The 140,831-nt window shown below is 45.2% G+C and overlaps 6 protein-coding genes, 1 long non-coding RNA gene and 1 pseudogene across 14 annotated transcripts; 3 read left to right on the top strand and 5 right to left on the bottom strand.

Moving 5' to 3' along the window:
• Positions 1–39,203: 39,203 nt before the first annotated feature.
• LOC117714063 (interferon-induced transmembrane protein 1-like) lies at positions 39,204–41,135 on the bottom strand. 2 transcript variants are annotated; one of them, XM_034510684.2, is made up of 3 exons: positions 40,905–41,135; positions 40,030–40,231; positions 39,204–39,522 (listed from the first exon to the last, which is right to left on the bottom strand). In XM_034510684.2, the coding sequence occupies exons 2-3, from the start codon at positions 40,213–40,215 to the stop codon at positions 39,361–39,363; spliced, it is 348 nt and encodes a 115-aa protein (XP_034366575.1). In that variant the 5' UTR covers positions 40,216–40,231; positions 40,905–41,135; the 3' UTR covers positions 39,204–39,360. The 2 variants fall into 2 exon arrangements, with proteins under 2 accessions (XP_034366575.1, XP_076769300.1); XM_076913185.1 differs by lacking the exon at positions 40,905–41,135 and adding an exon at positions 40,510–40,800.
• A 20,438-nt stretch (positions 41,136–61,573) lies between these two features.
• LOC117702940 (interferon-induced transmembrane protein 2) lies at positions 61,574–62,692 on the top strand. The gene is made up of 2 exons (XM_034494231.2): positions 61,574–61,911; positions 62,369–62,692. The coding sequence occupies exons 1-2, from the start codon at positions 61,666–61,668 to the stop codon at positions 62,555–62,557; spliced, it is 435 nt and encodes a 144-aa protein (XP_034350122.1). The 5' UTR covers positions 61,574–61,665; the 3' UTR covers positions 62,558–62,692.
• Positions 62,693–66,291: 3,599 nt separating this feature from the next.
• Positions 66,292–68,166, top strand: Ifitm5 (interferon induced transmembrane protein 5). The gene is made up of 2 exons (XM_034487901.2): positions 66,292–67,109; positions 67,689–68,166. Exons 1-2 carry the CDS (start codon positions 66,918–66,920, stop codon positions 67,899–67,901), a joined length of 405 nt encoding a protein of 134 aa, XP_034343792.1. The 5' UTR covers positions 66,292–66,917; the 3' UTR covers positions 67,902–68,166.
• Positions 68,167–69,458: 1,292 nt separating this feature from the next.
• On the bottom strand, positions 69,459–75,465 carry Pgghg (protein-glucosylgalactosylhydroxylysine glucosidase). 2 transcript variants are annotated; one of them, XM_034488768.2, is made up of 14 exons: positions 75,316–75,465; positions 74,446–74,726; positions 73,814–74,024; positions 73,303–73,738; positions 72,297–72,416; positions 71,982–72,113; positions 71,701–71,812; positions 71,527–71,599; positions 71,293–71,429; positions 71,064–71,197; positions 70,875–70,970; positions 70,649–70,746; positions 70,371–70,582; positions 69,459–70,295 (listed from the first exon to the last, which is right to left on the bottom strand). In XM_034488768.2, the coding sequence occupies exons 2-14, from the start codon at positions 74,699–74,701 to the stop codon at positions 70,210–70,212; spliced, it is 2,103 nt and encodes a 700-aa protein (XP_034344659.1). In that variant the 5' UTR covers positions 74,702–74,726; positions 75,316–75,465; the 3' UTR covers positions 69,459–70,209. The 2 variants fall into 2 exon arrangements, with proteins under 2 accessions (XP_034344659.1, XP_076769296.1); XM_076913181.1 differs by having other exon boundaries at positions 74,608–74,726.
• An 11,892-nt stretch (positions 75,466–87,357) lies between these two features.
• On the bottom strand, positions 87,358–94,076 carry Nlrp6 (NLR family pyrin domain containing 6). Of its 2 annotated transcripts, none has more exons than XM_034511329.2 (8): positions 93,862–94,076; positions 93,041–93,334; positions 92,817–92,846; positions 90,872–92,603; positions 90,018–90,110; positions 88,775–88,945; positions 88,532–88,699; positions 87,358–88,115 (listed from the first exon to the last, which is right to left on the bottom strand). In XM_034511329.2, exons 1-8 carry the CDS (start codon positions 93,884–93,886, stop codon positions 88,022–88,024), a joined length of 2,607 nt encoding a protein of 868 aa, XP_034367220.2. In that variant the 5' UTR covers positions 93,887–94,076; the 3' UTR covers positions 87,358–88,021. The 2 variants fall into 2 exon arrangements, with proteins under 2 accessions (XP_034367220.2, XP_076769197.1); XM_076913082.1 differs by having other exon boundaries at positions 93,041–93,312.
• Positions 92,452–124,870, top strand: LOC143434447 (uncharacterized). 4 transcript variants are annotated; one of them, XR_013103925.1, is made up of 4 exons: positions 92,452–92,586; positions 112,256–112,323; positions 115,145–115,229; positions 123,413–124,870. It is a non-coding gene; the product is annotated as an uncharacterized LOC143434447 (long non-coding RNA). The 4 variants fall into 4 exon arrangements; XR_013103928.1 differs by having other exon boundaries at positions 123,369–124,870; XR_013103930.1 differs by lacking the exon at positions 115,145–115,229.
• LOC143434429 (farnesyl pyrophosphate synthase pseudogene) lies at positions 101,837–104,641 on the bottom strand (annotated as a pseudogene).
• Positions 124,871–126,086: 1,216 nt separating the features above from the next.
• Positions 126,087–132,664, bottom strand: LOC117717213 (NACHT, LRR and PYD domains-containing protein 6-like). 2 transcript variants are annotated; one of them, XM_034514521.2, is made up of 8 exons: positions 132,450–132,664; positions 131,629–131,922; positions 131,405–131,434; positions 129,460–131,191; positions 128,606–128,698; positions 127,509–127,679; positions 127,266–127,433; positions 126,087–126,849 (listed from the first exon to the last, which is right to left on the bottom strand). In XM_034514521.2, the coding sequence occupies exons 1-8, from the start codon at positions 132,472–132,474 to the stop codon at positions 126,756–126,758; spliced, it is 2,607 nt and encodes an 868-aa protein (XP_034370412.2). In that variant the 5' UTR covers positions 132,475–132,664; the 3' UTR covers positions 126,087–126,755. The 2 variants fall into 2 exon arrangements, with proteins under 2 accessions (XP_034370412.2, XP_076769187.1); XM_076913072.1 differs by having other exon boundaries at positions 131,629–131,900.
• Positions 132,665–140,831: the final 8,167 nt, after the last annotated feature.

Raw genomic sequence — 140,831 nt, 5'->3', positions numbered from 1 at the left:
CATGTTCCTGCTATGATAGTTGTGGTCTCTGGCCCTCTGGAACTGTGAGCCCTAAAGTAAGCACTTTCTTTTATAAGTTGTGCTGGAGTCCAGTACCAGCCAAGTTCAGGTCCCAAAGAAGATGTTTGCAGTTTGCAAGGGAGGGGACTGCCATGATCTGAGGGTGAATTAAGATAGCTGTGTTTATTGAATAGACCTTTTATAGTCTATATTTGTATAATAGCCTATCCACAAGCAATATTGAAAGCATACTTAATAATTCCAAGAAATATATGATCTTTCCACGGATTGTTTTTAACCCATTTTAGTGCTAATTTTCAACATCAAGAAGCAAAGAGATCATCAACTTTATCACAGTATTTTTCTTTGAAGCAAAAGCAACACGTTTAGCAAGCATCTATGTCCCCATTGTTTTCTAAGGTTTAGTAACCCCACCAGGTGCCCCTTTTACATTTCCTCTTGCATGCTCTCAGCCTTTGTGGTCAGCCTTTGTGGTCAGGAGGTGCCAGGCATCGAGTCCTGAGAAACAAACCCACAAGAGCAATTTTCAAACCTCAAGGGGCATGATGCAGTCTTTGCACCAGGTAGCATGATCAGCATCGAGCTGTTTCCCAGTTGTGTTCCTTTGTGCCTCAGTCTTACAATATGTGCTTGTTCTCCTCCTGAGCTCCCTAAAGGGAAGGTCCTGATATCTTACTCTTTTCCATTGTGCCATACCATCCTGGTTCCTTCAATGCCTGCTCCTGTACATGGCAGAGGGGGATCAAGCATTCTAACTTCTTCCCAGGATCTGCTTCTCATGGAGCATGCCAGACCTTGCCATTCATCCTGTAAGTCATGTATGTACCCAGGGAATCAATTGTGGGTACTGCTCTATACTTATTAACTGAACTCTTGAGCTCAACTGCCAAGGGCTCAGGCTCTGGGTCTGACTGGGCCCATTGTTTCTCTCTCCCATTATGTTCTTTTATACTTTGGACCAGGTGTACCCAAGAGTTTCTGGCACCATCTTTCAGTTAATAAATCTTTAACTTTTCTATTCTCGGTGCAAACAGAGGGGCACAGTAGGGATTCCTGTGTAGGAGTCGGCAGAGTTATCACTCTGTGTAGTTTCACTGTGGTGGAGACTTTTTCCAAAGAATTACTTTCTTTAGAGAGACATTATACACATTCACATTTTCTACCAAAGCTCATACAAAATTTCCCAAAGGAGAAAAGCATAAGGAAACTCCCATAATGCATAGTGAGAATCATCAAAGATGAAAGTCAAGGCTGGTGTAGAGTTGTGATCTGTGATGTCGATGTGCTGGAACTTTGTCAAGCAGCCACGGTCGCCATGTGGTCCACACTAAAGTTGCCTTGGCCGTAGTGTCTTATCCCAGCAATAAAAAGGCAAGAGAATCCCCAAGTTGCAAGTGGTCCCAATTCTTATCTCAGCAACAGAAAAACAAACTAGGACACCCCCCCTACCCCGCCTCCCTCAAAGCCTGTAGGAACACAGGGAACTCTGTATCTTTCCTGGCAGAAGCAATGAGGGAAGTGAGAGACTGTCAAAAACACAGAAAGTTCCCTCGTGGTGAAGGACACACAAATCATTTGCCACTTTAACCTCTTTAGTAACTTCACATGGAGCCAGTATTTCAAATTTCACTGCATGGCAGGATGGATGAGGGAGAGGTTGAGAGAATATGACTTCCAGGCCTCCTGCCCTCCTCCTGATCTTAACAACCATAGTCCTGAAAGCTAGCGTGGGATCTTCAGTGCCTCCTGGCATCTGGCTGAGCAATGACCCCACCTCCAACCCAGGGGTGACATTGTGGAGTTCCGTTCTGCAATCCTGAGTGTGGGAAGTAGGGACCAAAGAAAAACCCAGATTGTTTTGATCCTGTTTTCTTGGCATCTCTTAGAATTAGTCCTGTCTAAGCCTTGAAGGATCCTCATGTACCTTGACCAAGGCAACTTATAGAAGAAAGGATTTATTCGGCTTATGGTTCCAGAGCATTAAGAGCCTTCCAGAGCCTGTTGTGATGAGCGTGTGGTAGCAAGCTGCAGATGTGTTGGTTGAAGCACAAGCTGACAGCTCACATCTTAATCCACAACAGGAAACAGAGACAACTGGGAATGTGTGTGGCTTTCAAGAACTTAAAGTTTGTTCCCAATGACATATTTCCTCTAAGAAGGCCAAACCTCCTATCAGCCACCAACTGGGGATCTGTTATTCAAATGTATGAGAATATGGGGGACATCTCATTCATACTAAGGAGTTTAATTCTCTATGAACTAGGATGCTTTGACTTAATTGTTAGTCAAGAGAGAAAGAGACAGAGACAGAGAGGGGGCAGGGAGTGTACTGCTTCTTTAAAACTTACTACTTAGTAAGTTGGCAGCCTGCCTCTTCAGTTGACACCACACAAAATGACCCGTGAGATGGGGCTGAATAACCCTTTAACATTATAAAATGCTTCTGTCTCCTCTCAGCCACGGAATGTTGGGGTGGTTTGAATATGCTTGGCCCAGGGAGTGGCACTATTAGGAGGTATGGCCTTGCTGGAGTAGGTGTGGCCCTGTTGGACGAAGTGTGTCATTGTGGGCATGGGTTTTAAGACCCTTGTGCTAGCTGCATGGAAGCCAGTCTCTCCTGTCTACCTTTGGATGAAGATGTAAAACTCTCAGTTCCTCCAGCCCCACATTTGCCTGGATACTACCACGCTCCCAACTTGATGATAATGGACTGAACCTCTGAACCTGTAAGCCAGCTCCAGTTAAATATTGTCCTTATAAGACTTGCGTTGGTCATGGTGTCTGTTCACAGCAGTAAAACCCTAACTAAGTTGAATGTGATGCTTCCCCTGGAATTTGGATTGAGTTTATTGACTGTTGAGAATCCTTCACAGTAGGAGAGGGTGGGGAGGGTCACTGGAACCTCACTGGAGAGTCCAGCCACTAGTCTCGCACCTCTACACCAGCTGTGATTCTGCCATAGTTGTGCATGGCCTTGGAGTCTCAGGAGGTGGAAGAATATATGGCGAGTGGAAGAAGTTAATTGAACTGGCACTCCACCAGTGCAGCTATGGAAGTTGCACAGTGAGACTGTGTGTGTGTGTGTGTGTGTGTGTGTGTGTGTGTGTTTGTGTGTGAGGTGTGGCTGCTTTGGAATAATGTATGCTTTTAAAGTAATTCCTTACCTATGCTAAATAGTCAACAATAATCTCATTGGTTCACCAAATTAGGTTTGGGTGGAATTGTACTTTGATTGGTCATTGAAGCTCAATAAAGAAGGGATAGGTGTTTGTTCATGTCTCCCAGGGAAAAAGTTCTTGTTACAAGTGGCCTCAGTAACAGTTGTCACTCAGATCAGTAGACACATCATACTCTATAGGTGGCAGCACCACTGCAGCACTTGAAACTAAAGGGGAAGCCACTCTTTCATCACATCCTCTTACCTTAGATGTTACCAATGAACACTCCAGGGTAAGCACAGACAGCCCGTGTGCCCCCTTTACAGCTTTGGGGAAAGGGGCTGAACTTTAGTTCTTTGGTCTCACAGAATCCTAAGATATGGATCAAGGCCAAGTCACAAAACAGGCCCCTTCAGGGGCACATTCTTCCTTGTTGTGAGGCTTATTCTTTTAGGACACAGAAGCCTTCTGAAGAAGGGAATACAGGGAAATGTCATTTCTTTCAGCACTGTCTGATCCCAAGCTGTGTAGAATGCAAACTACCTCCTTTGCCAGCCTTGGTCTGCTTCTGCCCTCCAGTTATTCAGGCACCATTGTTCCTTGGGCTGGACCTAAAGGAATGAAGTTTAACCAGGCAGGGGCTGGGCTGGAAAGAATGAAGCCTAACCGAGCAGGTGGGAAAGAAATAGCCATTTCCAGAAACAGTTTTCAGTGAAACAGCTCTCTTTGTTGTGAGTGAACAAGGGCTATATAAACCTTGGGGAGTAGGTAGAGGTTTTCAGGGTGAGTGTACATTATTGGCTGGAGCTGAGGTGCTGGGTATGTTTGATTTCTGGGTATGTTTGATTTGCATGAAGAGGAATTCCAGGTGCTTGTTGGACATGTTCTTATAGGGAGAGACAAAGTTTAACCTGTAATTTGGCCTCAGGACTATGTGACTATCTCAAGGGTGGAGATATGGTAGGGTTTTTTTTTTTTTTTTTTTTTTTTTTTTTTTTTGAGACAGGGTTTCTCTGTGTAGCCCTGGCTGTCCTGGAACTCACTGTGTAGACCAGGCTGGCCTCGAACTCAGAAATCCGCTTGCCTCTGCCTCTCAAGTGCTGGGATTAAAGGCTTGTGCCACCACTGCCCAGCTTGGTCTAGCCCTTCTTATTTCCAATACCCTAAACTCCTTCCGGTTCACAAGCCTTTGCCCATGCAGCTTCGCATCCTTCTGACCACCCTCTCATATCCTCTCTTATGATTCTCTTCACTCTTTCTTCTCTTGCTAGTCTCTGTCTCTTGCTATCTCCACTGTTCTCTCCTGCTTCGCCAGCCACGTCCAGTCTGCTCTCTTTGCTCTCTGCTCTGGACTCTTCCAGATGCTTCTGGATAGTTTCTCTCTCTTGTTCACAATAAAATCATCCCCCTTAAGAGCGGAGCAGTCACGTCAGCAGTTTCTTTACTGCATCCCCTCACAGGCAAGAAGAAAGAATCTTCTTGACCAAATGTCTCACAAATGCACTGTTTTTATTCTTTCTGCTTCCTCTGCTGTGAGACCCCCTGCTCCCATGAGCCTCTCTGGAGAGCCAGTTGCTATATGCAGGTTTCATGTCTCGGATCTGGCAGCATTCATCAGCTAAAGTGATTCTCTATGGGCGTCCAAAAATGATTCAGAAAGAGAGAACTCAGTTTCAGGAACTGGACAGGCCAGCTATATGTAAAAGGAAAGTCTAATGTGCTAGGATTTTGGAGGAGGAAAAGTCAACCTTTCCTCATGAATTTGACATCTACCTCATAAATATTTATAGAACGTTCAAATCCATATGTCGAATCCACTGGGCTACCTGCCTACCCCATCCTTTCAATCTCTCTTCGAGTACATGCTTTGTTTGTTTTTGCTTTTTAATTTTTTAAAAAATATTGATATTTAATTTTTAAGTTTTATTTTATTTATTTACATTTTAATTTTATGTGCATTGGTGTTTTGCCTTCATGTATGCATATGTGAGGGAGTCAGGTTCCCTGCAACCAGAGTAACAGGCAATTGTGAACTGCTATGTGGGTGATGGGAATTGAACCTAGGTCTTCTGGAAGAGCAGCCAGTGCTCTTAACTACTGAACCATCTCTCCAGCCCTAGAGTATATGCTGTAATTTGTTTTGCTAAATCAAATTGCTAAATCTTTTAAAATTGGTAATCCCCCCCCCCCCAAAAAAAAAAAAGAAAAGAAAAAAAAGACAGAAAACAACCAAGAACTAAATGATCCTTTAATATCTTGGTGCCATGGTTCAGAGGATCTTCCATCAAAGCAAGATGGAAGAGGCCCCTCTCTATGAGACCATCTGTCTCTTCTTTCCTGGAGCTTGGAAAAGCTCTATGTGCATCCTGAGTCTTCTTACTCGCATGTCTTGGAAACAAAGCATTTCTCTTCTGGTCACTTTTTCTATTGCAGGGCCTATGTTCTTTCCTCATTATGAAACCCTCCTCTTACCACTTCCCTTCCTCTGTGGTTACTTAAAACCCCCAGTTAATCTCTGTCACCCAGCAGAACTGTTCCACTTCTTTCTTTGATTGATGGCGAGGAGATGAGGATTGCCGACTCCTCTCTTCCTCTTTTGGCCTTGAAACTCAGTGAGACTGAGTTCTCTTGAGTTTGGCCAAGAGAGAAACTTCCAATTGCTAAGGGAATTTGATGGGATCCCACTCTGCCTTGCTTACTGTCCTCTCCCTTAGTGATAGAGACAAGGGCTTAGATAGAGCTTATTACTTTCTATTGCTTACAGGACTCAAGATGGTGTATCTATTGTAAATATCTCTTGTTCTACACAGCATGAAGAAACACTCCTGAGACCACCTTTCCTTCACTTGACATTTGATTTGCTTCTGGGTGACTCCAGTTCCAGATGAAAAAGATATCCCCTTATCCTACTTGCCTTTCACAATCCAACATCTGAGTTCCAGAAATTTTAAAGCCTGTAGACTCCTCTTTCATAAACTTGCACCATGCATACAGACTATATGTATGCATGTGTGTGGGCACATATGTTCTGGTGTGCATCCACATGTATGTATGTGCATGTGGAGATCAGAGGTTGACATGGAGTGTTTTCTTTTATTGCTTTCCACCATATATGTTTAGGCAGGGTCTCTCATTCGAACTCACAGCTCACTGATTCATTAGTCTAGCTAAGCCATCTTGGTTCAGGATCCTGCATATCTGCCTCCTAATCACTGGGGTAACAGGAATTTGTTTTACCTGCCCAGCATTTCCATGAGTGCTGAGAAGCCAAACTATACTCCTCAGACTTGAGCAGCAAGGACTTTGTACTCTGAAATGTTGTGGCCTTTACTCCGCCTCAATGCTTTTGCCTCAACGCTTTGGTCAAGAGAGAGAGTGGGGCTGCAGGGGCAGGAGACTCGAAGAATGGAGACAAGACAGGGTGTGATCAAGTCTCTTCTTTTTCAAGTCTCTTATTGAAGGGAATTCTGAGGTATTTATATACACAAGCAGGAGAACACAGGTGAAAACACTTTACCACGTGCACCATACAGCTGAGGTCACTAAACAGCAAAACAAGCTATGTGGGATAAACAATATATTTATCAGAGTGTGCTTTAGCTGTTATAGGCTTCTGAAAACCAAGTCTTTCATCAGGGTATATGGTTCCAGATGGCTGCAAAGTTGATCTAGCCGCTTTCTACTAAAGTCGGCTCCCAACAGGTCCCCCTTTTTAAATTTTTTCAAAAGGGAAGGCTGGGAAAACTTACGGAAACAGTGCCTGTCAGAGTCCCCTACTTCCAGCCTGTAATATCGGACCTGTATGGGTTTCATTTGTTATCTGTTGTCATACCAAAGCCATCAGTTTGTTGAACAGCATGAACCCGAGAGACAAGAGACTTAATATCTAAACTGTTGATATAAAAGCAACACTCTTTAAGGCAACACACAACTTCCCCTGTTGGAGAAGTAAAAGGTCTAAGCCTTGTACCCACAAATTTTCAATAGAAGAAATTATACCAATGAAATCCTTGAATTTTGCATCAGCTTAGTAACAATTATACAGATAAAGACAGCCTAATATTAACCACCTCAGTCCCCAAGTCTAGGGAATTGGGGCGCCGACTCTTCATTAACTTCAAGCTGAACATGGGCATCGAGATATTAGAAGAGGGATGAGGGGAAGGGTAAATTGATAAGCCTCTGATGTCTGTCTTAACTGCATCCAGCTGGAAGTCCAGGGCATCAGTGAACATGCAGGTGATAAGATTCATTCTCCAAAGCTGTGTATTCTGCAATATACAAATCTCAAAACAAATTTTAGTATCAAGATAATTATTTTGTTTGATTCTCTGGAATCTAGTGTTCTGGAGGCCTACCTCTGTCATGTCTGATCCTTATAATTCTGGAAGACATAACTACTACCTTAATGACCTCTTCAGAAAACACATAGAAAACCCCTTTTTCCCAAATCAGCCTTTCCTTAAGCCAGTAACCAGAAAAACCTTTACATTGAGTTTTTATCCAGAAAAATATAACTATATAACTCAAAATCACACCCATTTTTAAAGTTAAATCAATTAACATTATCATTCTGTTCAGCTCTCTGCCTAGAGCAGCCTTCTATTTATTCCTCGCATCTTTAAAACCTTTTTCATCTGTTTTTACTCACTTATTTCTTGCCCCATTTTCGTTACTATAACCTTTATTTATTTATCTGTTTGACTGTCTTGACTCAGAGCAGCCTGCAATTTACTCCTTGCATCTTTAAAACCTTTTTCATCTGTTTTTGCTTATTTTTTGCCCCATTTTTGTTACTATGCAATCACCTTTGTTTCACTTCCGAATTCAGCCAGCTCCATCAGTCGACTGGTTCTCCAGCGCAGGGTGTCTTCCACTGTATCCCACTTACTGGAGCCTGATGTTGACCACAAATGTTGAGGCCCGTGCTCTGCCTCAATGCTTTGCCTCAATGCTTTGGAGCTAAGTACTCTGGTCAAGAGAGAGAGTGGGGCTGCAGGGGCAGGAGACTCGAAGAATGGAGACAAGACAGAGGTTCTGATAAAGTCTCAAGTCTCATACCAAGTCTCAAGTCTCTCTTATTGAAGGGAATTCTGAGGTATTTATATACGCAAGCAGGAGAACACAGGTGAAAACATTTTACCACGTGCACCATACAGCTGAGGTCACTAAACAGCAAAACAAGCTATGTGGGATAAACAATATATTTATCAGAGTGTGCTTCAGCTGTTATAGGCTTTTGACAACCAAGTCTTTCATCAGGGTATATGGTTCCAGATGGCTGCAAAGTTGATCTAGCCGCTTTCTACTAAAGTCGGCTCCCAACACTGAAACGTCTCCCAAGTCCCAGATGTATCTTTCTAAAGCTGTTCTCTGTAAGGATGCAGAAGTGATTCGGGGAGAATACAGTTTCAGGAATTCAGTCAGCCAGTTACTCTGAGTTCCTGGGATGATTAAGAGACACCCTGATCACCTCTGTTCCTATGCTTTAATGCATGAAGAAAGATACTCTTACCTGAGGCAGTCACTGGATACCTGGATCGGAATCCTCTAGATTCTTGGTTTCTTCTCTTTTTGTATGGGGATCAGTTACCTGTCCAGATGATCTGCCCTGTTGGCAAGTCTGCTTTACCACATATATAATTGTCACTAGAAAAGTTTTGTGGGGGCTGGATTGATGGCTCAGCAGTTAAGAGCACTGACTGCTCTTCCAGAAATCCTAAGTTCAATTCCCAGCAACCACATGGTGGCTCATAACCATCTGTAATGGGATCTGATACCCTCTTCTGGTGTGTCTGAAGACAGTGACAGTTTACTCACACACATAAAATAAATTTAAAAAAGGAACATTCTATGGGGGAATAAAGTTAAAAAAAACCAAGTCATAATAAAAGGGGAACCTCTGTATCATTTGGCCCCCATATCTCCTTCCTTATGTATGACCTGCTCTACATACAAAGGCTCTGGGGTTCAGAATGCTATCACTGGACCCAATGACTCAACAGGGAGTCTCTTGTTCATCCTTGACTGCCCCTCCTCTTTTTGTTTTAATTAATTAAAAAGGAATTGTGTATGTGTTTGTCTGTGCACCACCTGCATGCAATAGTGTCGGAAGAGGGTGTCAAATCCTCTTGAACTGGGGAGTTACATATGTTTATCAGCTACTATGTGGGTGCTGAGAATCCAACCCAGGATCTCCAGAACAGTCAGAACCCTTAACCACTGATCTCCAACATAGTTTTTTCAAGGTCCAAGCAGTTATAATATTTTTCTAAGATTGGTAACAAGCAAAACAAACAAGAACTTTATAGTTGGACAATGTGTGAACAAGTAATCTTAATTATTGCATGTTATAAATTCCAGTTAGCGTCTCTCTTCATAAGTTGATAAATTTGCTTATGTTGCTGTTTCATAATATTAAGGAAGGAAATGAAACAGGAGGGAGTCAGCAAGTAGGAGAGAGAAACATGAGGAAGGCAGAGAGTGTGAGGCTATATCTTTTACTGAGAAAGATGAAAAGAACAGAATATTTTTTTACAAGAATTTTTTTAACAAGATTTTTTTTCCTCCTAAGATAAAGTGACTGGTAGCCGGGCAGTGGTGGCGCACGCCTTTAATCCCAGCACTTGGGAGGCAGAAGCAGGCAGATTTCTGAGTTCGAGGCCAGCTTGGTCTACAAAGTGAGTTCCAGGACAGCCAGGACTACACAGAGAAACCCTGTCTCGAAAAACAAACAAACAAACAAACAAACAACAACAACAAAAAGATAAAGTGACTGGTCAAAATGGGAAAGAAAGAAGAGAGGCAAAATCAGGAGGCTTGAGCTCATAGATCTGAAGGAATCGTTTGTGGAATATGTGGAGAACTTAAAGATCACTGATAACCAAAGTTTGGTTAAAGTCCCAAGATCAAATTGAGAATGCTGGTAGAAGACTCGAGAAGAGTCCTCTATTTAATTTAGTGAGCTTCTTTTAAAATAGTGGTGAGTTCTATGTAACATTTATAAAAACTAGCTGGAAGTTGCTAGGTAGTAGCAGCCCATATCTTTAATCCCAGCACTCAGGAGGGAAAGGCAGAACTCAAAGAGGCAGGTGGCTCTTTGAGTTCAAGGCTAGCCTGGTCTACAGAATGACTTCCAGGACAACCAGGGCCACCCAGAAAAATCCTGTCTTGAAGTCTCCCCTCCAAAAAATTTTTTTAGGGTGTATGTGTGCACACAGATGTGGAACTCAGAGGACAACTTGTAGGATTTGATCAATTCCTACTATGTGGGTCCCAGGGATTGAACTCAGGTCTTGTCTTTAAGTTTGGTGGCAAATACTTTTTACCCCCTGAGCCATCTTGCATATCATCCATGTTGTAAAAAGGAATCTGCGTGTATAATGTTGTTATTAGCTTAGCACCTGTAGGACCCTGAAGGGCTGCCATGCCCTGGCTGAGACTTTCTGTGTGCTGCTGTCTGACAAGTAACATTCTGCTGTTTTTCTAAGATCAAAACATCCTGATATAGGCATGGTGCCCCAGGAAGGGAATTTACACTTGACAGCCCATTGCCCCCTCAGTTGAGTTCCTGTTTGTGTTTTTCCTTCCCTGGCTTGGTGTATATATTGAACCTGCTCAGTAAAAGCTTTGACATTCTCTTATAATGAATGACCAGAGTCTGTGTCTTCCTTTAATCCCCCAGGCCTACACCTGAGCTCAGTACCATGACAGCACTGGTGCTGTCAAGTGGAGGTTCCACCGAGACTAGGAAAGTGAGGAGAACCTGACTGGATCATTCCTGAAAGAAACCGGCTGGTGCAGTGAGTGGAACATATTGGAGAAGTGGTGCAGGATCAAACCGAAAGTAGTGCTATGTGAGTTTTGATCGCACCATGGGGATTGTAAGTTCCTTCCTAGGAGTAGTGGCACAGAATGATGCGTCTAAAAAAAAAAAAAAAAAAATCTTTGTATGAGGTGGAAAATAGCTCCAGCTCTAAAGATGAGGAAGAAACTTTAGAAAAAGAAATAGCTTATTTAAAGGAAAAATTAAAGAAATGCAAGGTCTGAAAGGGAGCAGATTAGAAAGGGGAATGACGACCTAGTAAAAGCCCTTTTGTGGATTCTACAGAGGCCACTGCTGCTCTGGCATATGATGAATGCTCCCCGAGGGATTGGTGGGTAGAGGAGCCCATCCCTAAGAAGGGGGTGATTTTTTCTAAAACGGGTTCCAATCATGCTTATTCCTGTAATGGAAGTCCCTTACCCTAATAACCCTGGCCAAATGCTTAGGCAGCATGTGCCATTGTCTTTAAGGAATTAAAGATCTTAAAGAAGCAGTTTCTTCCTATGGGGCCTTGGTACCCTTTACTTTGGCAATTTTTGAGTCCTATAGCACCTTTAATTTAACACCAGGAGATTTGCAATGACTATGCCGCATGACATTGAGTGGAAGAGACTATTTACTGTGGAGGGGAGAATATCAGGAGCAATGTGTTACCTTAGCAAGATTAAATGCACAGGCAGGGCAGCCCCAGAGAAATCTGGAAATGCTAACTGGATCAGGACAATATGCGGCTCTCCATCAGCAGATTCATTATGATTCTGCTGTTTATGCCCAAATTGCCGCTGCAGCCATTAGAGCCTGGAAAGCCTTGTCTTAAAAGGCAGCTGGAGATCAACTATCTAAAGTGGTTCAAGAACCTTCTGAGCCCTTCCAAGATTTTGTGAATAGACTACTCCAGTTGGCAGAAAAATTGTGTGGGGATGCTGATACCGTCATACTCATAGTAAAACAGTTAGCCTTTGAAAATGTTAATAAATGGTGCAAAGAAGCCATTAGACCACATAGATCAAAAACCTCAAATGATTACATTAGAGTTTGCAAGGAAATTGATGGAAATTTTGTTATGGGACAAGTACTTCAAGCTGCCGTGCAAAAAGGATCTAGCAAGAATAAAACTTGCTTTGGATGTGGCCAAGCTGGACATTTTAAAGAGGGATTGTCCAAAGAACAAGGGGATTACGAGTCCTGACCTGTGCCCTTGATGCCAAAAAGGCCATCATTGGGGTAATGAATGCAGGTCAAAATCAGATGCTGATGGCCACTCTCTCCCTACTCTGGGAAAATGGGCAGCAGGGCCCACTCTGGGGCCCACAAACCAAAGTGTACAGAGCCATGAATACCACTATTACCCCTACTCCAGTTCTATTTGTGCCTCAAACCAACCCCTTTATGTCAAAAACCTTGTCAAAGGTAACCAGGAAGCACAGGATTGGACCTCCAATCCTCTGCCAGAGCAGTATTGACGCCTCAAATGGGCCCTCAAGCATTAGGTACTGGAATGTATGACCCCATCCCTCAGGGAGTGTAGGCCTTCTCCTAGGATGCAGCAGTGCCTTGTTGAAGGGAATTAGGATCCTTCCGGGAGTGATAAGACTCAGAATATACTGGAGAAATTAAAATTATGGTTACTGTGAATAGGGAAGTTGTAGTTATTCCTCAGGGAAATAGAATTGCCCTGCTTGTTCTCTTGCTGCAGTTATCCACTAAACATGCTACAATTAAGGATACTAGAGGTGATGAAGGATTTGGATCCACAGGGACTACCGTCTTCTGGGTTTCCACCCTCGAGGACCACCCTACCCTTACCCTTTGGGTTGATGGAAAGCCTATGCAAGGAATTCTGGATACTGGTGCAGATACTACTGTGAAATCTAAAACATCTTGGCCTAGTAGGTGGCCCCTGGATAGATCCTCTTCCACCTTACAAGGAGTGGGGACAGCTACTGCACCCCTCAAGAGCAGTAAGATCTTAAAATAGCGAGATGAGGAAGGACATGAATTATTACAAAAGGGGATTTGTCCTCAGAAGTTACAGATTAGAATAGATACTCTGAGAACTTTAAATGATTATCAAACATTGTTAGGAGACATAAATTGGTTGAGACCTTCCTTACAATTAAGCACAGGACAGTTAAAACCTCTCTTTCATATTCTTAAGGGAGATGCATGACCCACTTCCCCCAGACAATTAAATGAAGAGGCTAGGGAATGCTTGAAAATGTACAAGAAGCTCTTGAACAAGCTCATTTAAATTATGTAGACTATTCAGGGAAACTGTTATTTGTGGTTTTTGCCTCAAAGCATCTTCCAACGGGTGCCTTTTGTCAGGAAGGCCCTATTTTATGGGTTCATTTGCAAGCTTCACCCTTCAAGATTGTTTTATCTTACCCACAGGCAGTAGTTTCCTTGTTGTTTAAAGCACATAAAGTAAGCCTACAAACATTTGATAAAGAACCAGATATGTTTATTACCCCTTATAATAAGGATCAGATACAAATTTTATCTCAAAATTGCATTGATTGGGCCTTGTTTGTTTGTACCCTTAATAGCCAGTTTGATAATCATTATCCAGATAATAAGTTGTGCCAATTTTTTAAGTTCCACCCGGTGGTTTTTCCAAAAATTATTTCCAATCAGCCCCTGAATCAGGCTTGCCTAGTATCTACCGATGGATCCTCCAATGGTAGGGCTGCAGTTGTTTCCCAAGGTAGAGTTGAGACCTTACAGATGACCAATTGCTCTGCACAATTAGCAGAACTAAAGGCTATACAATTGGCACTATCTTTGTTCTCAAATGAAGCTTGCAACATATATACTGATAGTGTATATGTTTCTCAAATTATGGAACCCTTGGAGACTGCATCTTATGTGGCACTTATGTCTTTGATTTGCTCTTGCCTATTGCAGGTGCAAACTCTTTTATGGCAGCAAACTTTGCCTGTGTTGGTGGGTCATATTTGGGGACATTCATTGTTGCCAGGCCCCTTGGCCCAAGGTAATAGTGAGGCTGACTTTCATATCAAACAAATTTTGCTTGCCTTAAATTTAGTCACTAATTATAATAAGACTGTTGCTATGCATAATAAATTTCATCTTAATTCAAATTCCTTGAAACTTCATTTTAACATTACCAGAGAACAGGCTGTTCAAATTGTCACTTACTGCCCTCACTGTGCTCAGTTTATCTCCTCCCCTAATTTGGGAGTGAATCCCTGAGGTCTTGCACCCAATGATATTTGGCAAATAGATGTTACACATATTCCCTCGTTTGGGAAATTACACTTCATTCATGTTACCATGGATACCTTTTCTGGTATGATTTTTGCCTTGGCTCACAGTGGGGAAAAATAAAAGATGTTAAGAATCATTGTCTGCAGACATTTGCCTATTTTGGGGTTTTCTGCCAAATAAAGACTGATAATGGCCAGCCTATGGTAGTGTGTCCTTTAATAAATTTTGTGATGAATATAATATTACCCATAAGACTGGGGTTCCTTATAATCCACAAGGCCAGGCTATTGTGAAAAGACCACATTTAACGTTTAAAAATTATCTTGAAAAAAAAAAACAAAACAAAAAAAGGGGGGGTTTACTTCACCTCATACAAGATTATCCTTTATTTTATATATTTTAAATTTTTTATTAGTAGATAAAAATGCATTGTCTGCAGCAGACAGACATTGGAAATAAGCCCTGAAGGCACTGGGATTAGTGAAATGGAAAGAATTGTCATCAGGTGTATGGAAAGGCCCTGACCCTGTGTTAGGGTGAGAGGTTCTGTTTGTGTTTTTCCTAAAGATGCTGAAAGTCCTGTTTGGGTTCCTGAGCATTGTGTGTGCCCTGTCACTATGGAGCCTTGCCCAGGCGGAGATCTACTGGAGCCTTGTGAGGAATCCCCCAGTTCTGATGTCAGTGGGGTTGAGTAGCTTGACCTGGCTGGGCATAGTTTTTACCAACAAGATTGCTGGAAAAGCTGCAGCTAATTTTGAGAAATTTACACTTTCTTTCTTCCTTCCTTCCTTCCTTCCTTCCTTCCTTCCTTCCTTCCTTTCTTTCTTTTTTTTTTTTTTTGTTGTTTTTTGTTTTTTTTTGTTTTTCGAGACAGGGTTTCTCTGTATAGCCCTGGCTGTCCTGGAACTCACTCTGTAGACCAGGCTGGCCTCGAATTCAGAAATCCGCCTGCCTCTGCCTCCCAAGTGCTGGGATTAAAGGCATGTGCCACCACCACCCAGCGAAATTTACAATTTCTTAATGTTACTCAACAGTTATCTATCTACATCCAGAAGATTAATGATACTTGTGTGCAGCCTCTCTATGGAGAGAAGGTTTTAGCAGGATTCAAGCTGGCCAGAAGGCTCCTTAAGGGTGGACTAGAGGTCCTTGTCTTTGGAAGTCCTAGCCTTTGGGGCAGCCACAGTGGGATTGATATTTCTTTGCCTCTTTTGCAGACAGCCGATCCAGTCCCAGGCAATTACTAAGCTGGTGCTTGTGTCATTGGCAGGAGAGAACCCTTCTGCCTAGGCTTGGCTCAGCCTTTACTGAGAATAGTTAATCAATGGCGAGCAGATCCTTTGTAGTCCTTACCTACCTAAGACAGGGGCCCTGAGGCTGGCAGGGATTCCCGATGATGGGTAATTGGTATTGACAGAAGGTGACCTAAGACAGACACTTTTAGCCTATAAAATAAAAACAGGAGACCTGTAGGACCCCGAAGGGCTGCCATGCCCTGGCTGAGACTTTCCATATGCTGCTGTATGACAAGTAACATTCTGCTGTTTTTCTAAGATCAAAACATCCTGATGTAGGCATGGTGCCCAGGAAAGGAATTTATACTTGACAGCCCATTGCCCCCCAGTTGAATTCCTGTTTGTGTTTTTCCTTCCCTGACTTGGTGTGTATATATATTGAACCTGTTCAATAAAAGCTTTGGCATTCTCTCATAATGAATGACCTGAGTCTGTGTCTTCCTTTAATCCCCAGGCCTATGCCCAAGCTCAGTACTGTGGCAGCGCTGGTGCTGTCAAGCGCCTACACACTGTTAAAATGTTTTGTTTCTTCCTAGTTAACCCCTTCCATCCCAGATGCCCCTGGAGTGGAACGAGGTTGGAACCAGCAGAAACTCACCTTAGAAGCTCAAGAAATGCCTCTACTCAAGAGTGCACATATTTGGGGGGTGGGGGGGAAACAGGCATCACAAATCTTTCAGTGTGCCTGACACCTGGCCAAGGGGAAGTGACTGACAGTGTTACCCCCACTTCCTTCCACTTTTTCATTTTCTGTCTAGAGACGAGATGGAAGACAGACTTCTTAATTTCTAAAATTTTATCTGTATGGGTGTTTTGCTTGTATAATGTTTGTGTACCTCTTGTGTGTCTGTTGCCTGGGGAGGCCAGAAAAGGGTGTTGGGTCTTCTGGAACTGGAGTTACAGATGGTTGTGAGTTGCCCAGTAGGTGCAGGGAATGGAATTTTGGGCTTCTGAAAGAGCAGCCAGTGTTCCTCACTGCTGACTCATCCCTTTAGCCCTGGAAAACAGACCTCAGTCTCCTGACATCTCTGCTTGTTGGCTCTCTGAATAAGCTGCTTTAAAAAAATCAGTTCTGGGGGCTGGTGAGATGGCTCAGTGGTTAAGAACACTGACTGCTCTTCCAGAGGTCCTGAGTTCAAATCCCAGCAACCACATGGTGGCTCACAACCATCTGTAATGAGATTTAATGCCCTCTTCTGGTGTGTATGAAGACAGCTACAGTGTACTTACATATAATAAATAAATAAAACAAAAACAAAACAACAACAAAAAATCAGTTCCAGAGCCGGACGGTGGTGGCGCACACCTTTAATCCCAGCATTTGGGAGTCAGAGGCAGGCGGATTTCTGAGTTCGAGGACAGCCTGGTCTACAGAGTGAGTTCCAGGATAGCCTGGGCTATACAGAGAAACCCTGTCTCAAAAAAAAAAAAAAAAAAAAAAAAAATCAGTTCCAACGGGAGACAGAGGAAGGTGGATCTCTGAGTTTGAGGCCAGCCTGGTCTACAGAGCAAGTCCCAGGACAGCCAGTGCTACACAGAGAAACCTTGTCTGGGAGAAAAAAATATCTCTTCGTCTCTATCATCGGCATCTGCAACTACAGGCAGCAGCAGCAGCAGAGCCCACATTTTGGTTCCATAACTGCTCCACCCCCAGCAGGTCCTGCCCACCCCAGCGGGTCTCACACCCCCTCCCCCATCACAGCAGGCCCCTGCCTCCCTCCTTTTCCCCCTCTCTTCCGTGATGCTAGGCCTGTTGCTTGGTCCTCTTGCTGCCAGTTTTCTTAGGTATTGAGGGATATGGCCATCCTAAGCACCCTTGTCACCAATAGTTAAGTCACTTTGTTTTTCACTCCTGTTTCCTGGAAGGCCTACTCACGTGTGTTTCTCTCAGTATCCTACAAATCCCAACGGTTAGGCAACAAAAATTCTTTTACCGGTTATATAAATTTTATTTATATTCTGCATATAAAAGAGTAAAGTATCTAAATCTCAGAGATTAAAATAAAAATCCAGGTCTTCCTCTCTGAGACTGAATCTGGAGACATTACACACTCTGCAGTATTGAATAAGACTTGAAAACCATGGGACCATCCAGTCAATTGTCCTGTCATCTAGGATTCCATAGCCTTTGCTACTGGTTTAATTTTTATTTGTGTCTTTGGCCCTGACTCACTTAACCTCCTGCTATGATTGACATCTTTGAACTCTAGGCCTTAAAAGTTCAGCTAATGATGACTTTGGGATGTCAGCTGCTGCTGGCTATAATCATAGCAGAACATAGGAGGGCTTTGGTCTTGGGTCAAGGACCCCATCTGGAGCCTGTGTGTGCTGCTGCCCATCAGGTCCTGGAATGGTGTTATGTGTACTCTCCTACAGTTATCAGTTTCAAACTGTCCCCAGCACAACCCTGAGGGAGGAGTTTTAATTGATGGCTCACTCTCCAATTGCCTTTTAGCCATTTGGGAAATAAATGGGAAATTCCAAGATTGTAAATTAGTTTGTGCAGTAATGTGATTATATAATGTTGGAAACCAATTACTTTTGTTCTGTGTAATTTTTTTTAATAGTTAGCAAAATTTCATGTCAACTATAGCTTTAAAAACAAAACAAAACAAAACTTGCTCCTGATGAACAGGCCTTATTTCTCCCTAGGACTCTTTCTGGTGGAGCCACTCACTTACTCTAAGACAACAGCTTCCCCACTGGGATCCTGTCTTCACTGCCTTTAGGGCCTCAGTCTCTCGAAGACATGCCCATGTCCCCGAGGTCAAGCAGTGGTCAAGCAGTGGTTGGTCATCTACCCAAGTTCTGAGGACTGTCTGCATCAAGATCTGCACTTTTCTTGGGCACCATGGGAGAATGGGAATCAGGATTGATAGTTCTCTCAGCCCTACCTTTCCTGGAAAAGCCAATTATTTGAAAAGAGGCCCCCACCCAGCATGCTGTTAACCACAGATGACAGCAGGGAGCCAAAAGCCTTCTACTCAGTCCCAGTCATTTCCTGTCCCTGGACTGGAGGAAAACAGTTGGTGAGGTGCCCCGGAGCCAGTGAGCTGAGACTGTTCCAACTCAGTTCCCTACTGCCCACTGCCCACTGCCCACTGCCCACTGCAACCTCTGTTAGGCCAGGGACCCTGTTCCCCTCACTCAGTGTTCATACACTGAGACTGTGCAGGAGTTCCTAGCACAGGCATCTTGGTGTCCTATAGTTGGGTTTCTGTTTCCTGTGAGTCCCTTGGGCACTTTTCAGACTGCCTATGCCCAGTCTGCAGAGTGAAAAGACTTTTCATGAACTGGACTGTAGGAATTCCTCTAGGCTCTGGGGTTGAGGGGACAATCTGACTCCAGACTCTCCATGTGTCTGCCCAGGAATCTCCAAGGCGTTATTACCCAACTCCCTGACACACACAGTACACCAGGCAAACAAACTGTCATTCAGCCATAAACACAAGCGCCAGCCCCTCCCTCCCAACACACACCAGATGCTGTTTGGGTCGAGATCCTCAGGCTCAGTTTCTTAGACTCCTGCTCTTCTTCTCTCCCACATTCACCTTCGGGTATAGGCAACAGAATCTGGACAGCAGAGGTTCACACAGAGTGTGCTAAACAGGGACCAGATGGTAGCCAGGCACTGAGACCTCACTGGGCATGTTGATGGTGATGATTATCATGGCAGTAGAACCACTGTGATCCCCTGAGCATGGCCACTTCACACTGCTGCTATGCATGTCCTTGTTATGGGGCTCACAACTGTTGTGAGCCAGAACAGGGTGGGAAGTGGGTGCCGGAGAGGGTCTGGAGGCCAGCATGGCAGAAGCCTAAGCTTTCTGCCATGTTTTCCATTTCTCAGAAGACACTTTGTAAGTTGGTGTACTTCCTAGAGACCCAGGAGAGGACAAATTACAGAGTTTTACATTTCAGCTCTGGGTGTTGTAAAGCCCAAATGAAAAGGACCTCACCAATCCGTGGAGAACTGCAGACGCACCCCAAATCACTCACGAGAAACACAACTTGATTCAATCACATGAGGTTTACTGGCTAGCCAGGATTGTCTTCCCAAAAGCCCACGAAGGGGCAGAGGAATTCAGCCACGAACAAAAAAATTTTACAGCTTTTAAGGGGGAATCTACAAACCAGGTGGGGGTGGAGGTAGGGAAGGGGGAAGGCTGAGAGTGGAGTTAGGGAAGGGGGAAGGAGGGGGAACAGGTCACTAGGTCATCAATATATTTGATCTCAAATTCTTAAGATGGATGGTATGTCACTTTATAATTGGCTATTTCGAACTAGTTTCACACTATATATCATGAACTCCAGTTCAAGGGGGGGTCAGGCTAATCTCGAACTTTTAGCATCCTGGCACCAACTGTCTCAGGGTTGTTAGTTCAAAGTGCAGCCAGGCTAATCTCGGGCCCATAGCATCCTGACACCATACATCTTATGGTTTGTTTAGTTAGGGCCATCTATTCAAATGGTCAGCTAATTTCCTGGGACTGAGGCGACATAGTATTTGACTTACAGGTTTTTATGTCTTTGCTTTTAAGAGTAGGGTTCAGGGGATCAACTTATGATTTTTCTATCTTTCAGTGTGTACTGGGGAAGGCCACTCCCACAAAGGCTCTTTTCAGTGAGATAGGAATCTGAGGAGATGGGCAGCAGCAGGCATTCCTGCAGCTAGCGTTTGGTGTGCTAGGGATTTAAGTTCTTTAATACCCCAAGCGTGTAAGTGACAGCAAGTGACAAGGGCTGCTGAGAGCAGACCAGGAACACTTCCCAGGATTCAAGGCAACCTGACCAGACTTAGATATTACAGGTGATACACTAACCAAGCCTTACTGGCTTATCCTCAAAGAGTGATCCCTGTCACAGATTCTAAGTCCCGAATTCCTTCCTGTTACATAGGGTTGTATTCCTTCTAGGCTCTGCCCAACAGTTACCTGGCTATTGCCAGGTAGGCCTGGCTTGCTAGGAAAGGGACTGTTTGGCCCCTCCTTGCTATCTTTGCCCCTTTTCTCTCTCTGACCCCCTTCACTCTCCCTAACCCCTTGTCCCCCTCTTTCTCCACTGTTCTTGGCCAGCCTCTTCTCTTTCTCTCTCTTTGTCCTCCATCCCCTCTCTTTTTCTGCCTCTACTCCCTTCTCAACACCCCTTCCCATGCCCCCAAATAAACTCTATTCCATACTATATCCTCATATAGTTGGTACCTCAGGGGGAAAGGATGCCTCAGCATGTGCCTGCAGAGGGACCCCTCCCTCATCACCATACCACGCCCTATAAAAACATATACTTGTCCTTTTTATAAAACACATCACATAGGTCACAAATTAATCAGAGTTTCCTTTGTTTCCCCCACCTCAGGCCTGGGAGTCCCTCTTATACAGCCTCTGTATGGTGCTGACATTAGAGACCTTTCTGCCTAAGAGCGATGGTCTGGCTCTGCATGTCTCTTGAGCCCTGGAACACAGCCATGATGGGCTTTGTCTTAGTGTGCTTTGTTGGATTCATGCGTGCTGGAGCTTAAATATAACAAGCAGTTCAGGTCTGGAACACAGCTAGAGAGTGTTCAACATCAACAATGAAATGATTCAGCAGAAGCACAAGAGAAGCTCCTGTCTTGCAGATGGGTGAAACATGCTGTTTCAGGGAACAGACTCCTCAGGGCCAGGGGAGGGAGAGTTACACACGAAGGCAAATCTTAGGCAGAATTTATTCTGGAGTCAGAACACTCTAGTAGCCTCTGCTTGGTTTCAGATCCTAGGATAGCGGACTAAGGTGCATATTTTACATACCAAGGCAGACCTGGCCTCCAGGTTCTCACAGCATCCCTCAGTCTCTACCTGGCACACCCTGACCCCAACCCAGAGCTTTCCAGGCCTATACCCTCAAGGCTCCTTCCTGTATGATCCAGACATTTTGGTCTCCCCCAACGCCCGCCCCCCACCTTCTGTCTCTCTCCCCTCTTTCTCTTCTGTTTGCTTTCTCTTTCTCTTCTCCTTCCCCTCTCTCCTTCCCCATGGTGATTTCCCTGACCTCCTTCCTTGGGGCCAGTGAACTTGCCTGCCAGAGAGCAGCTTCCCAATAAATCTGCTTTATATGTATATTTTAATCTGGCTTGAGTTGGCTCATTGTACTGGCGGAAAAATAACTTATCAGCCTCCAAAATAGTTTTGTTTGTTCGTTTGTTTTTCAAGACAAAGTTTTGCTGTGTTTATAAAAAGATAAAGAGAGGGGGGAATATGTTCTTTGGAGGTGCGGTGAGGTATGAGGGAAGGAGATGTCTCAGCGGGCCCACGCCAAGGCCTCCCTTCTCCCTGAGGGACCAGCCATAGGATGTTATAGTGTAGAATAGAGTTTATTCAGGGCATGAAGAAGGGAGTCAAGTAGGCAGAGAAAGTAGAGTAGAGGATGGCCATGAGCACATGGAGAGAGGGGGGGAAGGGCAAGGGGACGGAGTGGGAGCAAGGAGACAAGAGAACAAGAGACCAAGAGGGCAAGCCTACCCTTTTATAGTGGGTCAGGCCTACCTGGCTGTTGCCAGGTAACTGTGGAAGGAGCTTACCCAGCTGTTGCCAGGTAACTGGGAGTGGAGTTTAGACAGAATGCTAACAGACCAGGCTGGCCTCAAACTCAGAGATTCTCCACCTCTGCCTTCCAGGTGCTGGGATTAAAGGCTTGTACCACCACCGCCCAGCCAGCCTCCAAGATCTTAACCAAGTGTGATGCATTCAATATGATCTTACAAAAATGCCAGCAGTGTCTTCAACATACCTTGGTGATACACATATTGACACTCCAGTCACTGTCTGTCTCAAAGGATAGTCATATTGGGGCCACTAGGTGCTTACATTCTCTAACAGAGGGAAAGCACCTCAAAGAGCTGCACAGTGGCCTCCTGTTCCTCTGTGATCACCCTTGATTTCAGTGATTTATATCAGACCCCGAGACAACGCGGCAGTGACTGTGATCTGAGAACTCAACTTGTTGTGTTTTATAAATCTAAATATAATGCAGTGGGAGGGAGTACCTCAGCGGGCCGGCCAAGGTGTTCCCCTGAGGAATCACCACCAGGAGACAGGCCTAGTCCAAAAAGAAGTTTATTGGGGGAAGGGAAGGGGACTTGGGAAAGAGTTAAAAGCAGAGAAAGGAGGAAAGACAGAGAAGGACAGAGGAAGGAAGAAAAGAAAAGGCCGGCTGAGAACACTCGGGGAAGAGAGTAAAGATGGGACAGGGCAGGGGTGTAGGTGGGGGAGGCGGAGAGGGAGAGGAAGAGGGAAAGGGAAAGAGGGGGGAAGAGAGAGACCAAGAGAGTGAGCTGGGCTAGCTGAGTAGTCTTGCAATCCTTCTTGTAGGCCAGGTTGGCTCACACCTTGAAGGTGGAGATGCAAGCTGTTGCCAGGTAGCTGTTGGGTGGAGCCTAGAAGAGTTGCCAACAGAACTAATTTGCATTTTCTTCTAGAAAAAGAAATAGTTTTAAAGAAAATCACTTGCTACTCTCCTAAAGGGGCTGGGAATAACTGTAGTTTTGAGAGAAAAACTCTAGGGTAACAGAGAGTTCAATTCTGACCCAGGGTCATGGGGTGCCATTGTTTAAGGATGTTTCTGGATTCAATTTGGTAGGATTTCTGCCCTAAAATTTATGCAATACTTTCTGTGGGTTTCTTTTCACAAGATGCATTTTTTCCTTCTTTCTTCTTGTCAGGATCGAGGTAATCTTGGCCCTGGAAGATGTGTTGGGAAATCCCCATGCACTTTCTGTTAGTCTGTTTGTTTGTTTCCTTTTAAACAGAGCTTGTGCAGACTTGATATTGATTCTTTGAGAAAGTACTTGATGGTGTTTAGTGAAGAGGCCACCTCGGAATGCGGCTGTGGGTAGGTTACAGGCTGCCCTGGTAGTCTGGGCTCCTGTTCTCGGACTTGCCAGCTTCTCTGTTCTTCCTGAATCACCATGAGTGATTGAGCCTGTCTTGTGGTTTGTCCCTGTCATTGACTTGCCTGTGAGCAAGTCAGAACATATCCTCACGATCACTGCTCTCTCTTTAATTCCGGATCGCATGTTTACCTTTTTATTGTGTATTTATGTGTGTATGCATATGGGTGAATGCAGGTACCAGAGCATGAATGTGGAGGACAGAGGACAATTTTGGGAAGTTCTCTTCTTCGACCGAGTGAATCCCAGACCCTGAACTCAGGTCATCAATCTCGGAGCCATCTAGCTGGCCCTTTTCTTTATTTACTTTTAATAATTTATTTATTTTTATTTTATGTGTATTGGTGTTTTGCTTGCATGTATTTCTGTGTGAGTGCCTTAGGTCTCCTGGAGTTTTACAGACAATTGTGAGCTGCCATGTGTGTGTTGGGAATTGAACCTGGGTCCTCTGGAAGAGCAGCCAGTGCTCTTAACCACTGAGCCATCTCCAGCTCCCTTCCATTTATTACTTATTTGCTTGTTTATTTAAAGTTTTTATGGTCGTTACAATCATGGCCGGTAGTGATGTCCTGCTTTGATTCTGGCTCCATTATTTCATCTCCTTTGTTTTCCCTGTGTTTGCCAGTGTCCACAGTCTTTTAAGAACCAGCTCTTGCTTTTTCTGTTCTCTAGAATTCCAAACAGATTTCTCTATTCAAGTCGGCATTCACCTGAGCCTACATGTCTCCTGGCACTGCAGGCCTTCCTCTGCATCCCCAGTTGTCCCACCCTGCCTCATGCTTTTGCCTTTAGTCCCACTGTCCCTCAGCTGTAGCATCAAACATATACTTGTATCCATGTGTATTACTAGAATCTCACTAAGAAGCCTAAGCTGACCTTGAATTCTGTCTTAGGTTTTCTATTGTTGGGGTCCAAAAACCCAAAACAATCTAAGCAGACACAGGAGTCCACGCAAAGCAAGATCTTTATTGAATTAGACAGCAAAAACTGCCTGGTCAGGGACAACAGCACAGACATGGGAGCTGACTGGGTCCCAAACTTCATCTTACAAACTATTTTTTTTCCTCTTCCCTTCTCGTTTTTGCTCCAGCCCTGCTCGCTTCAGCCCAAAGGTTATTTATTTATTATATGTAAGTGCACTGTAGCTGTCTTCAGACATCCCATAAGAGGGCATCAGATCTCATTACGGATGGTTGTGAGCCACCATGTGGTTGCTGGTATTTGAACTCATGGCCTCTGGAAGAGCAGTTAGTGCTCTCAACCGCTGAGCTATCTCACCAGTCCTTAGTAACTATTTAAGCAGAAAGATCATAAAGCCCATAAGCATCTGTGCCACGGTAGTGTCACAATGTTTCATCAATCAGAAACACCTGAAAAAAAATCACAAAGCCCACTGTATGCAACTGTATGCAAGATACAGTTAGCCCACAAGCATGCGCAAGGTACCGTTACAATGCTTCATCCATCAGAATCATTTGTTCTTGTCCTGACTGAGAACAATCATTATATTTGGGGGGACAAAAGAAGAATGGGAAGTTGACAAGCCACCTGGAAAGTCCCCAGCTCCTTAGAGCCTGGGAACTTGAACTCCATTTCACCTTATGATCAAAATGGAGCCTGAGAACACAATAGCAGTCCTTAGGTAAGGCTCACGTGTTTGATTCCAACACGGTTGCTGTGATAAAACGCTATGACCAAAAGCAACTTGGCAAGTAAAGGGTTTATTTCAGCTTATAGCTCTCAGGCCACACTTTATCACTGAGGGAAGTCAGGGCAGAAACTGAAGCAGAGGCCCTGGAGGGGAGCAGCTGACTGGCTTGCTCCTCATGGCTCACTCAGCCTTTTTTCTGACATCACCTAGGACCATCAGTCGAGGGTTGGCACCACCCCCATTGACTGGATTCTCACACATCAATCAAGAAAAATGCTTCACAGGCTTGCCTACTGGCTAATCTAGTGGAAGTATTTTTTTTCTTTTAATTAATTAATTAATTAATTAATTTTATTTTTATTTTTTAGCACTGGCTTGTCTGGGATTTGATCTGTAGGCCAGGCTGGCCTTGACTCTCAGAGATCTTCCTGCCTCAGTCTCTCAAGTTTTGGGATTAAAGAGACCAGCCATCACCACCTGGCTAATGAAGGCATTTTTTTTTTTTTCAATTGAGGCTCCCTCTTCCCAAATGACTCTAACTTGTGTCAAGTTGGCATAAAACTAGCCAGTACAAACTCACTATGCAGCACAGGTTCCTTTTGACTTCTTCCTGCCTCAATGCCCCAAGTGCTGGAATTAAAGATGTGTGTTACTATACCTAACTATATTGTTATTTTCAACACACCGTTAACTGTTAGGTCAACTAAAAATATAAGAAACTGAGCATGCGTTATAAAGTGATAGAACACATGGCAGTAGGAAAGGCCCTGGACTCAGTACCTTGCCTCCTGGGTTCTTTACATACACAGATTCTGTTTCCAGTTTTTATGGTGGCATTGTGTAAAGTATGGCCGAGTTCTGTTTCCTTATTCTTGCTGTGGTTAGAAGTGAGGGTCTGGCAGCTGTGATGCGCTCTGTGGAAAGCCAGAACTCCATACTCAGTGTGCTAGTCCAGCTGCTGCACTTTCGTCACAGAATTTTCATTTGTTGCTGTGCTTCAGTTTCCACACGCTCACGGATATTCTGTGGTTCAGATCACCATGGTGTCTCCCCTCGCCTCAAGTCTTACCATCAGGCTTTAGTCTGGGCACACGCTTATAACACCTATTTTGAAAACTTTCCCTGCTGACACCAACATTCAGGTCTCCTGCAGAGGGTTTCTGGGCTTCATGGTTTCTCAGAGAGAAACACAACTGGGTGAATTTTCCCGGAAGATGTGTCACTGAACATGGTGGTGACTGTTTACCACTTGGTGCTAATCATGAAAAGGACAAGGTTTGTTGAAGAGAAAATGGTTATTCACTAGGCATACAGACAGGAAAGCAGGTGTCAAGTTCTCTGTAGTGGGCTAAAGAAGTCTAGCGGTGTGAGACGGAGGCCGTGAAGACTCTGATCGTCGTGGCTCCCGAGAGGAGGATGTTCAGGAGTCGATGGCTACTGTGCTTTCTGATATCCAAAGGTCACCAATGTCCACATGAAGGATGAGTGGTTTCATCTGGTTTGAGATAAAGGAAAGTGGTTTCTAGCTTTCTGAAAAACAACTCAGGTAGCCTGTGCTACCTCACCAGTTACCACAGTAACCAAGCCAAAGGTGTTGTCTGTGTCAAAGCTAAGGGGAGCAGATGCCCTAGTGTCTGACCTCTAACTCCATGATAGAAGTCAGTGGAGCACCATGGTTCCTGTAGCTTCCCCAGTTGCCCCTATGTATTCCATGGTCCATTCTAGCAACTCTGGCTAGCACTGAGCTCTGAGCTCTGAGCACTGAGCACTGAGCACTGAGCACTGAGCACTGAGCACTGAGCTCTGAGCACTGAGCACTGAGCTCTGAGCACTGAGCACTGAGCTCTGAGCACTGAGCTCTGAGCACTGAGCACTGAGCTCTGAGCACTGAGCTCTGAGCACTGAGTTCTGAGCACTGAGCTCTGAGCACTGAGCACTGAGCTCTGAGCACTGAGCTCTGAGCACTGAGTTCTGAGCACTGAGCTCTGAGCACTGAGCTCTGAGCACTGAGCACTGAGCTCTGAGTACTGAGTTCTGAGCTCTGAGCACTGAGCACTGAGCTCTGAGCACTGAGTTCTGAGCACTGAGCACTGAGCTCTGAGCACTGAGCACTGAGCACTGAACACTGAGCTCTGAGCACTGAGCACTGAGCTCTGAGCACTGAGCACTGAGCACTGAGCACTGAACACTGAACACTGAGCTCTGAGCACTGAGTTCTGAGCACTGAGCTCTGAGCACTGAGCACTGAGCACTGAGCTCTGAGCTCTGAGCACTGAGCACTGAGCACTGAACACTGAGCTCTGAGCACTGAGTTCTGAGCACTGAGCTCTGAGCACTGAGCACTGAGCACTGAGCACTGAGCACTGAGCTCTGAGCACTGAGCACTGAGCACTGAGCACTGAGCACTGAGCTCTGAGCACTGAGTATCTCATCCTGCTAGTGTGGTTGCTTGTTAGAAGCTGGCTCAATTAATTCACCCACCTTTACACATACTCATGGGCTCCAAGAGACACAGATCTATGGACCAGGACAGTCTGGTGTTGGTGACAAAGCCCTATCCAGAGCCAACCATGGAGCAAGGCTCTATGATCGCTGCTTGCAGCAGTTAGCCCATTGATTGGTCTGTACACGACGGATAAAACTGCGGCTCTTTTGTAAGAAGCTTCAAGTTCAGTGTCGGCTGTCCTCTCGGCACCCCACATGGCTTCTCCCAGCTAGCCTGGTTTATAACTCTCTCCTGCCACCTGACTGATGACAGCCTGTCTCCATTACGCCATGCACCCTATCTAGATGCCTTCACCATGACCTCCACTGTATTTGAGAGTGTTCCCAGACACGGCTTTCTCTGTTCTACTGCACTTGGTACCAGTGCCCTGGGACGGACAAGTTCTGCTTTCTAGATGCTTCTCTCTCTTTAGGGAAGTCTGTACAGGGCTTCTATAGCTGGTGATGGGGATCCTGGCAAACTCCTCTGGAGTGATGGAGTCAGAGCAGTTCCAGTGAATCCAGTTCCAGTCACTTTGATGAGACTCACGACTCAAGAGACTAATGGGTAAGGAAGGAGCCGTTTGTTTAGGTCAAGAACCCAAAAGTGAACCTTTCCGGGAAAATTAACCTCTTGAGTCTGGGACATCAAGTTACTAATATAGGGAAGGAAAGAGACAGCGTGAGGTGGGCTAAGGGGGCAAACATGCAGTCATCTCTGGTCAGAGACAAAGATCTCCCCAGATGCTAGAGGCCCTCTTCTCCTTCCGTTTATGGTCTGGTTGTTTGTGGTCATGATAGATTGTGGGCATCTTTAACGTAAAGGGTGGAGTGAGTAACTATGCAAGTCTAGGCTACACTGACCCGCATTACAACATTACAATCCTCTCTCTCTCTCTCTCTCTCTCTCTCTCTCTCTCTCTCTCTCTCTCTCCTCATTCTCCTTCCCTCCTTCCCTCATTATTCCCTCCTTCCTTTCTTCCCTTCCTTCCTCCCTCCCTCCCTTCCTTCCTTCTGTCTTTCTTTCTTTTCTTAAAAACAGAATTTCTCTACATAGCCTTGGTTGTCCTGGAACTCATAGAGATCTATCCACCTTTGTTTCTGAGTGCTGGGATTAAAGGCCTGTGTGCCTACACTCCAGGCTGTATTACAATGTTTCTTGGTGATCTGCATGTCTACGTGAAGAAGTGAGATGATAGAAACTTTAAGGAATGGGCAGAATCTGAAGATAGAGACTGTGGCTTCTCATCCCATGACTTTTACAGACCTTGGGGTGAACCAGTGTTGTTAGCAGAAGTGGCTTTCAGATGTCTGTAGAGTGACCTGTTGTAACCACACAAGAGTTGTGGGACAGTGATGTATTTCTCAATTGCATTATCAGTAGAAATGGCATACTTATGTCGATATTGTCAGTTATAGCAGTTCAAGGAGTTCTCCCAGAGGCCTTCACTCAAGTCATGACAAAATGTTGACTTAGAGACCTTTGTAGGAAAAAATTTCAGAGCCACACATGGTGGCACATTCCTTTAATCCAGCACTTGGATGCAGAGGCAGGCAGATTTCTGAGTTCAAGGCCAGCCTGGCTTATGAAGTGAGTTCTAGGACAGCCAGGGACACACAGAGAAACCTTGTGTCAGAAAAGAAAGAAAGAGAAAAGAGAAAAAGTTCAGAGTGAGTGAATATAAAGCATAGTTAAGGTGACAAAAGAGCTTTTAACTGGGCATGGTAGCTCATGTTAGTAATTCTACTACTCAGGGGTCTGAGACAGGAGGATTACTGTGAGTTTCAGGCTAGCCTTGGCTACAGAGTGAGTTCCAGATCAGCCCAGAATAAAACCAAAAGAAGGCAGAGGGGAAGAAAAGAAAAAAGGAGATGGAAAGTAGGTCAAAGAGCCAGTGAGCCAGCTCCCGGAGAGAGAGAGCAGTGTAACCTACCCAGCCTGACGACACTGGTTGGATGCCAGGCTGGCTTCCAATCCTCTGGGTAAGCTGTCTGATGTTCACATGTGCTTAGTGGAGAAGGGTGTTGGGGCTAGCAAGATGGCATTTCTAGGTAAAGAGGTTAATTTCCAAGCCTGAGTACCCAGATTTGATCCCAGGTCTCACATTGTAGAAGGAGAGAGCCAAACTATTGAAAGTTGTCTTCTGATCTCTGTATTCATGTGTGAGTGTGTGTGTGTGTACCTACGTGCGCACGCACGCACACACACTACAACACTCAATAAATGCAGAAAAAAATTTTAAAAAGAAGGGTTGGGGAAACTTAAGAAAAGGATAAGTGTACACACTTCAGTAGGTTCTGTCCCTCTCAAAGGAGTAATAACGTTATATATGCTATTTTTGTAGGGTTTTAAGTGTTCTTACTTATTTTTGAAAATTTTATACACTATATTTTGATCTTATTTCCCCTCTCCCAAGATCTGAGAGTCTCCTCCTCACATTCATACCAATCCAACTCCATCTTCTTTCTCTAAAGAAAAAAAAAGCCCAAAGCCAAGACAATATTTTTGTGATTTTTTAAAGGTATATTAATCAAAGAATTTAAAAGATGAAGTACAAAATGTTTTCTTATACTTATTTTATCTAAGAAAACTTTTGTAAGTAGGATGTTTATTTTTAAAATGAAGGTGGTTTATGAAGTTCGCTGTATATCAGTGGAATGTATAACTGTCTTAGGACACACATATAGGTAAAAAATGCCAAAGGAATTATTTTTGGGGAGTTGTGGTAGTTTGATTTGTTGGGACAGTCTATTTACAAAGCCCTGGCTGACCTAGAACTCAGTATGTAGACCAGGCTGGCCTCTAACTGACAGAGAGCTGCTGGCCTCTACCTCCAGGATCAAGGGTGTAAGCCTTCATGCTTGTTGCCAAAAAGTTCTTAATTTACACAGGCCATGGAGTAGTCAGTACATGCTTTGATTATACAAGTGGTTTAAATCTTGTTTGTGAGAGTCTCAGAAAATCATAGGTTTTCTGACAAGGACACAGTAAGGTTAAAAATGAAAGTTCCTGTATGGTTTGGCCTTAAGTTTTGCTCATTGCTATTTTAGCATCCCTATTTAAAATGTCTCTATTAGAAGAAGAAGGAGGAGGAGGAGAAAAGAAAAGAACAGAACAGAACAGAACGGAAAAGAAAAGAAAAGAAAAGAAAAGAAAAGAAAAGAAAAGAAAAGAAAAGAAAATATTGTTTGTATGTAGGCAATCTTCACAGCATTTTGTCATTGGTTGTGTGGAAATCATGGACTGTCAGTTGACAAGAAGTTTAAACCAGCTCAGGACAAGAAGTTCTTTCCCTTGCCAAGTCCCCTTAATCGCCCTGATCATACTTTGCTGCCTCAGTCTGAAGGAATGACACATGCAAATCCAGTTTATCTTCTATAGGAAGTCTCCAAGTGTTGTAACAAGCTGTGTTCTGTGAGTGTGCTTCTCCAGGGACCAGAGCCCTTTTCCAACTTACTGGAAGCTTCCTATGGCTGCTTTCCTTTCTGGGAGTTGGTTTCCTGTGAGTGTGACATAGAACTCTGGTATATTTGACTTGCATGAAGTGTCTGATGTTTGTGACAAGTCATGATACTTGTGGGCTGCACTAAAGTACCCTGTTTTTGCCAGTGAAGTGTGTTTCTTTCAAAAAACAAATAGATCTTTAATACAACCAGCTAGTCTGCATTGTTTTAACCGTAAGTTAAGAGTGTTTACTTCTAGGGACATTGTTGATAGGATTTGCTGATTTGTTAGTTGTTTTCCTGGCTGGTTCAAATATTACTTATTCCTAGTAAGGGTTTGGTGATTTACTAAGTTGGGTGTGAGTGATTCTTTCTTTTTTATCATTTGTCCATATATTCCTCTCATGAAATTGATTCTTTCTTGCACTCTCCTATGTGTGACTGTGTCGGGGACCTCGCTGCCAAATGTTGGAACCCACACTGCCAAAAGCTTGGGGGCCAAAATTGTTAGAGCCCGCACTGCCCCAAGCTTGGGGGCTCGTACTGCTGCAAGAGAGAGAGTGAGGACAGATGCGAAGAATGGAGACCAGACAGAGTGTGATTCAGTCCTGTTTATTCTCATGTCTCTCTCTCCTCCAGTCTCTCATCTTCTCTCTTTCCAAGTCCCAAGTCCCCTTTCTATTGTCTGCCTCTTGCTTTTTATAAGTCTCACTTCTTAAGTCATGCCTTTAAGTCACACCTTTAAGTCTCACACACTCAAGGGAAAATCGTAGGTATATAAAACAAGATGTTATCAGAGTGTGCTCAGCTGTTGAGGCTGTTGAAAACAAGTCTCTTGTCAGGGTATACAGCTCGAGATGGCTGCAAGGATGATAGCTGCCTTCTGTTGGCTCCCCACATGACTGTTTTTTCCCTTTTGGACTCTCAGCATCTGCTGTGAACCAGCTTGGTGGTGGTAGATTATTTCAGGTTCCTGCTTCTTTTGAAAAGTTGTTCTCCATGTATTATTATCTTGTTGCTGTTGTATTGGCTTTTTGAAACTGGATCTCCTTATCCCAGCCTGACCTGGATAGAACTCACTGTATAGTTCAAATTGGCCTCAAAATCTCAGAAATCTTACTACCTCAGCCTCCCTAGTCCTGGTATTATAGCTATAAGCAACCACACCCAGCTTTTATATTGATTTGAAAAGTCAACTGCTCAATACGGTAGATTTGATAGGTAGTTATTTATTTTCAGGGTTTAAAATACACAATGCTGTTCTTTCTGGTTTTTTTTTTTTTTTTTTTTTTTTCTGCTCTTTTTTTTTTTTTTCTGAGAGACCTGTTAATTCTGATGAGCTTGCCTTCATAAGTTAATACTTTTATTGTTTTTTAGTGTTTTTCTTTTGCTCTGTAGTCTTAAGATTTTAATTACAATGGGTTACAGAAGGGTTCTTTTTCTGGCTATGCCATTTTGGAGTTCCAAATGCCTCTTGTGTTTGAGTGTCTGTCTCTTTCCCTAGCATTTAGCACTTAAAAGTAGGCATTTAAGTGGGGGCTTTCTTACAGTTCCAAAGAGTGAGTCCATGATCATCAAAGAGGAGACAGCAGGTAGGCAGGCAGGTACTGCACTGGAGCAGTAGCTGGGACTTATGTCCTCATCTACAAAATTGGAGATAGAGCGCTGAGACTGAGCCTGGCATGGGCTTTTGAAATCCCAAAACCCACCTTAATGACACACTTCTTCCAACAAGGCCACATCTCCCAATCCTTCCCAAAACAGTTCAACAAACTAGGCACCAAGCCTTCAAATACATGCGCCTACAGTGGCCATTCTCATTCAAACCATCAGTCTCCTCACAAAAGATCATTGAAAACTCCATAGTTAAAAATTGCAGTGAAAATAGAAATACTAAATGAAATGAAATGAGGAAAGTAAAGAAAAAGCAAGATAAAAGAAAAGAAAAAAGAAAGGAAAAAACAAGTTAGAAAAAAAGGAGAAAATGACAAGAGATACCCCCCACCCCCACCCCCAAGAAAACAACAACAACAACAAAACCTCAGTTAGGTCCTAAAAAGTTCCCTTTCCCAAAGTCTGGCATTTAGACAAGCCAGCATTCCCTCAGGGATTTAAGAAGATAATTCTTGCTAAAAGGACTCCATACTTGGGCAAAAACAAAAACCTTAACTCTTCCATTAACATAAGCTTGTGCTACCTATTAGCATATGGAGGTCTTTGCTAGCCTAGGGGCTCCCTCAGTCCCTACACACTAGTACTTGATGCCCTCATCCTGACTGGCCCTCTACCCTAAACCTTTCCAGCCCCTGAGCTTCCCTTCCCTTCCCTCACTTCTCTGACTCCCATCTAACTCACCAGAAATAGAAATAGAAATGAGGGCATGGCTGCTCCTAGGGATAGCGGAAGAGAAGGTTCTTAATGTAGGTATGAGGGCAAGCACAGCCAGAGTTATCTGGAAGAGTCTAGACTGAACTGTGTGGGCCAGGAGAGGGGAGAGCAGAGAGAGGAAGAGAGGAAGAGGAGAGAGGGAAGAGAGAGGGCACATGGATGCAGACAGGTTCAGAAGAACCAAGTAAGTATGCAGCCAACATAGCTTATCTCCAGTGATCAGGAGAAAGACTCCTTTTAGCAAGTAGGAACTGTCTTCTTAAGTCACGTGAGAAATGCTGGCTTTTGTCTAAGTGCCAGACTTTAGGAAAAGGAATTTCTTGAGATCTAGCACAACCTGAGAATGCTCACAGGGTGCATGCAGGTCATGGTGGTGAAGGCATGGTAGGAACGTGGGGAGCTGGTCATGTTGAACTAACAGTCAGGAAGCAGCAAGTGCTCTCATTTTTATTCAGTCTATGACCCCAGCCTGCTTGCGAAGTGCTGTCACCCACACTTCTCTTCCCAGTCAGTCCTACAAACTCCATAGATACACTCAGGTTTGCATGGGCGATTCTAAATTCAGTCAGGCCGACAATGAAGATGAACTCACATATATATTGTTCAGGCTGAGGCTGACCACAGACTCCCTGAGGGTCAGTTCACTGTCAGAGATACATTCTTGTTTGTCTTTTGGGAAGGTGGTAGGTCAGGAGACATGTGTCCTACTGGGAGGTGCTCAGGTTACTGGAAATGTGGCCTACTGTGGACACTGGTCTTTGTTGGATTTGGTCTGCTCTGTGCTCCCTTGTGAGGCACCAACCCTAGCCAGATATCAAAGCCAACGGGCTGCCAATCTTGGATGGAACTTCAGGACTATGAGTCCAAAACAAACCATTTTCTTTATTAGTTAATGGTCTCAGGTATTTTGTTATAGGAGTAGGAAACTGACTGTGAGAACAAAATTTGAAAGCAGCATTGTAACAATAACAAAAATTCATGGTCAGCAAAGACCACCAACAATTTTTTAAATATAGTCATAATAAAAATATTAAGCCCCTGCAGGGGCAGGGTGACAAAAAATAAAGGCATACAAGGGCATGCCCAGACAAGTCCAAACAAGCCCAAGTGAGTAATGGGCTATCTGGTGTTTACTTTTCTCTCCCTCCCTTTTCTGGGAGGTTCGAGTTTCTGCAAGTTCTGCCAGTTCTGCAAGTTGCTGATGTTTAAAATATCCAATCATATGTAACCGCGCCAAATTTTCCCGCTCTCCCCAACCCCTACCGATAAATATCCCAAGTTCCCTGGGTCCAGGCGGAACCTCTATCCCCTGTGTGAGATATGTTCCAGCCCGAGGGCCCTCGTCATTAAACCTCCTCTGCAATTGCATCAAGAAGGTCTCTCGTGTGTCCTTGGGGCATGCAGGTCCGGACTTGGGTGAGGGTCCCCTTGGGGGGGGGTCTTACATGACCAATGCCAGGAAATAGGTGCATACCTTTCTACACTAGTAATGCCTAACTTACAGATTATATCATGCTGCTTAGATTCATTGTATCTCAGTTACATGAGTTAGGCAGGTCTGCGCTGCCTCATTCTGCTTACAGGGCCATAAACACTTTACATGCAATTCAATTCTCATTTGTTTTTGGGTGATTACAATAATATCTGATATATGGAAATCTCCTGATAGATATATATTTATATGTCTTTATCAATCAATCTACTTATTGTTGTCTTATTTGAATCTTAGTCTCACATTGATCTAGAACATTCTATGGCAGATATATTCTCAAGTACTTGTAATCATGCATTTATTATATGCATTTTATTTTACTTAGAAGTCTAATAGTGGGGCTAGAGAGATGACTCAGTGGTTAAGAGCACTGACTGCTCTTCTAGAGGTCCTGAGTTCAAATCCCAGCAATCACATGGCGGCTCACAAACCATCTGTAATAAGATCTGATGCCCTCTTCTGGTGTGTCTGATGACAGCTACAATGTACTCATATAAAATAAATAAATAGCAATCTTAAAAAAAAAAAAAAAAAAAAAAAAAAAAAAGCCAGGCAGTGGTGGCACAAGCCTTTAATCCCAGCACTTGGGAGGCAGAGGCAGGTGGATTTCTGAGTTCCAGGAGAGCCTGGTCTACAGAGTGAGTTCCAGGACAGCCAGGACTACACAGAGAAACCCTGTCTCAAAAAACAAAACAAAAAGTCTGATAGTAATTTTAATATGTTGTGACAAGGTCACACTTGTCAAATCCAACTAGGTTTTACAGTCCATTTTGACTCCCTACATTCTTTTGCTTTTAGTGCCCTTTTCTCAAGGGGCTTCAACCTAGCTGTGCGGGATCTGTACTGAAGTGTGCGGAGTTTCTCTGCCGTTTTGTCAGTTCCCATCCTTGGTCTGTTCTGTATTCTGAGGCTATAAAACTTCTAAAGGGGGTTTGGCCAGGGAATTCACATTGAATATAATTTCAGGTGTGGTTGGGTTGTGTCCTGGCATTTAGCTGTTTTGTTACTGTGTCATTAGGCTTTGTTTCCTAAATGTGTCTCAGCTAGCTGTTATACAGTGCTATAGCTTCTGAAGGGAAGCCACACATGCTGTCCCTGTGGGCTCTCCCTGTGGGGAATAGGTGGGGTGGGTCATTGTTAAGGCTGGGTAGGAAGAGCCTGCTTCCATTCCACTCTTGCTGAGGGTGAGTTAGAAGAAGAACCTTACTCAGAAAATCCTTGCAAGCCTCTGCTTATTTCACATTTATTTGAGTCTCTTTTAGCATAGAGGGTCCTGTAGCCTGAACCAAGGTGGGGAAAGAGCCCCAGAGCAGCCTTAATTGGTAGAGTCTGGTGAGGACAGCAGAAAGCATGATGGTGGCTGCGGCTAGTACTTGAGATGGTTGCCACCCAAACTGCTCCGTGGTTGTTTGCTTTGGATCCCTAGTCAGTCAACTTTCTGAGAAAGAAAGAGATTTCCTGGGGTGAGGGTTAGACTTTGCTTCCTCCTGAATGAACTATTCCTGGTGTGACTTCCCACCAAGATGATGAAGTCCTCTGACTCTGACTTTCCTTACTCTGGAAGATGGTAGGAATTAGAGTGACCCCTCCCCCCACCTCGCCCCCCCTATTTAGGATTCAGTTAATTGACCTTTCCACCCCTCCTGCCCTGCACTGAAATTTGAAAAGCCAGCTCTTGGTGAAGTTACTGAAATGGTTAACCTGGCTAATGAGTTGTTGTGTCCCTCACAAAAGACTCTCCCTCCCTCCTTCCCTCCCTCCCTCCGTCCCTCCCTCCCTCCCTCCCTTCCTCCCCCCCCCCCAACAGGATTTCTCGTAGTCCTAGCTGTCCTAGAACTTTCCATGTAGACTAGACTGTCTCTGAACTCAAAAAATCCACCTGCCTCTGTCTTTCAAGTGCTGGGATTAAAGTTGTGCATCATCCCCCCACCCTCTGACTTCTTATTTTGATTCTTTTTTTTTTTTTTAATGAGTGTTTAATTTTTTAATCTTATGTGTATGGGTATTTTGCCTGCACTGTATGTCTGAGCACCGTGTGCCAGACTGGTGCCCAGGGAGACCAGAAGAGGATGTCGGATCCCCTTACATATCAAGATTTACCTATGACCTTGAGCTGCCATGTAGGGTTGGGAATTGAACCTGGGTTATTTGGAAAAGCAACAAGTGCTCTTGACCACTGAGTCACCTCTCCAGTCCCTTGCTCAGTTCTGAGGTCAGCTCTCTCATTGGTTCCATGGATAAACTTGGAATTTCCCACATTGCTATCTCGTGCAGGCTTCTCTTTAATGATGGTTGTTTCATAACAGGAAGGAAAACATCTGCATTCTAGGAATTCTCAGGCTTTGGCCAAGTGACTGGAACTTGTAGACCCTCTTCAGTCAGCTAGAGGCATCCAGACCCTGAGCTGGGAGGTACCGCCTTCCCTCATATACAAGGAAGGACGGCTCCCAAGCCCATGCCTGCAGCAAATCAGTCACGGAAAGGCCATGAACATCGTCAGAGAAGGCCCCCACAGTGAGCACAAGCTTAGGGGTGCTCTGGGTCCGGGAGGGGATGGGGGTGGGCAGTTGTGTGGAATCAAGCTGTGGCTCCGAGGTGCTACAGCTGTTGACCAGCACCAGTGCTGAGGAGACTCCCACCTGGGAATGGCCACAGGACTCCCACCTTAAACAGGAGGTAGGGGCCCTGGGACAAGTTCTGATTTGAGTTCCAGGACAGGAAGTTCCCAGATCCTTCCTTTTTTCTGCTCTCCTGCTGTAGAATAATGTGGCCTTCAGTTATTTAGTTCTATCTCCCCTCAGTACTTAGCTCTTTCCTGTAAAGCCAAAAAGAGAGGAACAGGAAACTTCTGGAGCATAAAATGTACTGGGGGGATGGCTTTATGCACATGCAGAGTTGCACAGGCACACTTCTGAATCCTTCCTTCTGGGTTTTCTCTCACTACGCTGGGCATCAAGGGAACTTGGGAGCTAGGCAGCAGCTGTCAACACCCATTAGATCCCTCCTGGATGATTATGCCCCCCCTTCCCCCCCGCTGGGCCATTCTACTCTGCCACAGTCATGGGCAGAAGACAAGTGGGTCCTGGGCCCACCACTGTGTAAGGGGCTCTCACTTTGCACCGAGCATCCCCACCCCTTCCTGTGAAGAGCTGGCCTGCTCCCTGGCTGAATCTACTGCAGCACTTCCCGAATTGGCACCAGGGCCAGACCCTTTAGCTACCTTAGGCGTTCTGGATCAAAGCCACTGTAGTAGCTGACAAGGAAAGGAATTGAAGGGGGTAGTGTGGGTGGCAAGGTCCACAGACATAGTGGGAAAGGCTGGGTAGACTTTTTTTTTTTTTTTTTTTTTTTTGGTTTTTTTGAGACAGGGTTTCTCTGTGAGTCCTGGAACTCACTCTGTAGACCAGGCTGGCCTCGAACTCAGAAATTCGCCTGCCTCTGCCTCCCAAGCGCTGGGATTAAAGGTATGCACCACCACCGCCCGGCCCTGGGTAGACTCTTGAGGGACTGACCTGGGGAACTATAAGTACTCTTTTGAAGGCACCACTGAGATGAAGAACTAGACATCTTAAACCAGCATCTTGATGTCCTGGGGACTCCAAGAGACTTGCAAACTTGAGGTGCAAGTGTGGCTGTGGCTGCTACCACACCTGGGTCTCATTTGTGGCAGGATGAGCTAGGGGAGGAGGCCTTCTGCACAACTATGGTACTGCACAGCCAAGGTTAGGGGTACCCAGGGTGTCCAGACTCCCCAGAAGCTGGCAGAACTTCCTTTGGGTTTTCTGCCTTCTGCTCACCAAAGCAAGTAACAAGGGCATTGTGTGGCCCTAATCCCAAACCACTTGCCCCAGGATCAGAAGCAAACACTAGAAGCAGAAAGTTAGAGAGGAAAAAGAGATGACAAGCTCCCATCGCAGAACCCAGTGCATTGTGTCTGGGCTCAGGCCAGGAGCCCAGAGCCCCAATCAGAGGTCCTCACCGAGCCCTGGGATGTGATTTGTCTGGATAGAAGGTGTACCAGAACCTTAAAGGGTGAGACATCAGTGGACTGAACACTTCTAGGGTCATTGTTCTGTATCATTTCTGGGCACTTTGGGAACATGAAGCCAGAAGGAGGCAAAGTTCATACCCTGTCTCCTGCCCCCATACACACACCTCACACAAAGAACTCTGGTTAATTACTACCCAGTGCAAGTGGCCAGAAACTTGCCAATTTGAGGACACCCTGCTGCCCTCAGACTGGGAGGATGTAGGACGAACTCAATACAGGACTAGTCCAGGGACAGAAAGTCACAGCACATGCACTTTATTAAATCCACTAAGGACAGATGTGTGAGTGTGACATTTGCATATGTATGGGGTAAATAAATGGTCAGGACCAAGACTAGGCTTTGGGGCATCTATAGACAGTGGAATATATACCAAGCCTGGAAGGCCCCAGAATCTGTTATCTACTGTGAGATGTTGCAAGATGCTTAATGGCATAGATAATGACGAAGGCAATGACCACGAGGACGCTGAGGACCAGGGAGCTGATGTTCAGGCACTTGGCAGTGGAGGCGAAGGCCTGGGCCCCAGTTACATCACCCACCATCTTCCTGTCCCTAGACTGGAGGAAACCAGATGGTCAGTGGCCCTGGAGCTGGTCAATGGAAAGACAAATTCTGACTGAGTTCCCCCATCATCTTCCCAGCCCACTGCGTCCCACTTTCCCACATTTACAGCTATCCAGAAACACCAGCACTAGCCTCTTACTCTACTGTTTCCTGTTAGTTCCTAGTGTACTTTCCACCCAGCTCTGAGTCCTAATCTTCAGGGTTAAGGAACATTCCAGGAATCAGGAAGTAAGGAGACTTCCTTCAAACTATAGGCTATGATGGAGATAGCCTGACCCAGGGATCCCCAGGCACCTCCCGGGATTCCCTCAACACACACACACACACACACACACACACACACACACACACACAATGATGCATATGTACTCAACTCACATATAGGTATAGGCTCCCCCACCCACACCATCCTCTGCCACACACACACACACACACACACACACACACACACACACACCAGGTACCATCTGGATAAAGCAAGGTTGAGGCCCATACAATACCTTCACAGAGTAGGCATACGCTATGAAACCCAGGCAGCAGACGTTCAAGAAGAGTGTACTGAACAGGGACCAGACCACATGGTCAGGCGTGGAGATCTCAGCAGGCATGTTGATAGTGGTGGTGGTCGCAGAAGTTGAGATGTGGGGTCCCCCCAGTACAACCACCTCTTGCTGCTCCTTTGGCATCTCTGGGCTTTGGAGGCTGGAAGAGTTGTGAATAAGGAAGGAATGAGAAACGTGGTTCAAGCAGAGAAGTCCAGAGCCTGTTGCGGAGTGGGCCAGCCTTTTCCCCAGCAGGGTCTGTTTCTCGGAAACCTACTTATGTTTATAATTTGGCGTGTTTTTTAGGGGCTGTGGAGTAAGAGCAAATAATGGTTTCAAGTTACTATTGGAGTGTGTGCAGCGAGAGCCACTCCTACCCCTTTTCAAGCTGTCCTAATCCCCAGAGGCTGGAGTTTGAAGAGTTGAACGGCAGCTCACCCCCTCCACTGGGAAGAAGAAATGACAGCAGTAATCCCAAGTGCATAGGTTTCAGTAAGTAGAACAGAACAACACGGTCTCTCTGTAGTTTGCTTTGAGGAGTGATGACTTTTTGTACATTCTTTTTAACCTTATTCCTTTTGTTGTGACTGATGACAGGAGCACACAGCTTGTCATGGATTCTAACATCGACCTTCTGTACAAATGGGGCTGAGAGCTCAGGATTCTATGTTTAGTTAATCTGCTTTTGCCTTTGTAAGATACTCATTCTAGAAGCTGAAGTTGAAACAAAAACAAAGGCTTATAAGACGGAAATTCCCCAGAGATAACTATACCCCAAATCCTGACCCAAACTGCTGTGTGTCCTAAAAAGGGGCTTTATTAGAATGACTTACAGGTGTGGCCCGAGGAGCCCTACAGCGGCTGTCTCCTGATGGAAAGGCAGAGGGTCCTGATGTTGTCCACAAGACTAAAGTCAGCTGTCTCAATTTGGTGCTAGAGTCCCAGGAAGGTTCTAGAGAGGTTGGGATCCTGAAGAAGCAGGTTCTAAGATGTTCAGAACAGGAAAGAGAAGCTGGCCAGTGAGTGTGAGGGCAAGCAGGCAAAAAGCAAAAGCTTCCTTCCTCCATATCCTTTTATGTGGGGTGCCACCAGAAGGCGTGGCCTAGATTCAGGGTGGATCTTCTGAACTCAAATAATCCAACCAGGAAAACAAAACAAAACAAAAACCCCTCCCTCCTTGCCCAGCTGCTTGTGTTACAGTTGATTCTAGATGAAGTCAGGTTGATAAAAAGCATTAGCCATCACAGCATATACTGAATACACTGGCATTATCAAGACTGCCTCGTTGTCTGAAGACCTCACTGTGTGCTAAATGTCATCCCTTTGCCTTCTTAATGTACTTAAAAGCCAAGAAGTCACAGAGCCATGCCTCTCCTCCACCCTCCCAAACCTCTACAGCTCTTCCCTTTTTCCTCTGAAGTAAAAGCCCCCAATAAAAACCTTGTCTGGGAATTTGCTTCTGTCTCACTTCTACCTCTGGGAGATCTGAAGATCCTGGGGGTTGCAGCAATCTGGTTTAAACTCCAAGCCATTAGCACTTAATTTCACTCACAGTTGGCATTTCAAAGGAAAGAGATGACCAGAGAAGATTTAATATCATCTTCTGGGAAGCCATACCTACATAAAAGCTACAAAGTAGACCAGCAGACGTCTAGGAGAAGCCACTTAAAACCTTTAGGTAATGAAACATGCTACGGAGGACAGCAGAGTAGCCAGGCCAGAGAAGAGAGAGGCTGCACGTGGCAAAGCAGCAGGCAGAACTCTCAGGAGTTGCCTTGTCCCTCCCAGGCAACGCCACCACCTTTGTTTGGATTCTGTTGTGTATCAAGAACGAGGAGCCAAAGGCACAGGGATAAAGGTATTTACCAGATTAGAATCTAGATAAAAAGATTTACTATCGAGAAGATGCTGGGGCTGGAGAGAAGGCTCCACAGTTAAGATCCCTTACTGTTCCTGCAGAGGACCTGAGTCTGGCTCCCTTGTTAAGCACCTCAGAACAATCTGTATGTCCAGCTCCAGAGGGTCTGATGCCCTCTTCTGACCTCCTTGAGTACTGCACTCATGTGTACACTCCCCACCCCCCACAAACACACATATACACATAATTAAAAATGAAAATAAAGTCCTTAAGTCTGGAGAGATGCTCAGAGTTTAAGAGTACTGGCTGCTCTTCCAGGGGACCTGATTTGAAGCCCCAGGTTTCTTATACATGTGGCTGCTGTTCGTCGTTTCAATTCCATGAGATCTAACACCTTTCTGGCCTCTGTGTGCACCAGGTATAAGTGTGTTACACAGGTCATGTGCAGGCAAGGCACTCATTTTCTTAAAATAAAAAAAAGTTTAAAAATTAAAAAAAATTAAAATCTTTCAAAATAAGTAATGTTTTAAAGAAAGAAAATATACCGCAAAAATATTGCAAAAACTCAGCAGGTAAATTCTCACGGGCTTGCCCCCAAAAGCCAATGGGAATACTTTCCTAACTTTTGTAACCATTGATGAAGTGATGTAGGGTTGGCGATGGCGGTTCAGACAGGTGACCCACAGGCATTGTGAGGACTCTTTCTTTCACTCTTCCTTTTTGCTTCCATATCAGCTTCTATGCTCCGGCCTTCATTGCTGCTGCTCTTCAGAGGAAGAGGGAACAGAGTGTGTGGCTGATGACATTTATGCCCGGCATGTCCCCCTCATTCCCATCAGACCTCCTGATCTGAGAGAACTATGGGTAACCAAGCTTTTACTTCCTCTCTCACAATTGGTATGAGGTAACTTGAATTTCTGGATATCCTTTAGAGGAATGATGCCCAACAGGAGACACCCCAGTCTAAGGCATTTTACAGCCAAGTCAATGCACTAAGACCGTAATCTCACCACTGAAAGCACCAGGAGGAGGTGCCCATGGCCCTCTACGGATGCCTCATAGGTGAACATAGATGGCCCCTACTCTGTTTCCTCAACTCATCTCTGGAATGCAATAACTAATTATCTAAATTTGATCTTCAGATCCCCACCTGTGACAGGGATAACATTTATAGCTTATTGGGTGTTGTTGTTTTTTTTTTTTTTTTTAAACAAAACAAAACAAAATCTCAGTTGTTCAATTTTACCAAAAAGACTCAGGAGCCAGATGCTGGGGTGAAAGTCTGCTAGCCCAGAGAGCCCGCCCCCCTTCCTCCTCAGCCAATGTCCCAAAAGGGCCTGCTCTTTCCCTACATCTCAACAACATCAACCCCCCTAAACCCTCAAACTGAGTGTCCCTCCCTTCTACTTCCTATGCATCTATTTGTCCTCCTGTCTTTCTGTCAGTCTGTCTTTTTCCTCCTATGTTCACATCGTGTCAAATGGTTGCTTGCTCTTCCTGTTGACCCATGGTTGACTTTATTCAATCCTATTTATAATATTCAAGCAGAAAGCTATTGGGTTAAAGGTGTGTATGAGGGCCAAGTCACACCACTAACTTGTTTCCAGGAAACAACACAATCTCAGGGTTCACAGTGTGAACAAATATCCTACAACAGCTGGGTTCTCTGACAGCCGTTCATCCTTCTCACATGAGCCCGATATGAATACCATGATGACCCGTCCTTTGGATGCCTTCCAGCTTGTCTACTACCAACCATCCCTCTGCCTGACAACTCTGCTTCTTCTGCTTCATCTTGATTTTTCCCTCTTCTGGTTCTCCCTCCCTCCTCACCTGCAGAACTCTTTCCAACTGCTCCCTCTCTTTGTCCACATACGCATACTCTCTCTCACATACTTGTTTGGGACGTTCATGTTAGGTAACTCCAGAAACAAGTAAAAGCATCCCCCTTTCTCGACGGTCATGCTTTCCCTTCCTGAGGTGGCAATGAAGACCTTATTGCTACCCAGTTTGTGGCCTTTTCCTTTATACTTCTCCTATCCTAATACAGGCTCCAGCCTGCCATCACTGGTTCCAGTTGCAAGTGTCCTGCTCATGTTGTCCTGTTCATGAACACTATCTATTTCTCTTTTCTTACCATTTGGCCTCCTAGGCAAAAACTGTTTGTTGTACCCCAGTTCTTCAGAGGAACAGATGTCTTTTGTTGTCTAAGTTATAATTATCAAGTTAACATATAAAAACTTTTGGCACTCTGTATTTTCTGTCCCCCCTTTATCACTAAGTTCTAAGTTCACCATTTGAGATCATCGGAAACTTAACTATCTTGGCCATCTCTTGCTGGAGCGTAACAGACTCTTGGGGGACCAAAGAGGAAAAAACATAAACGACCTTAAAGAAAAAATCCAAGCAAGCAATAATGCCTGCCTAGAACCTATGACAGATAAGAACTTAATAGTTTTAACTACATGTGGACAGGTAATTAGGTTATTACATTGTTATGGAGCTTAAGACTACAAGGAAAAGATCCTTAGACTCAATTCAGATTATAATTCACCAAATTCATGAATGTTGCTGGCAGGGCCACAGTCCCTAGCAAATCGGAGATGTGCCGCCTGGAGGCTGGTGAGGGAAGGGCTTTTACAGGCACACACACACCCCCCCCCCAGAAGTTTTTGATTATTTGCACAAACAAGTTACAGAAACACAAGAGCTGTTCACCTCTGCCAAGATTAGGCAGTCAAAGTGATCTTCTAACAGTCCTTAAACATCTGCATCTGCCTGAGTGGGTTACTAAAGCCTAAATCAGTAGTTAGTCATAGCTTATAACAAAGCAGATGCTCATGGTGGCACATTTCTGGATGGGGATCAAGGTATCAGGGTTGCTGGGAACTTATTTACCAGAAACTGAGTCAGAGACAAGTGGTTATTGGTATGAAACCGGGCATCTAGTACAAAATGACTTCCTCCAACACCTTATTTACCAGAAACTGAGTCAGAGACAAGTGGTTATTGATATGAAACTGGGCATCTAGTACAAAATGACTTCCTCCAACAACACACTATGTTGTGAACGCAACTTAGAGTCAACTCTTTCAGTAAATTGTAAATTTGCGTATGTTGCTCTGTCTCATGATAAGATGAATTTTTGCATGGTAAAATATGAGTTTGTCCTAAGGTAAAATAATCAGGACAAAACTTGAAAACTGAAACATGCTGCAAAAAGTCTATATATGATGATATATATATATATATATATATATATATATATATATATATATATATTTCCCAAGACTAAAATTCAGTGCACTGGTCTAAAACAAAACATCTTGTTCTCCATTTAAAATAATTGGGGTTCTTGAAAATATTGATTTGTTCTTGGTGACATAATGAATTGTGTTTTCTGCTAAGCCTGTCAGAAGTTGAAGTACATATGAAATTGAATATCATCAAACCAGAACTTATTTAAAAAGTTGTGTTATTATCTAAGCTTTGCCTATTACCTGAAAGTTAAAACTAAAATTTATTACTTCCTCCTTATGACTGTTAAAAACCATCCTTCTGGGCGTTCAACCAACAAAGCATATAGGCCAAAGCCAATGAGGATATAGGAACAAAATGGACCGCCAAAGGTCAACCAGGACCAAGGGGACAATGGAAGCCCTGTAAATGGGACCTACAACTCTGGTAAGTTACCTATAGTCTCTTTCAGAAAGGACATGGGAGCACCAGGGGATTGCACTTTAACCCATGTACCTGCTGTGAAGTCATTAGAAGGGAAAAGGTCTTCTTTGTGTCTGAAGAAACTCACACAGTCAGCAAGACCCTGACCTAGTACCACTGACAGCACACTGGGAGAGGGGCAATGGAGGCCGAAAGGGGCTCCCCCTAAGTCCCTAGCATAACTCCATAGAATCTCAACTGACTACAGTACAAGGGTCATTTTTGGCCCCTCATTTTGACTTTATTTATTTATTTAGATTTTTTTTGGAGACAGGGTCTCTCTAGGTCAGTGGTTCTCAGCCTGGTTGTGACCTCTTGTGAGGGTCAAATGAACCCTTCACAGGAGTCTAAGGCCATCTTCATATCAGACATTTACATTACAATTCATAAGTAACAATAAAAATAATTTATGGTTGGGTATTACCATAACATGAGAAACCGTATAAAGACTTGTAGCATTTGAGAACCACTGTTTTATGTAGACCTGGCTGTCCTGGAATTCGATGTGTAGAGCAGGCTGGCTTTGAACTCATAGACATCTGTCTCCCTTTGCCTCCCTAGTGCTGAGATTAAAAGTGTGTGCTGCCACACCTAGCCCCTCTTACTTAGCTCTTAAAGCCTTAGATGGGGAGTATTAAAAAAAACTAAAATAATTGACAATATTGCATAAACATTTATCAGTTATTGCCCAGATGACTCATCATGAACTGGTTTAGATAGGGAACCAACCTCCTTCAGATGAACTTTTTAGCCAATCTGAAGAGCTTTCAAGTGTTCTTAAGTGCTCCAACGACTGTTAAACTGTAGGGAATTACTAAATGTATTCACCAATTGTGATAAGATCCAACTTTCCAACAAGCATTCAAAGTAAAAGACAAGGGAACCCTCAGAAGCAGCAAACCATTTTTCTTCCCCCAAAGGCCACCAAGCACTGGAGAGTCCAAGAGCTAAGAGTGCTCGGTGTGCAGTCCTGAGGCCACAGTTTGTAACCCAGGACCCATTTAACAAGTTGGGCATTCCTACAAATGCCTGTAACCTCAGTACTATGGGGAGGGGGTTGAGGCAGGAGGATTGCTGTGCCTTCCTGGCTTCCAACCTAGCTCTACAATCAAGAGAGATGTTTCTTTAGAGAAACAGGCAGAATGATGGAGGAGGATGCCCCCTGCTGTCTTCTGGTATCTGTACACACCCACCGACACACGAGTGCACACACACAGATAGAGACAAACAAATGAAAAGAATGAAAATAAGTCTTAAAGAATGAACATCAAGAGCCAACTTCAAATAAATAAGTAAATAAATAAATCTATAAACTCAAGACTTTAGACACTTTTACTTGTGCCTTTCCAGGTACATCCTTCAATTGTCTTTTATTTATTTATTTATTTATTTATTTATTTATTTTTATTTTTCCCCTTCCCTCTTGCTCCAGCTCTGCTTCCTTCCCACACTCTCTCTGGCTTATTATTATTATTTGTAAGTACACTGTAGCTGTCTTCAGACACCATAAGAAGGATGGTTGTGAGCCACCATGTGGTTCCTGAGATTTGAACTCATGACCTCCAGAAGAGCAGTCAGTGCTTTTAACCACTGAGTCATCTTACCAGCCCCTCCTTCAAGTGTCTTAACAATCCTTTCAAGATGCTGCATTCTAGGGCTCAGGCAATGGCTCAGTGGGTAGTAACACTTGCTGTACACCTGTAAAGAAATGAGTTCAGATCCCCAACACTCATGTAAAAAGCTAGGTATGGGAGAGGCCAGTGAGATGGCTTAAAAGGTAAAAAAAAAAAAAAAAAACACTTGCCATGTAAGCTGACTTCAACTTCCCAGAACCCATGTATACTAATTACTTTTAACTGTTCACTTGACACAATATAGATTCATATGGAATGAGGGTTATTTTAGATGTATTTTATTTTATATGTCTGAGTGTCTACCTGTTAGAAATAAAATCTGAAGGTTCATTTCCAAAGGTTCCTGGAGCCATCTTAGGTCCAGCTATAAATGAACAGAAGACACTAGACCCTTGCTAATGTTTGCTAGTTTAGTATTCTTGCCCCATGACCCAATATATCCAAAGTTTACTAAGCTAGCCCATTCATACCATCTAGGAGTTCAGAGCAGACAAACTACTAACAGCCAAGCTTCCCTGCAAAGTCACGCAGCTGGTAAGTGTTAATAAAGAGGCTGGGGTGGAAGAAACAGCATGGTAGTTTGAATATAATTGGCCCCATAGGCTCATAGGAGTAGCACTATTAGGTGTGGCCTTGTAGGAGGAGGCGTAGCCTTGTTAGAGGAAGTGTGCCACTGTCGGGGCAGGCTTTGAGGTCTCAGAGACGTTCAAGCCACACCTAGTGTCACAGTCTCCTTCTGCTGCCCGTGGATCAAGATGTAAAACTCTCAGCTCCTCCTCCAGCCGCACGTCTGCCTGCGCGCTGCCATGTTTCCCACTATGACGATAGTGGACTAAACCTCTGAAACTGTAAGCCAGCCCCAATTAAATGTTTTTCTTTGTAAGTGTTGCTTTGGCCATGGTGTCTCTTCACACAATAAAAACCTAACTGAGATAGATGTCTCAAGTGTTAAGAGCCCTTGCTGCTCTGAAGAAGGCTGGCCTCACTTCCAAGCACCCACATGACAGCTCAGAGTCATCTGTAACTCTGGTCCTGGGAAATCTGCCATCTTCCTCTAGCCTCTGTGAGCACCAGGCACACATGTGGTGCATACATAAATATACATTCAGGCAATACACTCATATACAGAAAATAAAAATCAATGCCTTTAAAAATAAAATAATGAACAGGCTCTCTGGGGATGGTGAATCTCTGTGACTTTAAGGTCAGCCAGGGCTACATAGTGAGACTCTGTCTATATGTAAATTAAAATGAATACATAAATAAAACAGGGTGTAAAAATGTAAAGAAGAGCCCCTCCCACTTTTTGTTCAGAAAAAGACAAATATACATAGGAGAGGGAAAGATAAGATCTAATGATCTATAAGATCGTCCCCTCCTGATCATTATAAAAGAAAGGGAGGGTCATGTATTATGGCTATAAGTTGTTCTCTTTACTCAATCAGTGTGCCTGTCACTCTAGGTTAAAGCTCAACCTTGCAAGGGGTCTTAAGACAAACTGCTTCATTTTAGCTACTTTGCATCTTTAAGATAGGGTCTGTCATCCTGGTTTGTTGGTGTACTCATTTAATCTCAGCACTTGGGAGGCAGAGGCAGGCAGATCTCTGTGAATTTGAGGCTAGCCTGGTTTACAAATTGAGTTCCAGGAAAGCCAGGATTACAGATAAAGAAACTGTGTCTCAATCAAACAAAGACAGGATCTCTCTATAGTCCTGGCTGTCCTGGAACACACACAGAGATCCGCCTACCTCTGCCTCTACCGTGCCCAGCTTCAGTGCTATTATGAAGTGAGGACCATTGTTTCTCACAATAACCTCTAAGAGCTCTTGAAGCTCATACATACTAGAGACTTAACAGCATTCCACTTTCCCTACAGGATATGTGGGCGGTGCTATTGTGCCAGGCAGTGACACAGTGCCAGGCAGTGACACAATGCTCAGTGTTACCTTCCTCGTGTTCCTTTGTCCTGAGAGTCTTCAGAAAATGCTTCCCTTACCTGTGCAGGGTTGAAGACCCTCACAATCTCACCTTGAGAGAATTGTTTTTCCTAAATACTCATGATTCCTTATAAATTAGTTTATAAGATTGTCTTGGTTAGAGTTTCTATTGCTACAGTCAAACACTATGGCCAGAAGCAACTTGGTGAGGAAAGGGTTTATTTTACTTTGTAGCTTGCGGTCTATTATCTAGGAGTCAGGACAGGAACTCAAGGCAGGAACCTGGAGGCAGGAGCTGATGCAGAGGCCATGGAGGAGTGCTGCTTCTGACTTGCTCCCCATGGCTTTCTCAGCCTGCTTTCTTTCTTTTTCTTTCTTTCTTTCTCTCTTTCTTTTTAGCTTTTTTTTTTTAATTTTATTTATTCACTATTCTTCTTTTCAGACACACCAAAAGAGGGTATCAGACCCCATTGCAGATGGCTGTAAGCCACCATGTGGTTGCTGGGAATTGAACTCAGGACCTCTGGAAGAACAGTCAGTACTCTTAACCACAGCCACCTCTCCAGCCCTCAGCTAGATCTTATACCACCTAGGCCCATCTTCTCAGGGGTGACAGTGACCACAATGAGCTGGGCCCTGCCATATCAATCACCAACCAAGAAAATGCCTCACAGACTTGCCCACCAGCCAATCCTATGCAAGCATTTTTTTTTTTAAAAAAATTTCCCCTTCTTCGCAGATAACCTTAGCTTGTTTCAAATTGATATTAAAAACTAGTCAGCACAGAGACATAGAGAAAAGTCTCTCTTAAACCAGAATAAACATCAAGACCCTGGAGTATTTTAACTGAAATATAGTACAGACCTGGCCAGGACAGTTCCTAGGTAGCTTTTCTAAGAAGGTTTAAACTCTCTTAGTTCCTGTAAACTTTCTTGTTAATTATGCTTTGTCTCTGCTTAATCAACATTCTGTGATGGGTTTCTTTCATAAACAGACACTCCGGATACGGGGAGGGGTCAGGGAACAATAGCTTCTTGGGAGATGCTTTGGGCTGATTGAAAGTCCTAACCATAGCCAGTTGGGTTCCCTGGGGAGTCTATTGTGGATGAGGGTCAGTGGGGTTGGAAGGTAAACTGCCTGTTCAATCTGTTAATCTGTTTTGATTGTTACCAGGAACACTGACATAATATCCCTGGTTTTGTTTTAAAATGGGTCTTGCAATGTATTATGGTCAAGCTGGAGTATAATAGGCTATGCCAGAGTCAAGATGATGAATATTAAGGCCAACATCCCAGGGGCCTCTTTCCTCAGCTCCTCTCTCTCTAGATTGCTGCAAGGTCACAGATCACACGGAAAGCCCAGGCTGATTCTGTGTGAATTTTAAGTCACTCCTGCCCCCAGCTGGAGGACTCTCGTCAGGACAATGAATTTCGCCTTTGGGGGCTAACTTGGAATTACTGGCCTGGAAGTGGCTCAGCCTCTGTGACCTCAGTGAGTCTCACTATAGCATATCTTGAAAGCTCGTGTCCTGTCCCGATCAAACTGCTACAGTTTGGGAGCCACGAAGCCTCGGGCTGGGAAAGTGTGGAATTTTATAGGTGTGGCCCAGCAGGTAAAGCTTAGTGCTTTATACAGGAGTGTTGGAGAGAAGCCTCAGGTGTTGGGATCTGGCAGAGGGAGCAGAATTGAAATTTCGGTAAAGCTTATCGTTCTGAAGTTTGTTGAGAGCCTGGCATGTAGCAGAATTTTAGCAGAACTGTCGTATCTTGGCTCTTGGGTAGCCTTTTGTCAGTGATTGTTATCTGAGATTTTATGGGGTTGTCCCTTTGAAGGATTCTCAGAGCCTTTGCATAACTTGGTAGCTAGTCGTACCAGGCAAACCAGGAAGTCTCATACGGCTGAAACTGCTTAAGGTGATGGTTCTTTCAAGACAATCCTTAGATCAGATAAGAAGTTTTGGTGTGCAGAAATTGACTTGCTAAAGATGTCTTTTGTGTAACATTAAAGAGGCTCTGAAAAGGGGGTCTGAGTTCCAGTCCCTGAGAGGCTGATTCCCCTGCTACTGAGAAGCCTAAATTCACCCTGCAGCTTCTCTTTCTTTGATCAGTTGTCTCTTGTAACCCAGAACACCAACCTGGTACTTGTTGATTCTGTTTTCTGAGGCCGAGCAGTGGGAGGCTCTCCAGATAAGACCTTAAAGTGCAGAATGCCACTGGAGGCTCTTGATCTAGTTTTGTCCGATAGCTGGAGAGGCTTGTCTTAAAAATGTACAACCAAGATGGCTTGGACTTTCTGACTTTCAATGTTCAGATTAATATGCTTGTTCATGGTTTTGGCTTGAAAGAGATCAGGGTTCTCAGAAGCCATCAATGCTATCTCTCATAGCTTGTCATCCTTACGGGCGTTTTATCCCTCCTATGTGATTATTTTACTGTTAGAGGTACTATCTCTAATAAGAAGTTAATCATATAGTGTACCTAATTATATAGTTACCAGTGGGTCTTTCCCCTACTCTTGCCGGTAAGCGTCTTGATATAACCTGCAAAGCTTCCCGTCCGCCCTGCCATGGAAGCTAGCCTGGCTATAATGGAATTCTGAGAGTGAGCCTCGTTATTTCATGGTGAAAGATAGAAAAATCATAAGTTGATCCCCTGAACCCTACTTTTAAAGCAAAGACATAAAAACCTGTAAGTCAAACACTGTGTTGCCTCAGTCCCAGGAAATTAGCTGACCATTTGAACAGATGGCCCTAACTAAACAAATCTTAAGATTCATGGTGTCAGGATGCTATGGGCCCGAGATTAGCTTGGCCGGGCTTTGAACTAACAGCCCTGAGACAGTTGGTGCCAGGATGCTAAAAGTTTGAGATAAGCCTGACCCCCTTGAACTGGAGCTCATGATATATAGTGTGAAACTACTTCGAAATAGCCAATTATAAAGTGACACACCATGCATCTTAGGAATTTGAGATCAAATGTATCCATGACCTAGTGACCTGTTCTCCCTCCTTCCCCCTTCCCTAACTCCACTCTCAGCCTTCCCTCTTCCCTAACTCCACCCCCACCTGGTTTGTAGATGCCCCCTTAAAAGCTGTAAACTTCTTTTGTTCTGCGGCTGAATTCCGCTGCCCCTGCGCGGGCTTGAAGGAAAGACAGCCCTGGCTAGCCAGTAAACCTCTTGCAATTTGCATCAAGTTGTGTTTCTCGTGAGTGATTTGGGGTGCGTCTGCAGTTCTCCACGGATTGGTGAGGTCCTTTTCATTTGGGTTTTACATTTTGGTTCCCTGACCGGGAAACAGCAGCCACCCCCACACTCCCAGAAACAACCTTGGAGGTAAGGGGATCCCCAGTGTGAGTGAGTGAGTGCATGAGCCGGCCGGCGAGTCCATTGTCTGTTTGAGGTGTGTTTAAAATAATCTGTATTCGGTCCGAAATAATCTGTACTCGGTTTGGAGTATTCTGTAAAGCACCGGCAAGTCAGTTGTCGGGTCTGATTCTGTATCTGTACCTGTATTCTGTATTTGGGAAAGCGCTTTTTGGTTTTGCAGCTGCTTCACTGGTCGTAATGACTGGGAAGCTGTAGTCGGCAGACGTGCTTGGATGGCTACAAGCTGCCAACCCTGGAGACGTCCGGGGGGGTTAAGGAGGGCCAGAGGTGTCTGGTGAAAGCCTCCTATCTGAGGAAAGAGGATTGCGGTCTCCTTCTGAGAGGGGAGTCTTGCAACCCCCTTCCATCTGAGTCGGTTGTGTGGTTGGGGAGCACTCGGTGTAGCCAGTGTGTTTCAGGTTGTTTGGTTTCTGCTTGCTGTTTTTGTGTTTTGTCCTTGTTGTGCACGTGATGAGGAGACTCTTGACTGCTGGAAGAAGTTAGAGAGACTTGAGGGGCTGCAGGGCTTTACTCTGCAATATTTGGTGAAAGGAACAGAAAGTGAGTGAGAGAGAGAGAGAGAGAGAGAGAGAGAGAGAGAGAGAGAGAGCTAAAACAGTGTGCTCTCAGGCGTGTTAACAAAAGAAAAGGCTATTTCAGAGCCCTTCTGGGAGCAGGAGCAAATTAGGAGGTTTCTCTCTGGCTCCTACTGAAGAGAATTCTTAGTTATGCTTTCTCTATCTACTGTGTGTCCTTGGCGCGCCAAATCTGTCCACGTGTCTGTCTTTGTTTCGTCGGAATGAATAAATGTTCTATGTTTCATGTTTTAAAACAAAAAGGTTAAAACTTCTGGCTTGATTTAACTTAAAACTCTCTTAAAGGATAATCTTAATTTACACAATAGAAGCTGATAAATAAATTACCTTGCTCTGGGGCTGGAAATAAGGCACACCAGAAAGAACCCTGGCAGGTATGATTATTTGCATAAGCTGCTCTTGGAGGGGGCCAACAAGTTTTTTACTTCTATGGTAAAAAAATTGATGGCTGTTTTCCTAGGAAAATTTTTTGTGACCGTGTTTATTAGCTTATTAGGCTCAACAAATGACAAGGTGCTTTCTTTTGAAATTACAGCTAGAAAAAGTAAGAAAGATTTGTTTGGATGAAATATATAAAATGTACATCTACTTCACTTTTGTTTCTGACTGGTTTTAAAGTACTAAATGTTCTATGTGTCTTGGTTATATGTTATTAACCTATAAGTTAGTTATTAGATATGATTAAAAATTACAACTTTTGGTAACAAAAAGCTAGATTAAAATTGGTAACTCAGGGTTAAAGTCATTCAGAGATCAGATATATAAAGATAAGATTTAAAAACAATGTCTCTTTAGTGAGATATTAAAAGCTGCACTATCATACATTCAGATATAAAAACTGGCAGCCGAACTATGTAAGATAAAAGTAATGTACTTGCTGTTAATTAAAAAAAAAAAAATAGATTGTTTACATTGTTAAAAATTGGTTTTGTTTCCCAAAGTTATGGTTATACTCTAATATTGCAAAAGAAACTTAAAAATATAAATTGCCAGTATTCCATTGAATTTTTGACTCACCCATGTTTATGGTTGAGAAGAGGATCGAACAGGTGGAGATGATTGCAAAAGTAATAAGAAATAAAAACAGCTGTGGCACAGTACAGGCCTGTTGCCAACTTTATTTGATACAGTGACGGAGGCAAATTTAGCCTCACCAAGATTGAAAAGGAGATATTATTAGAAAGTTTTGCCTCAAGAAATGGTTAATAGCTCTCTGAAAGGAGTTTCAATGCAAGTCTTTGTTCTCATAAAACGAGCTTTAAAATTTTGGGGAGTGCTTGTTGCTCCAGAAAACATTCAAAAGCAATATCTTTTCAATACTTGAGACACCAGTTATATTCCTAAACGAATTGTGGCACAGAAAATTCAAAAAAAAGAAAAGATAGTTTACTTACTTTAAATGATTTCAGAAGCTTCTAGGAGATGCTAATTAGATAACAGCTCACCTTAGGCTCACCAGAGGAGGACTTAAGCCTCTGTTTGATGTTCTCAAGGGAGATGCAAATCTTAATTCCCCTTGACAATTAACTGATGAAGGAGAAATAGCTTTGCAGAAAGTAGAGGAAGCTGTTAGTTATCAATAGATACATTATACAGACTGGTCAATTGTTGGCTGTTTCACAACAGTTCTTTGGGAAAAGGGACCATTAATATAGATTCATATTTCTTTATCTCCAAAGAAAGTTTTAACACCCTGTTTTAAAGCTGTTGCTGTGTTAATACAGACTTGTAGGTCAGGGTTACAAAAGTATTTTGAGAAGAACTTAATGAACTGTTCCTTATTCCAAAGAGCAATTAAATTGGTTATTAAAGAATACTGATATTTGGCCTATCATATGACCAACTTTCTAGACAAATTTTGTAATCATTATCCAAAAGACAAGTTGTTACAATTTTTCTATACATGCTTTTATATTTCTTATAAATTTACACATGCAGCCTATAGTGTATATACTCTATTTACAAACGGCTCATCTAATGGGAAGACAGTATATGTAATTGGATCCTCTTCAGTTTCCCCCTGCTTCAGCACAAATAATTAAGTTACGTGCTGTAGCCACTGTTTGAAATGCTGAGGAATGAAGCTTTCAATTCCTATACTCGTAGCCAGTAATATAGCTCATGGTTTATAATTGCTTGAAATTGTTCCGTATTTAGATATTGCTAATTCTCAAATTTTACAAATACAGTTTAATTTAAGAAACATGTACTTTTCCTTAATTTTATAAGACATTTGAAAGCTCATGCTGGATTGCCTGGATCCCAGGAAAATGTCACAACAGATTTATATACTAGGCAGATTATAGACATTCTTCCTTCTTCTTGTTAGTTCTTCTTGAGACAGTGGAGGGGGAAGAGCCTTGGCAGGGGTTAGGACCTTGTTTTAGGAGATATTTAAAGTTGCTAAATAAAAAAGTTTACTTGTCTAAGTTACTATACCACTGTGGCTGGCCTGCTTTCTCTGATCCTCTGAAGCCAGAAAGTGCAATTTCTTCAATTTAACACATCCTGAAAACAGCCAAGGATTAAATAAACAGCCTTTGTTCTATCTCATCAGGAACTGCTGGGTTCTAATTATGCCTGCTAGTCTCAGGTTGCAGAAAGAAAAGACATTTAGAAGAAGTTGTTGTAGAGTTTATTACTAAGTGTGAAAAGTTTCCTAGGAAAGCTGTTTAGGGAGAGAAGTGGAAAGATCCTAAGTGGAGAAAAGGAAAACATATACCGTAAGTGGAGATAGGTGAAAAATTCTATCCTATCTCTCCATTGTATCTGCCTGTCATCTCTTTGTCCTCAGTGCTTGTATATCTTTCAGAATACATAATCACACGTGACAGGGTTCATCACAGGCTCACACCTTGGGTCAAATCATGGGATGAGGTGGAAGTTTGCAACAGAGAATGTTTACATGCACGTCCATTGGGAGTGATTGTCTGGCTGGACATCCATTGCCTAATAACAGTCCAGTTACAGAAGAGCTTAATCATCATTGATATAATTTTAGAAATTCTTATAGGATCATCATTAGAACTAAGAAGCCATCTATTTGTCTATATAGCATCACCACAAGATATTATATCTTCATGGATCTGCAGAGATCTGCTCCAAAGGTGCTGTTGCTTGGTTATTGTTACACATGTTTAATTATAATGGCTTGAGACAGTAACTTGATATTTCTAGAGAGTATATAAGTCAAATTACAAAAACTTGTTCTCAGTGACCTCAATTTTTTTTTCATAATGGTGTTAATACTTGAGAACCTATGCCTAATCAATTATGACAAGTGGATGTTACTCATTTCTGATTTTAGAAAATTAACATGTACATGTGACTTGACACCTTTTCAGGCTTTCTAGTTACAACTGCTTTAACAGGAAAAACAACTAAAAATGTAATTAGTTATTGCCTACATTATCTTTCTATGCTTGGTGTTCCATATCAGATTAAGATAGATGGAAACTGGCTATTATAGTCAGACATTTGAGATGTTTTGTTGACAATCTAATATTACCCATATTACTGGAATTCCTTATAATCCTCAAATACAAGGTATTGTGAAACAGATACTATGGAACTTTAAAATAATACCTTCATAACTATCTGAGAGTGGGAGGAGCGGCTACTAGTGCTTTTGCCCTGGTTCTTACAAGGAACACTGAAACATCAACTTTTGAAAAACCAAAAGAGGAGTAGTTATACACCCTGAAGGGGTTCCCTAGGGATATTCTTTATCATGCCTTGTGTGTTCTCAATTTTCCAAATCTGGTTGCACATGGCAAATCTGCTGCTGAATGCCTTTGGCACCCCGAGACCAATAAAAACTATGTAACAGTTATGTGGAAGGACCTTCTTACCTTTAAATGGAATGACTCAGACCCAGTTCTCATATGGGACTGAGGATTGATATGTCTGTTTGATACCAAAGAAGCACAACTATAGATGGCTGCCAGAAAAATTAGTGAAACAAATAGATACTTCCACAAAGCCAGACCTAACTATAGATAAGATAAATAACAATTGACATCCAGGGAAGAGAGATCTCCCTGAGAATTCCCTTCTTTTTCCTTTCCAGATAAAATAAGGCCACCCGTGATATCTGCTGTTGGAAGTTCTAATTCTGATGCCAGCTTCAGGACTTCTACCACTCAGAACTTCGAGGGGCCATTGACAAGGACATCGAGCAGCTAGAGATTGACATCACTAATCTGAAAAAATGCTTTGTTTTGCTGTCTGAAGTGGTTCCCCCCCCCACACACACACACAGAGGGCTAGATCTGGCCTTCCTTCAGCAAGGGACTATGTTCTGTCCTCAAGGAGGATTGCTGTTTTTATACTGACCATACTGGGGTAGTTAGAGATAATATAGCTAAGATCAGAGAGAGATCAAAATGACAAAAGAAATAGTGAGAATGAGTGGGAGGGTGGCTTAAAAAACTGGTTCTCCGCCTCTCCTTGGCTTTCCAGCCTTCTCCCTTCCATCCTGGGCTCTGTAGTCGTCTCCTTCTCCTTTTGACTTTCAGCCCTTGGGCCTGTAACAGACTCACTGGCCTTGTAAAACAACAAATTGACTCCTTGGCATCTAAACCTCTACAAGTATATTATTATAGACTTGATCTGGCTGATAGAGACTTGGCTGAGACTTGCGTTGACCTATCTCCTTTAAGAACTGCATAGAACTCAGATCTATGCACGCTGGTTCACATGACATAAACACAGCGTGGGTACCTGCAAGGGGTGTGTGACGAAGTACTGCAGGGGGAGGACCCAAATTGTCCACATCTGAGTCCCCCGTGAAGCAAACCTGATTGCATAGAGGTTGGTGTTAATTTCTTGTGTCTCAAAGCTGCTGACTAGGACCCTCAATATCCTATGAAGCCCATGAGACATTTAACCCTCTCCTCCCCCAAAAGACACTATTTCTAATGATAATGGGAGGATCAGGTCAATCTTCCCCCCTCTGGTTAATGCCCGCTCATGTATCAATGAGATTTACAAATGTCTGCTTTCTCAGACCAGTCTCCTTAAAATTGTTTAAAAAAGAGATGCTGGGAGCCAAGACTTCCTTCTTCCTGAGAACTAATGTCAGCCTGAGTTAAAAGGACCTTATCAGCTACCCTGCCTGAGAAAAAATTAGCAACTTGAGCCTAACAAATGTTTTATTGCCCTCTTGCTCCAGAAAGTGGTTTGGGCTAAGAAAATGATGATTGCTAAGGATTTAAAAGCTGACATTGCCAATCCCCACTGGTATCCTCCCAGATGGGGCCCCTCCTTGTTCTCCTCCTATTACTCCCTCTAGGACCCTGCTTCCTAGATCAATCTGTAGCTTTTCTCAGAGAAAGGGTGAACACAGTACAAATATTGATACTCAGACAACAATATCAGTCTATACGTCACCGGGGCTTGCAGATGAATCTAGTGATACTACGAATTAAGATTCTAAGATTAGAAACTTACATAAAAGAAAAAAAATTGGGGAATGAAAGATAGAAAAATCATAAGTTGATCCCCTGAACCCTACTTTTAAAGCAAAGACATAAAAACCTGTAAGTCAAACACTGTGTTGCCTCAGTCCCAGGAAATTAGCTGACCATTTGAACAGATGGCCCTAACTAAACAAATCTTAAGATTCATGGTGTCAGGATGCTATGGGCCCGAGATTAGCTTGGCCGGGCTTTGAACTAACAGCCCTGAGACAGTTGGTGCCAGGATGCTAAAAGTTTGAGATAAGCCTGACCCCCTTGAACTGGAGCTCATGATATATAGTGTGAAACTACTTCGAAATAGCCAATTATAAAGTGACACACCATGCATCTTAGGAATTTGAGATCAAATGTATCCATGACCTAGTGACCTGTTCTCCCTCCTTCCCCCTTCCCTAACTCCACTCTCAGCCTTCCCTCTTCCCTAACTCCACCCCCACCTGGTTTGTAGATGCCCCCTTAAAAGCTGTAAACTTCTTTTGTTCTGCGGCTGAATTCCGCTGCCCCTGCGCGGGCTTGAAGGAAAGACAGCCCTGGCTAGCCAGTAAACCTCTTGCAATTTGCATCAAGTTGTGTTTCTCGTGAGTGATTTGGGGTGCGTCTGCAGTTCTCCACGGATTGGTGAGGTCCTTTTCATTTGGGTTTTACAATGGATGTTGCTAAATCTCAGATATGAGACTTTTCCTAATGGCTAGAATGATATGGATACTTTCTAGGCAAGGTCAAATGCCACACTGAGACTTTTGAATTCATTAATGAAGGTAGAAGAGATCCTAGCTCAATTAACCTATTTGGACTGTATTTGGGAAAGATACAGTGTCTTAGTTACGGTTCTGCTGCTGTGAAAAGACACCACGACCAAGGCAACTCTCATAAAGGAAAACATTTAATCGGAGGCTGGCTTACAGTCTTAGAGGGTTAGCCCATGATCATCATGGTGGGAAGCAGGCAGACATAGTATTGGAGCAGTAGCTGGAGAGCTTTATATTGTGATACACACACACACACACACACACACACCCCCCACAGATACAGTTCTACTAACTGGAGACCAAGCATCCAAACGTGAGCCTATGGGGGCACTTTCATTCAAAAGTGAGATTCAGTCAGAGATGAGACAGAGAGCACATGCACAGAACCCACTAGAAACAAAAGCGGAGCCTTACCATCTCTGACTTTTCCCCTAAAAAGATTTTTTTGTTTGTTTGTTTGTTTTTTGAGACAGGGTTTCTCTGTGTAGCCCTGGCTGTCCTGGAACTCACTCTGTAGACCAGGCTGGCCTCGAACTCAGAAATCCACCTGCCACTGCCTCCCAAGTGCTGAGATTAAAGGCGTGCGCCACCACCCGGCCCTAAAAAGATTTTTATCTCACACACACACACACACACACACACACACACACACACACACACACACACAAAACCACCCCCCCCCATACCTCCAAACCAAACAATAAAAAAAGATACCTAACCCCATCCTCTTTCCCTTTAGCCCCTGGAGGCTGCTCACCTGCTTCTGCCCTGAGGTAAAGTCCACTCAGGTTTAGCACGTATCATTCTTTCTGTGGCCCTACGACTCTAGTTTCTGGATTTGCTCATTTGTTTCATTTGTCAGTTGGTAGACATCTAACTTCTAGCTGTTGCCTGTTGTTACTGCCGCTGTAGACATGAGATACAGGCATACTGAATACATACAGACATGTGTTCATTCTCACACACACAAGTGGGATCCTGGGGTGTAGCTGAGATCTGCCCACTGCCTGCAAAGCCTGCAGTGTCAGTGTTGTGGTTTCTTTGCTTCTGAACTACAGTGGTTAACTGTTCTCCCCTGGCAAACCTAATGGCTGTGAGCAGTGTGCCCCGGGGCTTTGATCTGCATTCTGCTAATGACCAAGAGATAGAGTCTGTTGCTCATTGTGCGTCTTCTAGAAGAAATGATTCCCCTGTTTGTTCATTTTTTAATTTAACGTACTACTTTTTATTCATTTATTTGAGACAAGATCTCATGTAGCCCAGGCTACATGACCTTGAACTGATTCTCCTGCTCACATTTCCCAAATGCTGGGATTACAGACATGTGACCTTCTCTAGCTTTTGAGGCTCTGATGGATGGTGAAAATTGTACATCTAGAGGTGAATAGGGGCTCTGGAGTTAGACTTAACCATCTCCTCCTTGATCCATTCTGTCCTGCAGGATGAAATTTGGGTATTGGAGGTGGGGATGGGAGGTTACTGAATAGGTAAAAGTGTCAAATGATTTGTGTGTCCTTCTCCACGTGGGAACTGTCCTTGTTTGTGACAGTCGCTCAGCTCCCTCATTGCTTCTGCCCGGAAAGACATGGCGTTCCCCGTGCTGCTCCGTGCCGCCGTTCTCCTTCAGGCTTCATTTTAGCAATGGCTGTTTCGCAACTGGCAGGAAAACATCTGCCTTCCATAAACTCCCAGGCTGCAGCCAAGTGACTGGAATTTTCCTTCTTTAGCTAGCCAGGAGCATCCCGGCCCTGGGCTGGAAGGCTCCTCCCTTCCCAACTGACAGCCAAAGAAACATTGAGTTGCAGATCTCCCCAGCCCCCACCTGCAACAGATTAGTTAGGGGGTGTGTGTGCATGGGTTTCTTCAGAGGAGGCCCTCACAGTGAGGCTGGCTTTAGGGATGTACAAGGGGTGTGAGAGCAGGGGGCTGGGGAGACAGTAGTTCTGGGGAAGTCCCAGTGTGCCTACTCTAAGCAGGAGGTGGAGACCTTGAGACAAGTTTTAGCCCTCGGACAAGTCTTGACCCCTGGAAGTTTAGTACAGAGGTACCTTAACAGTCAACTAGCCCTGAAGTAATTTGATCCTCAAGGCTTAAGTACCGCCCACTTCGGTATCCAGCCAATTCCCCACAGTAAGGCCCTCTGGAGACTAACCCACCAACAGGAAAAGGAAACTGCTAGAGAAAGGGCGGGCCTACAGAACCAGGGTAGCAGCAGCCATCCACCAGACGGGGCGATTGTTCCAGAGTCAATACCATGAGCCACAATTCTCAAGCCTTCTTGCCCACCAATGCCGGACTTCCTCCAAGCTATGAGACAATCAAAGAGGAGTACGGGGTGACTGAGCTGGGGGAACCCAACAACTCAGCTGTGGTGAGGACCACCGTGATCAACATGCCCAGAGAGGTCTCTGTGCCTGACCATGTGGTCTGGTCCCTGTTCAATACTCTCTTCTTCAATGCCTGCTGCCTGGGCTTCATTGCCTATGCCTACTCTGTGAAGGTGAGTGTGCTAGAGGGGGGAGTGTTGGTGTAAGAAGGTGTGTGTGAGCGTGAAGCTCCATCTACTCGGGTGGCACCGAGGTGTGAGTGTGGGGTCCTTTGTGTAAGAGAGTGTGTGTGCACCCTTTCTATTTGTGTGTGTGTATGTGTGTGTGTGTGCCTGTCTGTCTGTCTCTGGTGTTGGAGACTTTCTGATAGTCACAGAATGAAGCTGTCTGGGGATTCTGGGGCCAGATTTTCCCCCACCCCATTCCTGGAATGCCCCTTTACCCTTTAGACTGGGGCCCTAATCTGTGTGGAAAGTGGGGTATGTGGCCCATGCTGGGACCTACCATATAGTTTGAGTTTGTGCGTGTGTGAAAAGAGGGTAGGGTTTCCTGGCCTGAGGGAGTGAGGCAGTGGGCAGGGGGGACTCCACTGGCCAGCTCCAGGGCCCCTTACTATCTGATTTCCTTCAGTCCAGGGACAGGAAGATGGTGGGCGATGTGATTGGAGCCCAGGCCTACGCCTCCACTGCCAAGTGCCTGAACATCAGCTCCCTAGTCTTCAGTGTCCTCATGGTCATTATCTGCATCATTATTTTCTCCACCACCTCTGCGGTAGTCTTTCAGTCGTTTTCACAAAGAGTGCCACATTCTGGATTCTAGCTGCCCAGTGTTCCACGGTCCACATCTGGCCCTCCCCCCAGGCTGAGGCCCTGACCCTTTACCCTATGCGTATGCAAATGTTAACCTTCACTTGTCTGTCTACAGTGGATTCAATAAAGTACTTGGTGGAAACTCTGGCTGACTCACTGTTCTCTGATTCTGTACCAAGCTCACCCTGCTTCCTTCTTGTCTGAGGAGAGCCAGTGTCCTTAACTTGTCAGGCTCTGGTCTCCTGATGTGAGCAGCAGCCGGCCTGTGGGTTTTCAGCTGATCCAGGCAGAAGAGACCCGGATATCATCTAACGCTGATGCCATGCTCCCACGGTGCCCAGGAAGGTGCAGAACTTGGAGCAAAGGAGGCTTCGGTCTAGGAGTGAAGGATGTCCAGAGTCCTTTAAGGGAAAAGAAACCCATAGCCAAGATGTGTCCTCATTTTGTGGTGGCCTCTTAGATATGACTTTGGGCTCCTGGGTTGGCCTGTACACAAAAGTTGGGTGCTGTGAGGTTTGCTTCCCTTACCCTTTCCTTCCCCACACACAGCACTCAGGTTTATGTAGGGAGTGGGTGGGGATTCCAGAATGTCTCTCATGGTCTCCGAGTAGCTGGGAGAACCAAATGACAGTGAGTTCTGCTGGGCTCACGGCTCCCACATCCCACCTCACCTGGAGGTGAGGCTGTCTGCCTTGGTCTCCTGTTAACATGCCATGGCATCTCAGGAGTTCCTTCTAAAGGGTGCTTCTTTCTGCCTACACAAGCCTGGCACCAAAAAATCAGACTGGGCTTCCAATGTCTGCAGGATATTTGAGTCCTGTCCAATAGTTCCTTGCTTCCCTAACCACCATGATGATCTGAATGTATCCAAAATCCCAGAAGTGGCACAGTGAGCCCTAGGGTAGAGGTGCAAGTGAAAAGCAAGGAGATGGCCCCTGGTGTTTTTTTTTTTTTTTTTAAATGAAGTATAGTTTTTAACAGGAAGTAGCAGCAGCTGCTGGGAAGGGGTCAGCTCCCTGCTGTGACATGCCAATCTGGGGAATTCCTTTAATCTTTTAGAAATCTCATTATGACGTTGACATAAGAGAATTTCACAAGATAGTAGGCAGAAGTTGGAGCGTATTCAGAAGAGCACCCATGGTAAAATATAAAGCACTCAGGAGTGTGGGCCTCTGAGGGGTCACTGCTAAGTGTTTTAAGGGAGACTGCATATAGGATTTGGGGAAGCTTTTAGAATGTCATTGCTTAACAGGGTTCTAAGAAACTATTCTCCCCTCTCTCCTCATTCCATACCTGAGGCTATAAGAGTGACTGCGGGGACTCTGGATGGGGGCCACACTGATATGGTAAAACCAGGAGCTGCTGGATCTCTGGTGAGATCTCTAGAAAATGGCAGGTTTATAGTTGGGAAAGGAGAAAGGCCTTCAGAAAGTTTAATTATGTTGGGATTCTTGACTCTAAGTTGGTGGGAGTTTCCAGGATGAGGAATGCTTTTCCTTCCCATGGAAGCATGGCAGGAAGGGACAAGGGGAGTGGGGTGGTAGATCATCAGGAAGACTTAGGATAGGCTGTGCGTTCAGACTGAGGGTTACTGTTCACAGGAAGGAATTAAACATAACATGACCTCAAGACCTTCCCGAAGCTGCATGAACCTCATCTGCTTAGTTCTGGGCTATTAGAAAAAAACAAACTATACCCAATACCCTGGGTACCCAAAGGGCTAGGAACTTTCTTGGGCTCAGGGCAGCTCCTTCACCATGAGTGAGAGCAACTACTCAAGTTCAGGGATTTGGTCCTGAGATTTCAGGGTCTGTCCTATCCATTACCAGGAGGTCACAAATATGATATTTGGCTTCTGCAGTGGACCTAGAGCTGAAGACGTTGCCCTGCCAACCTGTTACTGGATGTCTATACAACCGCCCCCATAGAAGAGTGGGCAATGCTCAGTGGACAGAAAGTGTGGAAGGTGGAACTAGAAGTCATGTTGTGGGCCAGCAGATGGGCAAGAAGGACTGGGGTGTCATCAACTGCTTCTGAAGGTGCCAGGGCCCATCCATCTCTCAGGGCCAGCATTGTTCTCATTTCCCAAGAGTCAGACAGGGTGGAGGTAACAGTAGAGATAGATATCATAGCACACTTAGAACCAGATGTATTTTACAGTCCCACTGGACAGATGTGTAAGTATAAGATGAGTGATGCAGTAAGGGTCTAGGTATCAGGGTGTGGTGCAGCAAAGGAGCATCTAATGCTGTTGAGTGAAGACTGGGGAGCTCTCAGAGATACATGGCTGAGACTTCAGTGTTTCTAGGTTCTTGGCACTGCCAAAAGCCAGAGGAACACTGGGAGAAAGTTTTACTTTGGGGTACAGGGACATACTCAAAGGCTGAGAGCTTCTGGATAGTTTCGACACTGGGTTTTGGAAAGTTCATTCCCTCCCTCTCTCTCTTCTTATCCCCCTTCTCTCTCAAGGCAGGGGTCTGGTCTAGAACTATGTGGACCAGGCTGGCCAGGAACTCACAGGGATCTACCTACTCTGCCTCTGGGTGCTGGGATTAAAGGTGTATGCTACCATTCCAGGCCTATGGCCAAACTTTTATTGGGGAATGAATTGATTAGTTACGAGTTAAGATGGGTGAAAGAAGGGAAATCCCTGGGATGTCAGGTTTTTTTTTCTTTCTCCAATACAGTCTCCTCCTTCCTTTGTCCTCATGCATAATGGGAGCAAGACATTTTATAATTCTGATGATATTTAGATTATAGTTATAATGAAGCAAAGGTAGGTGGGGCTCATCGTCTCTGTTTGGGATGGTCTTGGTTTTCTCTGAGGAGTCACATGTCCTGGGGGAATCCAGGTCTGCGTTTGTGTCAGCCCCACCACTGCAGCCTGCCTCTTGCTTTCCTTGTGCCTTCTCTAGCTCACCTCATAAGGAAGACACGGCAGGACAGAAGGCAGATCTGTTTGTACTGAGGTCTGTGAGGGCTGGCAGACAGCTCAGCAGTTGAGAGCATATGCTGCTCTTACAGAGGACCCAGGTTGATTCCTAGCATCCACCACAGGTGGCTTGCCTGTCACTGCAGCTCTAGAAATTCAACACTACTGGCTTCTGGGGGCACCTGCACTCATGGGTACATACACACACCCCTATATATAATTAAAAATAATAAAAATAAATATTTTTAAAAAGAGGTCTCTGAGATGAACAGAACGGGCAGGAACCTACACAGATGGTGAAGACCAAGGCACTGATGTACAGGCACTTGGCAGGGCAGGTATAGGACTGGGATCCAAATATTACCCATCATTCTCCTGTCCCCAGGCTGGAGGAGACCAGATGACAAGGGACCTTGGAGAAAGTCATCTGGGAGTCAGATACTCAGACTAGACTAGGTCCCTGTCACCCTCTCTGCCCATTGCAGCCACTCTACATCAGGTTAGAGACCCTCTCTCCCTTTTCACGTACTATCCAGGAGGGCCCAGCACTGCTTGCTTGCTGTCTCGTGACCCGAGTGGGTATGAGCAGGAGCAACCAGAGCTTTTGGCCTGAGCAGCTGAGGGAGGTTGGGCAGTGGTGGGTCGAAGGAAGATTTAGCTCTTGTTAAGGATCTGAGCCTGGAAGACACTGAGGCCCCCTTTACCGAGGAGGCTCTTGGCATGTGAGCCAGGAGTTAGACTTCCTGCTGGACATGCATTGAGTTCTTGGCACCCACATCTGAGCCCTCAAGGAAACTATTCCACTCACATTTTTAGGATTGGGAAGGGAGGACTAACAGCTAAGAAGACTGAAGAGGATCTAGCTGCCCAGGAGCTGGAGAGAGTGCCTATCACAGGGAGTGGGGAGGAGCTTCCTACGGTTTGCAGGTTTGCAGTGGGAAACTGCTATCTTCTATCTTCTTAGCAGGTCTGTATTTGCTGTCCCAGTTGTGCATGTCAGCAGGTGCCATGATCAAAGCCTGGATTCTGAGTGCTGGAGGGCCGTGGAATACACAGCTCTGGTTTTGAGGACAGAGCCCTGGCTGTTCCCTGAAACCGAGGCAGCCTCATGTTCACTCAGCCCTAGGGTCCACCATGGAACTGTTTGCAGCCAGTGTCCTTGGGGCAGCCTTTTTGTGAACAATTGAGACAACAGGGGGACTCTGGTGGGTGGTCTACAGCCACTGCCCATGTGGTGCAGTGGCCTTTGATGGGGTCTTTTGAGAGGGGTGGGGGATGATGGGGTGCAAGGGCGGGCCACTCTATTTGGCAGGCTGAGGCTGTAATTTGTGATATATATAGCGGGTGGAGCTGGCCAGCCAGGGAGGGTAGTGTGGGGCTATAAGCAGGCTGGGTGCTCAGAGAGCACAAGTCTCAGGAAGACACGGCGCTGGAACCCATGGACACTTCATATCCCCGTGAGGACCCCCGGGCCCCATCATCCCGCAAGGCTGATGCTGCAGCCCACACGGCCCTCTCCATGGGAACATCTGGCCCTACACCACGAGACCATATGCTCTGGTCTGTCTTCAGCACGCTGTACCTGAATCTGTGCTGCCTTGGTTTCCTGGCGCTGGTCCACTCTGTCAAGGTTGGCTTCAAGGCTTGTGGGAAAGGAAAATGAGTGTGGGGTGGGAGGTGATGTGGGTGGGGGGAGGGGATGCAGGTGGGTCAAAAGAAAAGTACATGAGAGTATCTGTGGGCATAGTCACAGTACCTCACCAAGTCTGGGGACCACTAAGGGGTGTATGTACTGTTCACAGGAGAGGAAGGCCTGACTATATAGTCTCCCTCAAAGGGCAAAGTCCTTGAAGGTTGCCCATAGAGGAATTCCCACCGTAGTCCCTGAGTAGCACTGAGTTCTTGGTTTCCCATAGGACTCCTCTCCCACAGGAGGCTCTCAGAGGGTGCTGCTGACCCAGAATGGCCACTGAATCGCTATCTGCAGCCTTTATTTAGGCTGAGACGATCATGGTTCAGGACCCTGCCAAGGGCCAAGCTGTTGCATGTTGGAGACTGTGAAGGGACTGGGCCCAGCCCAGGGGAATGTCTCCACAAGCTAGAGCCCCCTGTCAAGATTTAGAGTTCAGCCTGTGCCCTACAGTTGCTCTGGGTGGTCCCCTAGACACCACGAACTTGTTAACATCTTGGTTCTGGTGCTGCCCTGCAGGCCCGAGACCAGAAGCTAGCTGGGGACCTGGAGGCTGCAAGGCAGTATGGCTCCAAAGCCAAGTGCTACAACATCCTGGCTGCCATGTGGACGTTGGTGCCCCCATTGCTGCTCCTGGGACTCGTGGTGACTGGCGCCTTGCACCTGTCCCGGCTAGCCAAAGACTCTGCGGCTTTCTTCAGCACCAAGTTTGATGATGAGGACTATAACTGAGAGTTCTGAGTCTGCCCTGAACCAAGGACAACCATGCCAGGTCAGCTGTGCCCAACACCAGCTCCTGGGAGTTACAGCCTACTACAGCACCTCCATCCCCGCTCAGCCACGACCTCAGAAGCCACCCTCTTGTTCATGATGCTGACTCAATCAGATCCCTCAGACTTAACCTCTAACTTAGAGATCCCTCTGCCTGGCTTTGCCCCCTTTCCCCACTTACCAGGCTGAACCTCTGTTCACGATTAAAAGTGGCAGATTCCAGAAATGTGTGGGCTCTTCCTTCATCGTGGTAGTTGTATAGGGAGCCCCAGCACCAAATCATCTGGCCACCCCCAGTCATCTTATTCTGTCTGCTTGGCTGCTCAACTACTGCTTTTGCTTAGTGGCCTGTGGCTTCTGGGGTGGAGGAGCCTAAGTATTTTAGGATGAAGTTCGGGAATTCAGGCCTTTGATTCCTACTGCCCTGTGGTTTGATGGGCTGTGTCCCAGGACATGTGAGGGGTGTGCCCTGACTCCACATATGCCGCAGTGGTCTTCTTCCTTCCCAGGTCAGTAAGGACTGTGGGGAAGATAGGCAGAGTCCATTTCCTATGGACTCTGGAGAGTGGACTCACAGTGGACAGCAACACCATCCACACAGACACACAGACATTTACAGCCTGCTTCCCACATTTCCTTACACACGGTCAGAGCCAGACAGGCAGTGGCACTAAGTGAACATTCTCGTGTCAATTCTCCTCTCTGTGTGTCACATGCCCCTGGCTTCTACGGAGGTCTCTGGCTAGCTGCCCGACTTGTAGACTCTAGGCAGTTCCGCATCCTGCTCCGTGCCTGTAGCCAACAGCTGACCTTGAGGAGCTCCAAGCTACTGACAGTGTTCCAAGCCAGCCCTAGGAGATAAGGCCTTTTGTTGATCTATGTGTGTCTGGGGCTGGGGATGAAGATAGTGCTGGTCACTAGTCCTGTTATGGACCAGAGACAAGGACAGTGTGTGCTGACCATGAGCCGCTGGTCTAGTTCATGAGAAGGTCAACTCCTGCTGGCTACAGGGACTGTGTGCTCCTAAGTAGATGCCTCCAAACATGGGATATTTTGCCAGCCGCCATTTAGAATGAGGGATTGCCTGGTCTGTGCCCCAGTGCTAAGAACAGAGTGTGTGGACAAGTCAGTGAGGCAGCAGCAGCTTCCCTTGCCCCAGGCTGCTAGGCTAGACCTGATCAGCTGTGCCAGCCTACAGGCTCTACCGCCCTCTATGGCCCCATAAGCTTACCATACTACATGCATAGAGGTGACCACATATGCACAGATAGTATGCACACCCAGGTACTGGATTATTCTATTCTGAAGTGCCGTACCACCAAGCATCCTGCCAATGCTCATGCCCAGTCCTGTCTTTGAGGCAACAAATGAGCATCCACTCCTGCCAGGGTAGCTCCTGGACCACCATAAAGAAAGTGGAGGGAGACACAAGGGCCCCATGTTGCCCCTAAGCTTTGAAATTACATCAGCATTCAGTTCCCCGGTGCAAAGGGACATGAATCCATCACATACTCTGACTTCAGCCTTTGCCAGCACTGACTTTAATTAGGCAAGTTGTCTTGGTACAGGGGCACAGGTTTTACTAGGATCATGGTCCTATGCTATGAGCCTTGTTCTGGAGAAACACTAAGAACCAGGAGTGAAGCCTAAGCAGCTTCTCAGCCCTGATGGCCAGGACTATGGTCTGGAACCCTGTCCATCTGACTCCAGTTCCTCTGGTTGCCAGTCTGCTGTTCATCTACCCTGTCCTGTGATAACACTGCCTTCCTCCTCACAGGCCGCATGGTTAAGGACAGCTATCACCCTACCCCAGTACGCTAGATACCATCTGACTTGGCAAGAGGAACCAAAGACTAGGAAGTTCAAAGCCACAAACCCTTAAGCACTTGGCTAGCCCTACCTGGTGCCAACTGCCTGCCACAGAAAGCTCCATGATTCACTTTCTGGCCATTTCCCACCCAGCCTGTTGACTAGAGTATTCCAGAGACCAGAGGTGTGAACAAGGAAGTTAAAGCCTCCAGAGACAGGAAGACGGGGAGCTAAGTGGTAGGGTGCTGGGGTCATCCCAAAGCAAAGGATATATGAGGCTCCCAGGACTGGAGAGGGTGAGGAAAAGGAGGAGGGAGGGGGGAAGGAACAGAGGGAACACTCTGTAGCCTTACTGGTTCAGGGCAGGATCCAGATGAGAGATTGTGGGGTTGGGGATGCAGCGGAGGGCAAAAGGGTTTCCCGGAGGTACTGAAAGAGACTTCTGATGTCAAAACTCCTATCAGGAAACACTGAAGAATTTCTGGGCATCTATGGTGGATGACCTTTGTATCCGGCCAGCTGAGTGGGGAAAGGAGACCTTCTGTCCTGCAAGAGAGAGGGTTAATCTTTGAGGGCATGGGCCAAGACACCTGGGTCACGTGCTCAAAGGCTTTTCCCTACCTGGTGTCAGGGGAAGCCGGGCCAGTGATGGCCACAGCTCAGCTTCTAGCAGGGGCGCCCAGGGCTCTGCACGGGCTGTGACCTCAAGTGTCACCGAGTCCTTGGAAAATGCAAAGTTGAGCTTGTTCCCCAGGTAGGAGATACCAGAGACAGACACTCTGGAGACCAGGTCTGGACACAGCGGGTCAAAGGTAACACCCGCCTCAGTGATCCTGTGGGGAGAGCTGTGTGAAGAGGGTTGGGATAAGTGGGATTTCACGGCTGGTCGCTGCACTCACCTGAATCCTGTGCACCCGAAGAGTGCCGCCTGCAGGAAGCCCCCCATGCCTGTCAGGAAGTTCACTGCACCAGACCCATCTGCATTCTCTGTCCACACCTGCAGGAAGCAAGGGTGACTGTCACCTGAGGCTATTATCCTAGGGTCAGGCAGGACCTTTACCCTGCTGAGACTACCACGGTGGGAGAAGATCCAGGCAGTGAGTGTGGGGTAGGAGCCAGACTGACCTTGAAGGGTTCAGTGACATTGGCGAAACTCCTGCTCAGGTGGACCTGAGCCCTTGCGGGGTCCTTTAGCTCCATCCAGCCCACAGCAAACATGCTCTGAGGTTAGAATTCAAATAGGAAGAGGTTAGACCCATCGCGTGGGAAGGCAGGTGAGCACCGTGGGGCAAGACTGCCCACCAGGCTTCTCACCCAGGTCATGGCAGGGCCTCGGGGAGACGTCACGGCCTCATAAGTCTCCAAGTTTTTCCTTCGGATGTCAGGACTCAGGGGAAAGGGGACTGGGTATCCCAGGAGCACAACATCTGCCTGCTTCACTTCTTCTCCTGATTTGGGGGAAGGGGTAGCAGGCTAGGGATAGGTTATTGGTCAAGGAGATGAGAGTGTGTCAGGGTGAGTGTGGGGGTTCAGTACCACTCACCACGCTCATAGCCGTCAAACTCAGGGTGGAAGTTGTACTCAGAGTCAAATGGTACCTTGATCCTATCAGCCACCTCCAGCCACTGTTTGGGGACAGGCAAACCCAAGTCCTTGGCCAAAGCGGCAGCAAAATGCAGGCTGGAGAGGGGACAAGTCACAGTTGCATGGCTTCTGACTGGGCCCTGTCTGCTGTGCTGGGGCTAAGGGTACCTGAAGGGGAAGTTTTCTGTCTGACCTGTTCTGGACCAGGACGTTGGTGTACACAGAGTTGTTGACTCCTGAGTGGTACTCATCAGGCGGCATGACTCCTGGTCACAGAGGGACACATGGCAGTTAGTGTAGGGGCTCAGGACATGTCCTTCCATGATGAGCCCATGGGGAGCTGGCCACTGCGTTCCCTGGTCCTCACCTTTCAGGTGATACATCTTGTCCTGGGAACTCCATTCTACACGGCTGCACCAAAACTCAGCCACAGAACTGACCACATCCCAGCCACCAGCCTCTCGAAAGAGCTTCTGGTCCTGGAGAGTGAGAGCAGGGTAAAAGACCAGGCACGGAAGTGGGCCGCTGTGCAGGAACACAGAGAAAGCCATGCCTGGCGTCCAAAGTCCCTGTTCACACAGCTTCCAAGGCCCTGGAGTGGAGTGTGACCTCATGAGGTACATGGGTACACATTTGACAGTGTCTCACCTGAGTGCAATAGTAGTAGAACTGAAAGGCCAACACCACGGCCCCGTTGATATGGATCTCCTGGGTCCCGTAAATGTCCTCAGGGCAGACCTCCAGGCCAGTGCGTGCACTTTCCCAAGCAAACTTGGCTCCCTGTGAGGAAAGAAGACAGGATGCTCAGGTCTTGATCTGGGGAGGTGGCAGCCCAGCCCTACCAGAGGGGCAATCCTTTGTGGAAGAAAGGAAGGAGGTATGGGACTCTCGTGGCCACTGAATGGCACTGGGAAGACCTTGGGGCAGGGGCTTATGGGGTGGTATCCAGGCCCTATTCATTACCTGGTAGCCCAGGTTCTGGGCATTCTTCAGGGCTCCTCCCAGCGTTCGGACTCGGTATTCTAGGATGGCCCTGGCAGCCTCTGGGTGGAACATCAAAATATTTGGGAACATCCAGAGGTCCTGAGAGATGAACCATTCGGAGGTAAACAGGAGTCCATACCTTCTCCCTCCCTTACTCTTATGCTGCCCACATTCTACCTGCTCAGGCTTCCAACCAACACACAGCCAAGCAGGCAGCTGGGGGCTTCCTCCGTCCCTACCCTCTGGCCAACCCGTTGCCTCTCCGAGTCCCACATTTCATGCTTACCCAGATCCACCTGGGGCCTCCCCAGCTTGCCCACTCCAGTGCTATCTTTCCAGCCTAGACAGCCCAGAGTTCTGGTTCTCAGTCCAGGCAGTATCAGGAGAAGCTCATGGGCACTAGTTTGCATCAGGTCTCTAGGGAGAGCTTGCTCTCTGACCGCCTGACCTCAGCTTTCATTGGCTTCATCTGTTGAATGGGCCACCATGAAGACTTCACAAGGTGTCCAATGTAGGAGTGGCCTTGAGCCTTCCCTCTCACTACTCCCTCACACAGTGGCCACTGATCTCCCTACAGCACTACCTTCTCCAGCCCTTGCTTCCCTGCACCCAGCTACTCCTGGCAGTCACAGACCTTTCCAGACTGTATCTCTACTGGATCGTTCTTCTACAAAGTCTCTATGGCTCTTTTAGGCCTTTAGTAAGCTCCAGGCTTGTACCTGGCTCACTCTGAGGCTCTAGTGGTCTTGGCCTGCTGTGAGGCTCCTTCTCTGCCTTCACATGTTGCACACCCTCAGCCTTTGGGCCTTCTGTTGCTCTAACCTGGACCATTCTTTTCTACCACATCCCTACCCACCCTTCTTCTGAGAAACCATCTCTTCCAGGAAGCCCTTCTATCTAGAGACCCATGTTTGGTCTTGATCTCAGGCAGTGCAAAGGTGATGCCAGAAGTCTCTGCATGCAGCTTTCCCTGTGCAGGATTTACCTGATCCCAGAAGATATGGCCCCAGTAGCATTCCTCCCGACTCCCATTGGAGAGGCCTCCGGGGCTAAGCCCATGGCTGATGGGTCCTTGAGTGTCAGGCTGGGGAAGCTCACTGAACAGGTAGTAGAGAGAGGCACGAAGGGCCTGGCGCAGGGCCAGGGGCCCAGCCACATCCAGGCCACAGCCTTCCCAGAGCTGGCCCCAGGAGTCTGCATGGATTGTATACAGAACGCCCCTGGTCTGCAGCTGTAGGGCCTCAGCAAAGCAGCCCTGGACTTCAGTCTGGCTGGAAGCCACAACAGTCAGAAACTCCCAGGTCCTGTCCTTCTCCTCCTCCCCAAGGGTCAAGGCTGGGGGAACTGGCATCCATAGCATATGCACTTCCTGCTGTGGCTCTCCAGGCTGCTCAGGGGTGAGTGTGTGGCCATGCAGGTACCTACAAAGGCATAGCTGAGTCTTAAGAAAGGACTCTCTCTCTGGGCTACATAGATTTACCCAGTGTACTCCTTACCTGAGTCCCTGGAAGTCTGGCCCCACATGCAGGTCCAGGTCTGGGCTTTCTGGGGAGAAGTCTGCCTGTAATGGCACTGTGATGGGCTTGTTCTCTGTGGTCAGGCGTGAAATGGACACACTGAAGACCAGTACATGGGGTAACACACGGTGAGCATAGATGCATTGGGAAGCCCGGAAGCTGGGGCCTTCCAGGGTGTGGAGGAAGGAACCTAGGGGAGGGTTGGGGAAAGTCAGACAGTCAATACCACAGAACACCAGAACCTTCCTGGGCTGGGAGTGGGGTCCTTCAGACCTCAGGCTGCCTCTCCCCACTCTGTAGTGGGCCCACCCAGATGAAAAGAAAGCAAGACCAACCACAGAGGCCTCATCTTGGGAGGCAGCTTTTTTATGCCTTTTCCCCCCCTTAAATTAAAGGCCATTTGTTTACTTATTTTTGAGATGGGTCTTGGTGTGTACTGGAGGCTAAGCTCCTGTTCTCCGTCTTCCCGCCCCAACCTTCCCACTACCAGTGCCAAGGTTACAGCCCTGAGTCACATACTGGACTTTTCGGCCCCTTTCTCTACTTCATGGACAAGTGAGGAGCCCCTCTCACCCAGAGCAATAGCTTGGCACGGGTTGGTGGCAGCTAACCTGTGTTGGTGTCCAGGGTAAAGGTCTCTGCCAGCTGCTCTGTTCCTGCAGGGGCTTCTAGCTGGACATTGAGGGGACTGGGCAGAATTGCCCGGTGAGTGTCACCCCCAGCACCATTGTACACACCGTTTATATGGATGGTGTCATGATATACACGTGTACCTAGGTATGAGTTCGTCACAGTGGCCCAGAGTCTGGGGTCACTGGGCAGACAGTGGGCACCGAATATGGTCGCATCATCTTCAGAGCCGTCCATGGAAAGCTGTCTCAGTCCAGGTGGCCTGGAGAAGACAGTTAACAGCGACTAGCTGGACTTGCCTCTGCAGACTGACAGTAAACTTGGCCAATCCCCACAGATGGTGAGGAGAGTGAGGGGCTAGCTGGGTGGCTACCCTAAGGGTTGCGCCAAGAACATTCTTAAATCAAGAAGACTGCCAGGAATTCAACTGAATTTATAAACAAGTTTCCTCAGCACCCGTGGCAGATCTCCCTCTTGTGAGGTCCTGACCCATCTTCCTGAAGTAAGAAGAGCTGAGGGAAGAAATGGAGTTCTTCGAGGGCCCTAAATCCTCAGGGAGGTTGAGGCCAGACGGTGGAGGAAGAGGAACCCTGAGATTTGGAGAGGGACAGCAAGAAGGAGGAAGAACCGGATGGGGTAGATGACGACGATGGGGTGGGGTGGACGGTGGCCTGGGGCCGCAACTGGGGAGGAGCTTGCTCGGGAAATGGAAAGAGGAAAGGAAGCCTGGGGGGAGGGGGGGTCGCGGGTTGTCAGGATGAGAGACTAGGGAATAAAGGGACCAAAAAGAGTTCAGAGTACTTGGTGAAAGCGGGTTGAGGAAGAAGGTACGGGTTGTTTTTGTAACTCACCGCTGCCCTCTCCAGATAGTGCAGGGCCCCGGTGTAAGTAGGCTCTGTGGGTGCGAGCTGCCCCTGGCGGGAGGAAGAAGAAGAAGCAGCAGCAGCAGCAGCAGCGGTCCTGCCGCGTGGCAGGTGGGCGGGGCTGAGTCTAGGCGGAACCTGGGAAACTGTCATGGTCTTTGGGGAAGAGGCCATGCAATAGGAATAGGGGTTAGTTGAGCTTTGGCTCTAAGATGTATGTAAGGGTGGGATAGACTTGAGATCCCACTCTACAGTGCCGTTTAGTGACTAGAAAGGACACTGGCCATTTAAGGAACAGAACACGTGAAAGAAAAGCCCACCTCACACAAACATGAGAGAGGTGGGTGCTCTGTAAAGGCCCCACAACCGAACGCTTTTTAGACTTTCCCCTTAGCTCAAGGGACCTTTCCTATTTAGGGAAATGATTTTATTTTTATGTTTTATTTTTGAGTGGTTGGCCTGGAACTTGCTATGCAAACCAAGCTGGCCTCAAACTCACAGAGACCCAACCTACTTGTGCCTCCTCAGTGTTGGGGTTAAAGATGTACACACTACACTGAGCAGTATTTATTTATTTTGATTTAATTAAAATATAATTATATCATTTCTTCCTACTCCTCTCATGTATGTCCTGCCCACATTCACAGACGTATATTTATTTTTTTTTGATTTACTTATTTTATGTATATGAATATACCATTGCTGTCTTCAGACACACCAGAAGAGGGCATCAGACCCCATTACAGATGGTTGTGAGCCACCATGTGGCTGCCAGGAATTGAACTCAGGACCTCTGGGAGAGCAGTCGGTGCTCTAAACCACTGAGCCATCTCTCCAGGCCCAGGATGTATATTTTTTAAAGAGGCTTTTATTATTATTATTATTATTATTATTATTATTATTATTATTATTATTATTATTATTATTATTTGTATGTATATGAGTGCTCTATCTGCATGTATACCTCTAGGCTAGAAGAGAATATCAGAATTTATTGTTGTAAGCCACCATGTAGTTTCTGGGAATTGAATTCGGGACCCCCAGAAGAAGAGGCAGTGCTCTCAACTGCTGAGCCGTCTATCCAGCCCCAGGGCCTCTTTCTAAACCATTGTTGTTATATATACATATATAAATGAATAAATAAACACAATCAGTGAGTCTGTTCAGTGTTGCATTGGAGTGTAAGTTTGTGGGGCTGACCACCTGGTATTGGAACACCCAGAGCAGCTGTAAAAGGGAAACAGGTGCCACATTGATTGTTAAAGAGCCACATTGTTACACATTGTTATTAAGTCTCCTACAAGAATAAGGTTCTGCTTAAGCCTAGTGTAGCCTGCAAACCATGTTTTTCAACCTATGCTGAATTTGTGACTCCATCATGTGTGCCCACCCCTTTGCCTTGCTAAACTCCTGAACCTGTGATATGATTGTCCTTTTGCCTTACAAAAGTGTCTTCTGAGATACCTTGATGACTGTCTTTCCACATGATGTTTTCTTGCACTTATTTTTATTGCCTCCTTTCTAACAGCCAATTATCCCGACATCTGTTTTCTATTAGCCCTAACCTTTCCCCATAAAAGGAACCTCAAAAGCCAGTGAGGGGCTGCTTTCTGAAATCCCCACTTTGGGAGAGGCAGCCAGCTGGCCAGTTGTAAATACAGCTTGCTTTAATCAGACACTCAGGAATTGTCCCCCCTCCCTCCCCCCCAGGTCTAAAAGAGGCTCATCCCCAGGGAAGACTAATTGTTCCTCCTTCTGCAAGAGCTAATTGATTGTAGCTCTTCATCTAGGGGCGGGACTCCAAGAGCTTTCTCTAGCTACATTTGGAAGTCAACTGTGTTAGCTTCCACTAGGCCACTAGGCTCCTCCCAGGGACCTAGCAAAGACCAGCTCTGCCAGGTGATGGGTCTGTCTCTCTCTCTCTCTCTCTCTCTCTCTCTTTCTGTCCTCCTCTGCCCGCCTCCCCCCCTCCTCCCCCCCCCCCCCATGGCTCTGCCCTGGTCTGTCTGCCTCTACCCCTGCCCCAGATCCTCACTCCTCTCCCTTCTCCCAGGAAACCTCCTTTATACCAGATCTGTTGCCTTGGCATGGGCCCACTATGTACCACCTCCTGGCATTATATTTCATAGCAAACTGTTGTTGAAATTGTGCAGGTCTTTAGGCAGCTGTGTTCCCCAACACAGCAAGAATACATAAGTTCACAGCAGATGCCTTGGTTGGCAGGTTCTTACAAGCCCCTCCTTGGCCCTGTTCCTTAAAGTATCCTGAGCCTTAAGTGCAGGAGTTGTGCTATAACTACATCGGTTGGGGCCGTGCAGCCAGCAGTTATCCTCTGCATTTTGACTTATTGTGGCTTTCTGCAACGTCCTCCTCCTGTCAGGTGCTGAGAAATTGAGAAATTCCTCTTCCCAGAGTCTGGCACTTAGACAAAAGCCAGTATTCTCTCAGGGACTTGAGAAGATAGTTCTTGCTTGCTAAAGGGGCTCCTTACTTGGATAAAAAGGACCTATGACTCTTCCATTAACGCATGCTTGCGGTTCCTATTAGCATATTAAGGTCTGTGCGAGCTGCTAGGGTCCCTGGATCCCTACTCACAAAGTACTTGTTATACACTTCCGAGTCCCAAAGTGTCACATACTTCAAAGTCACCTCAGCTCACAGGTTCTCTTCTATAATCCTAGAAATATGCTCCTCTTCCCACCCCATTCTCTCTGCTTGGTAGTGTGGAATAAACTTTTCCCTTTTCAACCATGGAGCTTCACGTACAGTTTCTTTACTGCACCCTCACATTTGATGAGGGATGAGATCTGCTCTTACCTGGGTCTGTGCTACTTGTGGTAGCTGTGGGGTCCCTGATAGGAAGAGATTTCTATTTTTTTCTGAGATTTTATTTGATGGGTATGAATGTTTTGACTGTGTGTATGTCTGTTCCCTGTGTGTGTTCAATACCCATGGAGGTCAGAAGAGGGATCAGGTTCTTTGGGACCGGAGAAACAGATGTTTGTTAGCCACACTGAAGATGCTGGGAATCAAACCCAAACCAGATCTTCTGGAAGAGCAGCAAGTGTTTTTGCCTCCTGGGTCATGTCTCTTGCCCAATTTTATTTTCATTTATTATGTGTATGTGCCACAGTGCTTCTGTAGAGGTCAGAGTGATACAGGGGAAATCAGGGTCCCTTTTTGGGGTTCTTTATTTATTTCTATTTTACTTTATGTGTCTGAGTGTTTTGCCTCCATGTGTGTCTGTGCACCACTTTCATGCCTGATGCCTGCAGAGGCCAGAAGAGGGCATTGAATCCTCTGGAAACAGATGCTTGCTAGTCATCAGGTGGGTTCTGGGAAATGAATCCAGGTCCTGTGCCAGAGACCTTTAACCACTGTGCCAACTTTCCAGCTTCTGTGTTTCTTGGTCTCAGTAATAAAACAATCCAAGAATAGACAGAAATGGAAGCTCAAAGACTTTTACTAGAATTTAAGAGAAAACCCCATGTCTGGCCAGCTGCAAACCTCAGCAGATATCCAACGGAGGAGGTTGGAGAAGAGAAGGGGAAAAAGCCATGCTGACAAGCAGGCGTGTGGCAGGGTAGGGGGCTTTAGAGAAAGTCCAAAATGTTGTGTGTTTGTGTTCGAAGCCCAAAGTATTAAGAAAAACATGCTTATAAAAGAGAAGCAGCCGGGCGGTGGTGGCGCACACCTTTAATCTCAGCACTTGGGAGGCAGAGGCGGGTGAATCTTTGTGAGTTCAAGGTTAGTCTAATTTACGAGTGAGTTCCAGGACAGCCAGGGCTACACAGAGAAACCCTGTCTCAACAAACAAACAAAAATAGAGATACAAGAAAGAAAAAGAAAAGTCACTATGCTTTTCTCAATAATTCAGAAGATTGGGCTGACATGACTCTAAGCTATGGCACTGGGGACAGGGATTCTGTGAAGGAAAAGTGCAGTATCCTATTACATGACTTATTTGTCCAGTCTCCTAGCTTAAGATGTGCCTGCTATTCCTGGGCCTGGCAGAAGAACGACACACCCAACCAGAATGCGTGGGCTCCACCACGCCTGTAGATTCTATTTTTTTGACCAGGAGGTTGTTATTCTAACAAGAGGACAACTTTCATGAGTCAGTTCTCTCCTTCCACTGTGTGGATCCCAGGATCAAACTCAGAGCAGCAGTCTTGGTAGCAAGCTCCTTTACCCACTGAGCCATTTTGCTGGCCCCATTTTTATTAAAAATTTGTATACTTATTTGTTGAGGTTTTGTCTTTTACTGTCTATTGTAATACTAAGTGTGGTTCCTCAAAGCCTGGAGTTTGCATATAGCCCCTGGACCCTGTCCCCAAGTTAATTCTGATTGGTGATAAAGATGCTGACAGCCCATAACTTGTGTATATGTGTGGGAGAGTCATAGGTGGGGTTGAGGTTTTCTTGAGCTTAGAAAGAGTAGACCAAGAGGAGGAAAGAAGAGAAAAAAGAAGGAAGCAGCCATGGAAGAAGAACGCACAGAAGGGAGAGCCTGAGCTGCCATGGGCTAGAGGCCAAGAGAGCGTGGCCAGAGGGCTGACCAACTGGAGCTGAGAGCAGCCCAGATGGAACAATGAAACACAGTAAGTGATAATTCGGGGTTATCGCTAGGAAGGCAGATTCTAACAGCATGGAGGATAGACAGTTGTTCAGCTACGGTGTTGCCTAAGGAATATTTAAACATATAAAGGCTGTGTGTGCCTTTCATCTGGGAACAAAAATGGTCAGAGGTGAATAGAAACCCCATAAGGGATTAATATTTTTACTACAGTTATTTATTTGTTGGCATTGGTTTTGTTTTTTGTTTTTTGTTTTTTGTTTTTGTTTTTTTTTTGTTTTTTTTTTGGCTACTTTATTGGGTTCTTAAACCTACAACACCAGGTAGGAGAGAAAGGATATAGGGGAAAGGGGCCTAGACCTCTTTAGACCTCTTCCTGCTGCCTTGGGGTGCCAATTTCCTTGGGGGCAAGCCTAGTCTTCTTATGAGGATATCTCCAACTTCTTTTCATCTCTTTGATCATGATCACTTGCCAAACTGCAACAACAGGAACCAGCTTCTACAGCCTCCTCAGAGTACCCCTGCCCTGCCTCAGGCATTTATACCCTCTCAAAAGTGCCCAGAATTCCAAACATAAACTCTTTACAGCTGAGGAAAAAAATCATACTCCTCCTAGTGCATGAGACAAATCATAGTCACCTGCTGTAAAGCAGCCTATTATTCCACACCTGGGATTAAAACAAAACCATATTCACATAACAGAACTGGGTTTTTAAAGAAACCAGAATTCCTGCTACATTCACTTAGTATGTGTTGGGGCGGGGTATGCTCTTACGTGCTTTCCTGTAGCCGGAAGACAACCAGTGGGTGTTGGTTCAGTCCTTCTACCATGTGGGTTCCAGGGATCTAAGTCAGATGGGAAGACTTGGCAGCAAGTGCTTTTCCTACCAAGTGGTCTCACTGCCTTCCTCTTAAGTAAACTCTCTCCTTCCTTGCCCCTCTGAATGTGCTCACTGTTTTGCTGAAGTCATCTACCTCCCACCTTCCCCATTCAAATGCCCACTGCTTCCTGCTACTTGCTGACTTCCATTACTGAACCTGCCAGCTTTCTTAGACCCTAAGACAAAAAAGTCTTATTCTCTTTTCTCATCTCCCTTTTCCTATAAGATTTACAGCTTGCCTGCTGTAATAGCTAATCTTGGTTGTCAACTTGATTAATCTGGAGTCAACTAAAACCCAAACAGTTGGGTATGACTGTGAAGGAATTTCTTGACTGAATCCTTTGATGTGGGAGACCCATCCTAAGTCTGGGATATTTGAGGTAAGAAGACCCACCTTAAATCTGAACCATACCATCTGGTGGCAGCCTACATAAAAGGACATGGCCATTAGTTGGTATTAGATCCTACTTCTTTGGGATTCCAACATGGACTGAAAACCAGCTTAGACATGCAGCCTCAAGGACTCAACAATTACCAGATTCTTGGATTTTCCATTAGGAGATAGCCTAATTATTGAACTAGCTGGACCACAGTCATGATACATGACACATGGTAAATACCTATATGATACAGGGGAACACAACACATGGTAAATACCTATATGATACAGGTACCTATATTATTCTTAAACATCATATATATTTACATACTATATATTTATGTGTCACATATTTACTGGATGATATTCATATATCATCTATATACTTAGTGTTTGTCTCTCTGCTAGGTCCAGAACACCAGCTCCAGGAAAGAAGGTATGGTGGTTTTAATGAGGAATGGGTGTCTTGTAGACTTGGGTATTTGAACACTTGGATCCCAGTTAGAGTGACTATTTGGGAAGGTATAGATAGGTAGTTAGTCAAACAAACAAACAAACAAATATATAAATATAATTAATGTATTTAATATATTCTATTTAGGATATACATATATATTAATTCTAATATTCATTCTATAGGTTCTGTTTCTCCAAAGAAGCCTGAATAATACACTTGCCCTGTTGATTTTCTCTCAAATTCTTTTTTGTTTTTTGTTTGTTTGTTTGTTTTTTGAGACAGGGTTTCTCTGTGTAGCCCTGGCTGTCCTGGAACTCACTCTGTAGACCAGGCTGGCTTCAAACTCAGAAATCCACCAGCCTCCCAAGTGCTGGGACTAAAGGCGTGCGCTACCACCGCCCGGCTTCTCTCAAATTCTTAGCCAAATTGTTTTCCAGCTCTCTTCAGAGTCTATTTTTAAGGAGACTAAGAACCCAGGAACAGGAACTCCAAATTCTCAGTTAACACTAGCAAAGCTATGTATGATTTTGTAGCTTTTGAAATTACATTGCTCAAAAGATACAGCCAGGCTGAAAAAAGTTAATGATTAAGTAAAGTTTAAAAGTTAAATAGAGTGGTATGAGCTGGTTTACTCATTCTCTCAAAGAATCTCCTTTAAATGAGTTTTTAAGTTGGTTTATGAGGTACATCGTTCAGATTTACAGATGAGAGAGGAATGCTGACACAGTTAAATTTAAAAGTCACAAATGGGAGCCTGGGATAGTGTCCCAGGCCAGGCCTTTAATCCCAGCACTAGGGAGGCAGAGGCAGCTAGATCTATGTGAGTTCCAGGCCAGCCTGGTCTACAGAGTGAGTTATATGACAATCAGAGCCACATACTGAGGATTTGTCTTCAAAACAAAACAAGGGGTCACAAACAGGCTGGTTACATAGCATGGGGAAATCCATGGGTTTGCTCTACAGTACTGCATAAACCACACCATGACACTTTGTAATGCTGAAGAGGATGAAGGAAGATCAGAAGTTCAAGGTCATCTTCTACAAAGTGAGTCAGAAGTCAACCTGGGTTATATGATACTCTGCCTTAAAAACAAAGAACAAAGCCAGGTGGTGATGACACACTCCTTTTATCTCAGCACTTGGGAGGGAGAAGCAGGTGAATCTCTGTGAATTTGAGGCCACTCTGGTCTACAGAGTGAATTCCAGGACATCCAAGGTCACATAGACCTTGTCTCAAAAAAAAAAAAAAAAAAGAAAAAAAAGAAGAAAGACTTGACTCTCAACACATAAAAATACAAACTAAACCTTGACTCCTCTTTCTCTTTTCATTGTAAAAATAACTTTTATTTCCTCTGATATATTTGTCATCTCCAAGGCTCAGGCCTAGTCCTAGAATTTTCTAGCCTCTGTACAATCTAATCTAGGCCTAAAATGTTTTCAGCCTCCAAGACTTGCTGGTGAGACTAGACTTTTCCTAGTTCTTTTTGGCTCTGGCTGACTGGCTCAACTCAGCTGTTCTGACTTAAACTCCTCTCCAAATTGACTGATTCAATATGGCTCCTCTCTCTTGGCCTTTCCTGGTCAAACTAACTTTGACAATCTGTTCTAATCTTCTGGCTCCTTCTCATTCTCTGACACATTCTGTCCTCACCTGTGTCTAGCTTGTTCTCTCTCTGCAACCTGTCTCTGTAAAACTCTCCTGAAAAACTGCCCTCTCTCTCTCTTCTGCCCTCTCTCTTCTGCACTGCCTCTTAAGTAGCTTCTCTGTCTTCTCGTGAAAGTTGGGCAGATCCTATTCTGTCAAATCTTTCTCTGATCCATCACTTTGTCTGCCACTCAATTAGACATCACTTTCAAACATGAGTGTTTCCTTCTACAAACTAACTTTACCTTCGTTATTTGGAATTAAAGGCGAGTGCTAAGGCTGAGCCACACCACGATTAGAAGCAGTTTTTTCTTTCAGTAAGTAACACAATCTCGGAGTTCACAGTGTGATCAGATAGCCAACAACATTCCAAATCTTCTTAATTTTCCCAGTCTTCCTGCACACAGTTGTATTATGTGTTAATCTACCACATGTGTGTGTCTCACACTGTGATCTGTTTGTGTATTGAACATGCACTTGACACATCACACACCTATTTATTTTGTGTTTCATACATACATTTAGTGTATTAGGTCCTATATATTTACTGCATTTTGTTTCTGTATGGTTGGGGGCTGGTCTGGGGCTGCTATGTTTCGTCACCTGGATGGGGGGGTGCAGGTAGGGATCACAAGGAAAGGAAGAAGGAGGGAGAAGGAGAAGGAAGACAGATTGAACAGGAGGTCTCTGTTACACATGATGAACCAGGAGAATGTTGCTGAGCGAAATGACCCCTGAGGACAAACTGATGGAACAGAAGTAACCCAAGCAAGACTGAAACAACAAGTACTTGGGGAGCACAGCTGAGAAATAGTCTAGCATAGAAGAATAGATTAGGGTTAATTGCCCAGTAAATGTGCTAAGGCTGATTAATTAAGTCTAGTAGGTCTCAGTATTGATTACTGGAGGGCTGGCCCAGTCATATTAAGAACTGACAGAGTTAATAAATGTCATTTATCACAACATTGTATCATATGGGCATTTACCATATTTTATGTATCAGATATATATCTATGATTATACATCATACACATTTACATATCATAGTTTTTTTTTTTTTTTTTTTTTTTTTTTTTTTTTTTTTTTTTTTTTTTTTTTTAGAGAAAGTATAGGAGGTGCAGCCTTGCTGGAAGAAGTATGTCATTGGGGATGGGCTCTGAAAGATTATATCCTTGCACCACTTCCAATTTGCACTTTCTGATTCATGATTGCCATAGAAGATGTGAGCTCTCCGTATCCTGTTCCTGCCACTGTGCCTGTCAATTGCTGCTATGCTGCCCTGCCATGACAGACTGTTATTTCCCTGGAACAATAAACAAAAACAGGCACTGTCCTCCTTCAGTTGCCTTTGATTATGTTTTTGTGGTTGTTTTTGTTTGTTTGTTTGTTTAATCACAGCAACAGAAAAGTAACTAATATAGAAGTTGGTACCAGGAATGGGGTTTTTCTTTAAAGAACCTGACCATGTTGGAGTCTGGAATATGGAAGACTTTGGAATTTTGGCCTAGAAACGTGGCTGAATGCTGTAAAAGGCACTTAAAGAGCCATTCTAGTCAGACCCTGTAAGACAGAGGTACTGTGAGTAATTTAGATTATAGAGGCCCAGCTGAAGAGATTTCAGAGGATACAATATTGCCTACTGGGCAGAAGACAATTTTTAGATATTTTTCGCAAAAAATCTAGCTGCCTTCTGCCCTTGTACTAAGAAATTGTCTGAAGTTAAACTTTAAAGTAACAGGCACATTTTTCCAGTGGAGGAAATTTTGAGACAAGATAATATTGAATCTGTGCATGGTTGTTACTGATAACACTAGTGCAGGTCTACAGTGGAAAAGAGCAAGTGTTAATTACAAAACGTACAGTTTAGACAGGAACACTGAGAAGCCTAAGGTAGCCAGGGTTTGTGCTAGTAGAGAGGCTGTACTTGTTTTTTTGTTTGTTTGATCTTGGTTTTTCCAGACAAGATTTCTCTGTGTAGCCCTGGCTCTTCTGGAACTCACTCTTTAGACAAGGCAGACACTGAACCCACAGAGATCCACCTGCTTCTGCCTCCTGAGTGCTGAGATTAAAGTGTGTGCCATCAACACCTGTTTGAGACATAATTGTTGAGGAGTGCCATTAAGGAGAGGACCACTCTGCCCTGGAACAAAGAGAAGGGTGTCTTTAGGATAAGACCTTACGCAGCTAAGCTTCCAATTAATGAATTTTCTGTTCCTAAAAAGCAATTTAAAACAAGCAAGCAAGCAAGCAACCAACCAACCAACCAATGTCTGCTAATGTGACCCAGGCCAATCCTGGCAGTTGTCCGTGTGGCATTACCTGTAGAGTATGAAGGATGCATGTGTAAAGGGGTCATGGATTCCTTTTTTAATTCTTAATTTTTATTTAGTGTGAATGGATGTTTTGCCTGCACATATGTCTGTGCACCATGTGTGTGTCTGGTGCCTACAGAGTTCAGAGAGAGCCCTGGAGTCCATGGAAAAAGAGTTACAGACAGTTGTGAAATGCCATATGGGTGCTGAGAACTGAACCTGGGTCCTCTGGAACAGCAGCAAACGTTCCTGAGTGCTGAGCCATCTCTCCGACCCAGGGATCATGAATTCTTACTCAGTAGCTTCAGAGAGACAGGGTGGCTGGGCAACCTGTGGCAAGGAATTCCCTACAAGGGGGCAGTGAGAGACCATTGTGTGAAGCTGTAAAAGTGAAGCCTGGGTTGTAGGGGGGACCTCGGGATGTTGGAGATCCAACTGTGGGACATCTGCCAAGGAGAGCTGCATACAGGGAGTCTAACCAGCCCAACAGAGAGACACATGTTGCAGGCAACAAAACTGGAGGGGCAAAGCAATCTAAGTTCCTTCACTCTTTAGTCTGAGACACTGGGTATTGAGCTACAGGATTGGATGTTTTCCATGCTGAGTGATGGTTTGCTATGGCCTAATAATTTGTCACTATGACAAATTCTTCTTTGTTTAAAATAGTAGAGTGTGTTCAGTGCCATTATATGTTGGAAGTTTGTAAGTTACTTTTTGATTTTGCAGGGGACTAATTAAGAGATTGTCTTGAGTCTTGGAAGAGACTTTGGACTTTTAAACAGTGGTGAGACTATGAAGGACTATGGCATCTTTTGAAGTTGGGCTAAATGTATTTTGCATTATAATGTGTTTAAGGGCCAGGGAGTGGAACACTGTGGTTTGAATGAAGAATGTCCCCCATAGGCTCAGGCATTTGAACACTTGGTCCCAGTTGGTTGTGTTGCTTGAGGGAGGTTTAGGAGGTGCATCCTGATGAAGCAGTATGCAGGAAGGCTTTGGGAGATTGCGATCTTTCTCTACTCTCAGTTTCTTCTTTCTGCTGCATGCTTGCCTTTGTAGATGTAAGCTCTCAGCTTCCTGCTCCTGCAGCCATGCCTGCCAACTGCTGCCATGCTTTCCTAGGAAGGATTCCTATCCTTCTGGAACCCCATGGCGATTTTAATTATAAATGTCCCATGTGGGTTTGGAGATCTGTCTTAGTTACGGTTCTATGCAGTGAGGAGGCACCATGACCAAGACAGGTTATAGAAGAAAACATTTAATTGGGCCTTGCTTAGAGTTTCTGAGGATTAGTCTACAATCATCATGGTGAGTAGCGGGTAGTATAGCAGCAGGATGGTGCTGGAGCAGCAGCTGGGACCTCGCTTCTGATCTGTAAGTTGGAGGTAGCCAGACTACAGCAAGGGTGGTCCTGGCATGGGCTTTGACACCTCAGCGTCTGCATCAGCTCCAATGACATGGCTCCAACACCACACTTCTAATGCTTACCAAACAGTTCCACCAACTGGGAACTAGACATTCATTTATATATGAGCCTATGGGGACTTCTCATGCAGTGCTGGGCAGAGAAGACTCAGTTCTGGGGCATCCATGGCTCACCCAGGCTCTGAAGGCCAAGCCTTTCTTGCAAACTTTCTGCAGTCAGGCCAGCATGCCAAGCCTGTTTCATCAGTGGTGGACTGCGGATTAAACCTTGGCCTGTGTTTGTGTTTATAGGGAAGATAATGTTAACACCTACTTTGATACTTTGACAAGTGTTACAGAGATCAACAAAAGAAACTCCAAAAGAAATTTTATTGTGTTGGGAGAGATTCCCTGTGTTGTGCCAGCTCCCACCATCAATGGAAGCTGTCACTCTTCTGGCTCCTTTCCTGTATCTCTCAGGCAGCAAGTGGATCCCTCTGGGCTAAAGCCCTAAGGCTTCAGAGATGGCATCCTTTCAAAAGCCAACACCCCAAATCCCAGACTGGAATGGTGATCCACCTATCTTCTGCCTACAGAGGGTAGAACTCTGGGGGCCTATACCCACCCATGTGACAGCTGGGAGCCAGATCACAGATGAGTGACTTCATTCAGTGACATGCTCACTTACTGAATACTTCTCTTACTGTTGGGATTATCTTCAAGGGACAGAATGGTGACCCCAGAAGGGAAGGTATTGGTGGTTGTGGGGCTGAAGGAAGACTAACCTCAGAGTGTCTGGGGCAGGGCATGTGCCAGGCTGTCCAGGAGTTATCAAGGGCCTACATCTATCTGGGTCTTTTGCTTGCCCTTCTGTAGCTTCTTGGACTGACAGACTTGCCTGGAGGGAGAAGCTGGCATCTTGCTTTTGAATGGGGACGAAGTATTCAGAAGGACTTTGGCTACAGCAGCTTCCATCCTGTTCTGGACTCCAGGGCCTCAGAAGACACTGCTTTATCCCTCCAGAGTCTGAGATGTGTGCCTCATTTCGAATGTATGATGACCAGATCTGGCCTTGATGCCTTCACAGCTTGAAGGTCTCTCAGTGAGTTTTCAGTCAGCTCCACAGAGGTCAGACTGCAGCCACATGCATAAGACAGAAGGGACAGACCAAGAATACAGGTCAACAGGGGCAAAGGTCAACCAGCTGGGGGAAGAACCCAGGGCTTGAGGTGTGAGCGGAGTGGTTGGAGTTGCCTGCTTAGGATTTAACAAGTACCAGATACAGTCAGTTGGAATCTCTTAAAAGTGAAGGCTCTTTGAGGGAATATTAGCAGAGGGCTCTGCTCAGAGTGTCTCCACAGCTTCGGGATATTTGTTTGAGACCCAGAGCTCTGGATAGGCCCGCAGAAGGTAAGTCTTTATAGGCTGGGCACCCAGATCTGTGTGTGAGTTCGATCATGTTTGAGGTCTCAGAGGAGACTCCTAAGCACCTACTTCCACCTAGAGTTCACAGGCTATGTCCTCAGTGCCATGCCTCCTCCTGCCTTTACCTGAGGGTCTTTAGGCAGCATTTAGGATGCTTCAGGGCTGAACACAGAGGTTCCACCATGGGGCCAGGCAGCTGACAGCCACTGAGGTCCAGAGTGGTCAGGATTGGGCTCTGCTGGAGCACGATGACCAGGTAATGGATCACCTGGTGGAGGCCAGGCAGCTGCATCCTGTGGGGAGAGACAACCTCAGGGGTTGCTGGAGGTATGGTTCCCTACCTCTACCCCTTCAAAACCAGGCCTCACCTGAGTGTCTGCACCTGGCACTTGGGCCAAGCCAGGCCTTCGCTCAGTAAACGCAGACCTGTGTCAGTGAGCCGGACCTGGAGGAGGCCAAACTCCCTTAGGGCAGGAGCTACCTTCAGGGCCTCAGAAAGGTCTCGACAAACTGCATCAGGGAGTTTGCAGTGTGACAAGCTGTGGTCAAGAAGCATGTAGATTGCTGTTAGACTAGCCGCTTCTTTATGTCCAGCTGAACAAACTACCTATTCTCTGGTAGGCCTGGTAGTCAGTCAGGAAATCTACAGTTCTTCATAATTTCTTTTGGATGGGCTGACAGTCAATCCAATGGCTGAGCAGGTGTCTCCACGGCTAAGCAGTCATCCCCAATGTCTGAGCTGTGATCTCCTCTGGCTGAGTAGTCATCCCCACTGGCAAGGCAGTCATCCTTAGTGGCTTGTGCAGTCATCACCAGTGGTTAAGTAGTCATCCCCAATAGCTGAGCAGTCATCCCCAGTGGTTAAGTAGTCATCCCCAATAGCTGAGCAGTCATCCCCAGTGGCTGAACAGCTCTGCTGTTTCTGATTTCTTCACTGTTTCCTATTACAAACCACGACCTGAGCCCCTCTGTGTACTTGGATTCCTGGTAGAATTCCTGAGCTGAATATGACCGTTTGACTCCTTTTGTTTTATTTTCATGATGCTGGGCCTCCACCCTCATGGAGCCAGCTTTCCTCCTCATCCTGTATTGATGTATGACTGACTCTGCTTCCTTATGGCCTGCCTCTGTCGGTTCCTGTGACTTTCCTTACTCTCTGCTCGCTGGTGATAGCTAACAGCAATAGAAAACCTATCATATGCTACCAACTCTACCCATGATGCCTCAGGAAATCTTATACCAATTCTCTGAGCTAGGATCCGTTGGCTATCTTACAGGGAGGAAACCAACGGATGTGCAGACTGATTTGCTGAAAGGCACAGAGAGGCAGGATGTACCAGCTTCTGACCTCCCTGAACACTTTCCTGCAGAGGGATGGCCCAGCAGTGTCCATCAGCACTTGGGAGCTTCAGAAAAACACTGTTGCTTTCTCTGTCTGTCCCCAAAGGCTGTGCTGGCCTCTGACTCCCATGGCCAGCCCTTCCCTGACAGCCCCGAATAGTGGGGAAACCAGGTAGGCCTATGTCCCTGGCCTTCTCTAGAAGGCAAATTCTGTCTCTGCCCTGGCCACCCAGGTGTAAATCCCCTCCACACTGGAGCACGGTGACTTACATCAGAATACTCAGATGACACTGCGGGGTAGTCATTGTGTCACAGAGTGGACGCAGCAAGGAGACAGGGGGTTGTTTCTTGGTGCTCTGAGAACTGTAGGCAGAGAAAGAACAAGGTTGATGTCTGTAGCACTCCTTCCACTTTCTAGAAAGGCCTCAATCCTTCCTACCTAAGGACCTGAGGTTTTAGAACTATCATGTATCCCACATCACTTGCATCCCCTCCCCCAAGAAATTTAAACAAAACCCAAGTGTGGGCTGCAGGTCCCTAGGACCAGGTCCTTCCATTTTCCTGATATATCTTCTCAACAGAGGGTGAGCTATCAGACAAATATTGAGTTAGAGCTGAGTTCATAGGAAGCAAATGTCCATGTCCATGTAGGAAGCTAGGATCAGGTGGAGGATGGGCGGGGAAGAGGATAAGGAATAGTGTGGTCAATGAGGGTACCTTGGGGCCAGCAGTTGGGCCCAAGTGGTGGAGCAGGAGTAGGCTTTGCAGACAGACAGCAAATAGTGTTGGGAATGGAGGGAACACCAGGTACAAGGCTCAGCTCACAGAGGACATGGCATATTCCAGAATGTGTAAGACAGTGCATCAAAGAGGGGGCTGGGCTGCTTCATGGAACTACATTGGCTGAGCTTGGAGGGCTGCCTTGATCTGGATGACTGAGAGTCGGCATGGTGAGGTCACTGAGGACGAGTTAGAGACAGCTGCCTTGGAAGGGGTCAGGAAAGCAGTCCTGATGTCCTCTCTGCCATCTGGGTTGTCAGGTGTGGAATGCTTCTCAGCTCAATGGGTATGGGTGTGTGGGCACAAATAGCACCGGTGAGGACAACCTTACCCTGTAAACTCACCCCTTCAGCCGCTTCAACAGGTTCTTCTTCTTCTTCTTCTTCTTCCCCTTTGCTTCCACCAGCCCACAGCTCACCAGTCTCAGAGCCTGACCATCTGGGCTGCACTTCATACAGTAGCTCAGAACCTCAAGGTCCATGCTGGTCAACCTAATTCGCTCCAGTACTATCTCTGGAAGTTTGCTGAGAGCCTGGCGAACAAAATCCTCCTCCTGGGTCTCATACAGGCAGTACAACAGCTCCAGTCCAAAACTGAGATCCTCCTCCTCCTCCTCCTCTGCTTCCTCTGTGTCCTCCAGCTCATCATTCCTATTTGCTCTTACTGGTGCCCCCTTGTGGTGGCTCTGTTTTTGTACCCACTGTAGGGTGTCTTTTTTTACATGCTCTGGCACCACACAGCCAAAATGCTTTCCAATGTCACCAATCCTCTCTTTACTTAGCAGGCCAAAGAGGAATCGAGTAGTGAGTGCAAGATGACCCCGCAGCTCTGCGTCAGAGTTCAGGAGCTTCTGCACACCTCCTGCGGGGGTCCCTGGAGCTCGCTCAGCCTCTAGTAGGTATGACAATGCAGCCAAGAACTCCTGGAAGCTATGGTCAATGAACTGGTAGGTGACCATAGTTTCTAGGACTCCAGGCAGCTCCTTCTTGCTGAGAAATATCGTCTGAACTTGGGAACCCTGAAGTTTCAATTCCTCCAGGTCCTTTTCTGAGAACTGTGCTTTATGATTCAGGATGCCCTCCCGGGCCAGGCGGCAGAGCATGCGCAGCTCTCCCTGAACCCGGGGTCCTGCAGACTTCAGCATGCTGATGATGAAGAGCAGGTACACAGAAGTAGTGGTCTTGGAGATACGAGACAGATCCTGGCCCAGCGCTAGCTGCTGCTGCAGCACTGTGCAAACGATCCAGCACACGAATGGCACAAAGCACAGAGCAAATAGGGTCTCATTCTCTTTCACAAAGCGGTAAGCGCGCTCCGCCTTCCTCTCGTCCAGGAAGAACTTGAAGAAATACTTTTTCTTGTCTTTGTCTGAGAAGCCGCGCACTTCTGCGCACTGTGGCGAGCACAGTCTGCCCTGCAGCCTCCCGGGGTCGGCATTGCGTGTAGTGACCAGCAAGAGGGCAGATGGTAAGAGCTCCTTGCTCAGCAGCCCGCTCAGCACTCTCAAGCCACTGGTTGGCTCGAAAGGGTCTTTGCAGGGAGTGGCCTCCGGGGCTGCTAAAGTAGGCAGCTCGTCTGCACCGTCCAGGATGAACAGTAGGCGACTGGGTTGCTCCAGTATCTGCTCCACTGGCGCAGTGCGGTCCGGGCACTGGTCTAATATCAGGTCCGCCAAGCTGCGCGGATCCCGCTGCTCCAGCAGCTCTCCGCAAGGCATGAAGAAGGCAAAGTCCACCTGGTTGTGGTATAGCTTGCCTGCTGCCCAGTCGTAGAGGATTTTCTTGGCGGCCATGGTTTTGCCTATGCCTGCCGGGCCCTGCAGCACCACGGTCATCGGATGCTGCCCCACGTCGTCATTTCCCCGGAAGAGCCGATTAAGAGTGTGAGTGTCCGAGCGCCTAGCTCGCTCGGGCTCAGGCTCCTCTGATGGCCCCAGCACCTTGTCTTCCACAGCGCCTCTCTCTGGCGCGATTAGCAGCTTGGTGAAGCGCTTGTTGATCTTCACGGAGCGGGCATTCCTCTCTTTCACCTTAGCATGCTTTCTTTGTACGTGCTCACGGTAAGTCTTCTTGTATTCTGTAAGGCATAAGATCGTGGAAGATAAGGATGGGCTCTAAGCCACTCTGGAACCAATTCTCTGCCTCTCTAAATCTGCGTTCCCTTTCCTCTATTGTCCCATAGCTTCCTCCTCCAGCCATCTCACAGCCAAGGATCCCTAAGCAGTGCCCAGGAAACTTGGGCTCCATGAGGGGCACAATACCTTTCACTTGTGTGCCCCACAGAACTTACTTGAGAGAATCGCTGAGGTGGGGCCGAGTCCTGGAAGGCAAACCAGAAATGAGGCTTTCTGAGCATGAGGGATAGGGCAAGGCATTCCTGAGAGTTTCTCATGGAACTATTCCTCCCCCCAGACTCCCTATTAGCCCAAGCAAGAAATTGATCTTCCCCAGGAGAACAGTGGGGATCAAGGCCGAGTCCCTGGATTCGACCCCATCCTACTCTGCTCAGCTTACTCTGCAGCTGTTGCTCCTTGAGTCGCAAGGCCACATCTCGAATATCCGACTTCTTCAGGACCTGTCGGGTCATTTCTATGGCTGGTTTTGGCTCATAGAACTCTATAAGCTTGTAGACGAGGTCCACGACGTCTGCTCGCTCCAGCTGCCCCCACGGGATGCTGCGGCCATTGAGGGGCGCATCCCTCAGCTTGTGGCGAAAGCGCTTCAGCTGCTCCTGGCTCAGATCCTCCAGTGCGGCCAGAAGTAGCTCCCTTGCCACTGCCTCCGTGCTGTGGATGGGCAGAGTTGTCACTGACAGATCCTGAATAGGATCTGTCCCTGAACTCCCAAAGCACCTCGGGTCACACATCGCACATTCTCCACATGAAGCCCAGGACAATACATTGTAGAGACCCATTGGGTGTTCCAAGGCTTCACTTCAAATTATCAGCTATGGTGAAGTGGATCACTCCATGGCTAGTCTTTCTGCATCTTTCTTTTCTGCCCACACCAGATAAAGCCAGTTAGGGTCCCTACATGGGTCTGTGCTCTCCCTGTCACATCCTCTGATAGGGCTCTAGCATGGCTGGACTCAGACAGGCCAGGCCCTGGTGAGCTTCTTGAATTCTCTGCTCCAAGCTCACACATAGCACACTTTGGTGAGTCCTTTCTGGACCACCTAGACCAGTGGCTAAGTCTGAATCCCTTGTGGGGAGCAGAGTCATAAATGCCCTGGTTTGTGGGCTGGGCATAGAAGATGGGCATGGAATCTCAGCACAAGGCAGGTTCTAGAGGTGAGCCCACTCAACTAGAAAGTTCTCTCTGGAAACCACACTCACCTGGAGCAGGAGGCTCCAGCGGCATCCATGGAGTCTCAGGATCTAACTCTCAGATGCAGAGGCTGGGTGTAGAGGTGATCCTTCCTGGGCTAAACTGGTCTTACCCTGGGTTGGGTGTTTCTCAGTCTTGTTCATTCTAGCTCGGTGGGACTCTTGCTGACAGTCAAAAGGCTCCCACACTAAGCACGGTTTGCAACACCATGTATGTGCTGGACTAGTGACCTTTGGTTGTCTTCTGTTTTATTTTATCAATACTCCTCCTACTGGGTGTGGCGTCCTATGCACCTGTGAGGTGATTCGGATTAAGTGGCTGGCTCACTCACGACCAGAAATGGCCTTCAGGTGCCTTAAATGTTGCAGACAGGGTGTGAAAGTCAAGGGGGCAGGTGTGTGTGGGCAGGGATAAGGCTGGATAGAGAAGGGAACCAGGTCCTCAGCTTTGCAGCCAAGTAATCTTCCCACCCTCAGCTAAAGGGCAGAGTTTGGATGTTTCTGACCCTCAGACCTGCAAGTGACTACAGGGATATGGAGTTCCATTGTGTGGCACAGACGTGCATGTAAGCACGTGTGTATGCCTCCTCATGGCTGAGTTAACATTGTAGTAAACTGAGTGCTTGTAGTAGACTAAATAAAGTCTGTGAAGACCCAGGTCACACAGGCACAGCTGTGTTGCTCTGCAATGCATACCTTTATTTTATATCTCTATCTATCTATCTATCTATCTATCTATCTATCTATCTATCTATCTATTTGAAAATGAGTCTGCTTTGTTTCCTTGTCATCATTATTAAAGGTAGAACATTTGAAGCCCGGGCCAGTGAGAGGACGTATAGGGTAAAGCTGCTTGCCTGACAACTCGAGTTCCATCTCTGGAACCCTCATAAAGGTGGAAAGAGAGAACCAGCTCCACAAAGTTGTCCTCTGACCCTCACACCCAAACTGTGGAATGAATATTCTCCTGTCCTCCAGCAACAAATTTTCCAGGTGATGGAGAGAGGCTGGAGAGATGATAACACTTAAGATTAGCTGTCTCTCAGGCAGAGACTAGACTGTGGTTTCAAGAACCCATGTTAAGTAGCTATCAACCACCTATGACTTCAGCTTCAGGTATTCAAATACTGAACTCCCTCTGCAGGTATTCACATACAAGTGTGTGTGTGTGTGTGTGTGTGTGTGTGTGTGTGTGTGTGTGCATATGCATGTAACACACATGTTTAAATAAAAAGGAAAAAGGGAAGAAATACACATACACATAAAATAAATTTAAAAAAAAAGCAGAAACACTTATGGCATTCCTATTCCGTGGTTTGAAGTATAAGGTCTGGGGGTGGCTCAGCCTGGAAAGCAGTGTCATTGGAAGTCTGGCATAAGCTTGAGGAACAGAGTTTGAATCTCTAGAATCCATTTTAAAGGCATGGTAGCCCACAAGATAAGAAGTGTAATGGTGACAGTCACTGGGTGGCTCTCCCTTGCTGTTTCTAAACCTGATTCAGTTCTGATTCTACTTCATCTTCAGGAGCCCTTAGCATTGTCTTTCAAATGTTGTTTCCTGTCTTCAGAGACTAAGACTGCAGTGCCTGAGACTAAAGAGCAGCACCACTTTGGTTCCTGGGCATCTGTGTTTGGGACCTGGGACCCCAAGGTTGTGGTTAACTCCTCATCTGCTTTAGAAGAACCCTCTGAACTTTGTGCCCCATGCATGTTCAGGATGTGAACAGCTGAGGAAAGACTGTAGTCCAGTTCCAGGGGACACAACTGACCTTCTCCTGGTTTCTGTGGGCACCAGGCACACACATACATATATGACCATACACATAAAATAATAATGATTTAAAAACAGAAACTAGAAAAGCAAAGGCAAATTAAGTTCAAAGTAATTAAGGGAAAAAAAGAACATAATAAAAATCAGAACAGAAATCAATGAAACTGACAGTAAGAAATTAATAAAAATCAAGCTGGTTCTTTGGGAAGAATATCATAAAATACTAGCTAAACAAAGGGAGAAAAAGGAGATAAGATATAAGTTACTTTGGGCTAAGACAGGGAAGTTGGCTCAGATATTTTGGTCATCCTGATAACCCTTAGAAACAGTGATCACAGGAGTGTTCACAGAATTTTGTTTGTTGCCTTGCTTGTTCTTTGACTATTTGTGTTTATTGTCTTGTTTGGTCCTTGACTATTTGCATCTATTGTATTGCTAGTCCCTCAACCTAGAACTGACCTTAATACTTGCATGTAATTCAAATGGTATAAAAGCAAAAAGGAGGAGGGGGGATAGGATACGGGGTTCTAGGGAGGGGAAAGGGGGAAAGGGGATGACATCTGAAATGTAAATAAATAAACTATCCAATTAAAAAAAAAGAAAAAAGGATATAAGTTACTAGTGTTAGAACTGGAGAGAGTTTATCACAATTGATTCCATGAATTAAAGACTCTTCTGGGAGCACTCTGAGCAACCCTCTGTCTACAAATTTATGAAAAATGTGCCAGTCTCCTCCTCCTTGTCCCTCCTCCTCCTCCTCTTCCTCCTCTTCTTCTTCCTCTTCCTCCTCTTCCTCCTCTTCTTCCTCTTCCTCCTCTTCTTCCTCTTCCTCCTCCTCCTCTTCCTCTTCCTCTTCCTCCCCCTCTTTCTTGTTTTGAGACAGGGTCCACTATGAGCCCTGGTTGGCCTGGAACTTGCTATGTAGATCAGGCTGGTGTTGAACACAAGAGAGCCACCTGCCTCTACCTCCCAAGGGCTGGAATTAAAGGCATGTACCACCAAGCCTAGCTGTGTTCCAATTTTTTGAAGAATAAAATCTTCCAAATGCATACAAGTGGTAGTTTGAATAAGGTGTCCTCCACAGGTTTTAGCCTTGATTGCTTAGCCCCATGTGGCAGCCCTGTTTAGCCAGGACACTGGAGGGAGGAAGTATGTCGCTGAGGATGGGTTTTAAGAACCATTTTGAGTTGGCTCTATCTGCTTGGTGCTTTCAGTTTACATGTGAGCTCTTAGTTTCCAGCTTCAGTGGCCATGTCTGCTACCTGCTGTCCCCAGCATTATGGACCCATTATGGATTTTCTGAAACTATAAGACCCTAATAAACCCTTCTGTAAGTTGCCTTGGTCATGGTACTTTATCACAGCAAAGGAAAAGTTACTAATTTAGCTTTTAACTATAGATAAAGAAAATCAGTCAATACTTGGTAACTTTCTAAACATAAGCGTAGGCTCCCATTGTTTCTGATGAGTTCTCTGAAACATTTGAAGAAGTGAATAAGAATTCTCTAAATTCTGTGTGTGTGCGCGTGCGTGCGTGCGTGTGTGTGTGTGTGTGTGTGTGTGTGTGTGTGTGTGCGTGTGTAGGCACACATCTTTAGTCCCAGCACTCAGAAGGCAGAGGCAGGTAGATCTCTGTGACTTTGAGGCCAGCTTGGTCTACAGACAAAGTTTCAAGACAGCTAGAGCTGTTACACAGAGAAATCCTGTCTCAAAAAACCAAACCAAACCAAGCTAACAAAAAACCCTAGGCCACAACCACCACCAACAAAAGAATTCTCTAAATATTAGAGAGGAAACATTTCCTAAAGCACCCAATGAAGCTGCTAATGCCTTACTATGCAAACCTGACAGAGATCTCAAGACAAGGAATCTGTAGACCACTGTATCGTGGGAACACAGACACAGGTGCAGGTCTTCCGTTACATACTAGTAAGCCAGATCCACCTTGTGTAAATATAGTATGCATCACCATCAAGTGGGATTGTTTTCCTAGCAACAGAGATGGTTTAACATTCAGTTATCCATTGCATCACAGGATGGTATCAATAGCGGCAGGAAAGATTTTGAAGCTGGATGTGTAATCTCAGTTTTCAGGAGGTTGAAGGATTAAAAACAGAAAGTTTGAGGCCAGCCTTGGCTACATAGTAAAACTCTGTCCAAAACAAAGTGAAAATGTTAGAACTGTTCTTGACTTAAAAACAAACAAATAAATTTTTTTTAGTAGAGTAAGAATAAAGTAGAACTTTGTCAACTTGGTGAAGAATACCTGTGAGACACTATAGTTAACATCATGCTTACTGTTGACAAACTGGAATATTCCCTTGTAAAACTGAGAATAAGACAAGGTTTGTCTCTTACCTTCATACCCCATAGTAAAACCCTGTCTTAAAAAAGGAGAGGAAGAAAAGAGGTAGAAGAGGAAGAAGAAGAGGAAGAAGAAGAGGAGGAGAATGAGGAGGAGGAGAAAAAGAAGAAGAAGAAGGAGAAGAGGAAGAGGAGGAGGAGAAGGAGAAGAAGGAGGAGAAGGAGGAGAAGGAGGAGAAGGAGGGGGAGGAGGAGGAGGAGGAGGAGGAGGAGGAGGAGGAGAATAAGACAGACTTGCATATAGTAGGACATGGTGGTAGGCATGTGAGGAAAATCCAGGTTTGCACACATTACTGGTTGGTGTGGAAAATGGCATAGCTATCCTAGAAAACAATTTTCTAAAACATTTCTTAAAATGTCAAAATGTTGTTGGGTGTGGTGGTGCATGCCTTTCTTTAATCCTAGCACTTAGGAGGTCGAGGTAAGAGGATCTGTATGGGTTCAAAGTCAGACTGGTCTAGAGAGTTTCAACCCAGCCAGGGTTCCATAAGTTAGGTGCTTAGTTCTCCGAATGTACAAAAACAAACAAACCCACACTGAGTTATTTACAGAAAGTGGTATGATTATAGTTTGTAAATTACATATTTGGAAAGATTTTTAAAAACAGAACCAGCTTTGTACTGTGTTAACAAGAGATATTTAGTCAAAAAGCCTAAGGCCCATGTTGTCACCCAGGCTCCTCAGATTCTCCTGTCCTTTGCTTCTGTGTTTCTCCCCTCAGCTGAGGCAGCCTTGGTGGAGAGGGCAGGGCCATCTTCTGGTGAGGTTCCAGTGCTAGAGCTGGTCCACCTGCTCTCATGGTGCAGGTGAGGCTCACAATGTTGACAGTGGCCAGGGCCTTCACAAATAAGCCAGGCCCAAGTAGCTCAACATTGACCCCAGCTGTCACAGTATCTTTGTTGGTGCTTCCCCTTTGAGTTCTGAAGATGGAACCCAGATCCTTGTGCAGACTGTATCTTTAGCCCTTTTTTTTAAACTTTACTTACTCAAGTAATTTAAATTTAAATTCCTTTAAATTTTAAAGTATGCTTTAAAGGGGGCAATGACCTCATCCTCTGTGGCTCATCACTGCACTACAAGATGGAGGTGGAACAGACACAGGAGTGCTTAGGGATCAACATGACGTCTGTCCTGAGTGGTGCTGGAGATGCAGTCCCCAGCTCAGGTGTAGAGGGCCAGTTTGAGAGGCAGCCAAGATCCTGGAGGATGCTTCAGGGAGACCCACAAATTCTTACTAGTCTCATGGAAAAGGATATGGTCTCCTCTAGAACCCTTGGTCCAGCTTTCAGCCTCGGGGCACTGTGGTACCTGCATCCAAGCATCTTTTAAGGCCAGAGAATGCCCCACAAGAGAAATCTTGTCCTCAGAGCTCACTTTCATGCCTCCTCAGACTGTCTCATCTGTCCTGTCTGCCACCCCACAAGGGCTGCCAAGTAGCCTCAATGGAAGTACCAATGTCTCCAGACAACCTTGGTGTGAGCTATAGTTCTGTGGTAAATCACTTGCCTAGCACATGCCTGGATTTGATCTCCTGCACCCTAGCATGGCTAAATGAGTGAATTAGTAAAAACAAAATAAAATAAAGGACAACATTAGAAAGAAAGAATGCATGTTTCAACCCTGATGGGCCTTGAGGATAGTACACTGAGGATATAAACCAGACATAGGTCAAGTACGGTAGAGTTATTCTAGAAGTTTCCTGGAATCTGCAGATATATAGAAACAGAAAGTGAGCCTGGGTGCCAGGGGCTGGGAGGCTGAGTGTGGGGTAAGTGCTTAATGCGGACAGAGTTCAGCTTTGGAAGACAGTGAGTTCTGAGGTGGGTAGTGCAATGGCTGCACAGGACTGCCAAGTCGCTTTCATGACACTGAGCTGTGCACTTAGATGTGGGCAAGATGGAGAAAGTGTGTTTTCATTTTGTTTATATTTATTTGTGTGCATGTTTGTGTGTCCATGTGAGTGTGATGGTGTGGGCACACATCACACAGAGGTCAGAGGACAACTTGCAGGAGTCAGTTTCCTCTGTGTACCATGTGAGTTCTGGGGAGAGAATTCAGGTAATCAGACCACAGTGGCCTTTACTCACCAAGCCATTTTGCTGGCTCAGAAACTTTATATGTTTTGCTAGCTTTAAAAAAATATGTTTAGTCAACAAAATGATGGACTGGGTATTAGGACTATCTTGTACCTCACTGGTACAATTAGGAATAAGTATGCTCTAACTGTATTTTGAGAGAAAAGTTTTACTTTAACAGGAAGAGTGATATGTAGGAGGAGCTAATTGGGAAGGAGTATTGAGAGGAAGAGATGGAGTAAGGAGAGAAGATGAAGGAGAGGAGAAGCTAGGTGATGAGAGAGAGAAAGAGAGAGGGGGCATGGAGGCAGATGTTCACAGGTCTCCAACAGTCAAAGATAGTTTTTATATCTAGGTTGGGTATTGGGTTATGCTTCTGATTGAGCATTACCAAACTTATAAATCCTTTGATTAACATTTTAAAAAAATCGTATAAAAGCAAAAAGGAAAGGGGGGGCATGGGACAGGAGTTTTTTAGGGAGGGGAAATGGGGAAAGTGGTTGGCATCTTAAATGTAAATAAAATATTAAAAAAATATGTAAGGGTGACATGGAGAGATGGCTCACTGGTTAAGAAAGATCAATGGTTGCTTTCACAGAGGACCCAGGTTCAGTTCCCAGAACCCACATGGTAGCTTGCAACTTCATGTAACTACAGCTCCAGGGGTCCCGATGCCCTCCCCTGTCCTCCAGGCACAGGTAAACACACATACCATACACCCAAACTCATAAAATGAAAATATATAAATCTTTTTAAAAATATGTAAGAGGTCATGGGTTTCATTATAGGACTCCTCTGTTTTTGTTGACATCCTTCCCTGACTCCCACTTTGTGCTGCCCCCTCCTCCTCCTACCACTGACTACCTTTCTTCCTGTCACCTGTTCTGTTTTTTATCCCTCCCCCCTTCTTTGAATTGCTTTTCTCCTTCTCATGGTCCACATTCTAGTATCTTGAAGTCTACTGTATATTACTTCTCTCTCTCTCTCTCTCTCTCTCTCTCTCTCTCTCTCTCTCTCTCTCACACACACACACACACACACACACTCAAGTTAGAATCAAGATCCACAGAAGAGAAAACATGCAGTATTTTCTTTCCCAATCTGGGATACTTCAGATAAAATTTCCCGTTATACCTATTTTCCTGTAAGTGATATGATTTTATTTTTCTGTAAGACTGGGTGAAACTCCCGCTGTGTTATTTGCTATAATCAAATGAAGCTCCTTGGTAGATCACATGCTTTACATGTTCGAGATCCTGGATCCTGTCCCACGCACCACTAATGAATGAATAACACAAAAGGGTCATTACACACACACACAGTCTGGTTTATTATTAGCTTGAGTGTTCTCCCCAGAGCCCCTGTTGCATGTCTAAGGCTGAAACCAAGACCTTGGGTACAGTAATTGTGCTGTCCCACTGGGAGAACAGGGCCATAAATTCAACCTTTACCACCTTCAGAGGGCAGGAACAGTTGCATGCCTGCCTTTCACTTACTGTAGGCTGGCAAGGACCCTGAACCCTCCTCAAGGCTGAGTTAATGATCAGTTAATGCCAGCAAAGTGCCCTCCATCAACTGGCACTTCCTGTGGGTGGGGGTCATCGGGAGGTGTTTGTTTTTAGGGGAGCCAGACTTAAAGCCTCTGAGGACAGACATCCCTTGTTTGCCCTAGCAGGTGAACAGAAGAGAGCTTCCTTTAAAGTGCCCTGGGTCAGTCCCTTGTATGTCTTAGGACAAAGGGTGGGAACAAATAGCCTGGTAGCCCAGGGGCAGAATGAGTGCCCTCAGGATACACACACAGAGCCTTTCCCTGGGTGAAGGAACCAAACTGCCCTATCCCCATGTTGTATAGCAGGACTGAGGATCTTCAAGCTGCTAAAATTCTGGGGACTCTTCCTGTTATACTGGGAAACCACCCCAAGGGTCAAACTTCAGCCTCCCAGTCCTCACAGAGCTGGGTGTTCAGGGCTCTGCTTTGTCCTTCACCCCCTGGGGTCTTGTGGGCATATTGGTTCTCATCCCATCCCAAGATGGCACTCTAGCTGCAGTGTGAAGGGTGGCAGGCACCCAGCCTTACATGCCTGTCCTGTGTATGAGTGTCCCCGCTTTAAAGCTCTGACTCCTATGTCTTACCATGTTCACAAAGGGACTCCGTTCTTTCTTCTCTGCTCACACCTACCTCATCTCTCGAGGTCTGTGACCCCGACACTCAAGTCCCCCTTCCAGTACTGCTGAGTGGGCAGCAGGATCTGACTTGGGGTTCTGCTGCTCACTGCTCATCTGTGACTTGTGAACTACTGACCTGCCTGGGCCAGAGTGATGACATTTCCTCTCTTTGGTTGTGAGTTTGGAAGAAGGAACCCTGAAGCAGCTGAGACCTCTTCCTGAATGAAAGTATCCTCTACCCCACACCACATAAATCAGCTCAGTATATGTCAGTGGCCTAGATTCAAAATCTACAACCACAAAACCCGTAGTAAAAAACACAGGAAAGTCTTGTCTGGACTTGACAGAAAATTCTCAGGTATAGGATTAAAAACCAAGGATATTGGAGAGATGACTCTGGAGTTAATAGCACTTGTTCCTCTTGGAGAGGACACAGGGTTGTTTCCCACACCCACATGGTGGGTTAAAGCCATCTGTAACTTCAGTTCTAGAAGAATCGATGCCCTCTTCTGGCCTCCATGGGCACCAGGTACTCAATGTGGTATGCTTATGAACATTTGGACAAAAATCTCTCTTTTTGTTGTTGTTGAACAATAATTTGAAATCCCTCTCTCCCAGCCTCTACAACTCCAAGGTCACTTTTCCCACTTGTAGATCTTGTTTGTTAGTTCCAAGAAGATGGATGTGGCAGGGGCACAGAGCGCTGCTCTATGAGACTCTCGAGGTGGTTATAACTGTCTTCCTTGTACTTGAAGAACACAGACTGCAGATCCAGTGCCTCATACAGTGATGCCCCGCCACTTTTTCTGGGTCCTTATGCCCATAATTCTTCTCTAAGATCTGGCACTGTTGAGGAGTGGCTCATAGCAGACACTGAACCATCTGCCATCTGCATTTGTTGTCCTAGATGTCATAGCCGACCTTTCCAGTCACACTGGGGTCTCCAGAGAGATCAAGGTAGTCATCCTGGACCTGAAAGAACTGACCCATCTCCGGCAGGATCTTCAGGGCGTTCGCACATTCCTTCTCCCCATCAATGGCAGGTAGAAAGAGTAGAAAGCTGTCTTGTACTTGACAATAGATTCCTACCGCTTTTCAGTGTATCTACCAAGATCCACATGGCCCTGGGTGCTGTGATGAGGTCTAGAGTCTGCCCAATCTCAGTCTGATAGGAACTCTGCAGAAAGAACTCAGCAGGTTCGGGTAGTAGGGTTGCTCCCTGCAGTAGAACTTCAGCAGGCGGTAGGTGGAGGCTTCCAGAGCCCAGCATCATTGATGGCATCCAAGCCTATGCCTGGCTTCTGATACCAGCAGATCTGCCTCCTGGTGAGTGAGGGAAGCATCCGTGATGTCATCTGACCCATGGAAGAAAGCCTGGAGCAGTTCTACACACCAGCCCACAGCCAGGGCCCACTGGAGACTCTCAGCCTCCTGTTTCCCTGGTTCCACCAGCTCCTGGAAGGCTTGTACCACGGTCAAACTCTGCTTGTACTTGCCGCCTATGGCACTGAACTCCAGGACCTCCTTGAGCTGGGTAATAGCATCCCCTGAGTGTCCCAGCTCATCCTCAGTCAGCACCGTGATGATTTGGGAGAAGTGCTGGATGAAATTCTGCTTTTCTTGGTTATAAACATCCAGATTCTGGTTCCTATTCACACTGATAGAGGAGGAGCTAAATGCTCTTTTCTTCAACACAGATTCTCCCAGGCCAAAAGTCTTACATACTGTCTTAGTTCGGGTTTCTCTCCCTGGGATAAAACACCATGGCCCAAGGCAACTTGGAGAAAAGTTTATTTCATCTTACACTCTCAGGTTATACTCTGTAACTGGGGAAGTCAGGGCAGGAGCTCAGATCAGTACCCTGGAAGGGAGACCTAAAACAGAAGCCATAAAGGGATGCTCCTTACTGGCTTGCTTCCCATGACTTGCTCAGAGTGGTCTTACAGCTCAGGACTATCTGCCTAGGGTTGGCATAATCCACAAAGGGCTGGGCCTTCTATCAATCACCAATCAAAAACTGTCCCATAGGTTTGCCCACAGGCCACTCTAGAGGAGAACATTTCTCAGTTGAGGTTCCCTCATCACAGGTGACTCTAGTCGTGTCAGGGTGACAAAACACTAGCCAGCATATACACATAAAGCAAACAATAAATAAAGATAAAAATTCTGAGCAGTGTGTGATCTTTAAAGTATTTAAACAATAACAACAACAGTAATAATGAGTTTTGATCGTTTCGTCTACATGTAAGTCTGTGTACCATGTGTGTTCCTGGTACCCAAGAAAGCTCGGAGAGGGCTTCTGAATCCCTGGAACTGGAGTTACAGACATATATGAGCAGTGAAGTGGGTGCTGCAAATCAAAGCCAAGTCCTTTGGAAGAGCGGCCGGTGCTCTTAACTGCTGAGCCATCTCTCTGGGTCCTAAAAAAGTATTTTTTTTAAATTTATTTTTTATTTTTATTTTATATTTTATTTACATTTAAGATGCCATCCCCTTTCCACATTTCCCCTCCCTAGAACACCCCTGTCCCATGCCCCCCTTTCCTTTTTGCTTTTATACGATTTTTTTAAAATGTTAATCAAAGGATTTATAAGTTTGGTAATGCTCAATCAGAAGCATAACCCAATACCCAACCTAGATATAAAAACTATCTTTGACTGGTGGAGACACGTGAACATCTGCCTCCATGTCCCCTCTCTCTTTCTCTCTCTCATCATCTAGCTTTTCCTCTTCTTCATCTTCTCTCCTTGTTCCATCTCTTCCTCTCAGTACTCCTTCCCACTTAGCTCCTCCTACATATCACTCTTCCTGTTAAAGTAAAACTTTTCTCTCAAAATACAATTAGAGCATACTTATTCCTAATTGTACCAGTGAGGTACAAGATAGTCCTAATACCCAGTCCATCATTCTGTTGACTAACCAGAACCTCTGTCATCTCTTCTAACTAAAACACTTACTTTTGATCCTGGCTTTTTGGCTTTAGAATGAATGTCAGCTGAAAACCATCCACTCAGATCTTTTCTCTCAAAGTAAATAGCCAGGATTGGTTATGAGACTATAGGTCTTCAACCCCATCAGAAATCCAGAATGACTGAGTTAACTGAAGTTATGGGAAGCACTAAGCATAGCTTTTAAAACTTAGCCAATTTATAGAGACCACTGAACACCTGAAAAGCCCCTATACTACTGGAGCATCAAATCTTCAGCCTTCTGGCCCAGAATCATCTGACAGACCTTAGTGATGCAGAATTATTAAGGGCTGATTACTCTGTCTAGGCAGATATAATCAGTCAACTATTCTGCATGTGTGTCCTTTTCTGGACAGTAATTTGTCTGTAGATGGAGAGAGGCAATTCTTGCCTAGTGGCTGTCACCACACAACTGGAGTAACTCCAAGGATGCTCAATTTCTTCTTAGAATCCATGACAGGAAGTTGTCAGGAGCAGACAGGTCTCTAATCAAAATGAACATTAATATATAAATATTTGTAGCATCAGTTCTATGGACTTCTGATGTTTTGAAAACCAACTATCCATGTAAGGTAACCTGGACTGTTTTCTGTTCACTCCTCTCAGCTATTTCTAAATAAAATATGGAAAACACCCTAACAATAAACTCAAAAACCATGAATGCTATAGTCCCTTAACTCATAGGTTAACCGTCCCAAATCAGTTAAAAAAGGGCTGGGTCTAGGCCTTGTATTCCTAAATGTGTTATACAGGCACAATGCCCATGAGAGTATCAATATTCATCTCATTTTTATATTAATAAGAGGCTCATACCAATGAAAACCTTAAATTTGAAATCAAAGTAAATTTTGTACCATTTAAGAAATTATAACTTCATCTTGATAATAATTATACAGATTTCTACCAATAGGTTATGGCTATGCAATAAGTCCTAGCTAATCCCCCCTGTTTCAACAAAACCACTACTTGTCCCTAGAAAGACAGGCCATTATTAACCACATTAGTCCCCAAGCTCAGGGAATAGGGGCACTGACTCTTCTTTAACTTCTTCAAGCTGATTAAGGGCGTTGAGATTTTAGAAGAGGGGTGGGGGGAAGAGTAAGTTGATAAGCCTCTGTTGCTGTGTCTTCACTGAATCCAGATGGAATTCCAGGACATCGGAGGTTTGGGCAGGTCTGCTCAGTATGCTTGATGAGTAGATACACCAAGGCTGTGTATTCTGCAATATATAATTCTCAGAACAAGTTTTAGTATCAAGAAAAAAAAAAATTTCCCACCCCCAGGGGGCTGACATTTTTTTTAAAGATGTTGGTTCTGACGACTTTTTTTTTTACTTGTTAAAATTGGTTGTAGTATTTACGTTTCAGATTTTATCCCCTTACCCTACTTCCTCCCACCACCCAGAAACCTCCTATCCCATCCCCCTCCTCATGCTTCTATGAGGCAGTGACTGCACCTACCCCCCCTCACTATCTCCTCCCCGCCCTCACATTCCCCCCCCCACTGTGTGTTCATTTTTTTATGGGACCAAGAAACTCCTCTCCCACCTATGTCTGACAAGGCCATCCTCCCCTACATATACCTCTGGAGTCTTGGGTCCCTCCCTATGTGTTCCCAGGCTGGTGGTTTAGACCCTGGGGGGCTCTGGTTGTTTGGTATTGTTGCTTTCCACCTGGGGTCAATAACCCTTTCTGCTCCTTCAGTCCTCTAAGTTCTCCATTGGGAAACCCCTGATCATATCAGTGGTTAACTGTGAGCATTGTCCTCTGAGTGTGTTAGTCTTTGGCAGACTTCTAAGGAGACAGCTATATCATGTTCCTCACATTATGCACTTCCAGCCATCCACAACAGTGTTTAGCTTAGGTGGCTGTACATGGGGTGAATACCCAGGTGGAATGGTCTCTTGATGGCCCCTCCTTCAGTTTCTGTTCCATGTTTTGTTTCCCTATTTGCTCCCTTGAGCATTTTTGTTTCTCGGTCTAAGTAGAACTGAGGCATCCCCTCTTGGTCTTCCTTCTTCATGAGCTTCATGTGGTTTGTTGGTTGAGCCTTCGCTAATCCAAGCTTTTGGGCTAACATCCATGGAGATATGTTTGTGTAACTATCTTCTTTTGGGGTTTTTGGAAGATTACTTTCTTGCTTTTTCTAGGTTGTAGTTTCCCTCCTTGTGTTGGAGTTTTCCACCAATTATTCTTTGAAGTGCTGGATTTGTGTTGAGATACTGTGTAAATTTGGATTTGTCATGGAATATTTTGGGTTCTCCATCAATAATGATTGACAGTTTTGCTGGGTATAGTAGTCTGGGCTGGCATTTGTGTTCTCTTAGGGTCTGTATGATATCGGTCCAGGATCTTCTGGCTTTTATGGTCTCTGGTGAGAAGTCTGGTGTAATTCTTATAGGTCTGCCTTTATATGTTACTTTGCCTTTTTCCCTTACTGCTTTTAGTATTTTTTCTTTGTTTTGTACATTTGATGTTTTGACTATTATGTGGCGGGAAGTATTTCTTTTCTGGTCTAAACTATTTGGAGTTCTGTAAGCTTCTTGTATATTTATGGACATCTCTTTCTTTAGGTTAGGGAAGTTTTCCTCTATAATTTTGTTGAGGATATTTACTGGTCCTTTAAGTTGGGTGTCTTCCCCCCTCATCTATACCTATTATCCTTAGGTTTGGCCTTCTCATTGTGTCTTGGATTTCTTGTATATTTTGGGTTAGTAGCTTTTTGTATTTTGCATTTTCTTTGACAGTTGTGTCAATGTTTTCCATGGTATCCTCTGCACATGAGATTCTCTCTTCCATCTCTTGTATTCTGTTGGTGATACTTGTGTCTATGACTCCTGATCTTTTTTTTAAGGTTTTCTATCTCCAGGGTATTGTCCCTTTGTGATTTCTTTATTGTTTCTACTTCCATTTTTAGATCCTGCATGGTTCTGTTTAATTTCTTTTCCCGTTTGGTTGCATTTTCTTGCAATTCCTTAAGGGATTTTTGTGTTTCCTCTTTAAGGGTTTCTATCTGTCTACTAGTGCTCTCCTTAAGTTCTTTGAGAGTGTTATTTATGTCTTTCTTAAAGCCCTCTATCATCATCATGAGAAGTGATTTTAATTCTGAATCCTGCTCTTCTGGTGTGATGAGGTGTTCAGGGCTTGCTCTGATGGGGGAGCTGGGTTCTGATGATGCCATGTAACTTTGGTTTCTGTTGCTTACGTTCTTGTGCTTGCCTTTTGCCATCTGGTTAACTCTAGTGCTGCCTGTACTTGCTGTTTCTGACTGAAGCCTGCCTTTCCAGTTATCTAGCTTGTGTCTGATCTCCTAGGGGTCCAGATGTCTCTGTGATCTTTTCCAGCTGCACTGATTACAGTGGTACCTCTAGGATGCCTCAGGATATGGTGCCTCCAAGGTAGTAGTCCAGCTAGGTGTCTGCTGTTCTGGGTGCAGTGTCTCCTCTAGAATATCTCAGGATATGTTGTCTGATGCTCAGAGTTCAGTTGTTCCTCTGTGGCTCTGGGTTGAGTGGACCTTCCAGTATGTCTCAGGTGGAATCCGGGGTCCACACAACAGCAGACCTGGCAGAGGTCTGATCCAGGCCTCAGATCTGAGAACTAGTTTCTAAGACACTGTCCAAGTTAGAGCACCTGGGATCCCCACTTCCTCTGGGTTCTTGGAGGTTGGGGGCAGAGCTGCCACCCAAGATCTGCTCAGTGCTCTGGCCCAGACCGGAAGGAACCAGTGTTCTGCTAAAAAAGTATTTTTAAAATGAAGAAAAAGAAAAAGGCAACGGAGCCAGGCAGTGGTGGCTCACGACTTTAATCCCAGCACTTGGTAGGCAGAGGCAGGCGGATTTCTGAGTTTGAGGCCAGCCTGGTCTACAGAGTGAGTTTCAGGACAGCCAGGACTACACAGAGAAACCCTATCTCGAAAAACCAAAACAAAAAACAAAAACCAAAAACCAAAAAAGGGCAATGGACTTGAATTGGCATAGCTACTGGGGGACAACCATCATTAAAAAAGGTAAAACAGCAGGACATGGTGGTGTAAGCCATTAATCCCATCACTTGGGAGGCAGGGGAATGGGCCAGGGGATAGGGGATTGTAGGTAGGGGTAAGGGGGTAGGAGTAAAGGGTAGGAGGTAGGGGGTACAGGGCCAGGGCTAGCGGGTAGGGGGCAGGAGGCAGGCAGATCCCTGTAAAGTTGAGTCCAGCCTGATCTATAGAGTAAGTTCCAGAACATTCAAGGATACATTGAGAGACCTGTCTCAAAATAAAATAATATGAAACAAAGCACAAATTGAAAACAAAAGAGAAAAAGACAAAAAGATGTCAAACTCACAGAAAGCAGTTGCAGCAACTGTGGGTAAGTTTGCGATTGTTGAAACAAAATGAAAATAGGAATTCACATCCTTGTAGTTTCTGAGTGAGGAACCATCACTCACTGGATCCAAATTGTTTATCACAAATGAATAAATTGTCAAATGAGGTCAGGACCAACAGCGGGACATTGTTAAGGCACAAAAATGAAGGGATTCAGGCTGGGTCATTACATGGGCAAACCTTGAGTGAGTCAAGGACAATGGAGCAAGTGAAGAAACCTATGACTCTACACATGTGAAGCACACAGAACAGACACATTCAGAGACATAAAGGAGGAAGAGGCTGAGACCTGATGATTGCTTTGATTTAGAGGCCAGCCTGGACTAAAGAATGCATCTGAGGCATTAGACCTCTCTGAACCCTGCCCACACCCCATGTTTTGCTGGTGATCGCCAAGGCCAGACAACAGTTCGACATCGCCACCTGCAGGCCGCAAGGGAAATGCCTGGGTCTCAGGCAGATCTCATTTTATGAGTTCAGTATTCCTAGACATTTGCAGCAAAGAGGTGGATTTCTCCTCCCTCCACAGCATCCTGTTATTATTTTTCTGTTAACCAAACAGACTCTCAGCATCTCCTGACTCTTCCTTGGCTCATGCCTCAGCTAACACTTTGGAGAACAAGGTTGTAAAAGTGGTTGTCCCTCCACACACCTTTTCTCCTCAACCCTTTCCCTGAGCAAACCCCACAGGTCCTGCAACTCTCAGGTCTCTCCTGTGTCTCCTGTTTTGTTTTGCTCACAGGCACAGTCCCTGGCAGGCTGTAGAAACACAAGCTGTGTTGTTGTGCAAGTGAGTCTAGTGGTTCCAACAGTCAGGAGATGGATTTACCCTTGTGACATTTAATTTTGTTGTTTAATAGAGTTGATTTGGCCTTATGCCTGGGAGCAGTGGCAAGACTGACTGGCCATGGTGGCAGGAGCCAGAAGCTGGGTGTTTATATGTTGTACCCCAAGCATGAAGCTGAAACTGACATTTTAAATTGAAATACATTTTTAAAAATATATTTATGTGTATGATTGTTTGGCCTGCATGTGTATGTATATCTATATCTATATCTCTCTATCTCTATCTCTATCTCTATCTCTATCTCTATCTCTATCTCTATCTATGTACTGAATGTGTGCAGGGTGCCATCAGAGGTCAGAAAAGGACTTGGAACTAGAGTTGCAGATGGTTGTGAGCATCATGAGGGTGCTGGGATTACAGCCTCTGCCAGAGCAAACAAGCGCTTTCCCCCTTAGCCATCTCTGCAGCCCACAGTGCAGACATTTTGAACCTTATAAGCAGTTTGTATATGTATCAGTTTTAAGTAATACATATGAAATAAAAAATTATCTTAATAAATTAATATGAACACCCCCAATCTTTCATTGATCTGATTCTGTCCATGTTCAATCCTGCCTCAGTCCTCCGTGTCCTCCACATGTTTGTCTGTGAATCAATGTTTAATTTTCCATGTATTGAAAAGTCCTTTGGAATTGTCTTAGAAGCCTTACTAAAATCTGTGGGAACTGGCATTGGTTAAAAAAAAAATCAACTTTTTTTTTTTTAAAGTTCACAAATGCAACTATTGATGGCTTCATTAACTTTTCTCCAGAATATTTTGTGCATTTGTCACATGTCTTATAGCTGATATTTCTGATGTTTCAGAAGCTGCCATTGTTTGGCATATTTGGATATTAATCTTATCCAAAAATACCCTCAAGGACATACTTAGAACAGTAAGGATTGAATGAATGTCTGATGCCAGGATGAGTCATCACAATGTTGAATGTGTCTTCTTGCTTTGGGCTCTCTGTGTGCACAATAAGGTGTTAATGGGAATGCTGGCATCTAACAAAACAAAACAAAACCCCCCAAAAAACCCTTGACCTAATTTGCAGCTTATCTGTGTACCTAAAACCTTTTTAAAATCAAAACAAAACAAGGCAGGCGGTGGAGGCACATGCCATTGATTCCAGCACTTAAGAGGCAGAGGCAAGCGATCTTTGTGAGTTTGAGGCCAGCCTGGTTTACAGAGCAAGTTCCAGGTCAGCCAAACCTACAAGGAGAAACCCTGTCTCAGAAAACCAAAAGAACAAAACCAGCAAACAAACAAACCCCCAACCTTTTCATGACCCCAGAGAGATCTGAAGCAGGAGAGATTTGCTTGCTCCTCTTAGGTAGCAGTACCACCTGGAACAGACCACACATGGCCAGTCCTTTCACCGAGAGTCTCAGACAGCCTTAGCAGTAAGGACATCTGTCAATATCCCGCAAGGAAATGGGCTCAGACTTGTGTGTCAATAGTGAGGGCTCTGCTGGGAAGCAGAGCTGGGGCTTGGACCTCAGGCTTAGGAGGAGCACACAGCCCGGCAGACACTGAATCACCTGTTGGACACGAGAAGGGACCCAGGTTACCTGGATTTGTCTCTGCCTCACAGAAACACAGAGTTTGATAACCATGCTATGTTTAGTTGCTGGGTTGGTGGCCACTTGGTGCACAGCACTGGTTTTCCCTGGTACCTCAGGTGTGCATGACTGTGGAAGACCGGATGCTCTGCTTCTGCAGTGCATGGTGCATCTGTGTTACATCAGACACCATTTACCATGGCAAGCAGAAAGGAGGCTCTATTGGGTGTTAATGCAAAGTGAAAGGACAGAAATCTACCCCTTTTTATGTCTCACTCTCCCTAACTGTGTCCTTTCAGTCAGGAGTCTGCAGCGCCACAGAACTGGCAGGAGGAAGAGCAGGAGGAGGAAGAGGAAAAGGAGAGAGGTAAGTTAATTTTAGAAACTGGATTCCTTGATTATGGGACTTCGGGGGAAGGAGCCCAGAGCCTGATGGGAAGCTGGCAGCTAGAGACCCAGGGCAGTCCTAACTTTGCACCTGCACCCGAAGTTGTCTGGAGGTAGAATTCTCTCTTGCTCAAGGTTACATCAGACTTTGTTTTACTCAGGGGCTTCAACTGGCCACAAGAACCACTCACACTATGTAAGGTTGTTTGCTTCATCAAAGCTCACCAACTTGCCTGTTAATCTCACCCCCAAAACAGTCTTGCAGAGACATCTAGCTTGACCAAATATCTCAACTTCAGAGTCCAGTCAAATTGACACCTAAAGTTAACCATTACATTAACAAAACAGACAGGGTTTGAAGCTCGGTGCCAGGTCCATAGGGCATGTCCTCGTGAAGAGAGCTTGAGTCAGTTTGTCCTTCGTGAAAGGAAATCATAGCATACACGTACAAGGGTCGGAAGTGCTGTGCTGAAAACCACAGTAAGAGGCTAATGACAGGCTGGGAATAAGGTTACCAGAGACAGAAGGCCACAGCTAATGATTAGATACACTGTAGCAGAATAAGGTTACCAGAGACAGAAGGCCACAGCTAATGATCAGATACACTGTAGCAGAATAAGGTTACCAGAGACAGAAGGCCACAGCTAATGATCAGATACACTGTAGCAGAATAAGGTTACCAGAGACAGAAGGCCAGCTTACTAGATACACTGCCGCTGAGCAAGCCAGGCAGCAGAGGAAAACCATGCAGAGGCTAAGAGCTGCTTTAAATTTTTGTTGTTATTGTTTTCTTTTTTGTTTTTGAGACAGGATTTGTCTTTGTATCTCTGGCTGTCCTGGAACACACTCTCTAGACCAGGCTAGCCTCAAATTCAAAGATTCATCTGTCTCTGCCTCCTGAGTGCTCAGATTAAAAGTGTTTGCCACCCACCACTCAAATATTAAATACATTTTAATGTTTGACTTTATCTTTTACATTTTATTTATTTATTTATTTATTTATTTATTTATTTATTTATTTATTTGGGGGGCATGCACAAGCCATAGAATACCCGTGGAGGTCAGAGAATAATTGTGGGAGTCTGTTTCCTCCCTCTACCAAGTCCCTTCTTGGTAGGGACTGAATTCATCAGTAGGCTGATCCATCTTTCTGGCTATTGTTTTAGAGTTTTGGGAACAGGATCTTTCACATCTAGGCTGGCCTCTCTATGTAACTAAGGATGGTCTTGAAACTATGGTCCTCCCCAGTGTTGGGATAAGTATGTATCACCACTGGGGATGTCACTCAGAGGTTTCCACATGAAAGTCCTTAACCAAGAGATTCTGTGTCCCTCCCTGGAAAGGCTCATCTTACTGTGGGGTCTCCCTATGTGATCTCAGTTGCCTTTTCAATGTCACAGTGCCTCGGTGTTTACATTGTATCAAGTAGGGCTCCTATCTGGATGACTGGTGGGCATCTTCATTTGCTGAGTGCCTGTTACTCTTCTGGTTGATTTGACAAACTCTCTGACAACAATGGTTTAGGAAGGAAGTTCTTATTTTGGCTCAGAGTTGGAAAGCACAGTGCATCATGATGGAAAGGCTTGGCAACTAGAACAGGAGGCAGCTTGCTATGTTCATCCAGCCATGAAGGCTGCCGCTCAGTTGCCTTCCTCCTTCATTCAGCCTGGGCCCCAGTCCATAGGAAGGTGCAGTCCACATTCAAAGCAGATAGACCTTCCTCTTCACTTAAACTGTTCTAGAAACATCCACACAGCCGGGCGGCGGTGGCGCACACCTTTAATCCCAGCACTTGGGAGGCAGAGGCAGGCGGATTTCTGAGTTCGAGGCCAGCCTGGTCTACCGAGTGAGTTCCAGGACAGCCAAGGTTATACAGAGAAACCCTGTCTCGAAAAACCAAAAAAAAAAAAAAAAAAAAAAAAAAAATCCACACAGACAAACCCAGAAGTATGTTTCTACAGTGGGTCCAAATCCAGTCAATAATTAAGATTAACTTTCACAATGAGGAATTTTTTTTTTTTTGACACAGTGGATTGTGTACATTGGAAAGTAGCTGATTAATTTAGAACCCATGGGAAGCACCAAGTTTTTCATTAATTATGTACTTATTGTTTGCATCCACATGTGTGGTCACTGTGCAGACACTGAGGCCAGAAGAGGGCTTCAGACCCCTCAGAGGTGAAGTCACAGGCAGTCTTGGGGTACCAGGCTTGTTACATGGGTGCTGGGCTCTGAAGTTCAGTACTCGTGATTGTGTAGCAAGTGGGTTTTTTTTTTTTAAGATTTATTTATTCTATATATGATGAGTACATTGTACCTGTCTTCAGACACACCAGAAGAAGGGATTGGATCTCATAACAGATGGTTTGAGCCACCATGTGGTTGCTGAGAATTGAACTCAGAACCTCTGGAAGAGCAGTCAGTGCTCTTAACCGCTGAGCCATCTCTCCAGCCCAACCATCACATCTTATGTAAATGAAAACAGTGATGGGACTTGTGCAATAAGCCTCAGGCCTATAAATGTAGTAGTTGTAAATGCTTGCAGGAGAGCCTGCTGTGCCCAAGGGTGGTCTGCTCAGCCTCTGCACGGAGTACAAGGGTCCCCTTTAGCTGACTTCCAGGTGCTGCTGGCTTTTTTCAGATCCCACATTCTGGAAACCTGTTTTATAGATAGGAGCCCAGTGTCAAGCACACGGTAGGAGACTATCAGTGACCTCTGGGCACCCAACAGGTAAAGCATCCCTGTGGAGTGGAGTCTAAGGGAACACTACCCCATTCCTCTTCATTACTTTCCCTTGCAGCTCCTGTACTTCCAAATCTGGGCACAAGGTGGTGCCCTGTGTCCATGATTGTACACTCAGATCTCCAGGGGTCCAGCAAGCAGAGGTGAGCTTCATTTTTACAGGAAGGGTGTTCAGGCTCAAGGCCCTCCTAGAACCTGGGTATAAGGACAGGGCCACGGTGGTGCCACATGCATAAGTTTTGTGTTTGAATGCCAAGGGCAACTGTCCACCATACACACACCATACAGAAAGGCATCATGTTCAGGCTAAGCTAGGGTCGGCTGGCCTGTTCTGAGACTTCTCCATGGCTCAGTTTTCTTGGCTGCTCCTTGGGGCCTTCATTTCTATCCTATACTGCACCTCACTGTTTTCTCCTTCTCCAGACAAGATTGTTTTCTTTAAGTATAAAGGCAGACCAGGGAGGAGAGGCGACCACTTTACTACTCAGAGTAGTAAGATAAAGACCACTTCAGTGCCGGGCGGTGGTAGCGCACGCCTTTAATCCCAGCACTTGGGAGGCAGAGGCAGGTGGATTTCTGAGTTCGAGGCCAGCCTGGTCTACAGAGTGAGTTCCAGGACAGCCAGGACTATACAGAGAAACCCTGTCTCAAAAAACCAAAAAAAAAAAAAAAAAAAACCACTTCAGTGAAGGAATGAAGAGGGTGGGATTGTGCCTGGAGAGTTCTGGAAGGTCAGAACATCTGGGGAGGGTATGGGAAGGGAGTGGAGGGCTGTCACTGGTGTGACCACCTGGGTTCTAGGGCGACCTGTGGATTCTCTGTGTAGTGTCTGCCCCCTCCAACCCTGCCCTCACTGAGGCCTCATCTACCATGGCTGGGCTAAGAGCTGTCGGGAAGCCTGAAGCAGTGGAGGGTGGTGGATCTCTCGACCCCATAGCTCCTTTGAAGTACCTTTGCAGTGCTGTACATCCCGACCTGGGCTTGCCCCTACTACTGTGTCAGTAATCAAGAGCAGGGCAGGTCACATGGAAACATGCTTAGTCACTTGTAACTCCAGCCCAAAAAGACGGAGACAGGGACTCTCCAGAACAAGCTGACTAGCAAGACCAGCCACACAGAAAAGCTCTGGGCTTAAGTGATAGAGTCTATCTCAATGAATAAAGTAGAATATGACAAAAGGATTTCAGATATCAACTCTGTGTTCCAGATGTCTTTGCACAAACATGTGAACATGCACACACACATATGAATGCATACTACACTCATACATAAATAAGAAAATTGCAAAATAAAGAAACAAAATAAAAAAGGCTTAACTTACTGTTAAGTACCTTTGGCTAACTGCTACTACTTCTCTCGGCTTCCTGTTCTGCTCTTCCCCCTGCACTGTGGCCCTGGGGACCACCTACTCATGCTGGCCACACACACTTTTCAGTTCAGCAAATGTGTCAAGTTTCCTTGTCCTCCGTCCTCCTGCATCTCTTCCCTCATTCAAGATTACACAGACACTCTTCCATTGGGAGGTCTATGATGCACCTTAGCCAGCAGACAGAGAAGCTCATTGTGTTTTTCACAAACAACACTGCAGTGACTCAGATCTCTTCTGCCCTGTTTCTGGGAGAGCAAGCCTGGCCTACCAATGTCCAGTCTATGCCTAGACCCTCTTGGGTATGTGGTGTGTGTGGGGAAGAGGCTTAGTGAATCCTTGGAAGAGTAGATGTAGCTGTCCAATGGCCACAGTCAAACTGGGTTCACCTGAAAGGAGGGCTGGAAATAAAAAGGAGACATAGGGGCAAGAGAAACATGGAGCCAAGACAAAGTATTCTGCTCAAGGCTCATTTATTGAAAGGCCATTGTGGGTATATAAGCACAAGCAGTGGAATGCAGCTGGAGACACAAGTGCCTTGGAGCTGGGGACACTAAACAAGAAGTCCAGGATATGTCTGAGAAAAACAGAATATTTATTTATCAGATATTTATCAGAGTATGCTCAGCTGTTGTAGGCTGTCTGCAAAAACCTCATGCTAGAAAAACAAGTCTCTTGTCAGGGTGGAAAAGTATCAACCTACAAATATATGGCCTGAGATGGCTACAAAGATGATAGCTGCTTTCTGCTAGGAGCTGGCTCCCAACAGTAGACATGGGGTGTGATGGTTTGTATATGGTCGGCCCAGGGAGTCTACATTATTAGAAGGTGTGGCCCTGTTGAAGTAGGTGTGGCCTTGTTGGAGTAGGTGTATCACTGTGTGTGTGAGCTTTAAGACCCTCATCCTATGGCCTTGTCGGGCACAGAATACACAGCCTTGTTGTATTCACTCATCAAGCATACTGAGCAGACCTGCCCAAACCTCTGATGTCCTGGAATTCCATCTGAATGCAGTGAAGACACAGCGTCAGAGGCTTATCAATTTACTCTTCCCCCAACCCCTCTTTTAATATCTCAACGCCCTTAATCAGCTTGAAGAAATTAAAGAAGAGTCAGTGCCCCTATTCCCTGGGCTTAGGGACTAAGGTGGTTAATATTTGTCTGTCTTTCTAGGGAAAAGCAGTGGTTTTGTTGGAACAGGGAGGATTAGCTAGGACTTATTTCATAGCCATAACCTATTGGTAGAAATCTGTATAATTATTATCAAGATGAAGTTACAATTTCTTAAATGGTACAAAATTTACTTTGATTTCAAATTTAAGGTTTTCATTGGTATGAGCTTCTTATTGATATAAAAATGAGATGAATATTGATACTCTCATGGGCATTGTGCCTATATAACACATTTAGAAATACAAGGCTTAGACCCAGTCCTTCTTTAACTTTTTAACTGATTTGGGACGGTTAGCCTATGAGTTAAGGGACTATAGCAAATTCATGGCTTTGAGTTTATTGATAGGGTGTTTTCCATATTTTATTTAGAAATAGCTGAGAGGAGTTAACAGACAACAGTCCAGGTTACCTTACATGGATAGTTGGTTTTCAAAACATCAGAAGTCCATAGAATTGACGTTACAAATATTTCTATATTAATGTTCATTTTGATTAGAGACCTGTCTGCTCCTGATAGCTTCCTGTTGTGGATTCTAAGAAGAAATTGAGCATCCTTGGAGTTACTCCATTGTGTGGTGACAGCCACTAGGCAAGATTTGCCTCTTTCCATCTACAGACGAATTACTGTCCAGAAAAGGACACACTTGCAGAATAGTTGACTGATTATATCTGCCAAGACAGAGTAATCAGCCCTTAATAATTCTGCATCACTAAGGTCTGTCAGATGATTCTGGGCTAGAAGGCTGAAGATTTGATGCTCCAATGTTCGGTAGTATAGGGGCTTTCCAGGTGTTCAGCGGTCTCTATAAATTGGCTAAGTTTTAGAAGCTATGCTTAGTGCTTCCCATAATTTCAGTTAACTCAGTCATTCTGGATCTCTGATAGGGTTGAAGAACTATAGTCTCATAGCCAATCCTAGCTATTTACTTTGAGAGAAAAGATCTGAGTGGATGGTTTTCAGCTGACATTCATTCTAAAGCCAAGAAAAAAAAAGCCAGGTTCAAAACTAAGTGCTTTAGTTAGGAGAGATGACAGAGGTTCTGGTTAGTCAACAAAATGATGGACTGGGTATTAGGACTATCTTGTACCTCACTGGTACAATTAGGAATAATTATGTTCTAATTGCATTTTGAGAGAAAAGTTTTATTTTAACAGGAAGGGTGAAGCTAGGTGATGAGAGAGAGAAAGAGAGAGAAAGAGAGGGGGGCATGGAGGCAGATGTTCATGTGTCTCCACCAGTCAAAGATAGTTTATATATCTAGGTTGGGTATTGGGTTACAATTCTGATTGAGCATTACCAAACTTATAAAGCCTTTGATTAACATTTAAAAAATATATAAAAGCAAAAAGGAAAAGGGGGCATGGGACAGGGGTTTTCTAGGGAGGGGAAATGGGGAAAGGGGATGGCATCTGAAATGTAAATAAAATATAAAAAAATAAATAAATTTAAAAAAAGAAAAAAGAAAAACCAAATCCCCGCCTCCCCATGTACCTCCCCGCAAAGACTCAAAGCTATGGCACTGGGGACAGAGATGTTGTGGAGGAAAAGTACAGTATCCTATTACATGACTTATTTGTCCAGTCTCCTAGCTTAAGATGAGCCTGCCATTCCTGGGCCTGGCAGAAGAATGACACACCCAACCAGAATGCGTGGGCTCCACCACACCTGTAGATTCGATTCTTTTCTTTCTTTCTTTCTTTCTTTCTTTCTTTCTTTCTTTCTTTCTTCCTTTGTTTCCATTTTGGTTTTTCAAGACAGGATTTCTCTGTGTAACCCTGGCTGTACTGGAACTCACTCTGTAGACCAGGTTGGTCTCGAACTCAGAAATCTGCCTGCCTTTGCCTCCCAAGTGCTGGGATCAAAGGTGTGCATCACCACTGCCCATGTAGATTCTATTCTTTTGACCAGGAGGTTGTTATTCTAACAAGAGGACAACTTTCATGAGTCAGTTCTCTCCTTCCACTATGTGGATCCCAGGATCAAACTCAGAGTAGCAGTCTTGGTAGCAAGCTCCTTTACCCACTGAGCCATTTTGCTGGCCCCATTTTTATTAAAAATTTATATACTTAATGTAGTCAGGGTTTGTGCTAGAAGAGAGGCTGTACTTGGTTTTATTGTTTGTTTGATTTTGATTTTTCAAGACAAGTTTTCTCTGTGTAGCTCTGGCTCTTCTGGAACTCACTCTTTAGACAAAGCAGACATTGAACCCACAGAGATCCACCTGCTTCTGCCTCCTGAGTGCTGAGATTAAAGTGTGTGCCATCAACACCTGTTTGAGACATAATTGTCGAGGAGTGCCATTAAGGGGAGGACCACTCTGCCCTGGAACAAAGAGAAGGGTGTCTTTAGGATAAGACCTTACGCAGCTAAGCTTCCAATTAATGAATTTTCTGTTCCTAAAAAGCAATTTAAAACAAGCAAGCAAGCAACCAACCAACCAACCAACCAATGTCTGCTAATGTGACCCAGGCCAATCCTGGCAGTTGTCCGTGTGGCATTACCTGTAGATTATGAAGGATGCATGTGTGTAAAGGGGTCATGGATTCCTTTTTTAATTCTTAATTTTTATTTAGTGTGAATGGATGTTTTGCCTGCACATATGTCTGTGCACCATGTGTGTGTCTGGTGTCTACAGAGTCCAGAGAGAGCCCTAGATTCCATGGAAAAAGAGTTACAGACAGTTGTGAAATGCCATATGGGTGCTGAGAACTGAACCTGGGTCCTCTGGAATAGCAGCAAACGTTCCTGAGTGCTGAGCCATCTCTCCGACCCAGGGATCATGAATTCTTACTCAGTAGCTTCAGAGAGACAGGGTGGCTGGGCAACCTGTGGCAAGGAATTCCCTACAAGGGGGCAGTGAGAGACCATTGTGTGAAGCTGTAAAAGTGAAGCCTGGGTTATGGGGGAGACCTCGGGATGTTGGAGATCCAACTGTGGGACATCTGCCAAGGAGAGCTGCATACAGGGAGTCTAACCAGCCCAACAGAGAGACACAGGTTGCAGGCAACAAAACTGGAGGGGCAAAGCAATCTAAGTTCCTTCAATCTTTAGTCTGGGCACTCGGCAGACCCCGGGAGGCAGCTCTGCATTCAATCTCACAGAACCCAAAGCTTTAACCTGGGCAGTATGTTAGGTAAGGAGACAGTAACACTCACCTCAAACAGGGAGTAACTGGGACCCAGGAATTCACTCCTGGCCTAGAGCACTGGTTCTTTCTGGTCTGGGCCTGAGCACTGAGCAGATCTTGGACCTCAGCTCTAACCCTAGTAGCAAGACCCACCCCACACAGTTCTGACACAACCAAGATAATAGGAAAGAGAGGCTCCAGTCAGAGACAGGGCAGGTAGCACTAAGGAGATCCAGATGGTGAAAAGCAAGTGCAAAAACATAAGCATCAGCAACCCAGGGTACTTGGCATCATCAGAACCTAGTTCTCCCATACTAGAAAGTCCTGAATTCCCCATATCACCAGGAAAGCAAGAGTCAGATCTAAAATCACTTCTAATGATGATGATAGAGGACTTTAAGAAGGTCATAAACAACACTTTCAAAGAAATTGAGGAGAACACAGGTAAACAGGTTGAAGCCCTTAAAAAGGAAACACAAAAATCCCTTAAAGAATTACAAGAGAACACAACCAAACAGGTGAAGGAATTGAACAAAACCATCCAGGACATAAAAATGGAAGTAGAAAAGTAAAGAAATCACAAAGGGAGACTACCCTGGAGATAGAAAACCTAGGAAAGAAAACCAGGAGTCATAGACACAAGCATCACCAACAGAATGAAAGAGATAAAAGAGAATCTCAGGTGCAGAAGATACCATAGAAAATATTGACAGAACTGTCAAAGAAAACACAAAATGCAAAAAGTTCCTAACACAAAACATCCAGGAAATCCAGGACACAATGAGAAGGCCAAACCTAAGGATAATAGGTATAGAAGAGAGTGAGGATTCCCAACTTAAAGGGCCAATAAATATCTTCAACAAAATTATAGAAGAAAACTTCCCTAACCTAAAAAAATGCCTATAAACATACAAGAAGCCTACAGAACACCAAATAGACTAGACTAGAAAAGAAATACCTCCTGTCACATAATAATCAAAACACCAAATGTACAAAACAAAGAAAGAATATTAAATGCAGCAAGGGAAAAAGGCCAAGTAACATATAAAGGCAGACCTATCAGAATTACACCAGACTTCTCACCAGATACTATAAAAGGGAGAAGATCCTAGAGAGATGTCATACAGACTCTCAGAGAACATAAATGCCAGCCCAGGCTACTATACCCAGTAAAACTCTCAATTACCACAGGTGGAGAAACCAATATATTCCATGACAAAACCAAATTTACACAATATCTTTCCACAAACCCAGCACTGCAAAGGATAATAGCGGGAAAGCTCCAATACCAGGAGGGAAATTATACCCTAGAAAGAGCAAGAAAGTAATCTCCTTTCAACAAACCAAAAGAAGATAGCCACAGAACTATGAATTGATTATTAGTGAAGATTTGTGTAGATAAGCCCAGACAATATTTTATTTTCTATCCTAACACCTGTGATAAATTGTTGGTTCCCTTTTCACTGACCTTTGACAAATTGTTTTATAACCTCCTGAAATGTGCTCAGAGTAAAAGTCTGATTATTTGTCTAGGAACAATTAACTGATGTTACCTGAGAGACTGACAAAATTCTTATTACAGTTTTTGACTATCAGAAAAAGGCCTAGTACCAGTCTCGTTATAAAACAGCTTAATAATCATGGATATAATTTTAAAAATTTTTATAAGATCCTCATTAAGATTTAAAAAGTTATCTATTATATAACATCACCACAAGATAGTACATTCTTACAGATCTATGTTCAATAATAATAGCCTGAGACAACAATTTGACATCTTTAGAGAGTATATAGGTCAAATTACAAAATTTGTTCTTAGTGTCCTCAGTTTTTTCATAATAGTGTTAATACTTGAGGACTTATACCTAATCAATTATGATAAGTGGATGTTACTCATTTTTATTTAAAAAATTAAAATATGTATATGTGATTTGACACCTTCTCAGGCTTTCTAGTTACAATTACTTTAACAAGAGAAACGATTAAAAAATGTGATTAGTTATTGCCTATAGTATCTTTTATGCTTGGTTCCATATCAGATTAAGATAAACAAAACTGACTGTTACAGTCAGACATTTGAGATGTTTAGTTAACAATTTATTATTACCCATATTACTGGAATTCCTTATAATACTCAAAGACAAGATATTATAAGACAGATATTATAAAACTTTAAAATAATATCTTAACTCTCTGAGTATGGGGGGAGCAGCTACTGGCGCTTCTGCCCTGGTTTTACAAGAACTCTGAAAAATTGGCTTTTAAAACATAAGAGGGGGAACTTTATCCCCAGAAGATGTCTCCCAGAAATACTCCCCATCGTGCCTTGTTCATTTTTATTTTTTAAAATCTAAAAGCTCATGACAGAGCTGCTGCTGATTGCCTTTGGCATGCTGAGACCAATAAAAAGTATGCCACAGTTATGTGGAAGGACCCTCTTACCTTTAAATGGAATGGCCCGGACCCAGTTCTCATATGGGGCTGAGGATTGATATGCCTCTTTGATGCCAAAGAAGGTACAGCTAAATGGCTGTCAAAAAGATTAATGAAATAAATAGATACTCCCACAAAGCCTGGCCCAATTATAAATAAGATGAATAACAATTGACATCCAGGGAAGAGAAATCTCCCTGAGAATTCCCTTCTTTTTCCTTTCCAGGTAAAAATGAATCACCCATGGTATTTGCTGTTGGAAGTTCTAATCCTGATGCTGGCCTCCGGACTTATACGACTCAGACCTTCGATGGGCCTTTGACAAGAACATCAAACAGCTAGAGATTGACATCATTAATCTGAAGAAATCCCTCATTTTGCTGTCTGAAGTGATCTCCAAAAATTACAAAGGACTTTATTGGACTTGATTTACTCTTTTACAATAGAAAAGACTGTGTACAGCTCTAGACTGTGTACAGCCCTTAAAGAAGAATGTTGCTTCTACATAGATAAGACAGGGATGGTTAAAGAGAACATGAAAAGGGTCAGAGAAGGCCTGAGAAAAGACAGAGAAAGAGAACAAGGTGAGAGCTGTACAATAATTGGTTTTCAAACCCTTCATGGTTGTCAACCCTACTTCCTTCCATTTGGGGACCAATAATTGGGTTACTTTTTGCTTATTTCTTTTGGTCCCTGGGTCTTAAATAAGCTGACTAACTTCATGAAACAACAGATAATTTTGACAGCAAAACCTATTCAGATATATTATCATAAGTTAGCTATGGAAGACCACGAAACTCAAGAAGAGGTTGTTACTCTATCCAAGATGTTCCCAAAATCCATCTCTACCCAACCTAAAAGAGGGGACTTCTGTCCCTAGACCAAACAGAGAGGGGCCACCCAGAACCCCCTCTGACTGGCGATTTAAATTATTGCTTAGGCTGTGAGGCTAAGCACTGCAAGGGAATATAAATAAAAATTAAAAATATCCTTTTGGGTTCCCTGAGGGACAAACCTGACCGCATAGGGGTTGATGTCAAAAGTATCCCCTCTCCAGGAAAAAGACATCGAAATGGGTATGGCCCTCATGCCTCACTGAACAATGATAGGAGGGTCAGAGCCATTACAAGGCCCCCTTTAATTACTGGAGGTCAGGCCTCTATCCTCGCTTTTGCAAGATTAGAATTGTCGAGGTCCTTCTATACTTGGAGATTGAAGGCCTCAAATCAGCCATAGGCCTAAGTCAGCCTGCTAACACAAAGCCTTGGTCTCTGTGGAAAAACACTGAAACAGATAGCTGTAAGATATTGTAAACAGGCAGCTTTGGTGGAAATTTACCAGCCTGGATAAGAACTAATAGCCATAGACCTTGTGGATAGGTAATCTTGATGGATAGTGCCAGCTTAGATAAGAAACAAGTGATTCATAGACAGAGTCATAGTGACATGTTCCCTGAACCTTCACCCAACCAATACTCTGTTCTGGAAGATATCTGTACTTCCCCTGAACAACTATGCTCCTGCATCATCCCCTTACCTCAACAGGCCTTTTTGTGTTTATAACCCCTGTGTGAAAAAGTAAAAATCATGGTTTGATTTAAAAAAAAAAAAAAAGAAAGAAAGAAAGAAATGGGGATTATAACTGATAACAAAAGAAAATGCTAAAAAAAATATCTTTAGTCTGAGACACTGGGTATTGAGCTACAGGATTGGAAGTTTTCCCTGCTGAGTGATGGTTTTGCTATGGCCTAATAATTTGTCACTATGACAAATTCTTCTTTTTTGCAACAGTAGAGTGTGTTCGGTGCCATTATATGTTGGAAGTTTGTAAGTTACTTTTTGATTTTGCAGGGGACTAATTAAGAGATTGTCTTGAGTCTTGGAAGAGACTTTGGACTTTTAAACAGTGGTGAGACTATGAAGGACTATGGCATCTTTTGAAGTTGGGTTAAATGTATTTTGCATTATAATGTGTTTAAGAGGTCCAGGGAGTGGAACACTGTGGTTTGAATGAAGAATGTCCCCCATAGGCTCAGGCATTTGAACACTTGGTCCCAGTTGGTTGTGTTGCTTGAGGGAGGTTTAGGAGGTGCATCCTGATGAAGCAGTATGCAGGAAGGCTTTGGGAGATTGTGATCTTTCTCTACTCTCAGTTTCTTCTTTCTGCTGCATGCTTGCCTTTGTAGATGTAAGCTCTCAGCTTCCTGCTCCTGCAGCCATGCCTGCCAACTGCTGCCATGCTTTCCTAGGAAGATTCCTATCCTTCTGGAACCCCATGGCGATTTTAATTATAAATGTCCCATGTGGGTTTGGAGATCTGTCTTAGTTACGGTTCTATTCGGTGAGGAGGCACCATGACCAAGACAGGTTATAGAAGAAAACATTTAATTGGGCCTTGCTTAGAGTTTCTGAGGATTAGTCTACGATCATCATGGTGAATAGCAGGTAGTATAGCAGCAGGCATGGTGCTGGAGCAGCAGCTGGGACCTCGCTTCTGATCTGTAAGTTGGAGGTAGATAGACTACAGCAAGGGTGGTCCTGGCATGGGCTTTGACACCTCAGCGTCTGCATCAGCTCCAATGACATGGCTCCAACACCACACTTCTAATGCTTACCAAACAGTTCCACCAACTGGGAACTAGACATTCATTTATATATGAGCCTATGGGGACTTCTCATGCAGTGCTGGGCAGAGAAGACTCAGTTCTGGGGGCATCCATGGCTCATGACCTGAAGGCCAAGCCTTTCTTGCAGACTTTCTGCAGTCAGGCCAGCATGCCAAGCCTGTTTCTTCAGTGGTGGACTGCAGATTAAACCTTGGCCTGTGTTTGTGTTTATAGGGAAGATGATGTTAACACCTACTTTGATACTTTGACAAGTGTTACAGAGATCAACAAAAGATTAACTCCAAAAGAAATTTTATTATGTTGGGAGAGATTCCCTGTGTTGTGCCAGCTCCCACCATCAATGGAAGCTGTCACTCTTCTGGCTCCTTTCCTGTATCTCTCAGGCAGCAAGTGGATCCCTCTGGGCTAAAGCCCTAAGGCTTCAGGGATGGCATCCTTTCAAAAGCCAACACCCCAAATCCCAGACTGGAATGGTGATCCACCTATCTTCTGCCTACAGAGGGTAGAACTCTGGGGGCCTATATCCACCCATATGACAGCTGGGAGCCAGATCACAGATGAGTGACATCATTCAGTGACATGCTCACTTACTGAATACTTCTCTTACTGTTGGGATTATCTTCAAGGGATAGAATGGTGATTCCAGAAAGGAAGGTATTGGTGGTTGTGGGGCTGAAGGAAGACTAACCTCAGAGTGTCTGGGGCAGGGCATGTGCCAGGCTGTCCAGGAGTTATCAAGGGCCTACATCTACCTGGGTCTTTTGCTTGCCCTTCTGTGGCTCCTTGGACTGACAAACTTGCCTGGAGGGAGAAGCTGGCATCTTGCTTTTGAATGGGGACGAAGTATTCAGAAGGACTTTGGCTACAGCATCTTCCATCCTGTTCTGGACTCCGGGGCCTCAGAAGACACTGCTTTATCCCTCCAGAGGCTGAGATGTGTGCCTCATTTCGAATGTATGATGACCAGATCTGGCCTTGATGCCTTCACAGCTTGAAGGTCTCTCAGTGAGTTTTCAGTCAGCTCCACAGAGGTCAGACTGCAGCCACATGCATAAGACAGAAGGGACAGACCAAGAATACAGGTCAACAGGGGCAAAGGTCAACCAGCTGGGGGAAGAACCCAGGGCTTGAGGTGTGAGCGGAGTGGTTGGAGTTGCCTGCTTAGGATTTAACAAGTACCAGATACAGTCAGTTGGAATCTCTTAAAAGTGAAGGCTCTTTGAGGGAATATTAGCAGAGGGCTCTGCTCAGAGTGTCTCCACAGCTTCGGGATATTTGTTTGAGACCCAGAGCTCTGGATAGGCCCGCAGAAGGTAAGTCTTTATAGGCTGGGCACCCAGATCTGTGTGTGAGTTCGATCATGTTTGAGGTCTCAGAGGAGACTCCTAAGCACCTACTTCCACCTAGAGTTCACAGGCTATGTCCTCAGTGCCATGCCTCCTCCTGCCTTTACCTGAGGGTCTTTAGGCAGCATTTAGGATGCTTCAGGGCTGAACACAGAGGTTCCACCATGGGGCCAGGCAGCTGACAGCCACTGAGGTCCAGAGTGGTCAGGATTGGGCTCTGCTGGAGCACGATGACCAGGTAATGGATCACCTGGTGGAGGCCAGGCAGCTGCATCCTGTGGGGAGAGACAACCTCAGGGGTTGCTGGAGGTATGGTTCCCTACCTCTACCCCTTCAAAACCAGGCCTCACCTGAGTGTCTGCACCTGGCACTTGGGCCAAGCCAGGCCTTCGCTCAGTAAACGCAGACCTGTGTCAGTGAGCCGGACCTGGAGGAGGCCAAACTCCCTTAGGGCAGGAGCTACCTTCAGGGCCTCAGAAAGGTCTCGACAAACTGCATCAGGGAGTTTGCAGTGTGACAAGCTGTGGTCAAGAAGCATGTAGATTGCTGTTATGCTGGCCACTTCTCTATGTCCAGCTGAACAAACTACCTATTCTCTGGTAGGCCTGGTAGTCAGTCAGGAAATCTACAGTTCTTCATAATTTGGTTTGGATGGGCTGTCAGTCATCCCCAATGTCTGAGCTGTGATCTCCTATGGCTGAGCAGTCATCCCCATTAGCTGAGCAGTCATCCCCAGTGGCTGAACAGCTCTGCTGTTTCTGATTTCTTCATTGTTTCCTATTACAAACCACGACCTGAGCCCCTCTGTGTACTTGGATTCCTGGTAGAATTCCTGAGCTGAATATGACCGTTTGACTCCTTTTGTTTTATTTTCATGATGCTGGGCCTCCACCCTCATGGAGCCAGCTTTCCTCCTCATCCTGTATTGATGTATGATTGACTCTGATTCCTTATGGCCTGCCTCTGTCGGTTCCTGTGACTTTCCTTACTCTCTGCTCGCTGGTGATAGCTAACAGCAATAGAAAACCTATCATATGCTACCAACTCTACCCATGAAGCCTCAGGAAATCTTATACCAATTCTCTGAGCTAGGATCCGTTGGCTATCTTACAGGGAGGAAACCAACGGATGTGCAGACTGATTTGCTGAAAGGCACAGAGAGGCAGGATGTACCAGCTTCTGACCTCCCTGAACACTTTCCTGCAGAGGGATGGCCCAGCAGTGTCCATCAGCACTTGGGAGCTTCAGAAAAACACTGTTGCTTTCTCTGTCTGTCCCCAAAGGCTGTGCTGGCCTCTGACTCCCATGGCCAGCCCTTCCCTTACAGCCCCGAATAGTGGGGAAACCAGGTAGGCCTATGTCCCTGGCCTTCTCTAGAAGGCAAATTCTGTCTCTGCCCTGGCCACCCAGGTGTAAATCCCCTCCACACTGGAGCACGGTGACTTACATCAGAATACTCAGATGACACTGCGGGGTAGTCATTGTGTCACAGAGTGGACGCAGCAAGGAGACAGGGGGTTGTTTCTTGGTGCTCTGAGAACTGTAGGCAGAGAAAGAACAAGGTTGATGTCTGTAGCACTCCTTCCACTTTCTAGAAAGGCCTCAATCCTTCCTACCTAAGGACCTGAGGTTTTAGAACTATCATGTATCCCACATCACTTGCATCCCCTCCCCCAAGAAATTTAAACAAAACCCAAGTGTGGGCTGCAGGTCCCTAGGACCAGGTCCTTCCATTTTCCTGATATATCTTCTCAACAGAGGGTGAGCTATCAGACAAATATTGAGTTAGAGCTGAGTTCATAGGAAGCAAATGTCCATGTCCATGTAGGAAGCTAGGATCAGGTGGAGGATGGGCGGGGAAGAGGATAAGGAATAGTGTGGTCAATGAGGGTACCTTGGGGCCAGCAGTTGGGCCCAAGTGGTGGAGCAGGAGTAGGCTTTGCAGACAGACAGCAAATAGTGTTGGGAATGGAGGGAACACCAGGTACAAGGCTCAGCTCACAGAGGACATGGCATATTCCAGAATGTGTAAGACAGTGCATCAAAGAGGGGGCTGGGCTGCTTCATGGAACTACATTGGCTGAGCTTGGAGGGCTGCCTTGATCTGGATGACTGAGAGTCGGCATGGTGAGGTCACTGAGGACGAGTTAGAGACAGCTGCCTTGGAAGGGGTCAGGAAAGCAGTCCTGATGTCCTCTCTGCCATCTGGGTTGTCAGGTGTGGAATGCTTCTCAGCTCAATGGGTATGGGTGTGTGGGCACAAATAGCACCGGTGAGGACAACCTTACCCTGTAAACTCACCCCTTCAGCCGCTTCAACAGGTTCTTCTTCTTCTTCTTCTTCTTCCCCTTTGCTTCCACCAGCCCACAGCTCACCAGTCTCAGAGCCTGACCATCTGGGCTGCACTTCATACAGTAGCTCAGAACCTCAAGGTCCATGCTGGTCAACCTAATTCGCTCCAGTACTATCTCTGGAAGTTTGCTGAGAGCCTGGCGAACAAAATCCTCCTCCTGGGTCTCATACAGGCAGTACAACAGCTCCAGTCCAAAACTGAGATCCTCCTCCTCCTCCTCCTCTGCTTCCTCTGTGTCCTCCAGCTCATCATTCCTATTTGCTCTTACTGGTGCCCCCTTGTGGTGGCTCTGTTTTTGTACCCACTGTAGGGTGTCTTTTTTTACATGCTCTGGCACCACACAGCCAAAATGCTTTCCAATGTCACCAATCCTCTCTTTACTTAGCAGGCCAAAGAGGAATCGAGTAGTGAGTGCAAGATGACCCCGCAGCTCTGCGTCAGAGTTCAGGAGCTTCTGCACACCTCCTGCGGGGGTCCCTGGAGCTCGCTCAGCCTCTAGTAGGTATGACAATGCAGCCAAGAACTCCTGGAAGCTATGGTCAATGAACTGGTAGGTGACCATAGTTTCTAGGACTCCAGGCAGCTCCTTCTTGCTGAGAAATATCGTCTGAACTTGGGAACCCTGAAGTTTCAATTCCTCCAGGTCCTTTTCTGAGAACTGTGCTTTATGATTCAGGATGCCCTCCCGGGCCAGGCGGCAGAGCATGCGCAGCTCTCCCTGAACCCGGGGTCCTGCAGACTTCAGCATGCTGATGATGAAGAGCAGGTACACAGAAGTAGTGGTCTTGGAGATACGAGACAGATCCTGGCCCAGCGCTAGCTGCTGCTGCAGCACTGTGCAAACGATCCAGCACACGAATGGCACAAAGCACAGAGCAAATAGGGTCTCATTCTCTTTCACAAAGCGGTAAGCGCGCTCCGCCTTCCTCTCGTCCAGGAAGAACTTGAAGAAATACTTTTTCTTGTCTTTGTCTGAGAAGCCGCGCACTTCTGCGCACTGTGGCGAGCACAGTCTGCCCTGCAGCCTCCCGGGGTCGGCATTGCGTGTAGTGACCAGCAAGAGGGCAGATGGTAAGAGCTCCTTGCTCAGCAGCCCGCTCAGCACTCTCAAGCCACTGGTTGGCTCGAAAGGGTCTTTGCAGGGAGTGGCCTCCGGGGCTGCTAAAGTAGGCAGCTCGTCTGCACCGTCCAGGATGAACAGTAGGCGACTGGGTTGCTCCAGTATCTGCTCCACTGGCGCAGTGCGGTCCGGGCACTGGTCTAATATCAGGTCCGCCAAGCTGCGCGGATCCCGCTGCTCCAGCAGCTCTCCGCAAGGCATGAAGAAGGCAAAGTCCACCTGGTTGTGGTATAGCTTGCCTGCTGCCCAGTCGTAGAGGATTTTCTTGGCGGCCATGGTTTTGCCTATGCCTGCCGGGCCCTGCAGCACCACGGTCATCGGATGCTGCCCCACGTCGTCATTTCCCCGGAAGAGCCGATTAAGAGTGTGAGTGTCCGAGCGCCTAGCTCGCTCGGGCTCAGGCTCCTCTGATGGCCCCAGCACCTTGTCTTCCACAGCGCCTCTCTCTGGCGCGATTAGCAGCTTGGTGAAGCGCTTGTTGATCTTCACGGAGCGGGCATTCCTCTCTTTCACCTTAGCATGCTTTCTTTGTACGTGCTCACGGTAAGTCTTCTTGTATTCTGTAAGGCATAAGATCGTGGAAGATAAGGATGGGCTCTAAGCCACTCTGGAACCAATTCTCTGCCTCTCTAAATCTGCGTTCCCTTTCCTCTATTGTCCCATAGCTTCCTCCTCCAGCCATCTCACAGCCAAGGATCCCTAAGCAGTGCCCAGGAAACTTGGGCTCCATGAGGGGCACAATACCTTTCACTTGTGTGCCCCACAGAACTTACTTGAGAGAATCGCTGAGGTGGGGCCGAGTCCTGGAAGGCAAACCAGAAATGAGGCTTTCTGAGCATGAGGGATAGGGCAAGGCATTCCTGAGAGTTTCTCATGGAACTATTCCTCCCCCCAGACTCCCTATTAGCCCAAGCAAGAAATTGATCTTCCCCAGGAGAACAGTGGGGATCAAGGCCGAGTCCCTGGATTCGACCCCATCCTACTCTGCTCAGCTTACTCTGCAGCTGTTGCTCCTTGAGTCGCAAGGCCACATCTCGAATATCCGACTTCTTCAGGACCTGTCGGGTCATTTCTATGGCTGGTTTTGGCTCATAGAACTCTATAAGCTTGTAGACGAGGTCCACGACGTCTGCTCGCTCCAGCTGCCCCCACGGGATGCTGCGGCCATTGAGGGGCGCATCCCTCAGCTTGTGGCGAAAGCGCTTCAGCTGCTCCTGGCTCAGATCCTCCAGTGCGGCCAGAAGTAGCTCCCTTGCCACTGCCTCCGTGCTGTGGATGGGCAGAGTTGTCACTGACAGATCCTGAATAGGATCTGTCCCTGAACTCCCAAAGCACCTCGGGTCACACATCGCACATTCTCCACATGAAGCCCAGGACAATACATTGTAGAGACCCATTGGGTGTTCCAAGGCTTCACTTCAAATTATCAGCTATGGTGAAGTGGATCACTCCATGGCTAGTCTTTCTGCATCTTTCTTTTCTGCCCACACCAGATAAAGCCAGTTAGGGTCCCTACATGGGTCTGTGCTCTCCCTGTCACATCCTCTGATAGGGCTCTAGCATGGCTGGACTCAGACAGGCCAGGCCCTGGTGAGCTTCTTGAATTCTCTGCTCCAAGCTCACACATAGCACACTTTGGTGAGTCCTTTCTGGACCACCTAGACCAGTGGCTAAGTCTGAATCCCTTGTGGGGAGCAGAGTCATAAATGCCCTGGTTTGTGGGCTGGGCATAGAAGATGGGCATGGAATCTCAGCACAAGGCAGGTTCTAGAGGTGAGCCCACTCAACTAGAAAGTTCTCTCTGGAAACCACACTCACCTGGAGCAGGAGGCTCCAGCGGCATCCATGGAGTCTCAGGATCTAACTCTCAGATGCAGAGGCTGGGTGTAGAGGTGATCCTTCCTGGGCTAAACTGGTCTTACCCTGGGTTGGGTGTTTCTCAGTCTTGTTCATTCTAGCTCGGTGGGACTCTTGCTGACAGTCAAAAGGCTCCCACACTAAGCACGGTTTGCAACACCATGTATGTGCTGGACTAGTGACCTTTGGTTGTCTTCTGTTTTATTTTATCAATACTCCTCCTACTGGGTGTGGCGTCCTATGCACCTGTGAGGTGATTCGGATTAAGTGGCTGGCTCACTCATGACCAGAAATGGCCTTCAGGTGCCTTAAATGTTGCAGACAGGTCGTGAAAGTCAAGGGGGCAGGTGTGTGTGGGCAGGGATAAGGCTGGATAGAGAAGGGAACCAGGTCCTCAGCTCTGCAGCCAAGTAATCCCCCCACACCCAGCTAAAGGGCAGAGTTTGGATGTTTCTGACCCTTGGACCTGCAAGTGACTACAGGGATATGGAGTTCCATTGTGTGGCACAGACGTGCATGTAAGCATGTGTGTATGCCTCCTCATGGCTGAGTTAACATTGTAGTAAACTGAGTGCTTGTAGTAGACTAAATAAAGTCTGTGAAGACCCAGGTCACACAGGCATGGCTGTGTTGCTCTGCAATGCATATATATATATATATATATATATATATATATATATATATATATAAATTTTTGAAAATGAGTCTGCTTTGTTTCCTTGTCATCATTATTAAAGGTAGAACATTTGAAGCCTGGGCCAGTGAGAGGACGTATAGGGTAAAGCTGCTTGCCTGACTTCTCGAGTTCCAACTCTGGAACCCTCATAAAGGTGGAAAGAGAGAACCAGCTCCACAAAGTTGTCCTCTGACCCTCACACCCAAACTGTGGAATGAATATTCCCCTGTCCTCCAGCAACAAATGTTTCAGGTGATGGAGAGAGGCTGGAGAGATGATAACACTTAAGATTAGCTGTCTCTCAGGCAGAGACTAGACTCTGGTTTCCAGAACCCATGTTAAGTAGCTATCAACCACCTATGACTTCAGCTTCAGGTATTCACATACTGAACTCCCTCTGCAGGTATTCACATGTGTGTGTGTGTGTGTGTGTGTGTGTGTGTGTGTGTGTGAAACATATGTCTAAATAAAAAGGATAAAAAGGACGCAGGGAAGAAATACAGAGCCAAGCTGGTCTTGAATCCAGCACTCAACAGCTGTGTGAACTTGTACAGTTTTTTTTAACCTTTATGCCTCTATTCTTGTTCTGTGAACTAATACACCCACTTACAGGGGGTTGGAGAAATGGTTCAGCAGTTAAAACATTGACTCTTCTTCCAGGGGATCCAGATTCAATTCCTAGCACCCACATGGCAGTTTCAAACTATCTGTAAGTCCAGTTCTGGTACATCTGACACCCTCTTCTGGGCTCTGGAGATACCAGGAATGTACTTGGTACACAGACATACATGCAAGCAAAATACACATACACATAAAATAAATTTTTAAAAAAGCAGAAACACTCATGGTATTCTTATTACGTGGTTTGAAGTATAAGGTCTGGGGGGTGACTCAGCCTGTAAAGGAATGTCATTGGAAGTTGGCGTAAGCTTGAGGAACAGAGTTTAAATCCCCAGATGTCAGTTTTTAAAGGCATTGTAGCCCACAAGATACGAAGTGTAATGGTGACAGTGGCTGGGTGGCTCTCCCTTGCTGTGCTTTAGAAGCTGTGCTTTCTGGTCTACTGAGAATGCTGGGTTTCTAAACCTGATTCAGTTCTGATTCTACTTCACCTTCAGGAGCCCTTAGCATTGTCTTTCTTTTTAAAATTTAAATTTTAAATTTTTGAAAAATTTTTTATTGGATATTTTATTTGTTTACAATACAGATGTCATCCCCTTTCCCCATTCCCCTCCCTTGAATTCCCTATCCCATCCTCCCTGCTCCTTTTTGCTTTTATACCATTTTGATTACATGAATGTATTAAGGTCAGTTCTAGGTTGAGGGTCCAGCAATATAATAGATGCAAATAGTCAAGGAACAAGCAATACTGTAAGTATAAATAGTCAAAGAAAAAGCAAGGCATTAAACCCAATTATGTGAACACTCCCGTGATCACTGTTCCTAAGGGCTTATCAGGATGATCAAAGTATCTGAACCTACTTCCCTGGCCTATCCCAAGGTCATTTTCTTGTCTGAAGCCTACTTTCTTGTTCTAGCCTAAAATTTAGATTCCTGTCTGAAATTACTTCTTTGTTCTAGCCTAATATTTAGGTTACTATCTGAAATTACTTCTTTGTTCTAGTCTAATGTCAGATTCCTGCCTGAAGCCTACTTCCTTGTCCTTGGCCAATGTCATATTCCCGCCAAGCAGCCCATTTCCTTTTCCTTGGCCCATGTCAGATTCTGGCCAAGCCACCCCAAAGGCTCTCTGCCTCTCCCCCTTTTTTATTTCATTAACAAGACTGAGCCTGTCTTAGGTCATGCTGACAAGAATGCCTTCCTTACCCATCATGGAATATGCATTATCAAAAACAATGCACTTCTGTCTTAGGTTGGTAAGGCTCTGTGCAGAATCTTATCCGTCCTTGGCTTGCCTGTTAATTTAATAACTCTGTCTGGGGGTCCATTTTCAGGTTCAAGCCATGTACTCGGCTGCCAACATGTTGATGTTGTTGAAGAAAAGCTTTAACACAATGGGCAGGAATAAAAGTATTACCAGGACAAAAAAGGGTTAGCATGATCAAGCTATATATGCCATTTTTGAAGCTTGACCAAAATAGAAATACTGACCTCAGGCCATGGGTAATTTTATCTGCAGTATCTACTGCATCATCGCTGAGCAGAGCAGCATTCTTGAAATTCATAAGCTTACTATGTATCATTAAAACATCCTGAGAGGTGTTAGAATTATGCCAAATACAAGGCATGTGTCATTAAACTTCTTCCTAATTATAATGACTACCACTGTTAATTGTAGAACTAACACAAATCCAATGGTGTTTGGCATGACACTCAAGATGGTTCCTTACCCATAAATTCTAAACCTCCTTCCAGTAATTTGAATAGGATAAAGAACATCAATCTGCTCTTCCAAATGCCTATCTAAATCCTCTGGTATAATCAACATATTAGTAACATTTTTTGCTAAATGATTAACAAAAGTAGCTGTCTTAACTTCTTGTGTCAAAGCAATTACAGAAGCAGTGGTGTTAGCTAGGTGTTAGTTAGGTGTTTAATGTAATTAAAATTGTTACATAAGCAATAATCAAGCTTACTACTCTCTTGCTTCTGCTTAAAGCCTAACTCATTTCTTCTAGTACTTGCAAACTATTTTTAGAATACCAAGGTTATGTGATATTCAGGGCACTAAAACAAAAGCTGGTTGATAGACCTCCATAACTGACATGCTGGATTTCAAAACACAAACACAATTAAAAGGTGTACAATCAAAGTAACTTACATTAAACACTGTAGAAGAAACAAAAGTATTTTTAACTTCACAATTAAAAGAGCCTTAACACATGTGCTAACACTGTTTGAAATCCAGAACCTGGCCAAACTTTAACTCTTAGCACTGTCTTTCAAATGTTGTTTCCTGTTGTCAGAGAGACCAAGACTGCAGTGCCTGAGACTGAAGACCAGCACCACCTTGGCTCCTGGGCATCTGCCACAGGATGTCTGGGACCTGGGACCCCAAGATTGTGGCTAATTCCTCATCTGCTTTAGAAGAACCCTCTGAACTTTGTGCCCCATGCATGTTCAGGATGTGAACAGCTGAGGAAAGACCGTAGTCCAGTTCCAGGGGACACAACTGATCTTTCCTGATCTTTGTGGGTACCAGGCACACACATACATATATGACCATACACATAAAATAATAATGATTTAAAAACAGAAACTAGAAAAGCAAAGGCAAATTAAGTTCAAAGTAAAGGAAAAAAATAATAAAAATCAGAACAGAAATCAATGAAACTGACAGTAAGAAATTAATAAAAATCAAGCTGGTTCTTTGGGAAGAATATCATAAAATACTAGCTAAACAGAGGGAGAAAAAGAAGATAAGATATAAGTTACTTTGGGCTAAGACAGGGAAGTTGGCTCAGATATTTTGGTCATCCTGATAACCCTTAGAAACAGTGATCACAGGAGTGTTCACAGAATTTTGTTTGTTGCCTTGCTTGTTCTTTGACTATTTGTGTTTATTGTCTTGTTTGGTCCTTGACTATTTGCATCTATTGTATTGCTAGTCCCTCAACCTAGAACTGACCTTAATACTTGCATGTAATTCAAATGGTATAAAAGCAAAAAGGAGGAAGGGGATGTAATGGTGGTTCTAGGGAGGGGAAAGGGAGAAAGGGGATGACATCTGAAATGTAAATAAATAAACTATCCAATTAAAAAAAGAGAAAAAAGGATATAAGTTACTAGTGTTAGAACTGGAGAGAGTTTATCACAATTGATTCCATGAATTAAAGACTCTTCTGGGAGCACTCTGAGCAACCCTCTGTCTACAAATTTATGAAAAATGTGCCAGTCTCCTCCTCCTTGTCCCTCCTCCTCCTCCTCTTCCTCCTCTTCTTCTTCCTCTTCCTCCTCTTCCTCCTCTTCTTCCTCTTCCTCCTCTTCTTCCTCTTCCTCCTCCTCCTCTTCCTCTTCCTCTTCCTCCCCCTCTTTCTTGTTTTGAGACAGGGTCCACTATGAGCCCTGGTTGGCCTGGAACTTGCTATGTAGATCAGGCTGGTGTTGAACACAAGAGAGCCACCTGCCTCTACCTCCCAAGGGCTGGAATTAAAGGCATGTACCACCAAGCCTAGCTGAGTTCCAATTGTTTGAAGTATAAAATCTTCCATGCAAGTGGTTGTTTGAATAAGGTGTCCTCCACAGGTTTTAGCCTTGACTGCTTAGCCCCATGTGGCAGCCCTGTTTAGGCAGGACACTGGAGGGAGAAAGTATGTCACTGAGGATGGGTTTTAAGAACCATTTTGAGTTGGCTCTATCTGTTTGGTGCTTTCAGTTTACATGTGAGCTCTTAGTTTCCAGCTTAAGCGGCCATGTCTGCTACCTGCTGTCCCCAGCATTATGGACCCATTATGGATTTTCTGAAACTATAAGACCCTAATAAACTCTTCTGTAAGTTGCCTTGGTCATGGTACTTTATCACAGCAATGGAAAAGTTACTAATATAGATTTTATCCATAGATAAACAAAATCGGTCAATACTTTGTAATTTTGCAAACATAACCATAGGTTCCCATTGTTTCTGATGAGTTCTCTGAAACATTTGAAGAAGTGAATAAGAATTCTCTAAATTCTCTCTGTGTGTAGGCACACATCTTTAGTCCCAGCTCTCAGAAGGCGGAGGCAGGTAGATTTCTGTGACTTTGAGGCCAGCTTGGTCTACAAAGTTCCAAGACAGCTAGAGCTGTTACACAGAGAAATCCTGTCTCAAAAAACCAAACCAAACCAAACCAAGCAAATAAAAAACCCTAGACCACAACTACCACCAACAAAAGAATTCTCTAAATATTAGAGAGGAAACATTTCCTAAAGCACCCAATGAAGCTGCTAATGCCTTACTATGCAAACCTGACAGAGATCTCAAGACAAGGAATCTGTAGACCACTGTATCGTGGGAACACAGACACAGGTGCAGGTCTTCCGTTACATACTAGTAAGTCAGATCCACCTTGTGTAAATATAGTATGCATCACCATCAAGTGGGATTGTTTCCCTAGCAACAGAGATGGTTTAACATTCAGTTATCCATTAAGTCCATTGCATCACAGGATGGTATCAATAGCGGCAGGAAAGAATTTGGAGCTGGATGTGTAATCTCAGTTTTCAGGAGGTTGAAGGATAAAAACAGAAAGTTTGAGGCCAGCCTTGGCTACACAGTAAAACTCTGTCCAAAACAAAGTGAAACCGTAAGAACCATTCTTGACTTAAAAACAAACACATAAATTTTTTTTTTTAGTAAAGAATAAAGTAGAACTTTGTCAACTTGGTGAAGAATACCTGTGAGACACTACAGTTAACATCATGCTTACTGTTGACAAACTGGAATATTCCCTTGTAAAACTGAGAATAAGACAAGGTTTGTCTCTTACCTTCATACCCCATAGTAAAACCCTGTCTTAAAAAAGGAGAGGAAGAAAAGAGGTAGAAGAGGAAGAAGAAGAAGAGGATGAGGATGAGGAGGAGGAGAAGGAGAAAAAGAAGAAAAAGAAGGAGAAGAGGAAGAGGAGGAGGAGGAGAAGGAGAAAAAGAAGAAAAAGAAGGAGAAGAGGAAGAGGAGGAGGAGGAGGAGCAGAAGGAGAAAAAGAAGAAAAAGAAGGAGAAGAGGAAGAGGAGGAGGAGGAGGAGAAGAAGAAGAATAAGACAGATTTGCATATAGTAGGACATGGTGGTAGGCATGTGAGGAAAATCCAGGTTTGCACACATTACTGGTTGGTGTGGAAAATGGCATAGCTATCCTAGAAAACAATTTTCTAAAACATTTCTTAAAATGTCAAAATGTTGTTGGGTGTGGTGGTGCATGCCTTTCTTTAATCCTAGCACTTAGGAGGTCGAGGTAAGAGGATCTGTATGGGTTCAAAGTCAGACTGGTCTAGAGAGTTTCAACCCAGCCAGGGTTCCATAAGTTAGGTGCTTAGTTCTCCGAATGTACAAAAACAAACAAACCCACACTGAGTTATTTACAGAAAGTGGTATGATTATAGTTTGTAAATTACATATTTGGAAAGATTTTTAAAAACAGAACCAGCTTTGTACTGTGTTAACAAGAGATATTTAGTCAAAAAGCCTAAGGCCCATGTTGTCACCCAGGCTCCTCAGATTCTCCTGTCCTTTGCTTCTGTGTTTCTCCCCTCAGCTGAGGCAGCCTTGGTGGAGAGGGCAGGGCCGTCTTCTGGTGAGGTTCCAGTGCTAGAGCTGGTCCACCTGCTCTCATGGTGCAGGTGAGGCTCACAATGTTGACAGTGGCCAGGGCCTTCACAAATAAGCCAGGCCCAAGTAGCTCAACATTGACCCCAGCTGTCACAGTATCTTTGTTGGTGCTTCCCCTTTGAGTTCTGAAGATGGAACCCAGATCCTTGTGCAGACTGTATCTTTAGCCCTTTTTTTTAAACTTTACTTACTCAAGTAATTTAAATTTAAATTCCTTTAAATTTTAAAGTATGCTTTAAAGGGGGCAATGACCTCATCCTCTGTGGCTCATCACTGCACTACAAGATGGAGGTGGAACAGACACAGGAGTGCTTAGGGGTCAACATGACGTCTGTCCTGAGTGGTGCTGGAGATGCAGTCCCCAGCTCAGGTGTAGAGGGCCAGTTTGAGAGGCAGCCAAGATCCTGGAGGATGCTTCAGGGAGACCCACAAATTCTTACTAGTCTCATGGAAAAGGATATGGTCTCCTCTAGAACCCTTGGTCCAGCTTTCAGCCTCGGGGCACTGTGGTACCTACATCCAAGCATCTTTTAAGGCCAGAGAATGCCCCACAAGAGAAATCTTGTCCTCAGAGCTCACTTTCATGCCTCCTCAGACTGTCTCATCTGTCCTGTCTGCCACCCCACAAGGGCTGCCAAGTAGCCTCAATGGAAGTACCAATGTTTCCAGACAACCTTGGTGTGAGCTATAGTTCTGTGGTAAATCACTTGCCTAGCACATGCCTGGATTTGATCTCCTGCACCCTAGCATGGCTAAATGAGTGAATTAGTAAAAACAAAATAAAATAAAGGACAACATTAGAAAGAAAGAATGCATGTTTCAACCCTGATGGGCCTTGAGGATAGTACACTGAGGATATAAACCAGACATAGGTCAAGTACGGTAGAGTTATTCTAGAAGTTTCCTGGAATCTGCAGATATATAGAAACAGAAAGTGAGCCTGGGTGCCAGGGGCTGGGAGGCCAGGTGTGGGGTAAGTGCTTAATGCGGACAGAGTTCAGCTTTGGAAGACAGTGAGTTCTGAGGTGGGTAGTGCAATGGCTGCACAGGACTGCCAAGTCGCTTTCATGACACTGAGCTGTGCACTTAGATGTGGGCAAGATGGAGAAAGTGTGTTTTCATTTTGTTTATATTTATTTGTGTGCATGTTTGTGTGTCCATGTGAGTGTGATGGTGTGGGCACACATCCCACAGAGGTCAGAGGACAACTTGCAGGAGTCAGTTTCCTCTGTGTACCATGTGAGTTCTGAGGAGAGAATTCAGGTAATCAGAGCAATGGTTAAGAAAGATCAATGGTTGCTCTCACAGAGGACCCAGGTTCAGTTCCCAGAACCCACATGGTAGCTTGCAACTTCATGTAACTACAGCTCCAGGGGTCCTCCCCTGTCCTCCAGGCACAG

This window comes from Arvicanthis niloticus, chromosome 1 (assembly GCF_011762505.2).
Source record: "Arvicanthis niloticus isolate mArvNil1 chromosome 1, mArvNil1.pat.X, whole genome shotgun sequence".
Lineage (NCBI taxonomy): Eukaryota > Metazoa > Chordata > Mammalia > Rodentia > Muridae > Arvicanthis > Arvicanthis niloticus.
The sequence above is the reverse complement of the archived record's forward strand: the minus strand, read 5'-3'. Positions and strand labels throughout refer to the sequence as shown.

Bases quoted from the DNA above. Each gene is read 5' to 3' on its own strand.
- LOC117714063 (XM_034510684.2), bottom strand. From the start codon at position 40,215: ATGCCAAAGGAGCAGCAAGAGGTGGTTGTACTGGGGGGACCCCACATC. The intron at 39,523-40,029 runs GTATTGTATGGG...GGTTTCCTCCAG, and splicing joins CGTATGCCTACTCTGTGAAG to TCTAGGGACAGGAAGATGGT.
- LOC117702940 (XM_034494231.2), top strand. From the start codon at position 61,666: ATGAGCCACAATTCTCAAGCCTTCTTGCCCACCAATGCCGGACTTCCT. The intron at 61,912-62,368 runs GTGAGTGTGCTA...GATTTCCTTCAG, and splicing joins CCTATGCCTACTCTGTGAAG to TCCAGGGACAGGAAGATGGT.
- Ifitm5 (XM_034487901.2), top strand. From the start codon at position 66,918: ATGGACACTTCATATCCCCGTGAGGACCCCCGGGCCCCATCATCCCGC. The intron at 67,110-67,688 runs GTTGGCTTCAAG...GCTGCCCTGCAG, and splicing joins CGCTGGTCCACTCTGTCAAG to GCCCGAGACCAGAAGCTAGC.
- Pgghg (XM_034488768.2), bottom strand. From the start codon at position 74,701: ATGGACGGCTCTGAAGATGATGCGACCATATTCGGTGCCCACTGTCTG. The intron at 70,971-71,063 runs GTGAGAAGCCTG...TTCTAACCTCAG, and splicing joins GAGGCCCTGCCATGACCTGG to AGCATGTTTGCTGTGGGCTG. The intron at 70,296-70,370 runs GTAGGGAAAAGC...TCTCTCTTGCAG, and splicing joins CCGGCTTCCCCTGACACCAG to GACAGAAGGTCTCCTTTCCC.
- Nlrp6 (XM_034511329.2), bottom strand. From the start codon at position 93,886: ATGCCGCTGGAGCCTCCTGCTCCAG. The intron at 88,700-88,774 runs GTGAGGCCTGGT...CTCTCCCCACAG, and splicing joins TGCCAGGTGCAGACACTCAG to GATGCAGCTGCCTGGCCTCC. The intron at 88,116-88,531 runs GTAAAGGCAGGA...ATGTGGCTGCAG, and splicing joins TGCTGCCTAAAGACCCTCAG to TCTGACCTCTGTGGAGCTGA.
- LOC117717213 (XM_034514521.2), bottom strand. From the start codon at position 132,474: ATGCCGCTGGAGCCTCCTGCTCCAG. The intron at 131,923-132,449 runs GTGAGTGTGGTT...AGGATCTGTCAG, and splicing joins GCTGGAGCCTCCTGCTCCAG to TGACAACTCTGCCCATCCAC. The intron at 126,850-127,265 runs GTAAAGGCAGGA...ATGTGGCTGCAG, and splicing joins TGCTGCCTAAAGACCCTCAG to TCTGACCTCTGTGGAGCTGA.